Consider the following 144,179-nt stretch of genomic DNA (forward strand, 5'->3'; position numbering starts at 1 on the left):
GTTGGCCAGGCTGGTCTCGAACTCCTGATCTCAAGTGATCCACCCACCTCATTCTCCCAAAGTGCTGGGATTACAGGTGTGAGCCACCGTGCCCAGCCCTGGAAAGCTCTTTATCAACTTGTGCAGGCATCTCTCATGAATAAGCAGCAAGATCACTTGTTGTCCTGTGTTGAGCTTTTCTCAACCTTTCATTCTGTGGATTAAAGCCAATTTTGGATTTAGCTGCTAATGTTCAAAATAAAAGCTCAATCAATAACTGTCCCTGCTTCATAAATGGACCAGCATTTTATACTGCCTTCAGATTTGGGGTCAGTTAAGCATCGTTTTCTTAAAAATATACATAACTTTTTGGAGGGAGTCAGAGGAGTGCCAAATAGAGCATGTTTTGTGCCTTTTGTTTAAAATGTATGCTAATGATTTACAGTCCCCTTTTGATCTTTGCAAAGAATGCTTGTATTTCCATCGACCCAACCCTTCCTGCTTTTGAAGGCAGAAAAGCTAGTCCTCTCCATGGTCAGCGAGCAAAAGCAAAGCTTTTCCCTCTCCGCCTTCAGATACAATGACTTAGGATGAATTACTGCTAAACCAAAATCATTTTTTGGCATATGTTCCTAAAAATGTAATTAGTCTGTTTACAACTCTAGGCAGCAGGTGAGCTCATTCTATTTCATAGAGATTCATTCCACGATCAATGTTCACTGAAGGTTTCAAAGAAACCTATGCCATTTAAATGTGATATGTTACAAGTATGTTGTTAGAATTTTTCTGTAGATGAGATAAATGTTTGCTAACTATTATTCTGAATTTTTCTTCATTATGCTCTCTGGTGAAAAACAGGAATTTCCTTTGTGTATGTATGTGTGTGTGTGTCCGTGTGTGTGTCTGTGTATGTGTGTCTGGGTGTGTGTGGTTATTTTTGGGAAAAGTTTCAAAAGTATTTTGTAAAGAAATTCCTAGTCCTGCCCACATGGTATGTCTCCCTTCATCCCCCTTTTTCTTTGTTTATCAAACCTTTTTTTAATACTCACTGTGTGCCAGGCAGTCTTCTAGGCATGAGAATAGAATGGTGAACAAAAGTGGCACCGTTCTTCCCCTCATTGCTCTTACATCATATTGGAACAAGAGTATCGGGTTTTGGCTTCTTACTTTTTACCCGAAGATGCAAGCCTTATTTTCCCATTTAGTTGCTTTTGAAATCATGTGGACCTGGCTCTTGGCAACACAGAATCCACATCTAACTTCGTTCTACTCAGCTCTGCTGTCCCAAAGGTATTTCAGATCTACCCTCTTACCTTTTCTCCCATTAAGGGTCAAAGTACTATTACTGGTTTCCAAACTTCCTTTAAAACAGTATTATTTCTTCAAAAGAAAATTGATTTGGAAACCAATTTTATTGAAGCTACTCTATTTCTATCTAAAATAGGATGGAATGATAACTGCCTCCCTGAGTTTCCCACTTTGTCCAGAGCTCTGAGAAAACCCCGCCAAGCCTAATTTAAAACAGTCTCCCCCGGAGAACTGACTTACCTGGAGCTTGGCCTCTGGGGGCCCACACTCTGGGCTGAATGATAAATCTGGGGCTGGGCTGAGAGTCAATTTGGCCTTCAAACTTATCAGCACTGTTCCTCATTGTTTTTCTGTACATTTTTAAAAGGGTTGCCTACCTTTTTCAGAATCAATGAGCAAAATCACACATCCTCATGTCCGTCTGGTGCTCTGTATTGTGTCCGAGGCTACTGCAAAGTGATAAAAACTAGGACTCAGTTTTGAAAGGAGAGGCAAGCGAGGTGCCATTGTTGAAACAGGCTTTCCAATTGGAATTGTTAAGACTGAATTTCTTTTTCTCAGCAGGGCTTGTGTAGAGAGCTCCACACATCACTTAGTGTAAACAGCAGGTTCTTATCCCACAGTCAAGTAAAAAAGAAAGATACGCAGGTCAGATCTCAGATACTTGCAAAGAGGGTTACAAAGAGAATAGCTTGAGCACATATTTCACAGAATAAAATTTGGCTGGTCCAGTATTTGTATTTCTGGTGGGTGGGAGGCAGAGGGAGGGAGGGAGAGAGACAGAGAGAGAGAGAGAGAGAGAGAGAGAGAGAGGTGTTTCTAATTCAGACCTGCAGTATAATTTCACCATCTGCTGGAAAGAGTCCCCATGACACGAAATTCTACAGTTCTCTACCTTCTCACACGCCCACACTGTTTCCACTCCATTGCTAGGAGAGGCTGTCTAGAACTGGAGAGTTTTGAGAAGCTGTTGGTGGAGGAGTCGTTTTTTTACATATCGCCTCCTGTGCCCCAAATCTTCTCCAGAATCTAGGGGAAGGAAGGACAAGGCAGTTTTGTTATTGTTGTTTGTTTGCACTGAGGCGCATTCTTCTTTTTCTGAATATAAAAGTAATACATCTGACAATGCCTGGTAAGGATATGGAGACATAGGATCTCTTACACATTGCTGATGGGACTACGTATTGATTAATGCAACAACTTTGGGAAAACACTATCTTTTTATTATTAATTGACAAATTATAATTGTATGTTTTTATGGGGTATGATACGATGTTCTGATACATGTATACAATGTGAGATGATTAAATCAAGAGAATTAATAAATCCAGCACTTCAAATACTTTTTTAATGGTGAAAATGACTAACTGAGACAGGGAAAGATACCTGACCTAACCAACTCCATCTTGCCTCTAACCTCCAAGCTGTCCCTGTTCATTCCTCGGCGTAGGCCAAACTAACTTTAGGAGGAACTTAGTTTATAGTTTAAAACAAAAATGGCAACAGCCCTTTCCCAAAACAAACCTCTTTCTTGCGTGGGGACTAGATTGCCTTTGTAGGACTAACAAATTAGTCAAAAGGTTAGAAATTATGGTTTAGGAGTCATGCTGCTGGAGGCTACAAGATTCTGAGCACTCCCCACATTGCTCCTGGGGATAAAATCACTATTGTAAAACCTAAGGCCAGTGCTTGAGATATTTTGCAGACCCCGCACCTGATGAATCAGCTGGTGCCACCCAGATTGAAAAACTGGCTCATCTGATCTTGTGGCCCTACCCAGGAACTGAGTCAGCGCAAGAGGACAGCTTCGACTCCCTGTGACTTCGTCTCCAACCCAGCCAATCAGCACTCCCAACTCACTGCCTACACCCACCAAATTATCCTTAAAAATTCGGATACCCCTTGGGGATACTGATTTGAGTAATAATAAAACTCTGGTCTCCTGCATGGCCAGCTCTGTGTGAATTACTTTTTCACTATTGCAATTCCCCTGTCTTGATAAATTGGCTCTGTCTAGGCAGCGGGCAAGGTGAACCTGTTGGGCAGTTACAAAAACACTTAAAATCTACTCTCTTTGCAATTTTCAAGTATACAATATGTTGACTGTAGTCACCATATGGTGCAATTGATCTCAATGAGCATATTCCTCCTAATTGAAACTTTGTACCTTTTGACTAACTTCTCCCCATTTCCCCCAGCCCCCAGCTTCTGGTTACAACCATTCTACTCTCTGTTTCATTGAGTTTGATTGTTTTAGATTCCACATATAAGTGAGATCATACAGTGTTTTTCTTTTTGTGCATGGCTTGTTTCACTTGACATAATGTCCTCCAGGTCCATCCATGTTGTCACAAATGACAGAATGCTTTTCTTTTTCAAAGCTGAATGGTATTTCCTTGTGTGTATATATGCCACATTTTACAATCCATTCATCTGTTGATGGGCACTGTGGCTGAATCCATATCTTAGCTATTGTGAACAATGCTGCCATGAACGTGGGAGTGCAGACATCTTTTCAACATCTGATTTCAAATCTTTTGGATATATACCCAACAGTAGAATTGCTAGATCATATGGCTGTTCTATTTTTAGTTTCTTGAGGAACCTCTATACCATTTTCCATAATGGCTGTATTAACTTACACTCCTACCAGTAGTACACAAAGTTCCCTTTTCTCTACATCCTTGCCAACATTTATCTTTTGCCTTTTTGATAACAGCCGTTATGACAGGTGTGAGCTGATATTGTGGTTTTAATTTGTAATTTCTCTGTTAGTAATGTTAAGTATATTTGCATATATCTGTTAATGGGATTGCATCAAACCAAAAAGATTCTGCACAGCCAAGAAAACAATTAACAGAGTGAGGAGACAACCTATGGATTGGAAGAAAAGATTTGTTACTACCCAAAGCAATCCAGGGTCAATGCAATCCCCATCAAAATACCGGCTGGGTGCAGTGGCTCACACCACACCCAGCACTTTGGGAGGTCGAGGTGGATGGATCACTTGAAGCCAAGAGCTCAAGACCAGCCTGGCCAACATGGTAAAACCCCACCTCTGAAAAAACAAAACAAACAAACAAACAAACAAACAAAAAATCTAGCCAGGTGTTGTGCATGCCTGTAATCCCTGCTATGAAGGAGACTGATGCACAAGAATCATTTGAACCCAGGAGGTGGAGGCTGCAGTGAGCTGAGATTGTGCCACTGCACTCCTGCCTGGGTGACAGAGTGAGACTCTGTCAAAACAAACAAACAAACAAAAACCAATAACATTCTTCACAGAAATAGACCAAAAAAAATCTTAAAATGTTTTAAGACCCCCAAATAGTCAAAGCAATCCTGAGCAAAAAGAACAAACCTAGAGGCATTATACTATCAGACTTCAAAATATACTACAAAGTTGTGGTGGTAACCAAAACAATATGGTACTGGCATAAAAACAGACACAAAGACCAATGGAACAGAAAAGAGAACCCAGAAATTAATTCACATATCTACAGCCAACCAATTTTTGAAAAAAGTACCAACAGCATTCATTGGTGAAAGGACAATTTCTTCAATAAAAGGTGTTGGGAAAACTGGATATCCATAAATAGAAGACTGAAATCACTTCTCATCCTATATGACAATCAACTCAAAATGGATCAAAGACCTAAATGTAAGACCCCAAACTATAAAACTAATAGAAGGAAATATAGGAGAAATGCTTCAGGACATTGGTCTGGAAAACATTTTATGAATAAAACCTCAAAAGTATAGGCAATAAAAGCAAAAACAAACAAGTAGGATTATATCAAATTAAATGGCTTTGCACAGGAAAGGAAACAATCAGCAAGCTGAAAAGACAATCTAAAGAATGGGAGAAAATATTTGTAAGCTATTCATCTGACAAGGGTTTAATATCCAAATATACAAGCAACTGCAAACAAGTTAAATAATCCTTTTTTTTTTTTTTTTTTTGAGATGGAGTCTCGCTGCTCTGTCACCCAGGCTGGAGTGCAGTAGCATGATCTCAGCTCACTCCAACCTCCACCTCCCAGGATCAAACAATTCTCCTACCTCAGCCTCCTGAGTAGCTGGGATTACAGGTGCACACCACCATGCTGGGCTGATTTTTGTATTTTTAGTAGAGACGGAGTTTCGCCATGTTGGCCAGGCTGGTCACGAACTCCTGACCTCAAGTGATCCTCGTGCCTCGTCCTCCCAAAGTGCTGGGATTACAGACATGAGCCACCACGCACTTGGTCAAATAATCCCATTTTAAAAGGGGCAAATGATCTGAACAGACACTTCTCAAAAGAAGACATACAAATGGCCGACAAATAAATGAAAAAAAAAAAAAAAAAAACCTCAACAATGCTAATCGTCAAGCAAATGTAAATTAAAAACACAATGAGATATCTCACTCCAGTTAGGATGGTTACTATCAAAAAGACAAAAAAAAAAAAAAAAAAAAAACAAAAAACAAATGCTGGGGAGGATGTGGGGAAATGGGAACTCTTATACGCTGTTGGTGGGAATGTAAACTAGTATAACTCCTGTGGAAAACAGTACGGAGTTCCTCAAAAACTACAAATAGAATCACCATATGATCCAGCAGTCCCACGACTGGGCATGTATCCAAAGGAAAGGAAATCAGTATATTGAAGAAACATCTTCACCTCCATGTTTATTGCAGCACTATTCACAATAGCCAAGATATGGAATCAATCTAAGTGTCCAATGACAGATGAATGGATAGAGAATGTGGTATATATACACATAATGGAGCATAATTCAGCCATAAAAAGAATAAAATCCTGTCATTCACAATGACATGGGTGGAACGGGAGGACATTATGTTAAATGAAATAAGCCAGGAACAGAAAGTTAAACACTGCATGTTGTCTTCACATGTGGAAGCTCAAAAATGTTGATCTCGTAGAAATAAAATGTAGAACAGAGGATACTAGAGGCTGGGAAGGCTAGGAGGAAGGAGGGGATAGGGAGAGATTTATTAAAGGATACAAAATTACAGCTAGATAGGAGGAATAAGTTCCAGTGTTCTATGCTACTATAGGATGACTAGAATTAATAATAATAATAATAATAATAATATGTTATATAGTTTCAAATAGGAGGATATTGAATGTTACCAACACAAAGAAATGATAAATGTTTGAGATGATGGATATGCTAATTACTCTGATCTGATCACAAAATATATATGAAAACATCACTATATACCCCATGAATATGTATAATTATTATATGTCAATTTTTTTTAAAAAGAAAGCATTTGCAAATCATACATCTGATAAGATGTTAATATCCAAAATACATAAGGAACTGAAATAGCTCAATAGCAAGAAAACAATCTGATTAAAGAATGGGCAAAAGACCTGAATAAGCATTTCTCAAAAGAAGACATAAAAATAATCCTATCTTTTACACTATGACAAACATTTCCATCCCTAGGTTTATACACAAAAGAAATTGTTACAAACAGACTCTGGGACACATGTATAAGGATGTTTACAGCAGTGCTGTTTGTAACAGCAAAAGCCGGAAATAGCCTAAATACAGAATAAACAATAATATATTCACAAAGTGGAATATTACATAGTCATCAAAATAAATGAACTACAGTTGCATACATCAATAGGGATGAATCTTAGCAATCCAATATCAAGTGAAAAAAAGTGCATTCCAGAAGTTAATGTATAGCATGCCGCCTTCCTTAAAGGTAAAAACACCAACGTTAAAAAATACGTGTTTTAGGGCTATATATCAAACAGAGACATCTTCGTTAAAAGGAAAACAAGGGAATGATAAGATTTGGGATTATGTTTACTGTGAGTAGAAAAAAGTGGTGAATGGGCTGGAGGAGAATTCACAGCTAGATGTAAACATAATCCAAATATACTCCACTTCTGTGTGAGTCTTAGCTTTCGTATTAACCAACAGATAATAAACAAATTAATAAATAATGGCTATGCATGGACCAACGAGTAGACTCCTTATTGAGCTATGAATTATGATTAATTCAATTCTGAGTGTGTCTGGAGTCCAAAGGAAAAACAAAAAGCAAAAACTATGCATTAATTGTGAACAATGTAGCACACTAGCAAAGTATGTAAAGAAAAACTCATCTCTAATTGTGTCTACCCAGAGATAATCAGTGTTAACACTTTGGTATGTTTCCCTCCAGCTGTCTTCTCTAATTCATATTTTTGAACAACAGTATAATCATGACATTTAAACAGTAGTCTTATTCTTTAAACTTAACATTGCATACGTTTTTCCACATGATAAAGTAATCTTTGAAAATAGGTTTCTAATAGCTGAGTTGTATTACATTTAACATAGGCATGATAATTTATTTGACCAATCCTTTGTATACATTTATTCTGGTTGTTTCAATTTTTTGTTTTTATGAAGAAACCTGCAATAAGCAGTTTGCACAATAAATATGGGTGCCATCTTTGATGATTTCCTTAGGATAAATTTTTAAGAGTGGAATGAAGGTGTGAAAAAATTTTAAGTTATTGTTTTTTTCACTATATTGCACATAAAAGTGCTTAATATATGTGTAATAGACATTTAATCAATATCTGATGAATATGAATGCATATAATTACAAGGTTACTTAGAATATTTTAGAAGATGATAAAGGACTATCTTCCTCATCTGTCAAGCTGTGAAAATTAAATGACTCAGTACTGTGTCTGAACTTTTAATGGAAATACAAGTAAGTATGTGCCATGGGAGCTATTCTTTTTTGTTGCATTATTGAAAACAAATAAAATTTATATATCATGTTATTCCTTTAAAAGGAATATTTCATTATTTCATTTACTCTCCGTGACAATCATCTAAGATATTTGTTATTATATAACCCCCACTTTACAGACGAAGAGGTTGACACAAATTAGAATACTTAGCCAAGCTTATAACGCTTAAAACTTATTGTATTTTATTTTTTATTTTTGTTTTTTATCTTTTTTTTTTTTTTTTTTTTTTTTTAGATAAGATCTCACAGTGTCGCCCAGGCTGGAGTGCAGTGGTTTGATCTTGGCTCACTGCAACCTCCACCTTCCAGGTTCAAGTGATTCTCCTGCCTCAGCCTCCCAAGTAGCTGGGATTACAGGCACCCGCCACCATTCCTGGCTTATTTTTGTATTTTTAGTAGAGAGAAGGTTTCACCTTGTTGGTCAGGCTGGTCTTGAACTCCCGACCTCAGGTGATCCATCGCCTCAGCCTCCCAAAGTGCTGGAATTACAGGCGTGAGCCACTGCACTGGCCTAAAGCTTAAAACTTAGAAGAAAAGGCAGATCTTCTGAATTCCAGAATGACTTAGACTATCTGCAGATAATGATTGTAAGCTGTCCACAAAATATTTTACCCAATTATTTGAAAGGCAACAGAGATCAACTAAAAGCAGGCAGAAACTGGGAGATAAATATTTAAAGTCAATAATCAAAGCTCACCCCTTAAGAAACAAGAAAAAAATAGAAGTAAATTAAAGATGTAGGGGGGAAATAGTAGAGAGAAGAACAGAAATCAATGAAATAGTAAACAAACTGTAGGAAGAAATATTAACAAAGGCCAAAATTTGTTTATTGAAAAAAATTGTTAAACTCTTAGATAAACTGATGAGAAAAAGAGAGGAAACACAACCTATCAATTTTGGAAATAAAAGAAGAGTATCATTAGCGATTTTATGACAATAAAAAGACAATAAAGAATTATTATAAACAACTTTATATAAATAAATTCGACACTTCAAATGAAATGAACAAATTCCTTGAAAAACACAACTTGCCAAACTGACAAAAGAAATGGGAAATCTGAATAACCATTTACCTATTTTAAGAATTGAATTTGTTATCAAACTTTCCCACAAAAAGAATTCAAGGTCCAAATGGCTTCACTAGTCAATTCTATCAAACATTTAAGGAAGAAATAACAGCAATCTTATATTCTTTCCAAAAATAGAGGAGGAGACATTTCCCAGCTTGCTTTGAGGCCAGCATAACCCCAATACCAAAGACTGATAAAGACATTACAAGAAAAGAAAATCAAACATATCCCATAAGAATATTAACCAAAAAATTCTGACCAAAAATATAAGTGACTCAAATTCAGCAATGTATTAAAAACCAAAATACATCATTACCAACTAAGGTTTATACCAGGAATACAAGGTTAGTTTAATACTTGAAAATCAGTCAATGTAGTTCACCATGGTGAACAGTATAAAGGAGAAAAACTACACAATTTATGCAATAGATGAATCAAAGTATTTGACAAAATTCAATAGCCATTTATGATCAAATTCTCAGCAAATTAGAAATAGAAGGGACATTATTGAACCTGAAAAAGGGCATCTCTGAAAAGCATACAATTAACATCATATTATGACAATGAAATACTGAATACTTTCTCCCTAGTTTCATGAATAAGGTGAAGAATGTTCACTCTCACCTCCTCTATTCAACATTGTACTAGATGTCCTAGCCAGTTTTATGAAGCCAAAAAGAGAAATAAAGTCATTGATAAAGACTGGAAATGGAAAAGTAAAACTGTCTTTTCTTGACAGCAAGAAAATCCCTAAGAATTTACAAAAAATTTACTAGAACTAATAAGTGAATTTTACAAGGTTGTATGACATAAGTCAATATAAAAAATTAATTATATCTGTATATTATCAACAAACAATTTGAAAATAAAATTTAAAAACAATTCCAGGTGATCATAAATACTCAGGACAAAAGATATGCAAAAACTCTACATTAGAAGCTTCAAAATATTGTTGAGAGATGTTAAAGACCTAATTAAATGAACAGACATACCATGTTCATAGAATGGATGGCTCATTTTTTTATTTGTTTGTTTGTTAAGACGGGGTCTTGCTCTTTCACCCAGGCTGGGGTGCAGTAGCACAATCATGGCTCACTGCAGGATAAAGCTCACTGAAATAACTCAATAGCAAGAAAACAAACAATCTGATTAAAGAATGGGCAAAGGACCTGAATAAGCATTTCTCAAAAGAAGGCATACAAATAATCCTATATTTTACACTATGACAAGCATTTCCATCCCTAGGTCCATCCCTCGACCTCCCCAGGCTCAAGTGATTCTCTCACCTCAACCTCCTGAGTAGCTGGGACTACAGATGCACATAAGCACACCTGGCTAATTGTTGCAATTTTTGTAATTTTTGTAGAGACAAAGTTTTGCCATATTGCCCAGGCTGGTCTCAAACTCTCGAGTTCAAGTGATCCACTTGAGTTCAAGTGATCCTCTCAAAGTGCTGGGATTACAGGTATGAGCCACCATGCCCAGCTGACTCTACGTTTTAAAAAGTGTCTGTTCTAGATTAAGTACATTTCTAATCAAAATTAAATCAGGCATTTTCTTTTTCTCTAAGAGATGGGGTATTGCTGTGTCACTGAGGTTGGAGCTGTGATCAAAAGCACACTGCAACTTCAAACTTCTGGGCTCAAGCCATCCTCCCCCGCCAGTCTCCCTGGGAGCTGGAACTAAAGGCTCAAGCCACCATGCCTGGCTATGGTTTTTTGAAGTAATTGACAAGTCTATCCTAAAATTTATGTGGAAATGCAAAGGAACTATAATAGGCTGAAAAGGGACATCTAGATTGAAAGTAACAAATCTTGAAATAACAGTCCTGAAAATAACAAAATTGGAGGACTCACACTACCCGATTTCAACAGTTACTAGAAACTATAGTAATCAAGAGAAAGTGAAAGTTGCATAATTGCCATGAGAAGCTACTAATTTGATGTTACTGTATAAATACTCTTTAAGGTTCATTTTAATGTAGTCGATCATTTCTTACCTCAGGACAATAGTAGGCTATCTCTGTTAAAAAATAAAAACAACCAGGGGCCTTAGAGCGTACCACAGTATTTCTCAAAGTAAAATTCACATACTACCGGTCTGAAGATCCTTTTAAGTGGTACACGGAAAAATACATTTATTTTTTAAATAATTGTGTGTTTACAAATGATTCTGTGCTTAAAGTTACAAAGACCATTTTTCTATTAACGATGGTCATATAAAGTTTCCTTCTGATAAAAAAGCAGGTGGATTTATGGAGTAATACAGGAGTGCTAACAGCTCATTCGGACGTTAGGCAGATTTACACCCTCACCCCGACCCCAGCACTGGCAGAGAAAGAAAACCTGGGCTTCCCCTCATCCACACACTCCTTCCCCTCCAGGCCTGAGACTGCTTTCACTACAAAGTCAAAAGTACCCGGAAGGGTGTTTTCCACAGACAGGTAGGCTGGCTCCCAACTCACCAATCAGGTAACGGAAAGGCAAGCCAGGGATTTGCCTTAAGGAGGGCCTTCTCTGTGGCCACACAGGGAGTAGGAATCAAGTGTCTCTGTCTCTCTAACACACATGAACACACACATGCCCTAGACCTCTCAGCATCACCTCTTCCCCAGCCTCCCAGGGCCCAGGTGTTGTTTCTGTGTCTCTGGAGACCGAACGTAGTGGCTACCACTACACTCTCTTATTAACAGATTGTGTGTGATCCTGCCATGAATTCAAAGCTCCAACTCAAAGTCCAGGGTATGTGCATCTGACTGGCAGAATTAAGCAATGAGCCTGTCCCAGGACTGCAAGGGAGGCTGTCGAAGTAACTGTATATGAAAGCCTTTATTTCTACAATGGTGTTCGTGTGGTTGTTGGGGTGGGGCCCAGTAACAGAGGACATAGAGGAAAGCATATTGGGCAGGCAAAACTAGCATTCTATAGAGGAGAAAACCGAGTCTCAGAGAAGTTAGGTAACTTGCTAAAGTCGCACAGCGAGTAACTAATTCTGCATTCACAAGACCAAATACTTTTTAATCAAGCTCTGGTATCTAGAGCCTCAGGAATTCTGGTTCTTATACATGAGAGAGAAAATTTGGGAGAAAACAAAAAAAGAAGCAACAACAACAAGATGCAGGCCTCAAGAACCGAGGAAAAATGATGCCCTACTCTGAATCTACAAGGCTGTGTGTGGTCCAAGCCTACACCAGCGAGATGCTCTCCTGACTTGTCCAGAGGGATGAGTTGTGCAATGTCCGTTTTTGATGGTGAGGTTAGAATTCCCAGGAAAGCAGCTTTGTTTGTTTTCCTTGTGAAGCCAGCACTTTATTGGAATAATTGTCTTGTTTCTATTCAAAGTCCTCTTTACCTCTATTCCCGTAATTTTGAGCTTTTTCTGGTTTTTGGAGATTGTACAAAGACACTGGCACTTTGCAACCTCCTCCCTTGGTCTCTGGGTGTGCCACACACTCTGAAACACACACTTTCCATGGTGGCGGTTCTCCTCTGGCTGGCCGCCCAGGCTGTCGCCTTGTCCATCTCTGCCAGCACTGTCGGGAGGTAGCTGGAGGCCCTGTGCTGGAGAGCTGGCTGGCATCCCCGCGTGGCTGGCCCACTCCTGGAGATTCTCAAGACGGTGACCATGAGAACAGGCTGATGTCCTGAGGACGTGTGCACCCTCGTGTGCACTTTGTCTCATGCTGAGAGTCAATTTCTTACTCCTGTCACACAAAAGCTGTGTAAGCAGTTCAGACCACTCCTTGATCCTTTCTCCCCCTAAACGCTTCTGAAAGCTCGTTATTGTTTCAAGGGCTATTTTTCTGCCATCTTTTGAGAGACTGAGACAATTAGGTCGGTTTCAGCAGGTGGATACTCTTCCTGAATCTCTACCCAGAGCTATCAGAAGTCAAAGGATACATCACCTGGCCCAAACTGCCTCAAGCAGTTACCCAGAACTGATTACACAGAACTTACACGTGAAACTCAAGCATAGCCATCCGGAGGGAGGGACGGTAGGAGGAGGGGACTGAAAACATATTTGCATCTGGCACTTTGTACAATAGCCAACGGTAGCAATTGCGCTGCGTTCTCACAGTGAGTTTGGCAGTAAGCCACCTGCTTTGAGTACAGCCATCCTTTGAAACAGGTTCTATTTTTATCCCCACTTCACAGATGAGGAAACTGAGAAATTCATTTCAAGGTCATACAGAGTAAGGGTTGGGGCTGAGATTTTAAGGTCAGCAGTCTGGCTCCAGGGTCTGTCCTCGTTTTCTTGTATTGATACACAATATTTTCATATTTGTGGGATACATGTGACTTCTGTTACGCATAATAAAGGTTGAGAACATGTCAACTGCCCTCCCCCAGATCTTTGGTGCCACCACTGGAACCTTCCAGGAGCCTTCTTTTTTCCTGCATCTACCCTCACACACTTGCCTGTTTAATTTAGCCAGTGTGTTTCTTTGGTTTCAGTTAAAACTCCACTGCTAAGCCTATTTTCTCATCAATAAAATGGGAATAACAAAGGTATCTGTCTCATAAAGGTCTTACAAAAGCATAAGTTCTAAGTACCTGATAAATGTAAACATCCATTAATGAGCATTATTGTTACAAAGGTAGTAGAGTTTCACAGAGGATTGATTTCATTTTTGTACCCGCCCCCCCAACCCGTCGCCCAGGTTGGAGTGCCGTGGTGCCATCTCGGCTCACTGCAACCTCTGTCTCCCGGGTTCATGCAATTCTCCTGCCTCGGCCTCCTGAGTAGCTGGGAATTACAGGTGCCCATCACCATGCCCGGCTAATTTTTGTATTTTTGTAGAGACAGGGTTTCACCATGTTGGCCAGGCTGGTCTTGAACTCCTGACCTCAGGTGATCCACCTGCCTCGGCCTCCCAAAGGGCTGGGATTACAGGTGTGAGCCACCATTCTCAGCCTCACAGAGGTTTAGAAAGTACTGGCTTAAAATGAGATGCCTCTTACTTGGTTAGCCTAGAATTTTCCATTATTGCCTTACCAATACAGAGAAAAACAGGTTACCATTCTTTCCTGTAGCTCTTACTCAGAATTTCAAATTTAGAAATGTCACATTCAGTGATTTTGGTCTAAAGAGGACCATTTTTGCCATCACCACGAAGCTTGGGAACCCTTGACTTCGAGACCCACAAGAGGGCCCACCAGGCAAAGGATCTGTATCTTGGTCTCAGCATTTTGAGCTCTGCCCACACTTAGGTTAATTCAGATGAACACACAAAAGAAAGTACAGGATGTATTCTTTCATTAATGAGTTTATTCATCAGGAAAGGAAGAGAATAAATGCTGCTAATCAGAATAGCCAGTTTTCAGGGAATTAAAAGACAGTTTTGCTTGAATGTGCTAAAAGTTTAAATGAGGAACAATACATTGTCTAAGTCAGTAGTTTTTACACCGTATTCAGTGGAACCCTAGAGTTTTGCCAAGGCGTCTCAGGGGCAGCTCTGAAGTTCTGATGTTAGTAATTATCCCTCTGGCTGAATGTTAACTTAAACAGAGTGGAGGAACTCAGGCTGTAAGGCCTGAGGATGACTGTGAAATAGCTGTGCCAGAACCTCCACGCTGCCTAAGAGTACAATCAGTTGTGGAGATGTGTGACCTTGGTCAAGTCACTTCCCACCTCCAGAGTCTGTCTTCTTCTCTGTCCAATGAGGAGAATCAATGTTGTGACAACTTAAAAAATCTTTTGGCTCTAAAATTCTGAGACCCTTACATGAGTTGTGCTCTCTTCAATGTTTACTTCCAACAACAAAAAAAGATTTTTAGGACTACCTTCATACAATTGTCTTCAAAATTGGCACATCGTTTCTTTGACATTTCTGTGATTGCAAATCCTAGCCCTTTCAGGATAAATGTGATTTGGGGAAGTGACGGAAAACATCCACTCATTCTGAACCAGGTGTTTCATTCAATTCACCCCACAAGAGCTTAGTGAGTGGCTTTCAAGAGCTAGGCACTGGCAGAGGTGAGACAAGTGACGAGGCCCAACTTTGCCTTTTTCTCAAGTGGCTCCCAGGCCAGTGATGAGCTGGGAAAACATATACATGGGTTTCTTGCGTGGTTTGTAGGTGTTTCCTAGGTGGGGCCATTGTGACAGGAGATGATGAAATGTTGGAGCCAAGGATGAGAGACATTGGTAGTTGCCTTGGAAACAAGACTTGTCTCTCGTATCTACTATTTTGAAGTCTGATAAATATCCTCTGACTCAAGAGACCAAAAGGCCTGAAGCTGTAAGCAGTCCTTTCTCCTCTTCCCACCCCTTTCGGAAGTCACTCTCTAGCCCCTCACCATAATTTTTTCTTCATAAACTCATTGTCCTTTTAATTTACTTTATTTTCTACCTTCTTTACTACATTTTGTCCATTTGTCCACTACAACCACCCCAGGTCCTATAAGTACCTTCAACTCCCAGATCCCTTTAGTAGCTGGCTGTTTGGCAGGTGAATGTTGTTTGTAAGGGTATATGAGTCAGCCTTCATGGCAGCCAGATTTCACACCCTTGGTTCAAATAGATTAATTGTGCACAGTTAGGAAAGTCAGTCTGTATCACAGAAGTCAGGCTAATCTAGGTTCAAATCCCAGGCCCATCTAATTTGCTCTGTGGCTTTGGGCGAGCCGCTTAAATGAAATTATAGGTATCTTGCAAGGTTGCCATATGGATAAGGAGTCATACAGAGCGCTCAGTGTATGTTAATGCCTAGTGAGGGTTCAAAAAGTGGTTCTGACTGGGTGCGACGGCTCACACCTGTAATCCCAGCACTTTGGGAGGCTGAGGTGGTCAGATCACTTGAGGTCAGGAGTTCAAGACCAGCCTGGTCAACATAGCGAAATTCCATCTCTACTAAAAATACAAAAATTAGCTGGGCATGGTGGTGCGCGCCTATAATCCCAACTACTAGGAAGGCTAAGGCAGGAGAACTGCTTGAACCTGGGAGGCAAAGGTTGCAGTGTCCTGAGTTCACGCCACTGCACTCCAGCCTGGATGACACAGTAAAACTGTCAAAAAAAAAAAAAAAAAAGTGTAGGTTGCTTTCATTATTAGGACTGCAAGGAGGATACTAGTGTTCATATAGCTTATTAGACAGCTGGCCTGGACCAGTCCTCTTTGAGGTGTTTCTGGAAATTGAAGGAACCACTGTTGAGCTGAGTAGAAGCTTACAGACATACCCTAGGGGAGTATGTGGCGTGGAGACAGCCAAGCCACCAGAAACCACAGAAGGAAGAAGGTGGGGTGAAGCCGAGTCAGCAGTCTGACCAGACCAGTTGATGGAAGCAAGACCTGAGCTGGATTCAAGAGAGAAGCTTTCATTACCTCAGGTTAAAGATGGTCTCAAAGGTTGACATTAGAAAACGGAGAAAGGTGAAGCCAGCCGTGGTGGCAGGCGCCTGTAATCCCAGTTACTTGGGAGGCTGATATGGAAGGACTGCTTAAGGCCAGGAGTTCAGAGCTGCCGGGCACTATGTTCTCACCTGTGAATAGCCACTGCACTCCAGCCTGGCCAACATGGTGAGACCCTGTCTCAAAAACTTTTTTTAAGAAGAGTAATTGTAGGAAGGTGAATGGATGTCCCCTTTCCATTGACCTACTTGATTAAAAGATTAATCTACATTTAAAAAGCCACTTAATTACCACCAGGGCCATTAAGACATAAGAAAATCTCAACAGTTGAAAGCGGTCTGTGGTGCATATGATAAATCTGGAACTGGATATTGGTGAATGATCCTCTAAAAATGAATGGGGTCTTCCCTGTACGTACACATGTGGAGGTAAGGATCTGACAGCTTCGAGGCTGCAAACTGGAGACCTTTGCTGTCACATATATTTTGTTTAACTCGAACAATGTTTTAAAGTAAGATTTCACCGGAATTTCTGGTTTTTCTCAAATATTAAAAGACGGGAGCCCCACAGTCTTCCATAGCAACAGTCTGCCTTGCACCAAGTACCCACTGCCTCCTGTGGATATTTGGTGGGGTAGGGGACTTCAGAAAAGGTTGCTAAAACCAAGAAACTACTTTTTAGGGGTTTCAGGCTATTTGCCATTCCATCCTTGAAATGCTGTCTTGGTTTTTATACACTGCTCCTGCCTTGTTTTCCTCCCACCTCTCCAACTGCTCTTTTTCATTCCCTTCTACAAATGTCCTTCCTCCTCTGCTGTCCCCAGATTCTAGGAATCTCAGGGCTCTATTTTAGATCTTCTCTTTTTCCTATTCCACCCAGTTTTCTTGGTAAACTTCATCTCCTCTCAAGGTTTTGAGTCCCAGCCAAATGCTGCTTATGACCATGGTAGGTGTGAAGTATATATGGGACTGGTTGAATCGTGCAGAAACACAAGATAGGAGGATTCCGGGGTGATTTTGTTTTTGAGACGGGGTCTCCTATGTTGCCCAGGCTGGTCTCAAAAGTTCCAGGCACAAGCAATTCTCCCAACCTCAGCCTCATGAGGAGAGGGGATTATAGGTGTGCACCACCATGCCCCACCTGGTGTGTATCTTTCAGTTCTCTTCTATTCTTTCACTGACCTAAACTACTTATTTTTAAAATCATAATGTTTATTTTGGAAACTTATGAAAATACTGACATATACAAATAAGGAAATAGCAATTGCCTACAATCCAAGATAACCACTGTTAGTATTTTGGCTATTTAACTAGACCCTCACTCCATGATTTCTATCACTCTCTATCCCCTCACCGTAATTTTTTCTTCATAAACTGATTGTCCTTTTTATTTACTACTTTATTTTCTATCTTCTTTACTACATTTTGTCCATTTGTCCACTACAACCACCCCAGGTCCTATAATAGTGCCTGGCATACAGAAGGCATGCATGCACTTAGTCTTTGTTGAAAAAATGAGTCAATGTCATTATATATGTGTGTGTATATATATGTGTGTGTGTATGTATGTATGTGTATGGAGTGAGCAAACACTGGATCATACTTTATATACAATTCTAGAGTTTTATTCACTTACCATTACCTTTGTGCATGTTACTGACTAGTTGAAAACTCTTCAGTGATTTCTTAGAACAAGGTCCAAAATCCTTACTTTAGCTCACAAACTTGGGTTTCAACAGCCTAAAATGTCCCCAGAATTCACACCCCTGAGGATAAAATGAAAGTTTTTTTTTTTTAAAAAAAGGAAAACGGAGTGATAAATATCAAGACATAAAAGTATAAAGATATACACAGTGATTCTAAAAATTCAAATTAAAACTAAACCAGAATATTTACATATTTTATTAAATCTTTACAATCAGTAATTATAATCAAATACACAATTATATACAGGATTATATACATTTTGCCCAGACTTTTACATCACAGTACATAGTTTCCCTTAGAAATACTGTATACATTTATCATCAAACAATAAAATCCAACAACAGTAGTGTTACAGCACCTGTTAGTACAGACATCTTGTTCATAAATTACATCATAAGAAAATATACGGCTGTAAATTGGGCTTTTAAAAATGTCTTTTATAAAATCTGAACATACAATATTTCATTCACAGAATGTTTTTTTTTTCTATGTTCTGACTGAAGCCTTGTGCATAAAACGACTGGCTGGACTATTTACTAAATTCTACCCCCCCCCTTCTCTAAAATTATAAGCAGTATTTGAATTACTTATGCTGAGCTTTCTTCATGATGAATTTGGCATGGGGTTTGGTGAGAGAACAAATGTTGGCTTTACTATAAAAAGGCTGTGTGATGGCAATTTAAATTTTAAAAACTTCTTGAGAGTAATTATATTAGTGAAGTTAAAATCAGAAAGTGTACAATTTTTCATTTTACTAATACTGTAAAGAAAAAGGGAGATGTATAATGCCAAGAGTTAATTTGTTCTGAAACAATTATACTCTTTTTGGAAGCCTATTACAATTTAAGAAGAAAAAAGAAAATCTGCCCAACAAAATATCCCATACCAAACATATCTAGTAAATTACAATTCTTTCACACTTAAAACTTTATGGGAAAAGTATTGCAAATAAGGGCATATCATTTCAATGAACTTTTATATGCAGAAAAAAACTCTAGCTATTTTTTAGTAGGTAAACGGGTTTTTAAAACTTGAAAATACCTGAATTAAATACTTGCTCTAATATCTCTTAACTTTCAGCTAAAATCCTTACTTGATTCTAGATTTGTAAACATTATATAAATCTTTCTTACTCAAACAATTTTATGGCTGTGGTGATCACTTCAGCTATATTTCTAAGCAGTCAACATTTAACTGAGGTAGACCAGATGTTTCTAAATTGGGGTTTCATAGAATCCCCCGAATCTTTAGCAAGTTACTAAAATGTCTATAAAAGGTAACTAAAAAACAAAACATTAAAAAAAAAACAACTAATGCCTTTGCAATTTTTAATGAACTAAAAAACTACTTTGTGGCAGTATGTCAAGTAAGTAAATGAATGTAGAGTCAATTACAACGTTGGAGTTTTTCAGATGAACATTATATCCTCTTTTTTTAACTCGGGAAGTACTGAGTATAATTCCTTCTGGGTATTAAGAAAAATTGGTTAAATTTTTTTCCTTTTTTTTCTTTCTTTTCTTTTTTAAGGATTTACTTTTCTAAACAAGTGAACGATTTGCTTCTAAGCGTCGATGAGGCAACACCTCCCTCTAATGGCCAAAGGAAGAGAGTGGCAGTAAGCTGACTTTTCCGATGTGTCACACAATCCTTCATGTCATTAAGTTCTCCTTGTTGGAAAAGAAATTAGGTTGTTTTGATAACTTAAAAAGGTTAGATTTAGACAACAATGGCTTTCAGCTACAAATACAAAATCAAATCCATGTATATAAGGCTTCTGTAATCAATGTCTTAGAGGAACATCTGCTCATTTTCTCCAAGCCCCAGTCCTATAAATCAAGGCAAGTCAAGTAATTAAGCTTCAGCTATTTTGGCAGCTTGCAATTAAAATGAACAAAGCACTATGTCTATCCTTCCATATACTGTATATATTATAGTTCTATCTTGTTACACCAAATCTCACATGCAGAGAGACTAAAAATATCCATTTTGGTCTCAGGTATAATTAAAAGCCAATAAGGGTCTTGCATACTCTTCTTTTTTCCCCTCCCCAAAATGAATTCTCCATTAGATTCACTACTCCCTGACTCAATTTTATTTACCTGGAATATCTGAATGCAGGTATTTATCCTCTCAGAAAAGAATATGTTTACCTGGGATCTAAACATACTGTACACGAATATACATAACTACAATACAGCACTGCTGTTTTTAACAGCTCCACTTACAGCTCACCAGTACCTCACAACCGTGTTTCAGGAAAAAGTTTTGTGTAATGTTATGGTAAAGAGAAGAAAATTACGTCTCTTAAATATTCCTTTAGAACTGATTCAGGCAAGTTTTAAAAATAAATAAAATGAATAAAGCCATGATTTCAACTACAGGGCTGTCTACAGGCATCAACAACAAAATTTAAAAAATTTTTAAACTTAAATGTGGCCAGCACCAGACTACAACAACAACAAAAAACAAAAAAAGCGGGGGAGGGGGATTCTTATTAAGCTATATGGCTATATGGCTAGTTGTTATTGTACTTTTTTTTTAAACACAGGTCACCATAGACTAATTTTCAAGTCCATATCAGAAGGAATTATCTGTTAAAAACAAAAACCATGATTCAACAGAAAGTGTGACAGACTCCTTAGGTGCAACTTTAGAAACCTAAGTTTCAAAGAAGAAAAACAGTAGTTACTCCAGGAATTTTAAATCACTAACCACAGTTTTATCATGGCTCTGTAAGATAGAAAAATGGAACAAAATGTATATAGCTGTTGGCGATATGAGCCTTGTGGCTCATATTGCATACCAAACATGGGATGGAGTAAGGCTGATGGCTAGAGGTAATCATCCCTAAGAGAAATGAACTGGAAAAGATTTATAATCTACCCTACAAGGATATAATGCTAGGTTCCATTTCAGAGTAGTCACAGCTTTCCCTATGGAAGGCCCAATGGGAGGTTCATATTGCAACATTATCGTTTCTCCCTTACTCCATTTTTCAGAAGTATTAAGTAAGCAATCTCCACAATATATTATATGACCTTTTTACTTGGTCCCACTGATTAGTCTTTATGAAGAGAACTCACTGAGAAAATACACTGGCTTCACCTTTGGTTTAAATAAAAAGGACATTGTTAAGAAGGAAAAAAAATCAAGTCATCTTGATCATTTGTCACTAAATGAAACAAGAGAAAGCGATGAGCAAAGACTGTTTCCACCATAAATGCATTTGTTTCATAACCATTTAGGTCACTTAGAGCGTTTTGTGAAGGCAGAATAATCAGAATGCCACAATACTCAGATGCATCTTCCCAAAAGAGCCTCTAACCCCCAAACCAAGAAAGGCAACTTTCCTTTAATTAGAAGGCTATCCAAACTTTGATTCCCCACTCCACTACTAAATGAATTTTGTTTCTTGTCTATCCAGAGACTACAGAAATCTGCTTGCCAGGAATGCTCAGTAATCTTTCCCTGGCCTGAGGTGTTGCAGGGTGGTGCAGTGCTGCATTTGAAGGGGGAACTGTGGATTTCCATTTTTGATGTGACAGTTTTAAACAAGGTCAATTCTAACACAGCATGCTCCAGATTCCTACCATAACTACACCAGTCAGAACGTGGTTGTTCATCACCATACTTAAAGCCTCCCATTAGAAAGCCTGCTTAGTATTAGGGTGTCTATTAACCACACACAGTTTACCTTTTCTTTTTAAATACCTACCAACAGATTGTTTAGCAAGTCATAGCTCATCCTTCTCCATCATTTCAAATGCTTCTATATCTTCATTCCAGTCTGCTAATATGGAGTCTATAGGCTGGACCTTTTTACCCCAGCTAACATTAGGATTGGAATCTTCCTCAGTTTCTGATTGTTCTTGAAGCTGGTTATCTAAATCTGTACATTCACCATTAAGATTTGTAGTCTCATGGTTTTCTGTGGGATTAGAAGTCTGTTCAGAAGGGGAAATGCTTGCAGCGTTGTCCATATCTGCTGGAGATAATGATTCTGGGTGAGAGTTTAGAGAATTTTCCTCAGAAGACTCTTGATCAACCAAATCAACCTCCTGAGAACTTGATGAAATCTGTTCAGCACTCTGATTCTGAGAATCATTTTCAGAGGATGGTTGTTCTTCATTTTCCATTTCAGGATCTGTGTAAGAAAGAAACAAACCTCATGCTACTTCTCTTAAAAAAATGTACTATTACACTTTCCAAAGCATATTGGTTTTTGCAAGAAGATGAAATAAAAAGTGAAAGAGAATCATGTTAATGCAGAACAGTGAGCATCAGCACTGAAACGAAGACTGTCTTTATGCAGTCACATTTTCCTACAGATTCACTGTGCAAAATGTGTATTAGAAAATAAACGTTCTTCCAAACTGGAAGGAATGACAATAACTAAGACTGACATGAGTGGACATGAGTAAGCCAAGAAGTACACTAACCAATAATAATATTAAAATATAGAGAGATTTGCAATGTATGGCTAACATTTATTAGATGCCTAAAGCTTACGCATGAGAACATATTAAACTGAATCAATTTTAAACAGCATATATCATTGCGATATTTTTAAATAATATTCCTTTGAAAAGTGAAATTCCTACTCAGTAAGCCATAAAGATGCAGATAACATAGATTTTTTTGAATGACTAAGGGTATTAATGTGATTGATCAGAAATATTTTCACAAGACAAGAACTGAGATTATTTACAAAATTCTATTATTGTAGGTCTATGAATTATAAGATACAGTCATTCTAAAATCCACTGGAAGGCTGAAGAGTGGGTTAAACCTCTTATAATGAATATACAGTGAAACTAATTGTTTGGACGAACCGAGGCAAGATGGTGCACTTCCGGGTTCTTCATCCCCACCCCCAACTCTTCCCGCGCGCGCGAAAATGCAGCCGGCGCCCAGGGAGGGTGCAGACCAACTGGGCATGCGCCAGGTGACGTCAATCCGAAGAGACCAAGATTTACCTGGTCGCACCTGCGGAATGCCCCTGACGCGCCCATGCCCCACCTATTGCCCTCCCACTCCTAGAAAAGCCGCTCTCCGCCATTGAGCCACGCGGCCTTCTTGCAGCCCCACTCCTGTCGGGATGTCGGGACTGTGGGAAGTCCGTCCGAGAGCCCCACGGGGGGACTCTGCCGGCCTCCTTCCCTGGAGGCCGACAGACTTCTCCCGCACACCTTAGGTTACCAAAATAAACGTGCAGTTTTGCTGTTACACTTGCCTACCCGCTGGTTCTTTTGCGCCCGCTCGGCTGGTCTTAGAAAAACAAGACACTAATAGAGGCATTTTATTTAGGGTTCCTACAAGAAAGTGCTTAAATAGCATCGACGCCTACATGCCACATCCTGTTCAGTCTCTGCCTCTGTGATGCAGTCGGCCAGCAAATCTCTTCCGTGTGATCATTCTGCGTAGTGCTAGGGATATAATGAGGAGCAATACCAAATGCTATACCTGCCCTTATGGCTCTTATAGTCCAATAGGAGAAAAAGATGTTTATTATACAAATACTCATGGAAAATAAATAGAAAACTCAACTGTGACATGTTACAAAAGAGAGGTAAGGATGTTGGATGCTCAAGTCCCTTATGTAAAATGACACAGTATTTGCATATAACTGACACACATCCTCCCATGTACCTTAAATCATCTCTAGATTATAATACCTAATACAATATAAATGTTACACAAATCACTGGTATACTGTATTGTTTGGAGAGTAATGACAAGAAAAAAAAGTCCGTGTATATTCAACATAGATGCTTTTTTCTTCTTGAATAATTCCTGTCCATGGTTGGTTGAAACCATGGGTGCAGAACCCACAGATACAGAGCGACAACTGTAAGGAGATTTGAGAAGTTCCTTCAGAAAGTGACACTTGAGCTGAGCTTTAAGTACAAGGTAATATGTCAAAGAAGGGAGGGAAGAGGATTTATTTAAAAACCAGAAAAACCAAAGGAAACGCAGACATGCAGGAAGGTGTGGGTGGGTACCGTTGGGGCACAGAAAACAATTCCCCAGAATATGGTGCTTCTGCATGCTGAATGCTTGGACAACTAAAAGGTCTCAGAAAGAAGCCTCAGATTCGAAGTCTGTTTCTGACCTTCCCCTGCCTCCCTGTCTCTCTGATCCTCTTTCCTGAAGCAACTGGGGGGATTCTCTCTGGAATTTTCTTATCTAAGGAAGCTTCTTTTGAAACAAAATGAATTTGTCTCTAGAATCCCTCCCTAGGACTCTCATCAAATAACCAGAAAAAAATGAGCCATCAGAGAAGAGCAGAGACTGTGCGTCCTCACCACACCCAAAGAGACTTTTCTTCTGTTCTTCTGGGGACAGCTCTGAGAGATTAACTGGGGGACTTTATCTAGATACTATGCAAAGAGAATCCTTTACCAATCATTGTCTGAGCATTGGGCCTCTTCATTCCCTAGCATTCCTCTTCCCTAAGAAGAGGGTATTTAAGCTTCTGTATGGCTCCTGTGCACACGCGTACACATAACAAAATTATTACGCTTTTCTCTTGTTAACCTGTTTAACAGGGGTGTCAGCTATAACCCTTTATGATGGGGAGGAAAGGGATCATCCCTTTCTGCCCCCTACATCGCATATATATTCACCCTGATGAGGTGGGATTACCTGACTCTGAAACTTTACATTCTTAGGGTTTTTTTTCTTGGTGGGGGAGGGGACTGGAGGGGTAGATTGAGGAGTTTCACACAATCTCTGTCTTCTAAGCTGTGAAAAAGGTACAATTTAATTAGGCAATTAGGGAAACCAACGGTGCGGACCAAAGAAAGAAGGTAGCTGGCTACTTACAGCTTATTTATCCTAGGTTCCCTAAATTCAAGAGAGAACAAAAAGAAAAACCTCCAAATTTCTTTCCAGATTGTATTATTCCAGATTAGAAAAGAGAGGAAAAGGTGTAGGGTTGTTTTACCTGGTAATGAAGATTGTGCTTGTGATCAAAAACTCTCCTAGGGTTACATATACAACATTATTTTGGGACTGTAGCTAATGCAATCAGACAAGAAAGTAGAATAATCAATGTAAATATAGAAAAAGATCAAATTATTTGTATTTTCAGATTGTGATCGTATACTGTCAAAGCAACTCTAATGAAAAAAATACTACTGGAATTGATAAAAGAATTTGGTAAGAAGACTATGCAAATACCAGTAACTCCTTTGTAGTAACAATAACTAGCTAAAAATATAATCATTAAACCTTTTCATAATAAAAATAAAAGCTACAAAATACAGAATTAAATTTCTTATAAAAGGTATAAGACCCATATTGCTTAATACTATAAAATCATAATGAGAACACAAAACAAGATTTGATTAAATTTATAGGTATATTCTTAAATGAAAAGTCTTAATATTTAACATTTTCCTAACTTACATGTAAAGTATGCAATTATATAATTTCAAAATGAATCTCATTTGTACTTCTTGTTTTCATTTTAGAACCAGATACAATTAATTTAAAGTTTCTAGGGAACAACATATGTCAAAGAGAAGTCAAGAAATTCTAAGAAGAATCAGTGAGGGGAGAGTTGCCCTATCAGAGAATAAAATTTACTCAAAACAGCAAACTGTTTTATTATTGTCCCAGGAATAAACAGATTAGTAGAACAGAAGGGTAAGTCTAGAAGCAGATCCAACTATGCAAGAATATTTGATATATAGCAAAGATGGTAGTTTAACTGAAGGAGAAATTAGTGGTTTGCTTGATAAATGGTATCTAGAAACTGACAACTCAATTGGAAAGTAAGATTCCTAACTTATGTTTTAAAATTCCATATGATTTAGAGACCAAAATGTAAAAAATTGTAAAAATGCCAGAAGAATTTAGGAAAATATTATGTAAAAATAGGATGTAGTGATCTTCTGAAGTGAGACAGGAGACCCAGGAGCCTTAAAGGAATTAATATTTCTGATTACATAAAAATGTTATGAAAGTTACATGAACAAAGTGAAAAGATGACATGTTGGGAAAATTGTGTGTGTGTGTGTGTGTAACCTCTGTCTCTATAAGTGTGTCTTTTCTAGATAATCTACAGAACCTCTATTTCTTTATGAGTATGCATGTAAATATAGGAAAAGAAATGCACACACAGACAGAGAGGTCCTATAAAATATCTAGAAAAGACACACAATCTTATTTAAAGAAGGCAAAATGTATGACTAGGCAATCCATAAGGAGAAAAAACAAAAAATATACCTATAAAGGGAAATAAGCTGACTAAAATAGGAAGAAACATGTACTTTCATATCTTGCTGGAAGGGATGTGAATTGCTACAAGCTTTTTTGGAATGCATCTTGCAACATCCATTAAAATGAAAAAGACCCATATCCTTTCTGCCAGCATTCCATTTTAGTAAATCTCAAAATTCTAGAAAAAAGTATGCATATCTAAGAGGATATGTACAAGAACGTTACCTACACCATTGTATACAGTGGCAAAACAAAAACCTGGAAATAATTTGGAAGCCTAATAGTGACATGGTTAAATAAATCATGGTACTGTCATAATACAAAACATAATGTAGCTTTCAAGAGAATAAGTTATGCTATCCTACTAGCTTGGAGGAATGTCTTTAATATAGCTTTAACTTGTAAAAGGCAAGTTACTGAATGATACATATATTTAGAAACGTATAAAGCACGAAGAAAAATATAAAAGACTACACATCAAACTGTTAACATTGGTTGGTTATATCGGAAAGATGAGAGATTATTTAAAAGCTTTTAATGCACCTCTGGATTGTTTAATTTGTTACACAAGTTTAATTTTATAAAGTTTCTAAAAAGATACCAATAACTATTCCATGCAGCACTATAGGAAAGTCACCCGGGGCCAACTAAATGTAAATGCAGAGAAGCAGAGAGAGAGAGAGAGAGAAGAACTTTGAAGAAGATGCCCATAGAAGAACAGATTTTGGTTTTCCCAAGCTGAAGGAGCTATAGAACCAGAAAAAAAAAGCAACAATCAGGAAAGTAAAAATGGCAGTTAGAGAACTACAAAAACATAGAAGAGTTAAAGTCTGCCAGATTGCTACAAATCTTGATCCTAAGGTGCCTGTTTTCACCAGTATGTGAGATCAAAGTCCTAAGAGCATAACAACCACAATATTAAATTCAGGAATGGTACATCAGAAACACAGAAAGAAATAAGGGAGAAACTCTCAAAATACAAAGGAAAAAAACCAGTATGTTTTAATAATAAAAGGGGAAGAGAACCTTGGTAAAGACTTAGAGATTGGATGTTATACAATCATTCATTCATTCATTCATTCATTCATTCATTCATTCATTCATTCATCTGTACATTAAATATTTACTGAAAGCAAGGAATATAGAGATGAGAAGCAGGTAAAGAACTATTTAAGTATCATAGTAGAACTGTATTAAAAAGGGCACCCTTAAATTTTACCTAGGAGAACTAAGAAAAATTTCATAAAGAAGGTGGCATTTGAAATTTAGGATGTCTAAATGTTCTTACAGAGGAAACAGGGATTGATAGGGAACTTCCAGAAAAAGGGAAGAGATGGTGCAAATGTGAAAATGCATGAGAAAACATGCCTTGGTTGGAGAAGGGAAGGTTAAGTCTCAATTCTGCTAAGAAGAATGCTTCAGATGTTTCTCTCCAGGTAGAGTTCATCTGCATATGTACTAGATTTTTCTCCTAGGAATCAAATCCTTTCCAACAGCAACTTAAGGTCTGTGGTTCAGCTGTAGGACAGATTCATCCCAATCAAGTTCAGTGGGGAATAATCAGGAAAAGTGACCCTGCCTGACTTAAATTAGAGCATTGCAAAGGATGGAACCTTTCCCCGCCCCGCCCCCCCTCCATATTCTCTGTCTGGCTCTTTACCAGACAGACACAAATAGAGTGGCTTGAAAGCATTTGTCTAGAGCCCTTAAGGCGCTATAGGCTTACACTCTAAGTTGCAAGCATGACAATATATTGGAGCTTAAAAATACTGATGTTTTTTCCCCGTGAGAAATACTATTGAAAAAAGGAAATTTACTCTTAATTGTAAACTGCTTCAATTTGGACCTAAAGGTAACAACACATTGCCTTTGTTTGTGGGCACAGGGTTGGAATAATTAAGTACCTTTATGAACTGAAATTTTGGAAAACTGAAACGCTGAGCTATATGATACTGAAAATTCTGTTCAACAATAGACTGTGGATAGCTTAACTTTCAGAAGTGTCACAGGTTTGACCTCAGGAAGCAACATCACTTGATAAAATGCTAATGCTTTTTAGCTTCTAAAGAAGAATGTGTATTAAGATAAACAGAAAATTTCTGCTAGCAGAACAGTTTCAGATATGTCTATATGGCATGGAATTATCAAAGTAAGAAGACAGGAGTGAAGGCTTTTTAGGGGCTTCTGTTTTCTGTATTAATATATGAAAAGGACTGCTTAATCAGCACTGTGTGACTTCATAAGGAAAAACATGTATTGTGGAATGAGATTTCTAGAAAAGGCAATCTGGAGAACATTTTATTGTTCAGATTTTAAGGATGTTGTTATTTACTGCACTTATATAATCCGTTAACTAGTATCCATGATGGTACAATATGGCCTGATACATAGCTGGGAGACAGAAGAAGGGTGCTTTCTGAATGTTGTTCAGTATTTCTCAAAGTGTAGCTGAGGAGCAAGCTACAACACAATCACCTGGGATGTTTGCTTGAAGTTTCAGATTCTGATTTCCAATCAGAAAGTCTGAATCAGAAAGTCTGATTCAATATTTGGAGCAGGACTCAGGAGCCAACACTTTTAATAAGTGTTATCTGTTGATTCTGATGCAGGGGAGAAACACTGATGTATGTGGTAATGGTACAGGACAAATGATAACCACTACAGACTGTGTAGTTTCTTAGGATATTATCCTAAGTGAATAAATTTGTTGATTTCATAACACTATTATCACTGATTTGTTACATTAATAAATATTAACAATTATACTGTATCTTGTTGCTAATCAATATAGCTGTACAGTTCTATAAAGAGCTATTACACAAAAAGGTGGCTTTTCAATACTTACATCAAAAGATCACTCTATAACAACCACAGTTCAGTAAATTTATAGACTAAGCTTTTCAAAAAATATCTTTTAAATAATGCCCTTTTAATGAAAGGTCCTTTGGGATACTGTTCACCAAGAATTTTTATTTTCTGGTAGAATTAATCATGTCTCATACCCTTTCTCTGGTACAGGAAGCACATGCTTTACCATAATCCTGTAGTCCTAACCCATGTACCACACACACACACACACAAGCTTTTAAAACAAGTCAATACTTTAAATATTTTACATTGTGTTCAAATAAAAAGTGATCAAAGTAATAAATACCAAAACAACAATGCCTTTGTTACAGTGACTCTTGTATGGACACAGACACAGAATTCATCTATTATATGGGATGTATAATTATTAGAATTTGTTATGACAGGATCGATTAAAAATTATTATGTGACAGCTGACTAGACATGAAAATAATCTAATTATGTTACACAAGATATTATCATGGTATCCACTGAAACAAAATTATATATGTACTTGTGTGTGTATACACACACAATATATATATACATATATAATTTAAGGCTTGTTAATGCAAGATACTTACTACTATTAATAATGTAGCTTGGAATCATTTTACCTTTTAATATTGCTGCTGAAATTCCAGTGGTGGCACAAAAAAGGAGGGAAAAAAACAAATGCATTAAAGAGTTACATGAAATAATAAAAAGTTACATGAAATAATTTGCCTATGTTAGATGTGCCTAAATGCATATATTGTAGGCAAGAAGATCTGAGTTTAGAAAAGGGTCCAGGAAAAAAAAAAATCAGGTATACAGAGGATTTAAGATTAGAAAACCTTTGTACTCTGTTCTGTTTCCATCTATACATTGTTATATACAAACAACCTACTTGCTCACTCCATTGCTCTTAAGTAATTGACATTTCAAAGAATCTCAAAGAAGAATAAAGCAATACAAGAAGACAAAATTAGGCTAGCATGATTATGCTAGCATAATTATCACCAAACTTTTTTTTTTTTTAAATGTCCCACTTGGAAGTCACCCAGAATTGAATCAGTTTCCTACATATCTATCAAACACCGCAGGGGATGTCACAACTCTGTACTATTATACAACTTCATCTATTTAAGGGTATGGGAGAACTTTAGCTCTCTCTTCAGGTCTCTCCAGCAGACAGGAAAGACTGCTACCACGAGCAAGATCTGAAGGCTCACCTTCCCTCATTTCTCCTCTATCCTTGGGTGTGCAACTATGTAAGAATACCACTAAGGCCTTGAATTTATTTAGTAATCTGGGTTTCAAAGAGATTTCAAATTACTAATAAACATTTTGGCCTGCAGAGGACTATCTACTCTCATAAATTAAGACATGCTATCTTGTTTTTCAGAAACAGCCATTTGTAACTCTTATAAATATCCATGTGATAAACTTAGATCTCATTGGGAAGAAGCTGCTAGATTTCTATTGCCTTCACCAAGACAGCAGTCATTTGATTACAGGTGGCCTGTTGAGACCAACTACTATCATATTGTATACAACATTCTATACATGTCTTCTTATTCCTTATAAAAGACATGTAAGATGTAGTATCAGTGAAATCACATGGTGAACATTTCCGGATGTTAAAATGGCTTTCCTGAAGTAGTCTCTTGTATTTTTATCACCTGAACAGACTCATGCCAAAAATTACAAATTACACATAAAAACATATTTCTAAAACCATCCTAATTCAGAAAACAAAGCAAAATAAATGTTTTATTATTCTTATTTCCAAAACAAAAATATATTTTGAAATCATCGTCTAAAAATTTTACTTGTTTTCCCAGTGAACCTCAAAAAAAATTTTTTTGTGACTCATTCTTATTATCAAACTAGCAAAATTAATACTAAGCTGCACACACAAAAAAATGGTATTTGACTCTTACCTCGATCTTTTGCTTTATCAGAAAGGAGCACTTCTACCTCCTCATATTCCCGGATGGCATCTAGTATGATACTTCCTTCTTTGCTGAATAAGAACAGCATGGGGATCTTGATGTCATCCGTATCCTTTCCATCACCTGCCATCTGGAACAGAGGGGCAGTATCACTGCTGCTCCCCTCATTGTCATCTAGCCAGAAAATAAATACAGCAAACATCAAAACATCCAGCCATTAAAAAGATCTATCTACCAATTGTTACTGATTTTTTTACAATAACAGAATTAATTTTATGCATCGAGAACCATAAAAACCAACATAACTTTTGGACCCACTAATTATCATAGAATTGTATCCAAAGGAAGTAATTCAAAAGAAGCAAAAAGCCCTATGCCCAAATAATTTTACTAAACTATTTGTAAACAACTGCATACCATTATAAGTAAGTTATAATGACCTACTTGATAGGACACACAGAGTAATAATACATTAAAAAAGTAGAATACAGAATTCTATGATTATGACTATAAAAATTTCATATGCTTATGGAAAAGCCTAGAAATGAAAAAATTCAATGACTTGGATGACAGTGACAGAACTATGAATGAATTTTATTGTTGAAAATTTCCACTACTGTCATGATTACATTGTTTTACCAAACTAAAAATGGACATTTATTTTTTATATAATGCACACAAAGAATAGTTATGACTATAGTGCTTCTTCCTCTATAAGCTAAACAGTATTGCTATTTTGCACTGGTTAAATAATAGTAGTAGAACTATTAATAGTAGTAGTACTAGCAATATGCTGTTCTACTGGAGATGATAATCACAACCACCTCCAACTCGCATGCCAATCTCCCAGAAGAAACTGTCTGTCCTGTCTCAGGGTGCTCACTCTCATAGGTCCTGCTAAGTACAGAATGCATGACTCATTCTTTTGGTAATAACTGATTAGACAAAAGATGGCTACCTGACCCTGAGTCTCTCTGGGGGACCTAGAAGTGGCACACAGAAAGACTGTTTCAGTTGGCAGGGGGAAATAGCCCAGTTAAATGACACGGACTTAGGGCTGAGGCTGCAAACTAGAATGGCCATTTTGGAACTGATGAACAAAGAGAGAGCAAGCTGGTGAGAAGCTGGAAAATGAAGCAGAATTGCAAAGAGGAGTAGGGAAGGAGAGTTCAGAAGAACCTAGAGGTAGAGATATAAAGAGAAAAGTGAAAAACATTCACTATCATGGATCCTGGTGATTTTTAGTTCCCACTTCTACCTCCTGGTGAATCCTAGTTGCATTTGTACTGTTGAATTCATTGAGAATAATCCATTTCCATGTAGTGAAAAAACCTCCCTTCTTAAACCAACTTAATTATCTCCTGCAGTCACATGATTTCTAAGATAATTCGTACTTCTAACCCTTGAACAAAAAACAGCTAATTCCTAATTTATTCATTTACATACAATTAAAACAAATAAAAACAAAATGCTTTGTCAGAAACAAAAAACTTAGGAGAAAGAAGTCAACACAAGAAAGTTTCTCATTAAAAATTAAATTTTTGGCTGGGCACGGTGGCTCATGGCTGTAATCCCAGCACTTTTGGAGGCCAAGGTAGACAGACCACTTGAGGCCAGGAGTTTGAGACCACCCTGGCCAACATGGCAAAATCCCTTCTCTACTAAAAATACAAAAATTAGCCGGGCGTGATGGTGCACGCCTGTAATCCCAGCTACTCAGGAGGCTGAAGCACAAGACCTACTTGAACCTAGAGGTGGAGGTTGTAGCGAGCCGAGATCATGCCACTGCACTCTAGCCTGGGTGACAAAGCAAGACTCTGTCTTAAAAAAAAAAATTTCTGAGAGTAAGGATCATCATCTCTTATTTATTTATCCACAGAACCCAGTATAGCATTTTCCAACTAATAGCTACCAAAAAAATAAACATTTGACGGGCCGGGCTCGTCTGTAATCCCAGCACTGTGGGAGGCCGAGGCAGGCAGGTAACCCAAGGTCAGGCTGAAAATTCAAGACCAGTATGGCCAACATGGAGAAACCCTGTCTCTACTAAAAAGAAAAAAAAAAAAAATACAAAAATTAGCTGGGCGTGGTGGGGCAGGCGCCTATAATCCCAGCTACTCGGGAGACTGAGGCAGGGAGAACTGCTTGAATCTGGGAGAAGGAGGTTGCAGTGAGCAGCGATCACACCCACTGCACTCCAGCCTGGGAGACAGAGCAAGACTCCATCTCAAAACAAACAAAACAAAACAAAACAAAAACTGACAATTCTTGCATACTACAGAAGATCGTGAGAATTAGACTTCACTGAAAAATATAAAAAACCAAAAATACTACACAAAGAAATATTTTTAAATATTAATGTATAAGTTCTACACTTTATACATTTTCATTTTGAAGTCTTGGTAAGAAATGTTCAAAATGATAGTGATGGTTAATATACTAAATTCTACAATAAAACTAATCTAAGTGTGGGAAATATCCAAGGATAAAGAGGATGATTTAAGTCAGGGGTCGGCAAATCTCTTCTGTAACTGGCTAGATGATGAATAAATATTTCAAGCTTTGCAGTTCTCTCCTATAAGTACTTAACTCCATCACTGCAGTTCAAAGTAGTCATAGATAATACACAAACAAACTAGCATGACTGTGTCCCAATAAAACCTTTATTTACAAAAATGGGCCATGAGCTGGATTTGGCCTATAGTCTTGTAGTTTGCCAACTGCTGATTTAAGTCATTAAACAGGACTTCTCCTAATGTTTATTAATAAAATTCATACATCCATTACATCAACATAATAAGTGTTAATATTCTGATTTACCTGAACTTTTTTTTTTTTAACCTGAACTATTGGGGGGGGGGGGGGGGGGGGGGGGGGGGGGGGGGACGGAAATCCAAAATGGATTTCCCTGTGAGAGAAGTTGTACAAAAGAACTCACAATCAGCATATGACCCCAGGTCTTTCAGTTCTTTCTGAACGTAAATTCCTGTTTACTTTAAAACAGAAAAATTTATATTTCCCCTGATAGTCATAGCCTGTTTATCACGATACAAGTGATTGTCTATGAAAGATAAAAAAGCAAAACCCACTAGTTGATACATATGGGTAAGATGATTTAAAGGTGGTAATTTGTCATTTCAGCGGAAAAAGATCCAAGGGGATAAAGATCTGCTACAGATACTGTAAATACTGCTATAGTAGTGATTATCCTATGTCTGCTATTATGCCAAGAAATTTTATATATATTATCTTTAAACCTTACAATCACCTAAAATATATTTATTATCACTTCCACTGGAGCTCAAAAAATATTCTACTATTATATCAAAAAATATTCTACTATTTAATCTACAGATTAAAAAACTGAAGCTGGGCCAAGGTTACACTGCAATTTTGTAGTAGAGCCAGGAACTGTACTCTCATGTGTCTGCCTCCAAAGCCTGCATCTTTGTGGAGTAATGGAGGTTTTCAGTGGCTCCCCACTGGAGGCGGCACAGTGTGATTCCTGCCCTTCAGGGGTTATGGATCTTACGGGCACATTTTCTTATCCATGGTATGAATGTTTTTACCACTCAGTCCTACCACACCCTCACACCTAACCCCAAGTATTTTCACTGACATTAATATACAGAAACTCAAATCTAGACTTTTGAAAAAGATGTTAGATATCTAGAAATTAAGAGTCATTGGATTACCTATCCTTCATGTTGTCTAGGTGAGGTAAAAAAAAAATATGACAAACTCTTTGATAAAATTTTAGAAAATAAAAGGAAAAAAAAAATCCTAAAAATTATCTCTTCTTCAGTCAACACAATGACATGGAGAATTACTTACCAATAACAATGCCACCAATGGCTCCTGCATTCTGGATGTTGCGTGCCTTTTCTGCAAACATGCACTGTCCTCTTTGTATCAATGCGATTTTTCCCATCACTGCCTCTGGGTTAGTAAGCTCTGAGCAACCATTGTATGGTTTACTGCTTGCAACAAATCCTCTTGTCTGTCAGAAATAAAAGCAACTTAAATACTTTAATCTTCTCAAATGGCAATCAAGTCATTAAACCTTAATATCTAGAGCTTTGAGAGAACTAGACTCATTTCTAATGATAACATATCTAATATATATTCAGCATAAAATTTGTTTTAAACATTTTGCATATCACAGTACTCAACCAATATTTCGAGTGTGCTTTGCAGTTTATAGAACATTTTTACATAAACTACAGAATCTGTTATTTACAATGACCCTGAGCAAAACAACACAAATAACATTTCCATTTCACACAGGGGGAAATTGAGACTCAGGTTCTGTAATTTGCTCACAATGTTAACACAATGTTATTAGGTGGTAAAGTTGGGACCTGTAGGCAGATTTACTACATTTACAATAGCTGGGAACCAATTTGAAATGATCATTGGTAACAAGAAAAGTTTTTGAAAGAAAGGAAAAAAATGGACTTAGTCTATATGAATCTGCAAGCAGTTCTTTTCCCCAGAAAAATTAAATCCACCAAGGAACTGATTTTTTTTAAAGATGTTACTATAAAGATGTTTTAATATCCTTCACTCTCCTAAAATGTAAATTCCGTAAGGGCATAGATCTTCAATGGTTTTGTAAACTGATATAGCAAGCAGTGAACAGAATATAGTAGGCACTTAATCAACAGATGAATGAATCAATCAATCTACATAGCTTCTACATAGTTTAAAATACACATGAGAAAAAGTCTAAATTAGCAGTAATAGAGTGAAAAGAGCATTGGCTTTAGATTGTCACGATACTTCGATACTTCGGCTCTGGTCCCGGCTCTGCAGTCAATTAGTTAGACAAACTTGTGAACTGTTTAGTTGTGTAAGTCTTTGTTTTCTACACTGTAACTATGTTATAACTATAGGGAGGGACTAGCTTAATGATCTTCAAAAGTAGAACCTCAGGGTCCCAGGCTTTCTCCAGTCACTTGAGCCAGAGCTTCTGTGCTTTTAGCTGTTTTCTACATTAAGCTCCTGGTTTAGATTTTTGTTCATAGAAAGGTTTTAGTGGCTCTTAGAAAGTCTGAAAACCATTTTTAGATCAATTAAAGGTACTAAATTAGAGAAGAGACCAAGAAATTGAATAGAATCTGAATAATATTTTAGTTAGAATTCTATAAGCATGTTATATACATAAATTATGACTCAAAGTTTTCAAGATATGCTTTTACTTTACTTAAATCCAGGAGACTATTTCGGTTTTTTAAATAAATTAAAACTACTAAATTAGAGAAGAGACTAAGAAATGAGGCAATACTTAATATTTTAAATTCAGTTTCAAAACTATATTTTAAGTATACATACCTCTTTATGTTTAGACAGATCCAGCCCAAACTGAGCTGGTCCAGCAGTCAATACTACCCTGCCAAAAAATGGGTGGGAAACAATTTGTACAGCTCGTGGAGGCAGCTGCTGTTCTTTTTGTTGCTGACTTGACAATTCAATCATCTCCTGCATGAACCTCAACCCATCTTCCGCGTCAATTGAACTAGCAGCCTATAAAAAAACAAATTCATTTTATCCTTCCTTTCTGGAAACTTCCACCAACTTTTTGATTTCCTAAAGACACTGTACTATAGTATTCTACTCTAAAACTTCTTCTTTCACTTTAGGTCACTGCCAAGTATTTATGACCTTATTTGTACTCAAAAATAATACCTTCGGAAATAATATTTCTGAAAATAACTTATCTGTAGTTTTTATCAATGTCACTTTCGCTATTCTCTAAACCACTTTTGATTCAGATTGAGAGCTGGACTTCCAGCAAATGCTCAAATGCTCACTTCGCTTATTTTCCCCACTGGCTTTCCCTCTGAAGAAATAAACCTCATACCTGACCCACACTTTCCCTCCTTGAAATAGTGAACAACCAGATTCAATTTGATTCAAAACATATGTGTCAAGCACTTATTCCATCTCAGCACTTGCCTAGGCATTGGAGAGACAGTCCTTTAAGAAGTTTGTGTCTGGAGGAGAAAGACATGTAAAGTTAGCTATGATAAAACTTCTCAAGTGGGAAAGTGGAAAAGGAGCACAGATGAGGGAACAACTGATTCTGCTTGTGTGTACCTGGGAAAGATTTAGAATGACATTTGAATTGAGTCTTAACAGAGGGAAAGTTGAAGAATGACTGACTATAATAGCAAAAAAAAAAAAGATGATTCCTGATACTTTACAGGAAAAACTAACAAGACATGATACGAGTTAGAGGATGGAAAAAGATAGAGAGGAACTGGGAGACAGAGAAGAGTTCAAACTTGTCCTGAAATTTCCAGCTTTGATGACTTAAAGAACAATGACAGGTTTTACTGACATGGAGAACCAAAGAAGGAAATATAGGTTGAGGTGAGGGTAGAAAGATAGTAAACAAGAGAGAGAAAATTCAAGTTTGGACAGATTGAGATTGAGATGCAAGATGTATGAGAGGTAGATGAAAGTTGAAGTTAATAGTAAAGTTAGGAATCAGGATTCATATACTTAGCTAAGAAGTCATATGTATAAAGATAATAGCTAAGCTTGTAGAAATAGGTGAGATTGTCGAAGAAGAGTATATAGAGAAAAGAATATCATCCAGATTCTTGAAAACTGTTTACATTGAGTGGTTGTGCCAAGGAGAACTACAAAGCAATAAACAGTGAAGCAGAGAAAGAACTTCGTTGCTGAAATATCCTGGAAGCCAAGAAGGGAAAATGTTTTATGAAGGGTTCAGCCAATAGTTACAGAAAAGTCAAATCATACAAGGATTAAGAGGTCACTTGGTGGTAATTATGCCACTGGCAGCCTAACTAAGTAAAAGCAATGTCACAAGACATGTCACTCCCACTGAGGCCAAATAAAACATAAGGAAGAAAGAAGAATACTCTTAAAAGAAGGAAGGATGTGGCAAGAATATGGATGAGATGAAAACTTGAGGGTGTGATGAAGTTGTGGGAGGGCTGAATTTGAGATTAAGGGATACCTGAATACGGTTCTAGGTTAAAAATTATTCAGCAAACTATGTGGTTTTCTCAGAATCAATATACTAATAAGGTAAATAATTTAAAGACTTCGTGTTATAAAAACTTTCAAAGTAAAAATCAATAAAAATGTCTCAAAAAGACATGTTATTTTTCCTAGGCACAGACAAATAAGTGCCTATGATGAATAAAATACTTAAGATTCAGTAGCCCTTTGGAGACTAAAATGATGTAAAACATGGAGATATGAATATTAAAACTAATTACTAGCTTTTGAAGTTATGTTGTAAATAAAAGTAAAAGGGGAAAGCCAATGGACTGAGAAACAGAAAACTTAGATTTGAGTCCTGCATTTGATTATATTAACTTCAGCAAATTACTCAACCTATCTCTGATTTATTTAATTGATTTATACTATCAAGGAGTTGAATTAGATGACTTTCCAAGACACTTCCAAGTCCTAAAATTCTTATTCTCTCACTTCAAACAATATATTTAAAGTGTTTAGAAAGTTGAAATCCATTATCTTATTAAAGCTAATGCGACCAAAGAAAGCAGGGCAGACATGGTATCTAATTAGTGTAGCAATGTCTTACTTGGATTGCATGTTGGACCAACTGGACTCTCCCATCTTTGAGGTGAATCAAACTCACCCCCATCTTCTTCAGGATTTCTAAATGCTCAGGGTTAGTGGCCATGAAATCTCTGGCTCTCAGAGGGGGTTTAGCTCCACTCCTGAAACTCTCCTCTCTGCTAAAAGTAATTACAGGTAAGGCTTTAAAAACTACAAATTAGAATTGGCAAAAAACACATGTCAAATAAAAATGACATTACTTGCAAAATTGCTAGTTTTAGAACTAGTGAAACTGGAATAACTGGAAACAAGTATTTTCTTATACATAATTTAGGTTAACAAGTGGTATAGCTTTCAAATATAACATTTTCTAGTTATAAAAGTATGTACATTATCTACATAAGGCAGTATTAGTCAACAGAACTATAACTATTTAAAGGTACAGAACAAGTTTGCTTGGGGATTTGTTACTACTGACATTACCCTTTAAAAACACAGATTTTTCTCCCAATATTTTAAAAGTAAATCAACACTTGTATCAGTGAATAATAACACTTATGTAAAAATAATTTTTAAAAAGTCCTTGTAATGACCTTTCCAATATAACTATTCGTCGGAAAATGAACTCATTAAGCCAAACAATTTTAACAAGAATAAGTACTCCCTCAAAAACTCAAACCCAAAAAAACAAAATACCTGTATTTTCACTACACAAAAACTATAGACAAAAGGAATTTTTTTTTTTTTTGAGACGGAGTTTCACTCTTGTCACCTAGGCTGGAGTGCAATGGTGTGATCTTGGCTCACTGCAACCTCCACCTCCAAGGTTCAAGTGATTCTCCTGCCTCAGCTTCCTAAGTAGCTGGGACTACAGACGCCTGCCACCATGCCTGGCTAATTTTTTGTATTTTCAGTAGAGACAGTTTCACCATGTTGGCCAGGCTGGTCTCGAACTCCTGACCTCAGGTGATCCGCCCACCTCGGTCTCCCAAAGTCCTGAGATTACAGGCGTGAGCTATCATGCCCAGCCAGAAAATATTCGATGAAACTATTCCATGAAAAATGAGTTACAGAAGTTAAAAACTGTTACATGCTGCCCACTATTATTACTTTAGCTCATAAAATATTGAAAGTTTCCATAATAATAAAAAAGATATTACTGCAAAATAAGCTTTACTATCTTACTAATAATTTTTATTTTAACCAGTGATAGCTACATATCTCAACATTTTCGGCCTACGTGAATGTCTTCTTGGCTGTTGATACATGCTCCCTAAGTTCTCTGTCATTTACTAAGAAACAACTTTGATATCAGAAAATATAAAATAATACATCTTACACTCTGATGATGCCTCTAGGACAGCTCTTATCCACCACATTTTTCAAGGGCTCACGAATACTTTGAGCATACAATGGGTCATTAGGGAAGAGGATCTGAGTATTTGGACAAGTCCAATCAAAGTTACTGTCATCCAGTTCTGTATATTCCGAGGTCTACAATATAAAAACATTTTATGTAAATAGAAATAATTATTTTACATATTTTTTTTTTTTTTTGAGACAGAGTCTCACTCTGTCGTTCAGGCTGGAGTGCAGTGGCACAATCTCCACTCACCGCAAGCTCCATCTCCCGGGTTCATGCCACTCTCCTGCCTCAGCCTCCCAAGTAGCTGGGACTACAGGCGCCTGCCACCATGCCCGGCTAATTTTTTGTATATTTAGTAGAGATGGGGTTTCACTGTGTTAGCCAGGATGGTCTTGATCTCCTGACCTCGTGATCCACCTACCTTGGCCTCCCAGAGTGCTGCGATTACAGTCCTGAACCACCGCGCCCGGCCTACTTAACATCATTTTTTTTTTTTTTTTTTTTTTGTGAGAAGGAGGAGTCTCGCTCTGTCGCCCAGACTGGAGTGCAGTGGCGCGATCTCGGCTCACTGCAAGCTCCGCCTCCCGGGTTTACGCCATTCTCCTGCCTCAGCCTCCCGAGTAGCTGGGACTACCGGCGCCCGCCATCTCGCCCGGCTAGTTTTTTTGTATTTTTTAGTAGAGACGGGGTTTCACCGTGTAGACCAGGATGGTCTCGATCTCCTGACCTCGTGATCCGCCCGTCTCGGCCTCCCAAAGTGCTGGGATTACAGGCTTGAGCCACCGCGCCCGGCCTCTTAACATCATTTTTAAAAGCAAACAGCTAATGAAATACTTAAGTGTATACAGGATGCAATAAAAGAAAACAAAATAAGAAAATGTATATATTTAGTTTCTTCTTACCATACATATATTTATTGAATTTTAGGCATGGATTACTTTTCACTTGGAAAAATAAAACATATAGGAAAATAAGACATTTAATTTAAAAACTCACTGTGTTCTTCTTAGAGATGCTTTGATTTGTAGTAGAGAGCCAAAGAGGTAACAGATGAGCTTCTGTTGTAAAGATGTAATCTTCTATGTCAAAAATAATGTCTTCTTTATCAGCAAATAACAGGTAAAGATATTTAAACATTTCGGCCAAGAAGAAAGAATCCATTCTAAAATAAAAAGTCACAAATAAATATAAGTAGATAAAAATAATTTAAATGCCAACTATATGAAAGCCATAGTCAAGTTAATAATCCTGTCTATACCAACTTAGGTGTTCAAAGAACTATAGAATGTATCAATCTACCAGGGGCAGAATAACCTTGACTCCAAGTATATTCCATGTTAATGAAAAAGACCAGAGGAATTGTCTACCACACTGATACACTGAATCTTGTGAATAATGCAGACAAGATTTTTCTATAGGCCTTTCAGTAAGGGAAAGTTCTCCATTTCTTCTATAGAGAGTCAACAGCAGGGAGGGAACTGATAAATTTTACTAGTGAGAATCATATAAGAATCTTCAACTAAATTAAAGAGCTGGAAAGAGTCATATAAATTTGATGGAATCTATTATGTAGCTATTTAAGTGATTTAAAAAGAAGGCTTTAAAGATAAAGAAATTACTTGCATGTAATTTCCTGGCCAACATGGTGAAACCCCGTCTCTACCAAAAATATAAAAATTAGCCAGGCGTGGTGCCAGGTACCTGTAATACCAGCTGCTCGGGAGACTGCAGCAGGAGAATTGCTTGAACCCAGGAGATGGAGCTTGCAGTGAACCGAGATTGTGTCACTGCACTCCAGCCTGGGTGACAGAGCAAGACTCCAACTCAAAAAAAGAAAAAAAAAAGTTATATGAAAAAAGTACAATGCAAAGTCACATGGGCTACGATTGTAACATTCTAAATATTTATTTACCTGTTAAGAAGGGAATGTGGAGAAATAGAGTAAAACTATATGTGTTTTTACAAGTGATTTAATGTTACAATGTTTTAACAACACTTTAAGAAAAGTTTAAATTAAAACTGTCAGGAAAAGAGCATGGCTGGTAGATGGAGTCACAGTAACACCAAATTTAATTTACTACTCCCCAAAGCATCACACGTTTTGGCAGTAATAAACAACTTCTAGTTTACTGGACAAGTTGCACAATTTCATACCTTTGGCCAAGCACAATTACTGGCACATAGTAGGCACTCAATAAATGTTTACTAAATTAAATGCAAGTTTAAACAGCATGATTAAAGAATGAGTTGGAGAGGCAGTAGAACAAAGAGGTAAAGAACATGGGCTTTGGAAATAGAAAGACCTTCCACTAATTAGTTCTGTCACCATGGGGATATAAGGACTATCAGCTTGAGTTTATTATTCTGTAAAAGGAATATAACAATACACTCATGACATTGGTGTGAAGACTGAGATATTAAATGTCAATTATTTAGCATAGCACCTGGCATACATATGAGATTGAAACTACAGCTATCATTTTTCCCACATATATATGATTTTTTATTTTGGAACAAAAACTCACCTGTACTGTTTCAAAACATTTTTAGCCATTTTGGATATTAATCTTTTTAGACAATATAAAAACACTTTCCTGTTTATCTGCAATACACTTATCATAATTTAACCTTTTCTGATGGACCGACAGTTATTACGTGAGCAAATGCTATCTTGAGAACTGTAGACAGATGAGCAGGATATTGATAATTGGCAAATGCTAGAATAGACAATTTATAAACATTTAGAAAAGAACAAGGCATGGTAAGATAACTACAATATGAATTGGGCAAAGCTAGCAAGTATCAGATCATATGATCTATTTTATATTTTAAAATCATAAACACATACATAAATAAAAATACACAGGCATTAAAAATGCCTGGAAGCCTTTACAAAATTGCTAACAGTAGTAGTCTTACGCAGTTAGGGGAGAGTGTCTTAGCAAGTATCTTCCTATTATTTTTGCCATTTACATTCTTTTTGGTAATTATCCATTATGAGGAAAATACAGATATTTCCATTGTGAAAAGTGTGTGTGTGTGTCTGTGTCTGTGCAGATGACGGGATCCTGGAGGACAGCATAGTGCTTAGACCTATAGGGTAATAAATCACTGCATGCAAAGAGCCTGTAACTGAAAACTCTCCAGTGCAATGCCACGGGGCACTGGCTGTGGTCCAACCAAAATTCTTCCCAACAATTTGGATGAAAAAAATGTAAGGCATGCTTATCTAAACTATAGATCACTGAAAACTGGTAGTTTAGCTAATGAGATTCAACCCCGAGACCAAAATCTAGAAATAAAACAAAAAAAGAAATTTTGCTGAGTTAAGTATAAAACTTGGCTGTTCAAGGGTAGGGTGGGGAACACGCATTTATCAGCAGACTATACAGTTAAGTATGTGAAACTAGTTGATCACAAGCTCACTGTGAGCTGAATATAATAAAGCTCCTAAAAAATCTAAAGCACATTTAATAACACAATATGAGGAAGAATGGTAGTTCTCAACCTTTTGTTTGGCTAAATACATCTGAGAGGCACAACCACCCCCTAAGGAACAGTGAGTCAGTGAAGCAGTGGTCCTCAACTGGATAGAGGGTGGAAACTCATCAGCCTCATAGAAAATTAGTGACCCTTTGCCTGAATCCAGACAGTTACGGGGCTGTTGTGCCAGACACATCTTGAGTATGGTTAATTCCGGACAAGATATTTTAAGAGTTATTGTATATACTGGAATGCAATCAGAATGGGGCAATGTCAGTGTGTAAGAGGTCCAGAAACAATGTCATAAAAGGAGTATCTGGTGGGGAAAAAAAAGAAGGATATTACACTTTGAAAAATGGAACTCTAAACAGTAAATCATGTCTTCCTCTGTAATTCTTCAATCTGTTACCGCTTTTGTATTTTAGAACATATCACATGGTTGTGATTATTTCTTTTTACACACCTATCTTATTCACTAACTGCAAGTCATGGGAGTGCAGGGACTAGTTCTATTTTATCTTTCTACCCCACACTTAAGTGCAGGGACTGGCATATAGTAGGTGCTTATTGTTCTTTAATGAATTGCCAGTATAACATCATTGTCAAGAGCCAATCTGCCTAGATTAGAATTCTGACTTAATCTTAATAACTGTGTGACCTTAGGCAAGTTTCCTAACTTCTCTTTCCCTTGGTTTCTTCACCTTTAAAATGAAGACTATAATAGTACACTTCAGAAAGCTGTTGTAAGGATCAAGTTAGTTAAACACATAAAATGCTTAGAAGACTGTCTGGAGTGCAGGAAACAGTCAATAAATATTATAGGCAAATACACAAGGTATCTGCTTTTATTTTTTGCTATTATTTGTATGCCTGCTTCCAGAACCTAACCATTGCTCATTAGCAGGGATGGAGATTCTAAGCCTAATTAACCATTATCCGAATACTAAGTGAAGAACTAAGAAACAACTCTGTGGGTAGATGATGAGTGCTGTGTTTTTCATGTCTTCAGTCTCACTGCCTGGAACTTCTTTGACATTTTCCTTCTTCTAATTCTTGTTTATCCTTCAGGACATAGGATCTTTCAGGAATCCTTCACTGACTATCACATCCCAACCTGTGCTTCATGCCCCTTTAGTATGTTTCATAACACATACACAATGTTTTAAAAGTCTACTTATTGGCCTGCCTTCAGTGATTCAAAGACAGAAAGGACATATCTTCATATCTTTAATCCTCAAAAACTGGTAAGAGCCCTGGCACGTAAGGGGCCTCAGGAAGTATTTCTGGAATGAACATTTGCTAACCAAATGAACAAACAAGCTTCAGCATTCATTTAGAGATGTGATAACCATATAAGTGATCTTAGAATAAGCAGAGTACTTGTGAATTTCAAATGGAGCACTTTTCATAGCTTGAATACTTCATACCATCTACATCTATCCAGTGTCTAACAAAACAGAAGCTACCACTGGTCTTTCCTACCCCTGCAAGTCAGCAACCGTGTAAGAGTACACACAGCTTTTGAGGAATTCTTGGCTGAACAGGAATCATATTCCAGATCATTCCTCATCTTGGTAACTTCTAATGTTTTACGTAATATAAAAGGAAACTATTATCAAAGAAGAAAAAAAGCAACATTTTAGATAGTCCTAATACCAAGGTTCTGATATTTAACAATCATTGATTCATTTATTCAGAAATCATTTGAGCACCTACTATATGCCAGGCACTATGACAAAAACACAAACGTTTCAAACATACTAAAATTAGTCTATTCAACAGAGTTTAAAAAAGTAAACACAAAGAACAAAGGTCTCTATCCTTTGTACAAGAATTAAGCTTATTTGAATCCTAAATGGTAGTTGCATTTTGTGTTGTTTCAGAGAGACCCTGAGGAAAGGGGGTGTTAGCAATTGTTTTACCTGTCCTCATGACTTCCAGTACGAACATCCTTCATGGCAGCAAATCCGCAAGGCACTCTAGCATATTTATTTAAATTTTCAATAAGTGTCTTCCCTACTTCAAGGTAGTAAGGATCTCCTGTAGCCTATTAAAAAGGAGAATATGTGTGTGTGTATATATATATATATATATAGCTTATATATTACCACATATCCATTCATTTATCAAACATTTATTGAGTACCTACTAGGTGCCAGGCACTGTATCAGGCACTGGAGCACATTATATAGAACTGAGTTCTGAAAAAAAGCTATGAATCTGCTTTACAGAATTTCTTAAATACACAATTATAAAATTTAACTACACAACCTTAGTTTTTAGATTAAATTCCTAATGCTCAGAAAGGCTGCCTGACTGAAGAAAGGCAAGAGACATGCTTTAGAAAGCAGCTCTAGAACATAAAATTTCTCTTTAAAGAAATGTTCACATAATATTTTTTAAAGAAAAAAACCTTACATGTCAGTTCTGGCATCATTCAATAATTCTATGGACTAGATGAATAAGAACCATGATATATCCAATCATTACAATATTAAAAGGGGACTCTGAAAACCCATTTACTATTATAGAGTGAGAGATCCAACAGAGAATGGGGGCTAAACAGTAAAGTGGGGTATCTTTTCTTACTTTATATAAGAAGTAGGTACTTTCTGCAAATTCTGGCCTTAAAGGATGTTGAGCCCAGTGTACTCTGAAATCTGTGGTAAATGCCTGAACAAAACAACATACAAAAGGCATAAAAAAAGTGATTAAACAAGTAGTTCTAGAATATGCAGAATATATATAAATGGGTAAAAGCAATTAAAATAGCAATCATGACATTTTCATCAATAAAACATCGATTTTCATTGCTTAAAATAATTCATTTTGCAAAGGCTGCTATTTTTGCCAATTAAATGGATTATTTTTTAAATGATCATTCTGGCTATTAGAAAACTCAGAAAAACTCAGTAATGAAACTCAGTAATGCCACTACATGGGTCCTGGTGGTCAACATAATTGTGTTTTCTTTTTATCCTTCTACTTTTTCCCCTTATTACTTCTCTAGGTCTCATATTTATTTTTAACTTGTTTAAATTGACAAATAAAAGTGACATATATTTATGGTACACATGACATGGTGTTTCGATATATGTATACACTATGAAATGGCTAAATCAAGCTAATTAACATATGCATTATGTCACATACTTATCTTTTCTGTGGTAAGAATACTTAAATCTCTCTTAGCAATGTGCAAGCATACATATTTCATATTTTAGCTTATATTTTCTTTTGTAACAGCCTCAAATCCTTTATGAAATAAGACAGGGCATTATTTTAAAATAAATAAAATTAGTCTATTTGAAATGTATTCAATAACATAATCAACCGGTTTTTAAAAGAACATAAAAATAAAAGCAAACAAAACCTTTTATGGGAACTAAATAAAAACTTCATTTGTGATAGATGTATTAATTGAAACCTCAGTTTATTCTGTATGGATATGAATTTTCTGCAATGCACAGTCCTACTCACCTGAAGGCTAATAAAACTATACTTTCCAAAACAAACACTTTAGGAACCCTTCTAAGTTGGTGGAATGCTTAGATATCTCACAGAGGGTAGTCAATAAGCAGGGATAGAACAAGGCCATACACACATTTGGAAATTTTTAATGGTACATTTCTGGAAAGCCAAAAAGTATGCTATTAAAATCTTGTCATATCAAGCTAGCAAGAATATTTATTACTAATATAATGTATAAAAACCAGGAAGAATAATTCTCAATCAGCATGAGGAAGAGATGGCATTCTCTACATTTCCAGGGCACATGTGTGAACAACAAAAGTGTATCTAATGTATACAGTTTCATAAGACAAGCTTTAGAAAATAAAAAGTCACAAAATCTCCCTAGCTGGTAGGTACATATAAGAGTCAGAATGAGAGAATATTACAATGGTGTAAGTTAGGAAGAGTTGAGAAGCACTAAGATGGGAGTTTTTTACATGAAATTTAAAAAATGTCAGCATTACCCTAAATCAGACTTCTCTTAACACACAAAGAAAAGCAAAAACATATATAATACTGTACAAACCAAAAATAAACTATTTAATAGGAAAAAAAAAAGAACCAACAAGCCTTGAAGATGCCATTTTCTATCTTTAAATTAGCAACTTATAGTGTGTATGTGTACGTGTGTGCATGTGTGTTTGTGTGTGTGTGTGTAAGATTATTCCAAAAATTATTTGCTTACCTCTGGTAGAAAATTGTGTTTTTTAATCACCTGATATAACATTTCATGAGTTTCAATAGCAGGTCTAATATCCCCCTTTAACACCTAGAAATCAACAACAAGAAAATTACCTAATAAAATATGAGCTGATTTTATCTCTAATCATTACATAAACAGAAAAATGTATACAAATACAATTCTGAACTGCAACTATGTTTTGTAGTTCAGTTTTAAAGATCAAAAATGCACCTAATTAACATCATCATCTTATGTTCATATTAAGAAAGCAGAATTCTTTATACCTGCAAGCCCGGGAAGAAGGCAAGCAAAGCATCCATCCAAGTCCGAGCATTCAGCATTGGTTTGTGGATATGCACATCAAGTAGAAGAGGTGGCTGGCTAATGTACCTCATTATGGCATCATAGTGCTAAAAGATCACAATATGTGTTCATGAAAGTTAGATGAAAAAAGAGGTACTACTCTAAATACATTAAACAGCACTGTGAAGAAATTAAACTAGAATTTATATATAAACTCACTAAATAATTACCAATTTATATAAATATTTAAGTTATTTTAGGTGGAAATCTTTCCAAAATATGTATGTATTCCTTTATGTCCTCTAACTCACATGCAGACTATTAAAGACTATATGTAACATGGGACCTTCTGAGAAAAACGGAACTGAACATCTCCATGTCCTGTGGCGTTAGGCCATGGTTAGTATGCCCACAGGTCCCCTTGGAATATGGCTACCAGCTTCTATATTACAGAATTTGTTTTTTCCTGTATCTTGGAAGTCTGATCCCTTCTCGGCTAACAATATTTTGGCGCTCACTACTATCTAAACTAATGCAGCTAATCACTGCTGCCACTCTTACGGTTTGCTATCTCAGCTTTTTATGGTCTTAGAAAACTCTTTTTCCCTTCTTTTGTCTTCTTCTCCTAGATATTTCTCAGCTTTGACAACAGGTTGAGTTGTAATAACAAGCCAACAAAAATAGTTATTTGTCCCCATTTACCTCAAGAAATTCTTGTTATAATCTAATACACAATCTATGTGATAATTTTATAAAGTAATCAATTAATGACTTATTAAAACTTTTACTAATATTTTTGCAAATTTACCTATTATTTAATCACTATTATTGAGAATTGGCCATAGGTTAAAGGCACTGCTCTAATCACTTTGAATGCATAAACTCAATCCTCCCGATAACCCTATAAATTAGTACCAGTACTCCCATTCTGTAGATGAGAAAGAGGCAAATAATATTAGTTACTTGCCCAAAGTCACAAAACCCATAGGTGGTACAATCAGAATTTAAACCAGTACATCTCCCATACTTTTAATCACCATGTCATACTATCCCATACATATAACATGGATGAACTGATAGGTGAACAAAGAAATGGCAGATTATTTTTAAAAGAATATAGTGATATAATTGATGAGTTTGCTATATTCATTTTGGTTCGCTTCAGTTAAAAAGGTGATTCAAATGGGTTCAACAATCCTCCCACTTTTCCCAAAAAATATGCCTGTGGTTCTGAGCCAGTCTTAAGACTTGCTTTTGAAATGAATACTCACTAGTTTCTCCAAGTTTTCAAAGTCCTGTATCCTTGGTGTAATCAAACTAAGCCAAACTTCCAAGATTTCAAAAATAATTGGAATCCAAAGGAAAAAGCTAACTAGTAACATATTTCATCAATTCTTATCCTTGTACAAAACAAGAAAAGGTAAAATTCAAATCTATTACATCTCTTATTGGCAGATCTGCAAAGTTTCTGATGAAAGGTGAAAATAAAACTACTTTATCAATTAATTTTTTGGAAGGTATGTCACTTTTTATGCTGTCCCTGTCCAACATCATCAAATACTGACACAAAACCACTACACATTTTAAAAATTATTTTTACAATGTCATTTAGGTAATGGAGTTTCTATCAGAATCTGGACTCAAATGAAATTGATTATAAAATTAATATAAAATTGTATGAACTTACTGTGTTAAATCTTTCCAGAAAACTGTCATCTCCAAGCAAGACATAGGCTTTCAATAGATATTCATAATATGAATCAATCCCTGCTCCAACTCCACTATCTATGGAAACACAAATGTGATTTTTCATTAAACAACTGTTAAATTAAAAAAAAAAAAATCACTTAATAAAAATTTCAAGGCCTGAAAACATTCAGACGAATCACAATGATACCACTATAACTTACTACTGTAACTTCTTATAATCAAGATAAAACTTTGGAAAATGTACACAATTAAATAACGCCTAAACAACACACTACCTGATTCTCAAAATCAATGGTTATTTAACAAGATGCAAGGGTAACAATAAAATATCAAAGAACTTTCACCCACTTAAAGAGAATATAATTAGTGGCAAATAAGACACAAATGTTTTTACTTTTTCCACGTTTGTTTTTAACTTTGCTTCATAAAGCCACTGAAAATTGAGTCTTCTTTCATGTATAGAATTTCTAACTTAAAATTTTGATAAAGAAATGAAAAAGCCATGAATGGCATTTTTTGCCATAAATTCATATACCAAAAAGTAAAACACAATCCAACTGAATTACATATGCTTCCCTCTTCTCCAACAGCTTCAGACATTTTTCTATATATTTTGTATTATTAAAATCAATTCTAATTTATGCAGATAAGAAAAAAATGATTTATAAGAATTATCTTCAAAATTACCTCTATATACTTCTACTTCATCCCTCCATCATCACCAAATCTGTTGCTAAAGTGAACAATGATGCAATATACTCTGTGAGGGGGCCCAAAGCAATCTGTAAGTTAATTTCCTAATTTTCCAAAGACTTCAACATTTTGCCAATATAAACAAAAAAGATGCAAGTAGACCAAAATCATCCAGTTAGTAGGAGGAAAAATCCATACTACACAGATTATTTAACTAATGTTTATTTATGCCTTTCCTTCAAGCTATAAGCACTCCTTAGATTAGCATTAAATTACACTGTGCATATATATGTCTACACCAGTTTAGATTTGCCCTGGAACAGATAATTACATTTAAAATAAATAATTTTCTAACTATTTCATAGTTTAATTAGCTCTTAGTTTCACTGGGGGAAAATAAGCATCTTGTGTTCTTTAAGAAACTGGTATGTATAAATGAATAGTAAATTCACTTAAATCTTGAGGAAATCTAAAGATGAAGTCTCTTGTTTTGCTTTTTCTTAAAAAGGAAAAAAGAACCAAAGCCAAGAAAAAATTAAAGAACAATAATAGTATCTACTCTTAAAAAGAAGAAATGCTATCTAACACAAAAATGAAACCTATAGATTCAAAAAACACTTATTTTACTGTCTTAACCAATAAAAAAAAAAAAAAATGATAGGTGGAGTCTAGACCACTTAGAATTGAACCAACTCTAGACAAAAATGAAGATGGTACAATGATGTGACTGCAAGGAAATGACTAAAGAAATTTCAGTTTTCACATTTGTAACAATATATTGATGCACAAAATATCAAAAATACAAAGTCTGGATTTTTCCTCGTAGGTCTGTAATACACTATCAAAACTTCTATTTAATGCATTTGTATTTGCATTATAAATGCATTAAGCTTTCTCTGTTTATATATATGCTATACAAGCACATACATGCTGGTACTTTACCATGAAAATAATAGTTTTTATCTCAAACTAGTGAGTTGTCTTTTTATCCGTATTTATATACATGTCATTCCTATTGTAAGACACGCTTTTCTAGTGGTACATTTAAATCAACATATTATGTTACTTTAAATCTTCATCTTTAAATGAGTCTTTTTAGTGTTATGACATAGTGGATTTAATTTAACAGCTGAAGTACAATATGGTAACTAGACTGTACTATTCAATTCACAGATGTAGGAAAATATTTGATTTTTAAAATATAATCAAGATGAGACTAGACAATCATAAGCAGTGAAATACTAGAAAACAGTGAATGAATACATAAGATGATTTTTCATCAGTGGTCATTCAATATTTTGCTTTTAGGAACTTGGAAGAAATCATCTTGAGTTTCAAATGTTCTGGTACATCTAGTCATTTCTTAGCTTCCTCAGTATAACCCTGAATTACTGAAATAACTGGTCTGGGGTAGCCAACAATGGCCATATTGAGGATTTCCCCATAGAAGTCCTCTTTGAAGGTATACATGATAAGAGTTTCCATGGACTGTTTTGTGTTCCTGTAGTATGGGTTCCATCTCATGCTCACCACCAACTTATGGACATCTCCACTTCCAACACTAATCCAACCATAATAAACACCAGTGGATACATCACCTGGAAGATTATCTACTACTTGTTCACTTGTTCAGGAAAGTGAACTGTGGGGATGCCAAGATCCTTGGAGCTGCGGCCGAAGCTCTGCACTACTTGTCAGCAGAAGTACGGCAGGTGCTTCATTCTGCTGGGGTATGGGCTGTGTCTGGGTCTGTGCATCCACAAGGTGGTGCTTATTACATTATTGAAATGACTAAGTAAAATGGGCCATGCATGAACCACTAAGACTGTTGTGTCATAATGCAATTATTATGCTTAATTCAAAATTAATTACAATTAACTTGCACCTGAGGTCTGAGGTGGGCTTAAAAGAAAAAAGAAATTACAAAATTCTGAAGCCACAATTCAGATCTGTTTCAGAAACCATTTAGATGACACAGAAAAATTTTATACAATACTGAATAAAGGTAATAATTTTATTTTATTATGTTTGAATTAATAATTTTATACTTTTTATTTATTTAAATATAGGCAGTTACCTTTTATTTTACATATAAACAAGATAAGCTTTTTAGAAATAGAGAAAATGTATAAAAAAGAGGCTTTAAGAATATTCTAGTTTATTTCCATTCATCTATGCTTGTTTTATCAGGGTGTTTTAGAAAGATAAAATCACACTCTTTGTACAATTCAATATCCTGTTTGTTCATAAAACATTGTTATATGTTCCTTCCCATGCTTCTGATTTATTTTAATAACAATATTCCAACACTGACATAAAATAATCTTCTTAGCTTTTTTTAATTGATGGTTACTCAAGACTGTTTCCCAATTTTCTGCTACTTACAAATAATTGCATGGAACATCTTAGTTTTCTATGTTTTGTATCATTGCTCAGACTAGATTCCCAGAAGTAAAATTATTAATCAAAGGGACTAACATCTCATTACTGGGCACTTACTTCATAGTAAGTGTAGTACATGCCCGGCACTGTTCTAAGCACTTTACATTGGTTAACTCATTTAATCCTCATACAGAACAACTAATTACTATTAATATGCCCATTTTACAGAAACGGAATAGACAGGCACACAGAGGTTAAATAAGTTTCCCAAGATCACATAGCTTGAATCTAACAACATGACTCCAGAGTCTACGCTCTTAGCTACTATATTTCTGGAGGTAGGGAAGAAAAAAAAGAATTTATTGAACACAGATTCTTACTAAATCACACCTTGATGTGAGATGGCTGAGGAACTCTGGTTCTCTAGTTTTCAAATAAATTACAGTGTTTCAGCTATACCCTATACCTACAATGCTATATCCATTAAGAAATAGAATACTAAATCATCTAGAAGGAGTGTGTCACATTTGGCATCAAAAAAGAAAATCTGGCTAAATTAATTAAAATTCCAGCAATCCTGTGAGAACCTATGCTTTATAGTATCCCAAAGATTACTTTAACAAATGAAAATTCTGTATTTCCCAACCATTTTGAGGATGCAAAGGCTTGATTTAAAAAGCCTAACTTACATACCTTTTCGTACCCAATCTCCAGTATGAATATTTATAGTCACGCCCACTAAATTACTACTTCGTTGTCTTTTTTCCCAGAGAAAATCGAGAGCTTTTCTGGCATATTCCTGTAATTAAAAAAAAAAAAAAAAAGAAAAAGAAAGAAATGCATAATTGAAGAACTGAGTATCTTTGGCAAATAGGAAACAAACAAACAAAACTCAAAGGCCAATGGCATATTTCAAGAATTAGGTTAAATTTCTAAGATAACTATTTATAAAACAAATTTCCTTAAAACTCAAAGCTTGGCTCTTTTTCAACCAATCAGTGTAGTTAGGAAAGACTCTCAATAAGCTATTCAGAGGAGGGCTCGCTTTGAGACCATTCATTTCATCTACTCTTTTTTTTTTCTTCATTTCATCTACTCTTGTAGCACAAGTTCATATTCACACACACGCATTATTAAATTATATTAATTGCTTATATAACTAGATATACTTGTTAAAGGAATTTCTATCACTTAAATGCAAAGTAAAAATCTCCCTAGATACTCTTATTTAGAAAACTGGAAGAGAATTTCAAAGGTAGTATGCTATCTTTGAAAGTCATTTCAGATCCTACTTTTTAAATGGTATGCAAGTTCATTAGTAAAAAGCTATTAAATCAACTACGCTACTAAATATTTGATAACAACAAACTTGTAACCTTATGATATGTTTTTCTTTTTCTCATTTATTTTATCTACTAGACACTAAATGAGCTGTGATCAAATTTTTGGCTTTGGATGAAAAGATGTCACAAAATATAAATGCAAAGGGCAAGTACAGGTAGGTTTCTAAATTAATCTCAGAGCATGAACCTATTTAGCACTGCAGAAGGACTTCTATAAAAGAAAAAGTCATTAAACCAATTTGCCACTTGGTAGATTAGAGAGTGTAAAATAGTTATAATTCCTAACGCAAACTATGCTGATTTCTTTCAACCACAAAGCAGGTTATAAATTTTAATTAAATGGCAGAATTTCAGAGCCAGGAAACTTCAAAAACATTATATTTCCCTACTCTTACTCTACAGCTAAGAAAACAGGCCTAGTGAAATTCAAGATTAGCTAGAGTTTAAAATTGAATTACAGGACAAAAAACTAATATGAGAATTCAGATCTCTTTATAATTAGACCAAGGGTCAGCAAACTTTTTCTGACAAGGACCAGATATTTCAAGTGCTATGGGTCACACAGTAAATGGCACAATTACTCAACTCTGTCACTGTAGCACCAAAGCAGCCACAGATAAAAACAAACAATTGAGCATGGCTACGTTCCAATAAAACTTTATTAATAAAAACAGGCAGTGGCTGGACTTTGCTCACAGACTGTAGCTTGCCAACCCTGTATTAGATCAATGCTTTGTCAACTGCATCTTCTCTGATGGTAAATTACTGCACATTCAAGAATTTTTTTAAAAATCACATGATTTTCAACAGATTTATTCATAAACACAAAATAGCTCATTGGAAAGTGTATGGATTTCAAATTCAGAAAGACATGGTTTCTAATTCCAATTCCATGCATCACCTACCAGCTGTGCAGGTCTGTCATACTCTTTGAGCCTTATTTTCCTCACCTGTAACTGCATCAATATCTGAGAGTTTATAATTATTAAAGTACGCAAAAGTATCCACACTTTTTAATGAAGGGAAAATATTAGTGAACAATATATAGAATAAAAATTTAAGTTTAAAAGATGAACCAACCAAACATGATAAATCTGTCCTTGAGACATTTTAACTTACAGACATACATACATACAAAGTCAATTTGTTTTCTTTACATTCAGATCTAATATCTGTAATGCTGGTACACAGTCCCTATTTCTGCTTGTTCTGTTTGCCATTTGCTGGATTTTTAAACATTAACCTAAGTCATATGCTTGAAAAAGAGGGTGCTTTGTGTTAACACTGCACTCCAATGACATGCTTAAATAATGAGATTGTTTTAATGAGAGACATAGCTAGTCCACAACAACTATGTGGGGATATTAAGTCTTTTGGATAATGAATAACATTTCCTTTGCAGTAACAAATTTACAGATTCGAGTCTCAATCAAGACTTAAGTACAAAAATTTCACTGTGTTTTAGAAGACTAGTGAAAGTTCCAGAACTTTCAGAAGTGCAATAGACCACCTGGAAGTCTAACAAATAAAACACAGGGACATAGGATTTCATGTAAGACATTTACGATATCAAGGAGACATCAAATTCATTTAAGTAACATGGCTAAAAAAATTTCTAAGACTAAACCTAAACATATACTTTATAGCTGGTGTACAAAATGCAAAGTTGGATTTAACATAGCTCCTTCACAATGTTCTAGGTTTTTGACAAAACCCATGTAAAGGAATTTAGACATAAAGTTCACAAAATAACAGTAATTCTCCAACTAGATATAAAGTTAGTTATGCCCAATACCCAGGATATCAAAGACCGTAAAAAGCAAACCTCAAATATTGTTGCTCCTGTGAATCGACTTAAAGCAGCAAATTCAAGGATCAAGGTACCTGCACAAGCCGTACAGGTATCTGTCTCAGTTCCTGTCCGAGCTTCTGGTTTTCTGATGCCAAACTTTAAATTAATCTGAATACAATTAGAAAATTGTCATTAGCAGTTATCAAGATAATGACTTTCTGCTAAGAAACTACTTTTCAGTCGAGTCCTTACATAAAATCATAAAAATAATTCATAAAATAACTAAACACTGAAATTCAATCTGATGATCTCTGTGACCTTCCAATTAACATCTAGGGAAATATACTCTAAGCACATAATATTCATGAAGTAAGGGAATATTTACAAGGGAAATTACACACAGAAGGTATCTTTTATAACAATTTTGTTCCCTGGACAGTTTGAATTAGTAAGTATAAGAATAGGGAAGTAGACCAGCCTTAGAAGAAATCAGGGTTAGTTTAGAATTTGTGAAAAACCAGTCTATATTATATATTAACTAGTTCATCATAGAGAAAAAATGGATTCTTATGATGTATATTTAAAAGGAAATTAAAATTTCATTTACGGGTTTTAAGGGTTTTGAAATACAGAGTGTGTCACCTTGCTGGCAGGCTAACACCACAAGGGAAATTTTTTCAAAGGGGTATTTATTAAGTCAAAGAAAACCAAATAGGCCATGAGCGGTAGCTCATGCCTGTAACCCCAGCACTTTGTGAGGCCAAGGTGAGTGGATCACTTGAGGCCAGAAGTCTGAGACCCGCCTCGCCAACATGGCATAACCCCATCTCTACTAAAAATACAAAACTTAGCTGGACATGGTAGCGTGTGCCTGTAATCCCAGCTACCTGGGAGGCTGAGACACGAATCTCTTGAACGTGGGAGGCGGAGGTTGCAGTGAGCCGAGATAGCACCACTGCACTCCAGCCTCAGTGACAGAACAAGACCTTGTCTTAAAAAAAAAAAATAATAATACCACAATATGAACCTGGATTAACTAGAACCAAACTGAGCAGACACTGATTAAAATTAGAATATTTTTCAGCAATCCAAATAACCAACAAAAAAGGAGGTATATGCCAAGGATTTAGCCAATAACAAACAAAAAAAATCAAACATAAAACATCATGGGTATACTCTTGGCTATTATTCAAACTGTATATAAAGAGAAGCTCAAAAAAATTTATATTTCAACTTATCTGGATAAATCAATTGCTAGGTATACCTAGTGCCTGAACAGTGTCCAATCAACAGATTCCAGGCATTTCTAAACAAACACCCCCTCAACAACAAACGAACAACAAATGTGAAACGTAGGTGAGACATGGGGATCTGATCACTATTAATGTTGTCCTCAGTACTGCCATTTATCTTACTTTGTAGAGTGCTACTTGAGACATTTTCACGTGCTATTAGCCTAGCAGTGCCCCTCCATCCCCTCCCAAACTTGTAATTATCTCTATCATTTGTACTATTGTAGGATTAGCTAGTTTTAGGTAGTTCTGCACCATAAACAAGAACGAAAAGTATCTCCTGCCCCCTTATGCTGCCTGTATCCCTATCTACAGAACTGAAATTGAAAATTGATACTAAGAATGACTGACTTACAATGAAGCAGTCCTTAATAATAAAGATTTAATTACATTAATTACACTAAGGTAAAGTATAATTTTACAAATATTTGCAATAAGAGTCAACAGTGAAAAATATTTTCTGGTCAGTTGTGTTAATTACTACAATCAACTAATCAATATTTATTGCTTATTTACCTACCATGTGGGGGATATTATGACAATATACAAAGGAATAGATCCTTGTCCTCAAGGAGCTTAAAATCCAGACAGAGCAAATAAGACAGATATGTAAACAGAGAAAATAACTAACAATGAAAAGTCATAAATTAAGTGCCAAACAAATGGAAGTCACAAGTGCTAAAGTGTGAATTTCAGAAAAGGAAATAACGCTGAATTGGGAGTAGTTGAGAGCTAAGAATGACAAAGTCCAAGAGTAGTCATAAGAAAGCAAAAGCAGAATAGAGAAGAATAAACATTTGTGTATCCCACTTTCAGTACTCTTTCCCTTAAAATGGAAATACTTTGAATCATTAACGTTTTAGTACAATAATACTTAAGATGTTTGTATATTGAACTGTATCGCAAGATGATTGCTATAAAATTTGTAAAAGGACTATTTATTAACACAACTATCTATAGTATCTGCTCATTTCGATCTTGTATCCTTCCTGAAGATAAGTGGTATTAAACACCTTTTTTTTTGGTGGGGGATGGAGTCTCGCGTCGCCAGGCTGGAGTGCAGTGGCATGATCTCGGCTCACCGCAACCTCCACCTCCCGGGTTCAAGCGATTATCCTGCCTCAGCCTCCTGAGTAGCTGGGATTACAGGCACACACCACTACATCCAGCTAATTTTTGTATTTTTAGGAGAGATGGGGTTTCACCATGTTAGCCAGGATAGTCTCAATCTCTTGACCTCGTCATCAGCCCGATTTGGCCTCCCAAAGTGCTGGGATTTCAGGAGTGAGCCACCGCACCCAGCCAGTATTAGAGAACTTTTAAATGCAGAACCAAGATGCATTTCAGTATCCAAGGGGCACTACCATTTCCACAAATCAGGGAAGAAGGATTCAGGGCGTTTTTTGCTTATGGGATCCTCTGGTAATCTAGGGGCTGGTAGGTAGGTTCCTGTCCTCCTGACTAGGACTCAAATGACTGGGTTTAGAGATAGCACTGGTGTAGTATCTATTACTGCAGAAATTAGTAACAAGGAGCTTATTGTCCTGCTTTCTTGAGAGGTTTAAGACAAAAAGAGATGAAAGCAGGAATAAAATAAAGCATGAAGCAATCCAGAACCTGGTTCCTCCTAATTCTGTGTTCTTGAGAGTCACAAGGCAATTTTTAAAAGGACACCTTTTTATTAAAAGAAAAAGCATAAATTACCTACACTAAACTTGTTTACACTGTCTTTTTGCTACACTAGAAAATCCTTAAAATATGTCTAAATCATAACAGAATTCTTACTAACCTTATATTTTATGAATATAATAATCTACTCAACGTTCGTAATGAGGTCTTACCTGAAAAGCTGGCAGGTTGCTTTTAATTAACTTTGAGGAAATGGCATTACAAAGTGTGTACTAGCTCTAAAGGTTATATATGAGTTTAAAAAATGACCACTAACTCTTACAATAACATTTCTGCACAGTACATTCATCTGAGTTAAAACCATTAATGCAAATACTATCAATTACAGATGCTTATCTAAGAGAGACTGATTACACAAATTTTCATGGGCCAAAGCATACTAAGCATGTATAAGAAAGGATGAGACAGTAGTTATTTTTCTTCTATTGTCCTATTATAAAAAATCTTTTTTAAAATTTTGACACTTCAGAGGATAAGAAAATAATGTAAGTTTCTTTGTTTTACCATAATGCTCATAGTATCTTCTGTTTTAATTCCTTGCTTGATTCTCATGTTATGGCAAAAGTAAAGATATGCTAGATTCCTCAAAATCTAACACTTCCATTTATAATAAAAACTAAAAGTATTTACTGAAAGTAAACTGAATTAAATAAATGTTTATATATTGTTTTTAAAAATTTTGGTTTTAATTTTAATATGCTAAAAAAAGATCAACAAATTTAACTGTACTAATAAGCAAAGAAATTCATATTAAAATATAATTCAATTTTTTCTCATTAAGTTGGCAAAATAATAATATACAGTGTTAGTAACAGTAAAATGACACATGTACTTTTACAACACTGTGAAGTAAAAAAGTAGAATCTTTCCGGAAAGCAACTGGGCAATAAGTACCTGATGTCTTAAAAAGCATTCCCTACTCTGTGACTTATTATTCCTCTCTGAGTAATGTATCCTAAGGAAGAAATAAAAACTGTGCAAAAAGGTGTGTATAAGAATGTCTACAGAGGCCAGGCACGATGGCTCACATCTGTGAGTCCAGTACTGTGGGAGGCCAAGGTGGGAGTATCTCTTAAGCCCAGGAGTCTGAGACTAGCCTGGGCAACATAATGAGAACCCCATCTCTACAAACAATTTGTTTAAAAGTCAGCCAAGCATGGTGGCACGTGCCTATAGTCGCAGCTACTCAGGAGGCTGAGGTGGGAGGATCACTTGAGCCCAGGAGCTGGAGGCTGCAGTGAGTTATTATCACACCACTGTACTCCAGCCTGGGTGATAGAGGGAGACTATCTCAAAACAAACAAACAAAATGAATGTTCACTGGAAAGCTTTTTAAAATATCAAACTAGAAATTTAAATAAGAAGACATTTCATTCTAGTCTGTTTAATTTTTAAAAAGTGCTAGTCACAACTCACTAAATTGATAAAGCATTGCCCTATATCATGCTATATCTCCAATCAAGGATGACTTCTTGATGAAGGAAATGAGCCTTATTTGATTTGACTTACATTGATAGAGAAGTTATGCCAGGTGACAGAGATGGTAAGCCTAAAGGCATGGAATGAAAAAAAAAACTTAGAGACTCTGGGGACACTATAGATTGTTGTGGTTGAAATAGAACAATGATTTCACCAGGATATGGAAATATGAGAGAATGTCAGAAAGTCTATTGCCAAATTATAAAACACTCTGAAAGTTAAGGGACACTCAATACAATACAAAGAGCCATACAATTTTTGAAGATAAATTGACAAAAACTAGATTTTAGTGATACTGGTTTTTCAAGTGCTCTGAAGCATAAACCAAGAGAGAAAAGAGTAAGACAAATATAAGAAAAGAAAAAAAACTGACAGAGTTTGGTAATGGCTAAGAAAAGAAAAAAAAACTGACAGAGTTTGGTAATGGCTGAGTTTGGTAAGAGGGAGAGAGTAATAGTGTTAATAAAGAATGACAAATAAATCAGAAGAAAAAGCTCTTTCCATCTTCAATGGCTTCTTCCCCTCTGCTTTAAAGGAGAAAACCAGTAAAACTCCTTCAACTGACTTTATTGCCAACTCTCCTTTAACTACCAACACTGAAGAAATCTTAAAATGAGTGGTTCATTCCTATTTACTTTCACCTACTTTGAATCCTTTCGTCTTTATTCACTACAACTTCATGGCTCTGTTTGCACCCAATTCTCAAGTTTTCTAGAACACTTCCTCCTTTCGAAGTTCCCTTCTTTGGATTTTATAATATTGTACACTACACTACACTACATTACAGTTCTCCTCTTAAATCTCTGTATACTTTACCTTCTACTGGCTGTCCTTCCTCCTCATGCCCTCCCTCTGTCCTGTGAGTTCTATCTCTATCCTCTCCTTTGGACAGTTAACACCTACATACTAACTGCTTCAATTATATCTTCTACACAAATAATTTTGTGCCCAAGTTCTGGTCTAGCATCTGTTCTTCCTTCTGCAGCATAATCTAATCTGTAATGTAATGACACATTAAAGCTTAAATTATACATATACACAATGGAATACTATTTGGCCATGAAAAAGAATGAGATCCTGTCATTTACAACAACATGGATGGAAGTGGAGGACACTATGTTAAATGAAATAAGCCAGGCACCCAGGCGCGGTGGCTCATGCCTGTAATCCCAGCACTTTGGGAGACTGAGGCAGGTGGATCACGAGGTCAGGAGATCAAGACCATCCTGGCTAACACGGTGAAACCCCGTCTCTACTAAAAATACAAAAACTTAGCTGGGCATGGTGGCAGGCACCTGTAATCCCAGCTACTCAGGAGGCTGAAGCAGGAGAATGGCGTGAACCTGGGAGGTGGAGGCTGCAGTGAGCCGAGATTGTGCCACTGCACTCCAGCCTAGGCGACAGTGCAAGACTCCATCTCAAAAAAAAAAAAAAAGAAAGAAAGAAATAAGCTAGGCACAGAAAGACAAATTTTGAATGTTCTTACTTATTTGTGGGAGCTAAAAATTGAAACAATTGATCTCATGGAGGTAGAGAGTAGAACTATGGTTATCAAAGGCTGGGAAGGGTAGTTGGTGGGGATGGGGAATAGGGGATGGTTAATGGGTACAGAAACAGGTCAGACAGAATAAGATATAGTATTTAATAGCACAACAGACCAATTACAGTCAATAGAAATGTATCATACATTTTAAAACAACTAAAATAGTATAATTGGAATGTCTGTAACACAAAGAAATGATAAATGCTTGAGGTAATGGCCACCTCATTTACCCTGATGTGATTATTACACATCACATCACTTAGAAGTGTAATCAGTTAATTGAAATGAAAATACAAATTTGTTATATAGCTTTGAAGCATTTTTTTTCAGCCTCAAGCAGGTGAACAACAATGGTTCTGATCACAAAACTTCATTTTGTAAAACAGCAAAGAAAGTACATAAAGACTCATATTTTTCAGAAGTACTTACTCTTGGATAAGGAAGGCCACTGGTAGTGTTGAAAGCCGGTAAAAGTTTGTAACCTAACTGCTTTGCCATTTGGAGAAGTTCATCATTGTACCACTGCATATATTCACCTTTTTCTTTCAGCATGATTGCCAGGGAGTGCCCACCCAAAAGACCCCTAGGATCACAGAAATGAAACATTATCCCTATCTTACAGACAATTAAAAGTTACCATCTAAACAGGTGTGGGTACTTTGTTACAAAATTTAACATATTTAAAGAAAAACAAAACTTATTTAAACATTATTTACTTAACACTGTCTGCTCATTTGATGGCAAACCATTACAATTACAGAATCAATTTTTTTTAAATTAGATATTCTATCCCGTTGTGAAGTGTTTTGTGTTCTTAAATAGATTAAATTTTCTTAAAGAAAATCCCAGATATTACATTTAACAAATCTAACAAATATTTTAACAAATTTTTAATTTAAAAATTTAGTTGTATCACCATGAAGCCTTTAACTTATAATATTATTTAAAATACAAAAATCTCTCACTCTAGATTAATAAACTATGTACAATTTCTTGTATTTAATTGAAGAGTAGACTCACTTTGACAAAAAGAAAGGAGTTACAATAACAAACATTTAATCAAAACTATAAAAATTAAATAAAGTTGAAACTTGAACTAATAAATCCTATAATTTCATCTTTTTAAAAAAATGTCCTGGCCAGGCACAGTGGCTCACGCCTGTAATCCCAGCACTTTGGGAGGCCGAGGCAGGTGGATCACGAGGTCAGGAGATCGAGACCATCCTGGTCAACATGGTGAAACCCCATCTCTACTAAAAATATAAAAATTAGCTGGGCGTGGTGGCAGGTACCTGTAATCCCAGCTACTTGGGAGGCTGAGGCAGGCGAATCACTTGAATCAGGGAGTCGGAGGTTGCAGTGAGCCGAGATCGCAGCACTGCACTCCAGCCTGGCAACACAGCGAGAGTCTGTCTCCAAAAAAAAAAAAAAAAAAGTCCCAAGAGCATTTCAAACTGTTTGTTGAGAGGTAATCTTGTAAATTCAGTTTCATATGGCTTACCTGAAGAGGTGCTTGGCTATTTTTAACAAACTACATAAGCTGGTGAAAAACCTGTGATGTAGCTGACTAATGTTCAACCTATATTCCCTTTTTAACAACATACAGATATTACCTTTGAGTCTAGAGACGTCTGTGAGTGATTAAATACAAGCCTCTGTGTTTCATAACGTTTCAACTTACATCTTTTAAACACAAGAAACTTCTTGCACGATTACCATCAAGAAATAAACAATATATCCTAAACTTTTCTGATATTAAAATTATTGACTGGGCATGGTGGCCCACACCTGTAATCCCAGCATTTTGGGAGGCCGAGGCGGGCAGATCACTTAAGGTCAGGGGTTCGAGACCAGCCTGGCCATCACGGTGAAACCCCGTCTCTATTAAAAATATAAAAATTAGCTGGCTTGGTGGTGTGCACCTGTATGTAGTCCCAGCTACTCAGGAGGCTTAGACAGGAGAATTGCTTGAACCCAGGAGGCGGAGGCTGCAGTGAACCAAGATTGTCATTGCACTCCAGCCTGCGTGACAGAGCAAGACTCTGTCTCAAAAAATATATATAAATAAATAAAAATAAAATAAAATTATATCTTTAGTGTCTTTCATACTTACCCAAGAACTCTGATGTTTGTTTCAAAGACTGATACGACTACATCATTATCTAAATTAACATCTCTTAAAACTTTTCTCACTGCATCTTCAAATTCTTTAGTTTTATTTAATACCTAGGAGAAAAAAATTATGAAATAAAGTTCTTTTCTACCAAGTCAAGGAGAAACATTCTTAGAATGAGCTATTAAAAGTCAGTCTACTTTAAAACTCTAAGTAGTGACATACACAAATAATATTTCTAAGTATATTATAAAAATGTAATAATATCTACAACTGAAAAAAATGAAGTATCTAATTATATAGCATCTTTATACACTTCTTTGCATAGACTGAAATATTATGAGGACTTTGAAGCTACCATCATCAGACCTGTTAACTGGATTCTTAATGACCCAGGCTACATGAGGTGAGCTCCAGTAGAATTTGGCTTCTAAGTCAAAACAAAATTAAAAACCATCCTATTCACCAGATACATTCTAAAAGTTGCTTTTATTCTCAGAAGAAAGCACTTTCTTCAAAGCATGTTCAATTGGTCTTAAACTATATATCCCCTGCTAGCTTCACTCCATGGATGCTCCGTTCACTAAGGAGGCTATACAATGTTGTGGTCATGCCCTGATTTGAATTCTGGTTGTTTCACTCACTATCTTTGCGATCCCAGGCAACTTACTTCCATTTCTGAGCTTGTTCCTTCATCTATAAAAAGAGGAAATACCTACTCTTATAGGGTTGTTTTCTTAAATAAGATAATGTATGTAAAATGATTTTAGTAGAGTGTCTGACTTAAGTGCTTAAAATAATTACAACTATTAACCATGCAGATCTAGAATCCTGACTGAACTAAGAACTTTGTGGATTCTTGCAATGAGCAACAAAAGAGGCCCCTGTCATCACATAGGCTGCTATGATTTTTCAGTCTAAATTAACGCTGCACATGAGATGTTACCTAGAGACTAGGTGCATTAAAAGTAGTTTTCTTTTACTTAACTGTTTAATCTCTCCTTGTTTGATAATAATTTGTTGTGCTTTTTCACTTGATTTGATACTTTCAGTAAAAATTCTAATTTATAAAACATTCCATAAGAGTATCTTCCTAAATTCAGTAAAAGTAAAATTTAGGGTAAGTCCTGACTAAAACATAATATGAAGCCTGATTTTAAACTGACTGCTCTCCCTTCTCAATCTCAAAGTCCACATCAAGTCGGCAGCAATAAATGCAGGTGCACATAGTGCATCTATCACTTTTGGAATGAGACATACATACTGTTCCACCATCCTCACCCTCCATACACACATACATTTTAGTATCACTTTGTTAATCTAATTCTTCTCCCTAGGTTTATCTCCTGGGAATTCTTCCCTCTTGAACTCCTCTAGCTTGTAATCAGACTCTTCCATGTGTTTTCTTTAAGGCCTGAACCACCTCTCTAACTACAAAGTAACTTTTCCCCTTCTCTCCAAAATCAAAACAAACAAGAATATTAGTCCCAGTGACATTTGTTTTAAGGCAGAATAAAGCAGAAAGAGAGTTCTCTTTGTCCACAATTAGCTAGAAAATTCATTTTTACAGCTCTACTACTTAATGAGTTTCTTAAGCTCCTAGCTGATAACAAAGGATAACCTCAGGTCTAATCCTTTCCCCCATTATCTTTGTTTCAATTTATTTTTTTCTACAGATTTCATGGTAATGTTGAATTTAAAGGTAAGCTTAGCTTAAAATGTTAGTGCTTGACTCCATTACAATCAACAGAAACTAGATGGCTGGAATTATGAACAGTTTTAAAGATTAAACTATGGGCCGGGCGCGGTGGCTCAAGCCTGTAATCCCAGCACTTTGGGAGGCCGAGACGGGCGGATCACGAGGTCAGGAGATCGAGACCATCCTGGCTAACACGGTGAAACCCCGTCTCTACTAAAAAATACAAAAAAAAAACTAGCTGGGCGAGGTGGCGGGCACCTGTAGTCCCAGCTACTCGGGAGGCTGAGGCAGGAGAATGGTGTAAACCCGGGAGGCGGAGCTTGCAGTGAGCTGAGATCCGGCCACTGCACTCCAGCCCGGGCGACAGAGCAAGACTCTGTCTCAAAAAAAAAAAAAAAAAACAGATTAAACTATGACAACAGTAATTCTACTTCACAGATTATGGTTATGACCAAAATGAAAACACTAAGGTTGTGTGTACTATTACAAGTGACACATCCCATTAATATTTTCAAATTACTAAATCACAAAATGAAAACATAATCACAAAGTAAAAGCAACATAAATTAGAAATATTAATACTTGTATTGACAAAATGTACAAGATAGCATTCCTTCTAAATGTAGAAAAAACTTTCAAAGTCCTTTAATTTCCTCTAATTCTTCTGTTTAAACTAAAAAGAAAATGTTTAAGATAGCTATAAAAACTCAAAATGAACTTTTACATTTCAAAATGATGATGACATATAGTAAGTTTCTCTGGGTATTCCCACTTGAAAAGACTGAAATTTAAAGATTCTATGAAGTATCATTTTTAAAATATTTATAAGACTTTATCAAACTTTCTTCTTGACTCCTCTTGAAGACAGTTTCAACAAACGGGGCTATTTATCCGACTCGGAACCAAAGATCAGAAAGAAATAGTATCTCAGAGTTAACAGAGACCAATATCCATTCTAGCCCCTTCTGAAGTAAAAACAGGGGCCCAGAGAAGTCAAACAATTTGGTCAAGGTCATAAATAAAAATATTACGTGATCACTTCTTGTTACTTCCTGCCACAAGAAGACAGAACTCAGGTCACACCGCAGCTGCATAATACAAAGGTGGTCTGCTGAACACCATCAGGCAGTTTACTAGCAATACAGACTCTTGGGTTCCATGTTGGATCCACCGGACCAGAATCTGCATATTAGCAAGATTCCTTAGGCAGCCTGTAGTACACTGAAGTTTACAAAGCACTGCATCATTGTACTGTGCTTTAAAAAATTAGCATATGTCAGAATCACCTAGAAGCTTGTTTAAAAACAGACGGCTAGGTCTCACTCTCAATATTTCTGCTTCAGTATTTCTGGGATAAGACTGAAGAATCTGTATTTCCAACAAGTTCCCAGGAAATGCTGATGCTGCTGGACTAGGGACCCTATTTGGAGAACCAATGCCAAAATACATAAATGGTATAAACTGAAGGATATATCATTTACAAGAACTAATGGCTGCCAGATGGATTTGTAAACACAGGAAAGTTATATAGCCTGGAACGACTTTTTCTCCCCCCCTCCCTTTTTTTTTTGAGAAAGGGTCTTGCTCTGTTGCCCAGGCTGTAGTACAGTGGTGCAATCATGGCTCACTGTGGCCTCAACCTCCTGGGCTCAAACAGTCCTCCCACTTCAGCCTCCCAAGTAGCTGGGACCACAGGTGCACACCCCTACACTTGGCTCTCCTTCATTTCTGGTAATATTTTTTAAAACACACATGATATCTAAGGTCCATATTCATGAAAATCAATTAAGCACTATCAGAGAAATGATGGGGGAACCTGTTATAGATAAAACCAAGATTACAGAATGAGAAACAAATTTAAATGCACCTATGATTTTTTCCAGTACACAGCTCTGCTCTTCATTTCCTCCCCAGTAACAAAATAGACCTAATGTGCATAAGCCAGCTATAGTTACGAATAAATAACACCACTTAGATTTTCCCAAAGTGGTCATCTGCCTTCCAGGATATTTTGTATATATTTTCTCTTCCCCTATTATATGCGGAAAACCATAGACCAATAAACCAAAAGCAAGGCACACAGTATTTTCTCTTTCTCATAATTACTGTAATATAGTTTGCATATCCCATTAATCTCTGAAAAATGAAGCTGTGACTTTCAAACCCTGACTAGCTAAAAAGGTCTAAACCACCTTGATTTTTCTTAACCATAACTGCATTTTTGAACGAAAGAGCTTTTAAAGGGATGCCCAGCCCCACTCCAAAACAACCGAATCAGAATAACTTAGGAGGGGCTATATTTTTTTAAACCACAAGTGATCCTCCTAAGCTGCTTTTAGAGTTGAGAATTTTTGTTCTAAAAAAAAGAAAAAAATACTCCAGTGAAAGAAGAATGCAGAAACAACACTGAGAAGAAAAGCCTAGTTCCAAAAAATTTCTGACAACCCAAAGGTTTTTTGTTTTGTTTTTTAAAGACTAATCACCACTTGGGACTTGGGACATTAACTGGAAGTTGGGAATTATGCCTTAAGGAAAATTCTCACAAAAGCCTACTTTTATACCATAATGATCTAAGAGTTAAACACTAAAAAGATACTGTATTTAGAAATCATGACACCTGTAACTCAATCTTTCCCCTCTGTCATCACAAACAGTCCTGAACCAGAAATAAATTTCTGTACTGTATGAGGTGGAAAAGGAGTACCAAGAAGTGATCAGCTGGTGCTAAAAATCACTGCTGAGAAAAATTAATTTTTTTTCTTATGAACACAGCATATACAGATTCTAATTTAACAATTTTGGTATCACTGTGGCATGTCATTTTGGAACAACATCAATGGTATTTTCTAAAGTTACTTTTTTCCAATAGCTTCAACCTCCTTGTCCAAAGAGGGGAAAAAAGGACCTTCCTAATTAAGGTGCCATTACATAAGCTGACATTCCCATAAATTATTTGGGTATCTCCATTATATTACATAATTCCATTTGACATCATCAACTCAACAGTGTAAAAGATTTATTTAGAAACAAAGATCAGAACATCTTTAATTCTGAAGGCTCCTATTTCATACTTACTGTGTTATGATCACATTCGTAATACTTAAGTGGGCACATCATGAAATTAATAAAATAAATCCAAGAAGAGTCAAACCTACCACAAGAGTGTCCAAAGAATCAATCAGTGTCAGAGAAAATCTAAGAAACAAGTGTAACAAGATATAAAATGTTAGAATTCTAGATAGTTTATGAATGTACAAGTAGACTTATCTACATTCTATTGACTGGTAGTTTCCATAAATTAGTACTTTCATGTATCTACAGTACAATGAAACCTATAAAGCCCTGAAAAAAACTGAAAAGCCTTAATATTTATGTTCAATGAATCTATGCATCTTCAAGATGCATAGAAACATTCATTAGCTCTGAAAACAACTGAAAATATTAAAACATCAACAGTCTGATGTGCTAATGACTTTATAAATATTTTAAAAGTTACATATATTTTAAGTTATATGCAGCTTAATAACTAACTTTTCTCTGATCCAAGATGTAAACTGATTAATCTTTTATAAATGATAACAGAAGGGAATAAAGAAGCATAATGTAATACATAAAACAGTCTTTAAAATTTAGCCAATCCCTAGAAATATTATACGTAAACTGCCTCTAAAAATCAAAGACTTGGGAACTCTGAGATGCCATGCCATAGCCCGTGTTAACTAATACTCACTTTCCCAAGGCATCATCGACGTCACCGCGACTTGGCTCTTGGCCTCTAACTCGACCTCTACAGGTTAAAGGCATGAGTTCATCAGCAGGGTAAGCATGTTCCTGCAAGGAAAGCTTTAGTAAGTCACTAAGGAAAATAAAAGAAAGCACACATCATTTTAAGAACATAACTTCTTCACAGTTAAAAAATAAAATAAGTTAGTCAAAAGTTGTATTAAATTTACACCCTGTGGAATCTTTTCAAAAATCTTTACTTAGAAATGTAATACATGCTTGGAAAAAAGTCAAACAATACCAAAAAAATTTATTTAAAAAACTGATAATCTGCTTCCCCTCCCCTCCCCAATCTCACTCCCTAGAGGTAACTACTGATAAGATTGGCATTTATCCTTCCAGATTTATCTCAAATACATACACATATATTATTCTAAAATTTTATTTATGAACAGGTGTTCGTGCCATATGCATCTATTGCTCTAAAATTTGTTTACTTAAATCATGGAGTTTTCTTCCCATGTTATTAGAATGTTACAGATGTACTCTAACAACTACAAACTGATAACATTAGCTAATAGTTAATGAGTACTTATATTCGAAGCACCATTCTATCTATATATTTTAGTTAATTTAATTGTCAAAATGCTCTGAAGTAGATTCAATGATCTCCAATTCATGGATGAGAAAACTGAGGCCCAGAGAAGTAAGCCTAGATCACACATCCAGTAAATGATCCAGAATTCAAAGCCAGGTACCCTGACTCCAGAGTCTATCCCCTTAGCAGTGCCCACTCCTCAAAGTATCCCTCTATTGATGAACATGGAGGTTGATTTCAATTTTTCACTATATAAACAGTGCTGCAATAAACACCTATGTGCATGTATCTTTTGAACATATGCCAGTATTTCTATATATTAGATACCTAAAAATAGACCCATTAGGGTCAAAGGTATGTATAACTAATTTTTGGTAAACGCTACAAATTGAGGACACCAATCTACACTCAATTACATTCTCACTAACATAGGAAATGATCAATAGTTCACATTTTGCCAATCTCCTAGGTAAAAGATGGTTATCTAAAGTTTCATTACTAATAAAGATAAACATCTTTTTGTATTATCCATTGCTATTTCTTTTTTGAAATGTCTATATTTTGCCCATCTTTCTACTGGTTGCTTTTTCTAGCCAAAAGAGACTCTCATACATTATGTTTGTTACATACAGTAAATATTTTTCTCTTTTGTTTGGCTTTTGACTTTATCTTGCTTTTACCTTATGGTTTCTGGCTTTCAAGCATGCTTTAAAAGGATACCCTGAGCCTCTGAAAACAGCACTCTTACAATTTTTTTTTTATTGATATTTACTCCATCTGGAATCTATTTTCATTTATAATATGAAATAGGAATGTAACTGTATTTGCTCCCCCAAAATAGATAATTTTCTAAATACTACATTTAAAACCATCCATCCTTTCCCCAACGGCTTGAAATACTGGGTTCACTAGTTCTAAACTTTTCACAAACACATGTTTCTGTAGTATTTATTCATTCTACAGACATATTTGCCTATTCTTACTCCAAAACCATTATTTTATCATTAAAATAATTAAAATTAAAATCAATAATTTAAATAATTATAAAAATTAAAATTAAATTTTAATTATCATTAAAATCAATAAACCATTATTTTAATTTATTATATGAAAATTATTTTATTAAATTTACCCTTCTGGAGAACTTTGAAATTTCCTTAAATTCTACTGAAATTTTAATTGGAAGAGCCGAATTTGGGGACAATTGGTATCTTTACCAATTGAGTCTTCCTTTCTCAGAATACAGTAGGTCACTATATTAATTCAGGTATTCTTTTATGAATTCAGTTTCATCCTACAGGCTGCACATATTTCTTAATATTATTAATAGGTACTTTATAGTTTGCATTACTGGGATTTTTGTTATTTTAAGAATGACCATGACAGATCATTTCTGGTGTAGATGGTAATGAAGTACATGGAGGAATCTTCCTTCCCTACCACTACAAACACAATGAAATGCTAAATCAATGTTATAAATTATTTTTTAATACATAGTTGAGCTTAAGAAATTTTCAAGTACCAAAATTAAATGGTGGAGTATAGAAGATAAAGCTGCACTGACCACAACATGGGTATTAGGGATAAAGACAGATTTTAGTGGGAGTTACGTTAACGCCCAAAGAGCACAGGAGTTGATGCTGGTGGCCCTGCATACGTGGTCACGAGCCAGAGCTAGGCTCTTTTAAGTTGGGTGGTTGCTTTTGCGAAACTGGACTAGAACATTTCTACCTACTTGCCAGGGGTCTTAATAGAAAAGAATAAAAACGGCCGGGCGCGGTGGCTCAAGCCTGTAATCCCAGCACTTTGGGAGGCCGAGACGGGCGGATCACGAGGTCAGGAGATCGAGGCCATCCTGGCTAACACGGTGAAACCCCGTCTCTACTAAAAAAAAAAAAATACAAAAAACTAGCCGGGCGAGGTGGCGGGCGCCTGTAGTCCCAGCTACTTGGGAGGCTGAGGCAGGAGAATGGTGTGAACCCGGGAGGCGGAGCTTGCAGTGAGCTGAGGTCTGGCCACTGCACTCTAGCCTGGGCGACAGAGCGAGACTCCGTCTCAAAAAAAAAAAAAAAAGAAAAGAATAAAAACAATAAAGACCTGTTGATCTTTATATTTCCTTCACCAAGGGACAGTTTCTGAAAGATTCCTCTAAAATTAATAAAATATAATTACGAGAAATATAATATAGTTAGAATCATTATGTTAAGCACATGTTTCAACTTTAGGTAATACTAACTCCCTGCGCCAAGAATAATAGGATTAACATACTCATAATTCTCCCCCTCAATATAGGATTTTTGTCAGTTATGTTATTAGAGGCAGTCTCACTTTGTATGGTCTCACTATGCACAAGTTTCAATTACTACAATTTCGTTACACACCCAACAACGTGGTTCAAATTTCAGTTATCATGATATATTAACTGTAATTACATAAAACACAAACTTTGATGCTAGCTCTTTAGTTCACAAATCACTACGTAAATAACATGCTCATGATGATCGGTAATCAATCACATTACTTCTTTCAAAGTCTGTGAGGTGAATGATCACTCTGTTTACTCAGTTCACACGGAGATGAGTGTATGTTGCCTCCTTGTCACCCCGTGATAATCCTATGTAACAGTTTACAAAACTGAAAAATCAAAGGGGAATTAGCCAACAAAGATAAGAGTCAGGCAAAAAAATAAAAAGTGACAATGCGAAGTGAAATTTGAATTGAACATAAATGAAGTAATCAACAAATTTTAGCTGACCATGGGAATGTCGTCACTTTCTCCACTCAAGAGACTATAGATAAGCAGCCACAGAAACGTAATAAAGGCCACGTTATTGACACACATTAAGTGGTTGTGACATAAAGGTTGACGATGACACATAACATGTTATGCCCGCAAAAAACTTCCCATTGAAGAAATCCTCAGAGATATTTCATGACACTGAAAGAGCAAAGGACAAAATATTTAAAGCTGATCCAAATTTAGAAAGGAGTATGCCAATTCACCAAGTATAGAAAAGATACCTGCTCCATATCTGAAGTTATACAATGAGAAGGCAGAAAGGTAAGCACTGTTTAAACTACTCTTAATTAAGAGTTTTTTGTTAAAAAAATACTTAATAAGGCTGGGTGCAGTGACTCATGCCCGTAATCCCAACGCTTTGGGAGGCCAAGGTGGGTAAGGTGACTTAAAGAGTTCAAGACTACCTGGCCAACATGGTGAAACCCCATCTCTACTAAAAATACAAAAAATTAGCTGGGTGTGGTGGCAGGCACCTGTAATCCCAGCTACTCGGGAGGCTGAGGCAGGAGAATCACTTGAACCCGGAAGGCAGAGGCTGCAGTGAGCCGAGATCTCGCCATTGCACTCCAGCCTGGGCAACAAGAGACTCCGTCTCAGAAAAAATAAATAAATAAAAAAATAAAATGAAAGCCCTTTAAATTTCAATGTTTCTAATATTTTTAATTACCATATGGTAAATAATAGTTTTGCTATTTTTTTTTCATTTCTCTTATATTTATAACCATTAGAAAGAAAAGTTTTGATGTTTTAACAAAGACGCTGAAGGTTTATAACATCTACATTCTGGTCTGAAACCGTAATTCCCCAAGTTGGTAGTGTGACAATTCAAGTGGAGTTGATGCACAGCATTTTTCTAAGGCTCCTCCAATTTCTTTTTTATTTTGTTCATCTCTTGATTGCCTGATGTACTCAGGTATTTTATTATTTATTTGTTTTAAAATAAGAGAATCACGGGTATTGCAGTTCTCTGATATTCCTGGGTTAGGCTGTCTTTTGCCTTATTTGAAAAACAATTTGAATGGTTATAAAATGGTTGGACCATTTTTTTTTTCCTTCAGAAGTTTGAAGATACAGTTCTATACTCTTCTTGCATTTGCTGGGTGTTGCTATGGCAAAGTTTCTAAGACTACAGTGATCTTTTGTATCTTGTATATGACTTGTTTTTATTATGCAAATGCCCATATGATTCTTAATTCATGAAATTCAGCAAAAATACTCCTGATTCCATGTCCAACTCTCTCCTACTGCCTCTCAGTCAACTTATTTAGATTCCAAACACATAGCAAATTAGCAGCAGAAATACAGACTAGTGGCCAGGAACACTAAACACACAGTAAAGGGAAAGAAAAAATACATACAGAAAGTGGGGGTGGGGGGGGGGCAGGGAACCAAACTTTTAAAGCAGACTAAAGAATACTTTGCATTGAAGATGGCAAGCTTTCAGATATTTAGAAAATTGAGTGCTCTGTAATGATCCATTCCTGAGTAGAGGATTCTAGGCAACACATGTTTTGATATCATCAGAATCCACATACAGCTACTAAATTCTGAGTTCAATACTATGTAATTTTAACATTATATATAATTTCTCAGCATAAATTCCTAATTACTTTTTTTTTTTTTTTGAAACGGAGTCTCACTCTTTCACCCAGGCTAGAGCGTGGTGGTGCAATCTCAGCTCACTGCAACCTCTGCCTCCTGGGTTCAACAATTCTCCTGCCTCAGCCTCAAGAGTAGCTGGGATTACAGGTGTGTGCCACCACACCCGGCTAATTTTGTCTTTTTGAAGAGATGGGGCTTCACCATGTTGGCCAGGCTGGTTTTGAACTCCTGACCTCAGGTGATCCACCTGCCTTGGCCTCCCAAAGTGTTGGGATTACAGACATGAGCCACCATGCCCAGCTCCCAATTACTTTTACATGTGTCTTTTCATGTGTCAGACTCCTGACTACTCTTTTATGTGTCAATTCCAACAGAACTGATTTCCCAGAATGTACATTTTTATTGCTTTATAGTTTTATATTTAACACATATAAACAACAGTTAGAAGAAATACAAAAATTTTTTAAAGTTCCTAATGTATTTTGAAATAATCTTTGTAAAACATCACTCAAATGTTAATTAGGTTGTAAATAGTTCCTTACTATTTTAAACCTGCGTAGAAAACTTCATACTGCTGTTTTTTAGTGTTTTGTAACAGACACACACACACACTGTCTGAAATTAATATAAATTCAAACAAAAATTAAATATGAAGTTCAATTCCTGAAATTAATCTAGGTAATAAAAATAAAAATAGCAACTGCAACCCAGAATAATCAAATAAGGAAGTTTCAAACCAGGTGTAAAAATACTTTGTCTCTTTGTTTCAAGATTAAGAATAAAAATACAACCACACCTTTTTCTTTGGGTTAACCACAAAGCAAACTACAGACAGTTTGCACAAATTCAGAGCAATGCATATGTGGCAAATTAACAGCTTCAAATGTCCTGGCTTTTTGAGGCACAGTAATACCTCCTCTCTCTTCACAGTTTATTGTTGAGGGACAAGTAATTCATATTGATATGACTCAGAGCCATGAGAAACATTTAATAATTATCACTCAGAAATAAAACTGAGATGATAAAAGAGTCCTATATAAATTAAGTAGAACATGTGCCTAGCTGAAAGCAAAGAGCAAAAATAAAATAAAATAAAACAAATCATAACAGACCCTCCATATCAGACTCTCAATTTACTAGGGCTTTGAGGTAACAGACTTCTGCTCTAAAACACTCAAGTCAAAGCAGCATCAAAAATTGACTCTTTGCTCCTAGATCTGGTAACTTCAGCAATTTTAAAAAAGAACAACAAAGCTGAAAGACTTAAACTGCCTGAATTCAGGACCCACTATAAAACTACAATAATCAGGACAATGTGATATTTGTATAAGGGTAGACAGATCAACAAAACAAAATACACAGTCTAGAAACACACCCATGTATATATGATACCCCAACTTTTTTACACATATGTCAAAATAATTCAGTAGGGAAAGGATATTCTTTTCAACAAATGGTGCTGGAATAACTAGATAGCCACATTAAAAATACATATATAAATCCACCTTTACCTCACATCACATACAAAAATTAACTCAAAATCTGTTATAGATCTAATGAACAAGCTAAAATTATAGAACATCTGGAAGAAAAAAAAAAACAAGAAAAAAATTTGTGACCTTGGGCTAGGCAAATATTTTTTAGGTAGGCTATAAAAGGCATGAATCATAAAAGAAAAATAATAAACTGGACTTGATCATAATTTAAAATATTTGTTTCAAAAGTTCCTGTTAAGAAAATTAGAATGTAAAGCACAGACTAGGAGAAAATATATCTAAAGCATATATTTGATAAGTGACTAATATCCAAAACATATTAACTTTTATAACTCAGTAATAACAGAACAAATGACCTGATTTTAAAGTGGACACAAGATCTAAACAGATTCTTCATAAATACATATATATATGAATAGCAAATAAGCACGTGGGAAAATTTTCAACATCATTAATCACCAGGAAAAATCAAATTAAAATCACAATGAACTACCACTACACACCCAACAGAATGGCTGAAATTAGTAAGACTGGAAATACCAAGTAGAAGGACACAGAATAATTAAAACTCATCACTGCTGGTGGGAAATGCAAAATATTATAGCCATTTTAGAAAAGATTGGCATTTCTCATTAAGTTAAACTTACACTTACCATATGACCTAGTAATCCTATTCCTAGGTGGGAAATATATGAAAATGTATGCCCAAATAAAAACTTGCACTCACAGGTTGACAGCAGCTTTATTAATACAGTAACAGCCAAAGACCAAAAATAAGTCAAATACTCATCAAACGGTGAATAGACAAAGAAATTGTGTTCCATCAAATCAACTAATACTACTGGGCAATAAATAGGAATTACAATATATCTCCAACATTGTGTTCTATCAAATCAACTGATACTACTGAGCAATAAATAGGAATTACAATATATCTCCAACAACATGAATAAATCTCAAAAGCATCACACTAAATGAAAAAGTAAATCAAAAGACTATGTACTGTATGATGCCATTTATATGAAATCCTAGGAAAGAGAAAACTATAGTGACAAAACACAAATCAAGGTTGCTAGGGGTCAGAGGTGGGGAGAAGGAATTTATTGCAAATAACTTTGAGTTAAATTTTTGGGGTGATGAAAATGGTCTGTATCATGATTGTGATGGTGGTTAAACAATTGTATACAATTGTCAAAACAGAATTGTGCACTTAATTTGAAATTTTATTGTCTGTAAATTATACCTAACAAAGATGAATTAACGGAACGATTTGGTTCTACTGAAAATTCTAGGCAGAGTATCAGAGCGTGATTACAAAATGTTTTGAGTGGATACTATAGAATTTCTTGTGTAATTTTGGTAGGGTTTTAGGATGTTCTGAAAGCAAAGGCCAAGGAACAATGAAATGATAGTCCCATAATAGTCTACACAAAAAGAGGTAAATATAAATTTACAACTCCCTTACTCCCATTAGTACCATGCCTAAAATACTTTGTTTACAGAATTACTGTTTTTGATGAATGAACCATTAAAGTGTGAAACACTGAGTACAGAGTTTCACACAGGGAGGATGAAAAAATTTTTGGAGATGGATGCACAACAGTGTGAATACACTTAATGCCACAAAACTGTAGACTTAAATGGTTAAAATGGTAAATTTCATATTATGTATATTTTACGACAATAAAATTTTTTTAACACATTGGGGAGTAGGGGAGAGGCACTCCAAAAAAAAGTACATAATTCTAGAAATGCACAGGAAGTTCATTTTAAAACAGTTTCCTTGGTTTGATTAATAAAGACTATTCTACTGTCGCTTTCACAAAATCAAGTTTAATAGTGGTTATGAGGTACGATTCTACTAAGGAAACTGTGCTTACCAACTCTTTCCAAGCTTATTTTTAATGCTTAGAGCTCTTACCAGAATATAGTTTTTGCTTATAACAGTTCGAGTTGTCTAATACAGACGGGAAAAACACTGGGAGCTCCAAAAAGGTTCTACATTTGGATGGCCCAAATACATGTCATTTTGTCATCTAAATTAATCTGTAAACTAAACTGAACACAAATACTCAAAACATGCTAACAGAAGCCCTAAAGTGACTGTGGCCTGAGGTTAAATAAGGTCACACAAGAACTGCTAAGGTCAACATCAAATTCATGTTATTTGGGAAAAGAGAAAGCCATCTGTACAATTCACTGTGGGTAAACTGCAGCCTGACTGGGGCTAGAGATCTGTCAAATGTAGTCGTTATAATACTAACAGTTATGCCAATAAGTGATAAAAATCCGAAAATCCCTAGATTTAAGTACAGAGATGGCAGGTATGTAGTAATCTACCTAAAGCTGGCAGGACATTTTTATTAAGAAATATCATTAATAGAACCTTCTATTGCATTAATAGAAAAAATAAGTTCAAAGGGCACATGCCAAGAACAGGAAAGAACGTATGTGCTTTAAGCAAGTTCTATGTACTAACAGGAAAGAACGTATCTGCTTTAAACAAGTTCTATGTACTATCTGGAGAACGAGTTCTGAGTTACAGGCTAAGTGGATTTCAGCAGGGCAATTTCAATTTAGGTAGGAAATAAATAATAATTAATAGTAGTAGTCATTATCAGTAGCAGTAGTAAATTCTTACATCATGCTTCCTATTTGCCAGACACTAGTTCTAAGCACTTTCATTATATTAACTTGCTTAATCCTTCTAACAATATTGTGAGGCAGATAAACCACTGTCTTCATTTTGCAGAGATGAAGAAACAGGCTCAGGAAGACTAGGTAACTTTCCCATTGTAACCCAGATGAGAGGTGGCAGAGCCATCTCAGGGTGTCCCGTTCCATGTCCAGAGTTCTTGCTCTTAATAATACTATATATTGCTTGTCTTTGGAAAACACCACTGCTTTCCTGGGAAGCAAGGTTAAAGGAATTGTTCTACTGTAGACCAGACTGGAGAGTAATATTAGAAAGAACTAGTGAGAAATGAGGAAGAACTTTTAACATTTATTAAAAACCTGCCATGTACCAGGCATTTTACATTTTAGGATAGTAGGCAACTGACTATAAAAAAGTAAATAGATTTACAGACCCTGAAATTCACCTTAAACTTGTATTTTCAATTAAGTTTATTATTTCTTTGAATTTAAAACACAAAGATATATCACAGTGATCAAATGCAAAAAAAAAAAAAAAAAAAAAAAACCACATTATTTTACTTCATCTTCACAAGAATTCAATTCAGTTCTTCCAAAAAAATTTACTAAGCATTTATGTACCAGGCACAAGACATATTAAAAAGGTGAATTTATCAAAAATTAAAGAAATTGGTTCCTGTTCTTTAAAAAAATATCTATAGTCTACAATAACTCTTTGCAATTATTCTCATTTTACATAGACAGACACTGCTCAGATGAGTTAAATAACCTGTTTATCAGATGGGTTAAATAACCTGTTTAGGGTCCAACTTGTAAATAGCTGAGACAAGATTCGAACTCAAGCCCTTTTAACTCCAAAACCTATACACTTTCACCTTACAGAAAGCTAAAAGTGTTTCTGAGTATAGTGACTGGAAAAAATTTCCAACTGACTTCAAATAACAAATACAAGGCAACTGTATTCTCTTTAATATTTTACAACTGTGTCATGTTAGTTGAGAACTTGAAAAGAGGAAGTGTAAATTCTAGATTAAATATTGGGTTACAGACCTCCCACAGACTGAATATAGAACAAGTACACAGCAAGAGTCACTCATATTGTAAAATAGTTAAACATTTTAAAATACATATTATAGTGGACAGGTATGGTCCACTGGAAATATAGAAGAGAATGTTACTTTCAGGAATTCCTAGTCTTTGAAGCTGAAATCCCTGTCTCTTAGATCTTGCAAGTAGTTAATTGTGCAGAAAGCTACTCAGTTAGGTCCTAATATGCACAGACCAGAAAGTCCTCTGAAAGCTGCCCTCAGTACCTGCACTGTCACAAACCTACTAAGTGTATTCTATAGTTAGAAAAAATGTATTGATATAACTTTCTGCCATTGATATAACTATTCTACCTAAAAAGAACAAGATATTAAAGATACCATGCTTTACAAAGAGATGACCCTATTCATTGTGAGAAATTAAACTTATCCAGCTATATGTTATTTTACTCAACTTTGGAACTGTATTCATGAGTATGCATTTATGAGATGGCTAAGGTCTGAGAGTATAGCATGGATGCACTTGACCATCTCAAAATCATTAGCCTAGATTTGTTAAATTATGCTTTGCCCAAACTGAGTTAACCAGGGATAAATGATTTTGAAAGAAATAAGGGTTGACATGTGGGTGACAAAAAAAAAATTAATTAAAGAGAACGGGTGTAATGGCTCACACCTGTAATCCCAACACTTTGGGAGGTCGAGGTGGGCAGATTACTTGAAGTAAAAAGTTCCAGACCAGCCTGACCAACATGGTGAAACCCCATCTCTACCAAAAATACAAAAATTAGCCAGACATGGTGGCACACATCTGTAATCCCAGCTATTAAGGAGGCTGAGGCAGGAGAATCGCTTGAACCTGGGAGGTGGTGGCTGCAGTGAGCTGAGATAGTGCCACCATACTCCTCAGCCTGGGTGACAGAGCGAGACTCCACCTCAAAAAAATAATAATAATAAATAAAGAACATTAAGGGAATGACTGAGGTCTTAAGAAATAAATTTGAAACTGGGTTTTTAATGTTGAAATACATCCAAAAACATCATATTCTAAAAACATTTATTAAGAACTCAAAATGTGCTCTCTCCAAATTTACAATATAAAAGAGAACGAGGATTGTCAAATATAAAACATGTTTTAAAACTAAAAATGCATAAACTATATATATTCAGATGTTCATAGATAACAATGATGTTGGTGTATGACGATACTTGGTTAATATATGATAAAAAATGGATTCACAGAATCAGTTGAAAAATATTTTAAGCAGAACTAAAGTTAGTCCTCTGCCAAACTTTCCCAACTATATTTTATAGGCTGTAATCATAGAAGAAAATCTGCTGACATATTTTAAAATGTAAAAACAAGGTTATAAGGGATATTTGTCAAGATAATATGATTAAACTCTTTCCAAATTACAATGTATACGCAAAAATTTTTTTTAATTCCAAAATTTGCTAGCTATTTCATCTACATTGTTGCGCAACAGATCTCCATAACTTTTCATCTTGTAAAACTGAAACTGCTATTTAATCTTAAGTGAGCCCTAAAACATTTTTAAATAATATGAATCAGGAAACTAGAAAGCAAAATATATTCAATGCAGAGTCCATGAGGATACAATTAGGACAGACGCTAAGTAATAGTTTCTCTTTCAAGCAATGGTTTTCTTCAGTGTATAAATATTGTAAACTTTTTTTTAATTAAGAGAATAATTTCCTTTAAGACCAGCGATAACATCTTCTTCATGTATATATCCACACTATCTAGCTACATAAAGCACTCAATGAACACTGTTGATGGCACCCAAGGAAGCCATTTAAACAACAAAGTTTCATAATCTAATTTCAATTTATTCTTATCTGTTCAATAAACTGGTTCCCTAAAAACCACTACCAGAAAGACTATTTTTGTCCTGTTTTTTAAAAACTTCCTTCTAAAAAATGTAATTGTATTGTAGGTTTCAAAATTCCCAGTTGACTGTGCTCACATAATAATCAACTCACATAAATGGTAGGTAAAGATAAGCTTCCTACTTACCATATAGTTACCATAAGCATGATCAAACATTTCCAGTACTTGATTCCTAATTTTAAAAGCAGAAATGGAAAAAAAAAAAAAAAAAGGTAAGTATATTCTATTTATTATCTTTCAAAAAGTTAATTCTTCCTCATAAAAACACATACCAATAAAAACAAAAGAAAAATCTAGGTAGAAAGGGACATAAACAGGGTCAGAAACTATAACAGTTAGCAGACAAGCTTTCATGAACTCACCACACAGAGCCAAACTTTAATGATTACTAGTAATTTATGTACAATTCATCTTATAATTTTTCTTAAAACTAATGAATGATAGATGCCATGATCAGAGAAGGAAATCTGATACAGAAAAACAATGACCTCTTAACACAATTATTTAACATATCTGTCTTGAAGGGGGGGATTTTGCTGGAGAGCCCTTAAAAAGAACCATTATTATTACATTTATTCTTCACCTATATGTTCTACTAAGAGAGAAGTACGCGGGTATGTAGTGACACGAAATAACAACACTTTATGAAGCCTCTGCCTTTGACTTACATTGAATAAAACCACTAATGCCTAGTTTAAGTACATATTTATTAATATGCTTGTCACATTTTCACAAGATGCTTTTTATGATGTGCTCTACTCTAAAAAACTGTCAAAAATCAAATAAATAGTATTTACTTCAAAAATGAGAAAACTAATGCTCAAAAAGAGATTTGTGTGTTTTGGTGAATTCTCTTTCACAAAATCTCCAAAACGGTTGTTTAAAATGGAGATGTCTGATCACTACACCAGAATTTTAATAAATCAAAACCTGTAAGGTTGCGACTGAGGAAGTGGCCTTTCAATTAAGCACTCTCAAGTTCAAGGACTTGAGGACTATAGGAAAAAGTACAAGTTAATGGTATGACTAGACAAGGTCAAATAATTAGCAAAGGAAAAATAGCTTAACAATCTTTTATTAACTTTTCCTTTTTTGTTTTTTTGACACAGGGTCTCACTCTGTCACCCAGGCTAGAATGCAGTGGCACGATCTCAGCTCACTGCAACCTCCACCTCCCAGGTTCAAGCGATTTCCTGCCTCAGTCTCCCGAGTACCTGCGATTACAGGCATCCACCACCATGCCTGGCTAATTTTTGCATTTTCAGTAGAGACAGGGTTTTACCATGTTGGCCAGGCTGGTCTTGAACTCTTGACCTCAGGTGATCCACCCGCCTCAGCCTCCCAAAGTGCTGGGATTACAGGTGTGAGTCACCATGCCCAGCCTATTAACTTTTCTTTTACCAAAGTTCCAATCATTGATGGCAAGAATTGAAAAAAGTGTTAAACAAATTGCTGACTATATTTTTATTTGCCTCCTGTTTATACTGCAATTGTCATTTTTAAAACTATAGTCACGGATGATGAAATACTGGTAATAATAGAGCTAGCAAACAGAAAAACCTCAGTTTCAGATCCTGACTATGGCGACCAGCAAAATCAAGTACACTCAAACTTGTGAAGTAAACAAATTAAGTTCTGACAACTTTTTATGAATAATAACCATTTAAAAACACTTCATTATTTAAAAAAAGACCTTACCACCACTTTGCTAAAGCACTAATTCTTTATAAGTTTATATATATATTTTTTATATATACATAATTTTTATATTCGTGGTTTCTAGCTCTAGACTCTTATCCTGTCCTAAGCAGGAAAAAAAAAAGAGCTTAAAATATCCCTTTCAGGAACTCGTATCAATGAATGGAAGATGGAAGTTCTTTTTTTCTCTTCCCTGAAATGGAATACAAGATTACCACCAAGAAGTAGAAATTCCTATAACTGGCAATGATAGTACCTAGACATGTGTATTACAAATGACATAAGCTTTAACTTGCTAACTCAACTTTACAAGCATTCAATTTTCAAGATTATAAGTAAATCATGATTGCATACAAGCAGAACACACTATTTTCCAATCCTTACATTTATGCAGCATATGATGAGCCAATTTCAGAACACATATTTCAAAGTGGAGCTATTTAATATCGTTGCTCTCTCTGACTTACACATAGAAGCCTAACAAAGTTAAATACAGAATGGTATAATAATTACTATATTGAACAGAAAAAAAAGTTTCTATAAGGTTTTATCTATTCGACAACTGGATTAAAATGTATTGGAAATCAGACCCAGTTCAAAAATTATATCACTCTTAATTTCTGTAAGTCGGCTTTTTCTTTTTTCTTTTTTTTTTGAAATGGAGTTTTGCTCTTGTTGCCTGGGCTGGAGTGCAATGGCACGATCTCAGCTCACTGCAACCTTCACCTCCGGGTTCAAGCGATTCTTCCTGCCTCAGTCTCCCAAGTAGCTGGGATTACAGGCATGCGCCACCACGCCTAGCTAATTTTGTATTTTTAGTAGAGAAGGGGGGTTCTCCATGTTGGTCAGGCTGGTCTTGAACTCCTGACCTCAGGTGATTCGCCCACCTCAGCCTCCCAAAGTGCTGGGATTACAGGCCTGAGCCACCGCGCCAGGCCAAGTTACATCTCCTGCCCACGTGCTATAGAAACTGGACTGTTTTCTACTTCACTTTTAAATGAAAACACAACATTAACAAAATATCCTGTTGTAAAATTTTAAAAACAAAACCAAAAAGCTTATTCCATGAAGGGTAAGACTACATATAACCAGTTAAGTAATTCCACAAAGTATAAGTTATTGAGCAACTGCTTACTATTCATGACAATTCCAGTCTTTTACCATCTGTTTGGTTTGGCGGGTTGGGGGGGGGGGGCATGGGGGGAAAGGGGTGGGGCATTTTCTGCTTTTTATCATGAATCATTATTTGGGCTTAAAAAAATGCACAGGTAAACCTAATGAATCAAAGTTCAGTTTTCTGAAAATTCCCAGGGGAGAAAGCAGTCATATAATTGTGTATTTGTCATGTATAGCTCTAGATTCTTACACTACCCTTATTCAAGGGTAGAGCAATCTAACAAGCCTAAATAATTGTAATTTCACTTTCATAAATGATCTCAAAATTTGAGCTGAAATTTTAAGCCAATTGGTTGAACTTTTCCAGTTAAAAACTAATTTTGGCCAAAAATGATTTATCCAATGACTCTTTTACAAATAAGTTTTTAATAAAAAATGAAGAAAGGATGGTGATGGTCAAGTAAGATTCTTGTGGTTCTTAACAGACTTGATACTTCTCTTTCAAGTCTAACGAATGTGCAACACACTGGAGAGAGCCTGGCTCTGGGAACAGAGAAGCCTGGGTTTGAATACTGGCACCGGCACTACCAATAGTAGCTCTGCGGCTGAACAAGTCAACCTTGGGTCTCAACTTCCTCATTTGCAAAATGTGGATCACATTCATTGGGAATTAGGAAGGAGTACAGAGATAACATATGTAAAGTGCTCACACAGTGAGGTATTTGGTAAAAGTTATCAAAGATACATTAAATTCATAACGAGAGAAAATGTAAGATACTTATTAGAGTTTACTGGTAACTTTATTTTGATGGCTGATACTTCAACTTTTTTCCATTAAGTGATCTTTATTGCTATTCAGAAAGGAACACAAGACCCTTTGCAATGATTTAAATGACGTACATAAAGTAAGACCTGATGGTTCCACCACCCTCCTTCGTTCCACTTTTTTCTGAGCTTAGATATTTTTTTTCTTTTTTAAAAAAACATGGGATGTACTATACATATTATTCTACAACTTGCATTTTTTTTTTTTTTTTTTGTCTTGGAAATGTATTCTGGATAGGCTTCCAGTGACACACTTCCTTCTTAATGTCTCAATATTATTCCATAATATGAACGTACCCTATTCAACCATTTCCTCCAAGGAACAGTTGTTCTTTCAAAATGCACTTCTTTTTTTTTTTTTTCGAGACGGCGTTTCGCTCTTCTTGCCCAGGCTGGATCTATCTCTGCATTAAGAGTGCTTTTATTTTCTTAGGGTAGATTCTCAGAAACAGAACTGATGAATCAGAGTGTGCACAATTTAAATTTTAGGAGAGACTACCAATAAGTTAACAGCAATGTACACTCTCACCAAGCCTTTTTCACTCCTGAACTAGCCAGAACTGTATTCCTATGTTTTGTATTATATTTACTAATCTGATGGGCAAAACCCAGCTAGCTCCTTGTTTTAATCTGTATCTCTTACATTTATGGAGGTTGAGTAACTTTTCATGTTTACCACTTCCATTTCCTCTTCTGGCTTAACCGTTCATGCCTTTTGCCCATTTCCTACTGCTTCTTCGCTTTTTTCTTATTCATGTGTAGGACCTCGTGTATGTATTACTAACTCTGAATTAAATGGTGTAAATAGAATTGATAATTTTATGACATTTCCAAGACGGATAAAAACTACTGAATAGGTACACTTGAGACTTTTGAATAATTTCCCCCCAAACATTCTGTTCTATTATGAAAACACAGTGCAAGAAAACACTGCAAGGAAATAGTAAAATGTGTAAAGTTCAAGTTCCCATGAACGCCCCCTTTTCCGTAACAGGTGTAAACATCATTTCCTTAACTACTGTGAGATCAGCAACATTATCCCCGCTGGAAACTCACTTGAGCGAGAAAGCTAACCATGCCTCGGTCGACAGGCAACGAACCGCAGGACTCCAGCTCGCAGCGATGCGGGCTGTAGCCCCTTCTTGGGCCACTGACATGGCAGCCGCGTTGACACACCGCGCCTGGCTTCAAGGAGCCTGCACATGTCACTGGCGGCCAGGGCGACAACTCGTCAGCTCCCCCGAGGTCAGGTCGCGGGAGGCGGCTCCCACCTCCCCGGACCCTGTCCACCCCATTAGGGTTCTCGTGCGGCAACAGCCGTTCCAATCGCGACAGGAGAGGCCACTACGCGACCGGGTGGCAATGACAGGCACCCCTCCTGTGGTCAGCCTCACCGAGAAACCCACCCCAGGCTGCCAGCACCCTTACCCAAGCTTCTGTTTCTCCTCCCTACTCATGGGCTCGGCCCCCGCCGTCCACACGGACGTGGCCGACACCAGGCAGATCGCGGCCGTTGCCGCCACTAGGCTCCATGGCGCTCGCTGAGGGACCGGGGACCCACAGCCCCGGCCGCCGGCTTCGCTCATGGCCCCGCGGTTCCGCGCACGCGCAGCTGCTACGCCCGGCCGGTGAGACACATTGCCGGACGCCGGTGGCCAGGGGGCTGCTAGCCGTGCCGAAACGGGGCGGAATGCGGAGTAACACGGGCGGCCGCCGGCGCTGAACTGTTTCCCGAAGCCACCGAGCCGGTCGCCAGCGCCAGCGCTGCCACCGCCCTCCGCCCTCAGTATCCCGGAGCGCCTCCCCCAGCTTTCCGGTGTCGTAGTCTAGGAAACCGCCTCCCCAACGTTACTTCCGGGTAGGACCGCAGCCGTAGAGCCTCAGGACCAATGGAGACCGCATCGGAGAGGCGCTGTCTCCAGCGACTGGAGAGGGCATTGGCCAGGAGAAGTGAGACGTGGACAAAAGGCGGGACTGGGAAGGGATCTCTCGCTTCGACCCGCCTCCGACCCGCGGAGTCTCCCCCTGAGGACTACCAGTCCCAGTGTGCACTGCTTCCTCCCCGGCTCTCTCGCAAGCCGACTCGGAGCCGCGTCGCTCACTTCTACCTAGGGTGGGCGCGCTGCACTCTGGGACATGTGGTCCGCCGAGGTCACCAGTGGTTGCTGGGGTCCCATCTCCCCCCTTTCCTCGGCGCCTTGCAGTCAGCCCTGCCTCAGTGGGCTGCTGAGTCTCGGGAAACCCGTCAACTGTTTATCTCTCTTCCTCAGAAAGCTGTTTCCCAGAGAGCTGGCTGAATGAGGCGCACTGCCCCCAAGTCAGTGCTGCATGCGTTAGGGAATAGTGTTGGAGTAGTCGTCTACCCTCAGGGAAATTCCAAAACACAGTAACAGCAAAATGAATTGAGCTTTTGAAGGCATTGCTCTAAGGTTTTTACTCGCAATTATCTCATGCATTCTTCTCAAGTTTGATAGGGTAAGTACCACCATCCCCCTTGTGCAGACGAGGAAACAGAGGTTTAGAAAAATTGGTTAACAAAAGCTCGTCACACTGCTGGATTAGAATCCAACCAGCCTCTGATTCGGAAGCCCTGGCATTTAACCACCGCGCAGTACTACAAGGATGAAGGAGCACGTGGGTCCTCGTACATGATTAATAATAGTTACCTAAAAAGCTCAATGTAAGGAGAACTGTGTGGGTTGCAAAGAAGGTTTAATGAAGGAGATTGGAACTTGCAATGAATTTTGATGACTGAGTCCCAGATTAACTATTGGTAAAATGACATGTTGGTTCCTCTTGAAAAACCACATTGTTTTTCTAGTGTGATCATTCAATAGGTAGGTGCAGAGGGAGCTTGGATGTGATCTCTGTGACCACAGTAAATTACCCACGTGTCCCTTCAGCAGCATTCAGCTGTCTTTCTGGAAACGTTTCTTCCTTGATTTTTATCACCTTACCTCTTACCACTTAACCTCTTACCTCTTACCTCTTCTCTGACTGACCCATTTTCCTTCACTCTCTTGCTACTTTATATTAAAATACAGGTGTTCCCTTAAGGTTTTCTTTTTGTCCTTTTTCTCTCTGTACTCTAATTATTCCTTGGTGATTTCTTCTCTTAAGGATTCAGCCAACATAGCTCTGTGGTTGATTTCCAAAGCAACGTCTGTCCTGATCATTAGAGCCACATTTCCACCTCCCTAATAGAAATGTCCTAATGTCTGGCCCGGGGTAGCTCAAACGTAAAATGTTTTCTGATTCATATTAATGCATCGGAATCATTGTCAACTCATCTTTATCCTTCGTGGTCCGTGTGCATTCAGTTACCAAATTATATAGATTTTACCTCTTCTATCTTTCAGATTATTACCTTTCTTTCTATTCCCACTTCTGCTCCGTTCAAGCTTCCATTACCTCTCTCCTAAACTGTTCACTGGCTCAATAAATGTTGAATATACTTGTTTCCTTATTCCTTCAGTTTTCTTACCTGTAAAGTGGGAATAATGTAGTCCTTTTATCCAGCAGTCCCCAACTTTTTTGGCACCGGGGACCACTTTCATGGAAGACAATTTTTCCACAGGGCGGGAGAGACACCATTTCATCTCAGATCATGAGGCATTAGATTCTCATAAGAAGCGTGAAACCTAGATCCCTCGCATGTGCAGTTCACAATAGGGTTCATGCTCTATGAGGCTCTAACGCAGTTGATCTGACAGGAGGTGGGGCTCAGGTGATAATGCTTGCTCGCCTGCTGCTCCTGAGAGGCAACTGACTGGTACCAGTCCACTGCCCCAGGCTTGGGGACCCCTGCTTTTATCTACTAACATGGATGCTGTGAAAACACATGAAGTCATTTCTGTACAATATTTAATATCCTTTGTTTTTGTTTTTTTTTTTTAATGGATCTCCAATCCTACATTGGTTCCATCCTAGTCCTCTTTGGCAGCCTTAATGATGAAGTTACCGATGATCTCCCTGCTACCCTACTCTCCTCTATACATGGCTGTCAGAATTGGTATTCAAGAACATCTGCAAACCCTCTGAACACCTTCTTTCTTCCTTCTAGTCTGTCCTGCCCTCAAATCCTATATGATAACTAAATAAGTCCTATCCTGTATCCTTTCCATGCCTTTGCTCATACCATCTCCTGTGCTACCCCATCATCTTTGTACAACACTCACCACCTGTTAAGGCTGGGCTCAGATTCTAGCTCCACAAAACCTTTCCAGAACCTTCTAGTTAGCAAAAAGTTATCCTCTCTCTGTGCCTCCATTGTATTCTGTGTCTTTGTTATTGTGTTTTTCACAGTCTGCATACTCACTACATTTTGACCACATGGAAAGTATTGATTTTAGCTTATTTGTAGGTTGTCTTCGTCTGTTTTCTGTTGCTATAATGGAATACTTGAGACTGGGTAATTTATAAAGAAGAGTAATTTATTTCTTACGATTCTGGACTGGGAAATCCAAAAACCCGGCACCAGTATCTGGTTGGTTTCTGATGAGTGCCTCACGCTGCATCATGACATGGTGGAAAAGCAGGCACATGTGAAAAAGGTGAAACACGAGGGGCAGCCTCTCTGCATAACAACCCATTCTGGCAGTAACTAATCCAGTCCTGAGAGAATAAGAACCCACTTTAGCAAGAAGTAACCCAGACCCGAGAGAGCAGCATTAATCACCTAATCACCTCTTAAAGGCCCCATCTCCCCAGATCACCATACCAGGGACCAAATTTCCAACACAGAAATTCTGGGGTACACACTCAAACTATAGCATAAGGATATTCTGAAACACCTGGCACCGTGCCTCTCCTGCTGTAGATGCTCAATAAATGTTGAATATACTTGTTTCTGTATTCCTTCAGTTTCCTTATCTAAAAAGTGGGAATAATATAGTCCTTTTGTCTACTTACATAGATGCTATGAAAACACATGAGGTCACTTCTGTACAATATTTAATATTATCCTTTCTTTGGACGGATCTGCAATCTAACGTTGGTTCCATCCTGGATCCTCTTTGGCAGCATTGGTGATGAAGTTAGCTAAATAAATACCTGTGAGTTGGTCTTGGCTCTTGCATAGAGAACATTACAAACTAAAGGTTAACACCAATCATACGGTATTTGAAAACTAAGAACAAATAAAATAGAAAAATAGTGACATTCGGTTATATGGAAATGTAGTCAATAATTTGAAGTGAATTATTGGCAATAACACAATTTTCTTTGCCTTCCTGATGTTCCAAACCTTTATAAGAAGTCAAAATTGACTATGAACTATCATTAAGAACATACTAAAGAAGTACTGGCTTTTAATGTTTAACATTTTCTGGCGTATTTGTTTGTTTTCAAGTTAACGCTGCATTTTTAAAGATTATAGTGGGAAGCCAGAACATAATTCTTTTTCGAACTGCTAAATAATAAGTGTCTTTTTTTCCCTTGTTGAAATTCAATTTCTAGCCAATGATTGAGCCTGTTTTTCACCGATCTCAGCAACTTTAAGTAGAAAATCTAGTGTGACCTAAAAAGTTATAAAACTTATCAAAGGTGGAGCCCATGGAAATAAAAGAAAAATATATTCACAAAATGCATTTTTCAAAAAAGGACTTCTTTTTTTTTTTTTTTTTTTTTTTTTGCTGGTCTCAGTGGCTCACACCTGTAATCCCAGCACTTTGGGAGGCCAAAGTGGGCAGATCACCTGAAGTCAAGAGTTCGAGACTAGCCTGGCCAACATAGTGAAACCCTGTCTCTACTAAAAATACAAAAATTAGCTGGGCTTGGTGGCAGGCTCCTGTAATCCCAGCTACTTGGGAGGCTGAGGCAGGTGAATCGCTTGAACCCAGGAGGTAGAGGTTGCAGTGAGCCAAGATCATGTCATTGCACTCTAGTCTGGGTGACAAGAGCAAAACCCTGTCTCAAAAAAACAAAAAACAAAGAAACAAACAGAAACCATTTTTAACCCTGTAATGAAAATAATAGAAATTCTTAGCTAATTGGCACTTCATGAACAGTAGGAAAAATTTACATACATTATTTTAAAACCTACACACTTAGTGGTAAAAAGGACATAAGAGTTAATTGAGAGAGCCTAGTGTTGTACAGAGGGAAAAAGACTGGTAGAAAGCACATCAGAAGAATAAGGATAAGGACTTTTAAATATGTAAAGATTTTAGATGTATAAAACCCATCAAAAATGGTAAGAAATAACAGCCATTTCTAAAATGCCCTTTAACCAGTTAACAATATATTTGCACAGCCTTGTAGCTTATGTAAATATGCACGCTCACTTTCCTGCTTGGATAAGTCAGAGGTTAGGGAGTGACAGGAGCCCTGGGTAGAACTATATGGATTCAAAAACATAGGGAGGGGCTCCATTTTAATATTATGGCTCAGAAATAGTCCTTGGAAGCTGGGACCAGCTGTGCAAAACTGGTCATAGAACAGCAGTTGCCCCTAAATGATTTGAATTCTTTAGTAGTATGGAATTTGGGAGTGGTGATCTTGTCATTCTTCAAATTGCTTTTCCTATTCTTTGATAGTGTGCAGAATTGACAGAACAGTTTTCTTCTAGAGAACCCAATCTTGCAAACATTAAATAAAGACAGTGCTTATTCTGTATTCACAATTAGTGACTTTGAGGCCTTAGAAAGAGCACTTCATGAAAAAGATATTCGGTGAATGTCGTCAACTGACTTTTTCAAATTCTAAAAAAGAGAATGAGAAATTCAGATGATTCACCTCCCCCAAAGATGTCCCCAGGGCTTTTTCTACCTCTCAATCTTGATTTGAGATCTTCAAAATCACTTCAGCTTCAGATTACTATCCGATTTATCTCACTGGCACCAGCTCCAACTCTCTTAGGCAAGAAAGTTTGTTCCTGTGTCATGATTATTTGGTTGGGTCACTTATTTAGTAGCCATTTTCCATTTACTTCAAGTATCAGAAGTAAAACCAAGTCACATGGCTCTTCAAGGGAGTACATTTTGTGTTCCGGTCCCTCTCTTAAATCCCCATTTCACCATCAGCATAGTTCCCACTTACTGGTACAGTGTGGCCACAAGATTTAGGTGAGCACCATTCAACAACAGTTTGCACAGGTACCATTCAGGCCAAGAACAATGGCTCCAAAACAGCTCTGCTGATTATTGGTTGGGCTTCCTTAAGCAAATGGCTAAATCTCTTTGTGCTTTGGTTTCCTTATTTGTAAAGTGAGAATAAGAATAGTACCTACCTCACAGCATTTTTAGAAAGATTAAAGGGTTTAATTGTTATGCCTTCCTTTTAGGGACGTTGTGAAGATAATGAGATGGTGTGTGTAAAATATTTAGTAGTTTGAAGGATTTCAGTAAATAGTGGGTATCCATATCACTATTATGAGGTAAAGAGGAAACATTGCCATTGTTAAGAGTAGGCTTCAAGGGTGAGTGCAGCTGCTCCAACAGCACCCATGGCTCTGGTTTTATTCTCAGCCCTGAATCTTTTTTTTGTTTTTCAATTATTATTTTTTTAAAAAGACAGAGAGAGAGACAGGGTCTCACCATGTTGCCCAGGTTGGTCTCGAAGTCCTGGACTCAAGCAATCCTCCCACTTCTCCCTCCCAAAGTGCTAGGATTATAGGCATGAGCCACCATGCCTGGCCTCAGCCCTGAATCTTGTCTACTTCCTTTGCTTGCTTACTTCATGCTGCTGTTGCAGGCTCCCCATCCAAAAATGTGCCCTCTCTAGGTCAGCAGCTCCAGAGACTATGGAATGCAGGCACAGTTTGTATGAGCCTCATCCCTGTATTAGAGTAAATATGCACAAAAACATGAGGTGCTTTTCTCTCCTCTTAAAATTAATAATGGCTGCATTTGCAAGACATTTTAAGTTATAAACGTTCTGGAATAACGTTGTCAGAAAATCTTTGCAGCTTTTTGTTTGTGTGACTTTTTTCAGTTTTGCTTTGTTTTTATAAAAGCTCATCTTACCTCCAACCTCCAAGTGATTTAGAAAGATAGCTTTACTAGTTATCTAATGATGTATGAAATTAAGGATCAAAGTGAAAGGTGCCTAGTTGATCATGTCAAAAAGGATTAGGTAGAGTAATCCCAACATTAGGACACTTAAGAATTAAAAGTTATTTCTGTAATGATTCTATCATTTTTCATTATCCAAATCCGACATTCTTCCTAGAATTGTTATCCAAATCTTGCATTCTTCCTAGGAGCTCCCTTTGCAGACATATACGTATATGTTTTGTATATGACTATATCATATATAGATATATACACATATACAATATACATATATTGCACATGTATGTATTTGTATACATGTACTCATAATACCGTCTTTTCACACTTTCTTCCTCTTCTCATCCTGTAGTCCTCAGAGTGGTCCAACTTTGTCAATCCCCAGCATTTCTTAACCTCAGCGGTAAATGCTGACAGTCCTTAAATATTTGAAATTAAATATTTCCTGGCCTCCTGCTTAAAGTTGTATGAAAATAGTACTTATTTCTGTTTCTTCTCCAAATGTATGGATAAGTTTGGAGTGTTTTTGGTTGGGATTGTTTTTTGTTTGATTCTTTACAAGTAGGGCTTTTAGTATTTTAGGTAATAAGTGGGGGTAGTGAAGATTTGTGGTGGATGAGAAGTAGAATAAAGAGTTCTTGGTTTCTTTGCAGATTAATCTCTTTGTGATACTTTAAAATCAGTATACAACCTTCAAACACATGATTCTACTTAAAACTTTGAGAGAGTGGTGTTAGATACCATGGCTGTCTTGAAGATCACCATATTTTTCTTGGCACTAGATGATGAGGCAAGTGTAGTTTCATTGTGCACAAAATGTACTATTGTTCATCCATTGCTAGAGATTAATAGACTTTATTATTATTTACAGAAGTAGCTCGTAAGCAAATATAATCTTCAGAGCCTTCCTAGCCCTTTTGGGGAGACTTGCACCCAATTTTAGCACAGTCTCTGGGTTCCCAAGGCCCCCACTCTAATGTTTAATGTTTTTCTTCTGGTTTGTCTCTGCATCACCTCACATCACTTCCTCTTCCTTCCTACTCCAATTCATTCTGCATGCACACACATTTGCTTTGTGCCTACTCCCGAACATTGAACTTTGAATCAGCTGACTTGGGTTCTACATTTAGATCTGCTAGTTACCATTTTTTGGAAGCCTGTTTCTCTAAGACTCAGGTTTGGTTTGGTTTTTCTCAGTTCATATGGCCAAGAAAAGTGGGCAGAGGTTCCAGATATAGAATCAGATTAGTGGTTTACAAGAGTGAAATAACTATTACAGTTTAATCATGCAAAACTACTGGCTTGTTTTTAGTAGATAGATGTAGTAGACAAATTCTAGGAGTTGGGGTGAAAATTATTTCCCAACAACTTCATAACAATTAAACCAAGTTAAAAATTAAACCAAGTGTCAGGCTGATTTCTGTCACACATACAGACATTTATTAAACAAACATTTGTTAGCAAACAGAGACAAGGTGATATACCTATTCTGTGAGTTTGATGAGGTCCCAGTTCATGGTCTTTTTAGGTTCTGCAATCATGACCTTGCATGAAAGATTCACTGGAAGCAGATGAATAATATTCCAGAGCTAGAATTCCATCACCCTTACAATAAGCATCCGGCAACCGTAAGTCCTTCAACTCATACACCATCCCTAATCGTCTGGCTTTTTACAACTCGTTCATGCAAGAATGAGAGTGTCTCTAAAATATTTTAGCCAGTCTTTGTATCTTGGAAATCACTAATTATATGAGAGTCTGTTCATCATGTCTATTGTGATGACTGACAAACCACTAATATTGACAATGAAAATTCACTTTTGACATATGTTATAGAATGATTTTTGCTATTAATAGAGATAAGAGTGACAGATGTACTTGTAGGACCCACCTCTATAGGAGTCTGCCTGATGAGATCACTGCCTACCATCTTAGAGTATGAATTTATAATTAGTGCAACTGACTGCACCTTGAGTGTAATTTAACCTAAGCCATACAAAATATATGGTCTATATTGAAGAATTTTGGGGTATATTGGCAGACATCATACTGATAATAATATCTACAAAGAACACATAAGGCACTTTCTCCCCTCCCCCATATGAGAATTATATCTGTGTTTTACAGATGTAGAAAATAAAGGTCAGGCCAGGCACAATGGCTTACATCTATAATCCAGCATGTTAAGAGGTTGAGGCGGGAGGATTGTTTGAGCCCAGGAGTTCAAAGTTGCAGTGAACTATGATCACACCACTGCACTTCAGCCTGGGTGACAGAGCGAGACCCTATCTCAAAAAAAAAAAAAAAAAGTAAGTAAATGAAATTCATAGAGAGGCTATGTCACAGGTCAAAAGCAGGGAAATGGTAGTAAAATTTGGATATAAGTCCAGACTATTTCTACCATACTAAGATGACCATAAATTCTGATTTGCCTGTGACCAGATTTACATCATTTTCATGGTAAGTGTATTAGTCCATTTTCATGCTGCTGATAAAGACATATCCAATACTGTGAAGAAAAAGAAGTTTAATGGACTTACAGTTCCACATGGCTGGGGAGGCCTCACAGTAATGGCAGAAGGAAAGGAGGAGCAAGTCACATCTTACATGGATGGTGGCAGACAAAGAGAGAAAGAGGGCTTGTGCAGGGGAACTCCTCTTTTTGAAACTATCAGATCTCGTGAGACTTAATCACTATTGCAAGAACAGTATGAGAAAGACTAACCCCCATGATTCAATTACCTCCCATTGGGTCTCTCCCACGACACACGGGAGTAGTGAGAGTTACAATTCAAGATGAGATTTGGGTGGGGACACAGCCAAACCATATCAGTATCCTATCTGATTAGTGCCCCCTTTCATTTTCAAAACTGTCCCAATTTAAACAATAAATAATATGATCACCCAAACTATACTACATTGCCTCCAAAATCCAAGGACCTTCATCCCCCAACTATGTCAGACTCTGTTAGACATATGAACAAGACACAGCAGTGTTCCTGTCCTGACCTCTTCTTGCTCCATCACACCATTTTGAATATAAGGAAGGAAAAAAACAGTATAATTAGGTGGCACAATCTAGGCAAAGAAAGTCCTGATTACAGGAAATACAAGTCTCTTCTATTACTTAGGAAGGTATAATGAAGAATCACCAAAAAATTGGGCAGACTATCCTAAAATTTAATGAAGATTATAGGAGGAAAATTAAGAGCAATACTGAAATTAAGCTATGTTTTCAACCAACCCTATTTGCCCAAGAACATTCATATTGACTAAATTTGGTGTCTGTTTCCATTTATACTTACCCTAGAACACTAGAGGGGAAAATAGGTTTGCACCCAAATTTTACCATGTGTAGGTATAATATAAAAGTCACACTTGTGTTATAAAATTAGATTTATTAGTCAATTGTGGGAACTAGCTGAAAAGCACTTCTTTTGTTTGCACTGAAAGTTTATTCAAAGAGCATTCCTTTTTCAGGCAAATCCAAAATCCCTTATCACTGCCATGACCTTTTCCTAAAATTATAAAGACAGCTGTCCATGACTGTGTATGGGTTGGGAAATACTGGCCTTTTCTCAGCTGAGGGTTCACCATGGCAGAGACATGCTGCCCTGTGACCCAGTCATGAGCAGGCCTTCAGAACTAAGAAGTGCTATTGTGTAGGCAAGAGCAGCCCTCTGTCTGCATCATCCCATGACTGGTTATCTATACTGTATTTATGCCAGTTAGAGACTACTGCTCCATTGTTTTCCATGCCCCTCCTCTCTGATGGTTTCTATTCTTTGAAATAATAAGGTTAAACTGCACCAAAGTTAAGCTGCAGCCACTGATGTTCTGCCACCTCTGACATTGCCTGAGGTCTTGCCCGTGATAGGCTGTCACAGTGATTGGCAGCAATGGCAGAATAAGAACATCTGAAGAGGTCAGCATGGCCAGCTAGACAACCTGAAATTCTCTGACTAAAGTTAATTCTGGTCCAGGCATGGTGGCTCACGCCTGTAATCCCAAAACTTTGGGAGGCCAAGGCAGGCAGATCACCTAAGGTCAGGAGTTCAAGACCAGCCTGACCAACATGGCGAAACCCTGTCTCTACTAAAAAATACAAAAACCTAGCCGGGCGAGGTGGCAGGCGCCTGTAGTCCCAGCTACTTGGGAGGCTGAGGCAGGAGAATGGCGTAAACCTGGGAGGCGGAGCTTGCAGAGAGCTGAGATCCGGCCACTGCACTCCAGCCTGGGTGACACAGCGAGACTCCGTCCCAAAATATATATATATATATATGTGTGTGTGTGTGTGTGTGTGTGTGTGTGTGTGTGTATGTATATTAGCTGGGCCTGGTGGCACATGCCTGTAGTCCCAGCTACTCGGGGAGGCTGAGGCAGGAGGATCGCTGAGCCTGGGAGACAGAGGTTGCAGTGAGCCGAGATCGCGTCACTGCACTCCAGCCTGGCGACAGAGTGAGACTCCATCTCAAAAAAAAAAAAAAGCTTCAGCATGTAGAAGACATACCACAATAATAAAATGTATTTAACACTTACGTCTTGATAATACCCACAGGGCATCTGTGGTGTCATGGACAAGGAGGGGGTCATGGGAATGTTTTGAGCTGGGAAGATAGGATAGTTGTCTTTATTGCATTTTCAAAATAAGCAAGTTCCATTCTTTCTTTTTTTTTCTTTTTTTTTTTTGAGACGGAGTTTCACTCTGTTGCCCAGGCTGGAGTGCAGTGATGCGATCTCAGCTCAATGCAACGTGCACCTCCCAGGTTCAAGCAATTCTCCTGCCTCAGCCTCCCAAGTAGCTGGGATTACAGGCCCCCACCACCATGCCTGGCTAATTTTTGTATTGTTAGTTGAGACGGGGTTTTGCCATGTTGGCCACGCTGGGCTTGAACTCCTAACCTCAGGTGATCCATCCATCTTGGACTCCCAAAGTGCGGGATTACAGGCATGAGCCTCCGTGCCCAGCCCATTATTTCATAACCTAATAAATGAGCATCACCTGCCCATCACCTTCTTCTTATTAAGGTGTTAAGAAAATGGCGGCTAGTGTCTAATTAGTCCTAACAGCATTCTGGGTGCTTTATATGTATACTCTTTATTTTCATTTTCTAACAATTCTCTGGGGTAAATTCTAGTATGATTTGCATTTCCCAGATGAAGAAATTGAGGCAGCTAGAGGCCCTCAGGCTCCCAGTCATTAAGTTGTACAGCCAAGTTTAAAATCCTTACAGTCTGGCCACAGACACAGCATTCCACCAGCCAATGTCCTGCCTCACAAATAACTTTCTAAGATGGATTAGCATGCTCCCTACCACCTTGTTGCCTAAAACAAAATCTGTAATGTATTTAAATATTCAATATGCCACACTTGCATTGGAAAACATTACAGACTTTATACCACTTGTAACAACATTTGACCTATAGGACATTTACATTACTTTCAAATGAGTTTAAAATGTTTTAAATTAATTTTATTTTTTCTTTTAATTTTTCAATTTTATTTCTTCTATTTTTTTCTTTTTCTGGATCTCAGTGAATGCAAAGAGTTTTTTTAACATTAAGAAAGATCAGCTGAGCGCGGTGGCTCACGCCTGTAATCCCAACACTTTGAGAGGCTGAGGCAAGCAGATCACTTGAAGTCAGGAGTTCGAAACCAGCCTGGCCAATATGGCAAAACCCTGTCTCTCCTAAATGTACAAAAATTAGCTGGGCCTGGTGGCGGGTGCCTGTGGTCCCAGGTACTCGGGGGGCTGAGGCAGGAGTAATCGTTCGAACCTAGGAGGCAGAGGTTGCAGTGAGCTGACATGGCACCACGGCGCTCTAGCCTGGGCAACAAAGTGAGACTCCATCTCAAAAAAAAAGGAAAAAAGAAATATTCATTAACTCAATAATGAATACCTTACTGTTCACCTCTCAGATACAAGGCACAAAATTGAGTATGGACAGTCTGTGGGGGAAAAAAACAAAAAAACCAGCTCTGCGATAGGAGAGAGAGGGTATCTGTAAGTCATCATAAAATGAAGCAGAAAATAAGTGTCAGCAGAGAAATGTAAATTCAGAGCTAAGGGAGTTCAGGGAGGCAAAGCTGCCAAATTTAGTGACCTAAAACCCTCAAGAGTGTCCTACCTTCTTGAGTGTCCATTATAATCACTACTGTGTATAAACCATGATGCAATCTCTGAAGACATCATAGCAAGGAGCAAGATGCTAGAGAAGCTATTAATAATTTAGCTTTCTTGGTCATGAGATAAGTGAATTGAACTTTTTAAGTAATTTCTCCCACTTGAAATCCTCTTACTTCTGCTTTCTGACAAACAGGCTTTATTTTTCTTGACCTGGAGTCTCACTGTCACCCAGGCTGGAGTGCAGTGGCGCAACCTCAGCTCACTGCAACATCCACCCCTGGGTTCAAGTGATTCTCCTGCCTCAGCCTCCCAAGTAGCTGAGACTACAGGCCCCCACCACCATGCCTGCCTAATTTTTGTATTTTTAGTAGGGACGGGTTTCACCATGGTGGCCAGGCTGGTCTTGAACTCCTGGCCTCAGGGATTTGCCTGCCTTGGCTTCCCAAAGTGCTGGGATTAACAGACGTGAGCCACGCTTGCCCAGCCCGATGTTTCTCAATTTTCTGAAAATATTGTCAAATTTGAATCCTTAATGAAATCTTGAAATCTGTGCCTAGCATAGCACCTTATGCAGTAGGTACTTAATAAATGCACAACTGTGTGTGCATCCGAAAATAAGCTCCTTTATCTCTATTGTCTTCGTCATGTTAGATCTACCTTTACCTTCTTTCATTAATTTAGTCATTCAACAAACATTTGTGCAGAACTAGTAGTCTGGGTTGCTGCCTTTATTTCTCTATACAGGCATCTCCAACCCCCAGCTGGTACTGGTACCCATCAGTGGCCTGTTAGGAACTGGGCTGCAGAGCAGGAGGTGAGCAGAGGGTGAGCTAGCTCTTACCACCTGAGCTCCACCTCCTGTCAGATCAGCAGCAGAATTAGATTCTCACAAAAGCACAGATTCTATTGTGAAACTGCACATGTGAGGGATCTACATTGCACACTCCTTATGAGATTCTAATGCCTGGTGATCTGAGTTGGAATAGTTTCATTCTGAAACCATCATACCCTTCCCCTGCCCCATCCGTGGAAAAAAAAAGTCTTCCGCAAAATCAGAAGGTGTCCAAATCCTGGGGACTGCTGCTATAAGTTGGCAATTGGTTAAATGGTGGTGCCACTCGCCAAAATGGAAACCATAGTATAAGGGACTATTGGGAAGAGGGGGATAGATAACGTTAGTTGGAACATGATGAGTTTGAGGTGCCTGCTTGACATTCTAGGGAAGGAATAAAGTAAGCAGTTGGACATGTGGGTCTGGAGATCATGAGAGAGATGTAGGCTTTTAAATATAAAAGATTTGAGAGCCATCAAGCACCGTTGGTGGTAGTTAAAAGTTATGGAAAAGTGATTCTGAACCTGAGGGGTAAGAACCCTTAGGAGGTCTACCAGTTGCTTCAGGATGTCCACGTAACCCTAAAATTAAATGGAACATGCCCTTCCTCCAAGAAGACTGCTGAATTTTATCACATTCTCCAGGAGGTTCATGTCTCCAGAAAAAAAGGCTCAGAATAAGCGTGAAAATACATGTTTCAGGGAGAATCACTGGGGATCTCTAACATTTAAGAAATGGAAGAAGAGTGATAAAGAAGACCGCAAAGTTTGGAAGCAAAACAGGGAAAAGAGTCGCAGTGGTCAAAGGAGGAGATATTTTCAAGGAGACAGTGGCCAGTAGTGTCCCATGCTACAGTAAGGTCAAACAAGATAAGGACAGAGTTCTCTATCTTACCTTGCACATTCCTTAGGGTAGATTCTGTATGCAACAGGCACTCAGTTCATGTTTAATGGACTAGAAAAGTATGTCCTTTAAATCATTTGAGAGGAGTGAAGTAAAAAGTTGAAATCAATAAAATGATATGCTCATGGCAGGTTTACTTAGGTTTGCCTCTACGTTAACAAATGAAACACACATGAAATTAGATAGGTTCACTTTATTAGGTCACTGTATGAAGTTGTGTAAATTGGTGAACTGAATCTCTCAAACACTTACGTCCAACTTTATTCACAGGTAATATAAGAAGCCACTTCCATGGAGTAACTGAAAAGATATCTATCTCCTTATACTTTACTATCCCTCCTACTGCTATATTACAGTGCCTTAAAGACCAATCATTCTAGAAGAAGGGCTTGTCACCTGGATTACGTTACCTCAGAAGTGGGCCACATTGACTGGCTAATGTTTGCATAAATATTATTAACCCACTATGATCTTGGATTGTTAGCTCAAGAATAATATAATGCCTTTTTATTTGTGATGCTTTTAAGTTTAAAAAGATTTTATAAATACTTTATTGTATTATTTAATACTCACAATGCCCCCCAAAGAAACAAGTAGTCAAAGGAACCTTTTAAGGGAGAAAAAAAGCACCTAAGTCTTTTAAGGAGATGGTCTCATAGATAGATAGATAGATAGATAGATAGATAGATAGATAGATAGTTGGAGAGATAGTTAATAAACAGAGGTTTTGAGGATAATAGTACAAATGATAATGATGATGATGCTCTTAGTTATGATACAAGCGAAAGTACGGGAAGAAAAAGACCTCACAAACAATGGTTTATATGAAATAGAAGGTATTTTTCTCCCAGACAGTATTCAGAAGCAGGTGCGTGATTCAGACCTGAAAGGCAATTTTCCTCCACAGTTATCTAGGAACGCAGGTTGCTGTTCTATCCCCAATAGGCATCTCCATGGTAGACACTGGTTCACCAGCATCACATAAACCTTCCAGCCTGCCTGAAAGTGATAAGAGAAAGAGGAAGGCAAGCAAGTTCCTTTAAGGAGGATGTGACCTGGAAGTTGACCACCTCTTTGCTCATATCTTATTGGAAAGTACTCAATAAATTGGTCACATCTAGTGCAAGCAAGGTTGAGATTTTTATTCTCTAAGTGGGTAGCCATTTGTCCAGCTTAAACTCAGGGATTCTATAACTAGAAAGGAGAAGAAGATAACAAATACTGGGAGATGCTTGGCAGTCTGTGCCAAACCCTTGCTTTGGTGTTTTATAGACATCATTACAGTAATGGTGCAAATATGAAATTTTGATATGTTTATGGATTTCTAAAAAGGGTTAACTGTGGAAAATCAGTCTCATTTTAATTTTGCTTATTATATATAGTCTGTCTATTGAATCCCTTAATACCAAAGTATTAATAGTAAAGAAATAGTGGGATCTCTTTGGAGAGGTATTTAAAAACCTCATTATTTTGACTGAGCCTTGGGGAAATTTTACAGTTGCAAAGGCAGCCCAGTTTATCTTTATGACTTTCCTTATCTTTTCTCCTCTGTAGAAGATGTGTAGAGATAATATGTTACTGGAAATGGTGCAAGGCAGCTTCCCTGGAGAGTACTTAAATCCTGTAGTGATGAGAGATACAGCTAGTAAACAATGAAAGCTATAATATCAGTAATTGCAGTAGCTCCTGGAATAAAAGAAGAATTAAATATAACAGGGTTAGCATAAAAGTACTAGAGGGCTGTTTTTCACAGTTCCACTTTTGGAGAGGTGGAACCTGTTAGAAGTTGATAAGAAAATTTAGTGGTTTGCAAAATTATGTATAGAAGTTGATAAGAAAATTTAGTGGTTTGCAAAATTATGTAATTTACTTAATATTGGGTTTTGGTGAGAAAGCAGGGAATTTATGATAGATGTCACCCAAGGAAGTAAGAATGTAGTAACAGTTAAATAGAAATGTTTTTTCATCACTTCCATTCCTCCAGGATGCTAGGGAACCTGGATTTAACAAACTGCTTTTTGTGCGTTTATGAAGGGTTTTTTTTCTTTCTTTCTTTTTCTTTTTTTCCTTTTTTTTTTTTTGTTTTTTGTTTTTTGTTTTGTTTTGTTTTGTTTTGTTTTGTTTTGAAACAGAGTCTTGCTCTGTTGCCCAGGCTGGAATGCAGTGGCACAATCTTGGCTCACTGCAACCTCCACCTCCCGGGTTGAAGCAATTCTTGTGTCTCAGCCACCTAAGTAGCTGGGGATTACAGGCCTGCACCACCAAGCCTGACTAATTTGTGTATTTTTAGTAGAGATGGAGTTTCCCCATGTTGGCCAGGCTGGTTTTGAACTCCTGGGCTCAAGTGATCCTCCTGCCTCGGCCTCCCAAAGTACTGGGATTACAGGCATGAGCCACTGCACCTGATCTGTTATTAGTGATTTTATTAATGGTATTGATATAGGATTTAAAAAGAAATTATTTGGGCAGATAGTGAGGGTAAGGAAGTCCTCAGTAAGGTTTCCTTTTAATGAAAAGCAGCCCCCAAATCATTTTCTTTTCTAACAAAGAGCAGCCTGTAAAATGGAGTTGTAGACATAGACAAGCAAGCCGGACGCTTGCACAAGTGAATGCCGGCAGCTGTGCCAATAGGAAAAGGCTATCTGGGACTAGGCATGTTCAAAATGGCGGCTTCATCTTCCCTTCTCTGTGCCAGCCACGTGTACAATAAGGAGCAAATAAGATGGCGCTCGCCAAGTGGAAAGTTCATTTGCATAATAAGATTAGGGTGGGGCAACCAGCCTTCCCTGCCATCCTGTGTAAACATCACACCTGGTCGAACCAATCTGTGGGCCCTACATAAATCAGACACCGCATCCTCAAGCCTGCCTATAAAAGTCTGCTGCAGTCTGCAGCAGGACAGCTTTTCCCTTTTGGATGCCCCTTTCTCTCACCAGAGAGAGAGAGCTGCTCTCCTGTTTCTTTCTTTTGCCTATTAAGCATCTGCTCCTAAACACATTCTTTGTGTGTCTGTGTGCTTAATCTTGGTGTGAGACAACAAACCAGGGATATTTACCCCAGACAACGATGCCACTTCAGTATGTTCTAGAACTGTGATGTCCAATACAGTAGCCACTAGCCACATGTGGCAGTTGAGCGCTTGAAATGTAGTTAATTCCTAAGTGTAAAGAGACTTTTAGATTTTCTTCAAGGTACTGGATTTCAAAGACTTGTTATGAAAAAATAATGTAATGTAATGAGTTTTAACATTGATTACATGTTTAAATGATACTATTTTAGATGTATTGAGTTAAATAAAATATATGACAAACACTAATTTTACCTGTTTCTTTTCACTTTTTTTAATGTGGCTACTGGAAAATTTTATATTACATTGTGACTCATTTCTCTTGGACAGTGCTGACTTAAAAGTTAAATAAGAGAATGAACAGGTGATCTCTTTTCCCATCTTTTGACCTATTCTAAGAACAAAGGTTATAGAGGTGTTTTTTGTTTTTGTTTGTTGTTTTTGTTTATTGTGGATTTTGTTGTTTTTGAGACAGGGTTGCACTCTGTCACCCAGGCTGTAGTGCAGTGGCAAGATCATAGCCCACTGCAACCTTAGCCTCCTGGACTCAAGTGATCCTCCCACTTCAGCCTCCCGAGTAGCTAAGACTACAGAAGCATGCCACCATGCCTGACTAATTTGTTTTGTCATTTTTTTTTTTTTTTTTTTTTTGTAGAGATGAGGTCTTGCTTTGTTGCCTAGGTTGGTTTTGAACTCCTGGCCTAAAGCTATCCTCCCACCTCTGCCTTCCAAAGTGCTGGGATTACAGACGTGAGTTTTAAACCAACAGCCTCTCTACCTGAAGTTCCCACACACACCAAGTCAATGCAGGATCACTGATACTGTATCCCAGGGTCATCAGCCTTGGGCTGAACAATTTCTAATGATGGATGTCTTGCTACTTTGCATGATGATCCTTTCATTTCTGGACAATTCCAAGTACCAGAAAGCCCTTCCACTCATACTGGGAAAAAATTTAGCTCTTTGTAATTTCGACTTCTAAGATTTTTTCCTCTAGTGTAATTAAAATATCTAATCCTTGCCATATGTCTTTCTGTTTAATTCCATTTAAAAAGTGCAAGGTAATATGTAAGGATCTATCAACAACTATCAGCCTTTTCCATCTTCACCAGCTCAAATCTACTCCTCCCCAGGGCAAACAGAATAATCCCTTTTCTCTTTTATTTGACACATCCTCATTTGTCATTAGGGTTTTTTTTGTTTTTGTTTTTAAATCAGAATATTCATTTTCCAAAATTCTGCAGATACAAGTTTATGGAAGAAAGCAAGAGTCATGATAAGATGAAAATATTCAGTAAGGAACTGACCTCTAAAAAGTTAGTCTGCACTCAAACATTACTTTCAATTCAACACCAGTGTCTAGGACATAATAGATTCTCTCAGAGTGATTTAAATATCAAAGGATTGAGAAGCGTCATGAGAAAATTGATGAAGCCCTTTAAAAAATGATTTTTATGATAGCATAGCAAAATTCAAATGACGTGAATTATCTCATCATACTTTCAAAAATTGTGTCAGGAAAGGTTTTGGCAAACAAAACAGCAGCACGTTTGTGCGATAGGCTGAAAAACATGGCCTCCATCAAAAGTTGGAGTCTTGGCCAGGCACGGTGGCTCATGCCCTTAATCCCAACACTTTGGGAGGCCGAGGCAGGTGGATCACTTGAAGTCAGGAGTTTGAGACCAGCCTGGGCAACAAGGTGAAAACCCATCTCTACCAAAAATACAAAAATTAGCTGAGCATGATGGTGCACGTCTGTAATCCAGCTGCTCAGGAGGCTGAGGCAGGAGAATCTCTTGAACCCAGGAGGCAGAGGTTGCAGTGAGCTGAGATCTCACCACTGCACTCCAGCCTGGCCAACAGAGAGATACTCTGTCTTAAAAAAAAAAAAAAAAATTGGAGTCTCTTGGTCACCCTTTGAATCTGGCCTGGTCTTATGATTCGTTTTGGCCGATAGAATGTGATGAAAATGACAATGTATAAGTCCAGAGTTCTAGCCTCAAGATCCCTTGCAGCTTTCCCTTTTGGGCTCTTGGAATGCTCCTGCTATGGTCAAGGAAGCCTAAGCTATTCTATTGGATGGTGGGTGACTACATGGAAAGAATGGTCCAGCTGAAAAATAGCACCAACATCCTAGACCTGTGAGTGAGGCCACCTGAGACTCTCCAAGCCATTAAGCTGCCAGTTGGTTGCAGTCACATGGTTGACCCCCAATTATGAGAAATGAAAAAGTTGTTATTTTGCACCATTACCTTTTGGGGTAGTTGGGTATGTAGCAGTAGATAACTTTGAGAACTTGATTCAGCTCTTTGTTCATTCTAAGATAGTGTACAAGTGAAATGAAAGCCAACATTTTCATTTTTTCATAATCAACTTCCTTCTGCTGTTGTCTCTATGACCTCTGTCCTGTGTCACCCTCTTAGACACTCTAACCACATGGCCTCCTTTCTGTGCCTTAAACATGTCGAGGTCAGTCCTGCCTTCAGGACTTTATTCTAGTTTTTCCCTCTGCCTAGAATGTTCTTACCCAGGATATTCACTTTGCTAATTCCCTCACCTCCTACAAAGTCATTACCTCTGCAGGAGACTTGACCTCACTAGGACATTATTAACCTATGCGTTTATCTCTCAAACTTTAGTTTTTATGCTTGATATTGTAAACAAAAAATAAAATTCTAAGGCCTCCCAACCATCTGAATGGGCAGCCAGGACTCTTAACATTTAACCTAAGAGTCTGTTTCCAGCCGTGATGAAAAGTGGGGGTTAAACATGCCTCATTATACTCTCTGGCATTAATTCAACACAGACTTCAAGTCTGATAGTAAACATTTTGAAACCTATTCTCTCTGAAGCCTGCTAGCTAAAAGTTTCATCTGCATGATAAAACTTTGGTCTCCACAACCTCTTATCTTAACCCAGATATTCCCTTCTGTTTGATCTCGGGTCTTATAGACAAACTCAACCAATTGTCAACCAGAAAATGTTTAAATTTACCTATAGTCTGGAAGCCCCCTGACCCCCTACTTTGAGTTGTCCCGTCTTTGTGGAACAAACCAATGTATTTCTTAAATGTATTTGATTGATGTCTCATGCCTCCCTAAAATGTATAAAACCAAGCTGCACCCCAGCCACCTTGGGCATATGTTCTCAAGACCTCCTGAGGGTTGTATCATGGGCCATGGTCACTCATATTTGGCTCAGAATAAATCTCTTCAAATATTTTACAGGGTTTGACTTTTTTTGTTGACAATATTAATCTTTCCAAGTTTGGCCGCCCGATTACTTTTCTTTCATTAATTCAATAAATATTTGTTAGAAAATGTTAGATGAATGAATCAAGGAGTTAATGGAATCATTGGAATCGATGAACAAGGAATAGATAGGAATGTAAATTTTACATCTTGGAAACTAAGATACTTCATTTTCTTGGATACTACTACATTTTCTTTATCAATCCTGCATCCTTTATTTTTAAGAAGAAAAATTCCAACTCGTTATTCTTCCATCCCCTCCCTCTTACCACTCTTAATCCTTTTAAGGCTGGGTGCAGTGGCTCATGCCTGTAATCCCAGCAGTTTGGGAGGCCAAGGCAGGCGGATCATGAGGTCAGGAGATTGAGATCATCCTGAATAATATGGTGAAACCCCATCTCTACTAAAAAAATACAAAAAAATTTGCCAGTGGTGGTGGGCACCTATAGTCCCAGCTACTGGGGAGGCTGAGGCAGGAGAATGGCATGAACCCGGGAGGCAGAGCTTGCAGTGAGCCGAGATCACACCACTGCCCTCCAGCCTGGGCAACAGGGTGAGACTCCGTCTCAAAAAAAAAAAAAAAAAATCCTTTTAAGTACCTTGTGATACCTCATAAGGCCTTTGCAGTGGTTTGAATAATGGCCCCCCAAAAGTTATGCCCATGTCCTCACCCCTGTAGCCTATAAATGTGATCTTACCTCGATAAAAGCTCTTTGTAGAGTTAATTAAGTTAAAGCGCTCAAGATGAGATCATCCTGGATTATCTGGGTGAGGCTGAAAGATAATGACAAATATTTTTTTTAAAGGAAATGAAAGAGGAGAAGATAGAAGAGTAGGCCACAGGAAGACTAAGGCAGAGATTGGATTTATGCAGCTACCTGCAAGGAATGCCTAGAGCCACCAGGATCTGGAAGAGATAAGGAAGGATTTGCCCCTAAAGCATTCAGAGGGTGCGCGGCCCTGCTGACACCTTGATTTTGGACTTTTTTTGGGACTGGGTAGCCATTATGCTTCTTGATATCCAGGTTCAATTGAAGGTATAAAATGTCAAATTCCTCAGCTCAAAATCAAAATCTCTACTCTGCCACTATCCTGGTAATTTAAGCAAATTATTCTGCCTCTTTGGGTCTAAGTTTGGTCATTCTTAATATTAAAGTGGTAAATTAGAAGATCCCAAAATGATATCTTGAGAAATTCTGTTTTGAAGGATATGAATGGGTGTGCCCTATAACATACCCCTGACCACAACCACCAGAGCCAGGGATAGGGGTGGATAAAGTTCTGTGTTCAGGTAACTTTGGGAAACGCTGGGCCAGATATATACTATGTCACCTCATCCCCTGACTACAGCTGATTTGGACCAGATGTAGATACCTGACCAAAATTAGATTTCAAAGAGTCTCTCTCTCAGGAATTTTGAGTTGAGATTCAGAAATTATAGTTAGTCTTTCCTAGTTCCTAGAAATAAGGATAAATAAACTCAGGGGCTATGCACAGAAAAGTAGAGAAAGCTACACTGCAGTCAGGTGAGAATAGAGAGAGATGCAGAGAGAAACAAATAGGAGACAAGACAGCCACAGACACAGTGAAAGATGAGGGAATTACGCCAGATGGATTTGGGGTTCTTCAGTCTTCGTGAGATAATTTTATAACCATAAAATGAACCTTCTTCTTTTTGCCTAAGCTAGTTTGAGTAAAGTTTTGTTACTTGCATCCAAAATAGCATTAATTGAGACAGGAAGATTAGCCCTTGATAGTTAACATCTTATTGGTGTCTCTAAAATATAACAGAGAAAAGAACTGGGAAACAAATTCTAGCTGAAGTCCTAGGGATGAGAGTTAAAGGACCAAGCAGGTAGTAGAAAAGGAGAAAGTAAACTTTACATACTTCACAAGACTTTCATCATTCACATCTTAACACTAGTTTGATAGCAGGAAATAAAATTTAGTGCATAATCCCTATTCTCAAGGATTTAACTACAAACAAATTTTTTTTCAAATTTTTTTTAATTTTATTTTTTATTTTTTGAGTTGGAGTCTCACTATGTCACCCAGGCTGGAGTGCAGTAGTGCGATCTCAGCTTACTGCAACCTCTGCTTCCCGGGTTCAAGTGATTCTCCTGCCTCAGCCTCCCAAGTAGCTGGGACTGCAGACATGTGCCACCATGCCTAGCTAATTTTTGCATTTTTTCTTTTCTTTTTTTTTTTTTTTGTACAGTTGGGTTTTCACCACGTTGGCCAGGCTGGTCTTGAACTTCTGACCTCAAGAGATCCACCCACCTTGGTCTCCAAAAGTGCTGGGACTGCAGGCGTAAGCCACCGCACCCAGCCTCTCCTTTTTAAAATAGATAGTTATTGATAGTAGCTGTGTATAATTTATAAAAAGTCATCAGGTTTTATTGGTGGTTGTGTTTGTTTGTGACAGAGTCTCGGCTTTGTCGCCCAGGCTCGAGTGCAGTGGTGAGATCACAGCTTACTGCAGCCTCGACCTCCAGGTGATCCTCCTGCCTCAACCTGTCATGTAGTGAGGACTACAGGTGCGTGCCACCATGCCTGACTAATTTTTGTATTTTTTGTAGAGATGGGGTTTCACCATGCTGCCCAGCCCGGTCTCTAACTCATGGGCTCAAGTAATCTGCCCGCCTTGGCCTCCCAAGATGTTGGAACTACAGGCGTGAGCCACCAGGCCCGGATGGGTCATCAGTTTTAATTAAGTGGAACAAAGTAGCTACTTCTATGATAACTGTAATATATAACTACAGAGAAAAAATATTTAAAGAAGTGTCTCTCCAATTTCTATGGGTTTACTAAACTTTAAAGGGTAATCATGCGGTGGTCTTGTTCATGATGTGTTTAAAATGCTTTGTGCTCATGTGTTTAATCTCAACTCTTTAAGAGAGTCTCGCAATTTTATCTCAGGTACTTTTTCCCTACCAAGAGAAAGTTTCTATATGTGGTTTTGATCTAGAAACCACTATTGTGAAAAAAAATCAAAAAGGACATGTTTATACATCAAAGGATATTTTAATGAAAAATTTAAAACTCAGTAGGCTTTTCAGACTTCAAATAACCATATGTTGTGTTTTTCACAGCATGTCATGTTGGGCTTTATTAAGTGTGGTCTCTTTTGTATTTGTAATTTCTTAAGGCATATCAAGCAAGTAGAAATGGGCTTAAATTAAGTTGCCTTTCATGTTAGGCCTCTTGGGGATTCCTCAATAATACACAGCTGAAAGTATAACCTGTGCGTTGCTAACTTCCAACTGGTCAGTCTGTCACATCTCACCATGCCCAGGTGCCCAGGCTCCAATGGTGGGAAGAAAGTCCCCCCCACCTGCCCTGACCTGCCAAAAAACAAAACAAAACAAAAAAACAGCCAGGGCATCACCATAGGAACTCTGGTGAAGATCTGAGTCAAGGTCAGAACTTCAGAGAGTAGCAGAGTCGTTCAGAATAGTACTCATCAAATGGTTATTTTAGGGAGCCTATTTTAACCTGGCAAAAATTTCTAGTGATTTCTTCCTTTCCATTTATATATCACTCCCAGTTACACATCACTGCTGAAGAGCCTAAGGGTCAGAGTAAGTGCACCCAGAGAATCCCTTAGCCTATGGGATTCTGAGAACACAGAGGACCCTTTTACCAAATTTAAATGCAAATTAAAAATATTTTTAAGAACATGTTCTTCTTTTTTTTTTTTTTTTTTGAGATGGAGTCTTGCTCTGTCGCCAGCCAGGCTGGAGCGCAGTGACATGGTCTTACCTTACCGCAACCTCCACCTCCTGGGTTCAAGCAATTCTCTTGCCTCAACCTCCCAAGTAGCTGGGACTACAGACATGCGCCATCAAGCCTGGCTAATTTTTGTATTTGTAGTAGAGATGGGATTTCACCATGTTGGCCAGGCTGATCTTGAACTCTTGACCTTGTGATCTGCCTGCCTCGGCCTCCCAAAGTGCTGGGATTACAGGCATGAGCCACCGCGCCCGATCCGAGAACATGTTCGTCTGATTTTGATAGTAATACATCTTCATTGTGAAACATGAGAGCAGGGAGGAGAAATAGATGACAGTCATAACTGTTTACAATCTCACCATCCCAAGCAACTCTTACCATTCCAGCGAATATTCTTCCAGGCTTTCTTGCCTATGTATATATATTTAATCTTCTTGTGACTATTTTTTTTTTTTTTTTTTTTTTTTTTGAGATGGAGTCTCGCTCTGTCGCCCAGGCTGGAGTGCAGTGGCCGGATCTCGGCTCACTGCAAGCTCTGCCTCCCGGGTTTATGCCATTCTCCTGCCTCAGCCTCCCGAGTAGCTGGGACTACAGGGGCCCACCACCATACCCGGTTCGTCTTTTGTATTTTTAGTAGAGACGGGGTTTCACCGAGTTAGCCAGGATGGTCTCGATCTCCTGACCTTGTGATCCACCTGCCTCGGCCTCCCACAGTGCTGGGATTACAGGCGTGAGCCACTGTGCCCGACCCGTGACTATTTTTTACAACTAAAAACCATAGCTAAGACTTTCCCATATTATTATAATTTGTAAACAATTATTTTCAAGGTTGCTACACCCAGATAGATTGAAAATAAATTGCACAGCAGAAAGATTCAAATGGCTCTTGTTGGTGTTTCGAAATTCATCACAGCTGCAGCTCTGAGTTTGGAGACCTGTAGTTGGAGAAAACAGTTATCTTTCCTTTCTTTTCCTCCTGCAGCTTAAGAAACTCAGAATCTACTTCATTAGATGACTGACACAGGCTGTATCTTGCTGGGGATGATGGCATTCACCTCCTACCTGCACTAGAGTTGTAGAAATCATAAACAGGCACAAGTCACATTTTTCAATGATGGTCTAAACCATTGAATTCATCATGTAGTCGTAGCCCACATTGGTAAGATTCTGGTCATAAGCATAATTTTCAATGACTATTCTATCAGTTCCAGTTTTTGGTTGCAGACAATATTCTTGATAATTTAAATAATTAATTAAAACATTTAAATTAATGCAAATGTGCTCATCTTATGGAGGGCCCAAGAATCAGGCTTGAAGAATGCACTACTGACTCTGGGGGGTCCTACTGCTGCTAGAACCTTTGTTACTGCCCCATTGATAGCTGGATATCTATTTATCATGATCTACCACCCTCAGCAGAATAAATTTTTCATAGACACCTCCTTCTTCTTATCAGACTGCTGAACTGAAATTTTGTAAGAGTGAGTCTGACGACCCATGCCCTACCTGCAGGGAGAGTGGAAAAAGAAGCTGATGACTTCTAATTTAGGAACAGGTAGACTTATAAGGGGAGAAATTTCCCACATATAGTAAGGCTATTTGTAAGCTGCCAGGCAGACAGAAAGTATAACACAGTCCAATGCAACTATGTAATGCTTTATTGTATAAATGTTTCATAATATATTTAATGATTCCTTTATTATTGAAAATTGGGCCATTTAAAAAATATTCTTTTAGTCAGGTTATCAAGTATAATTTACAAGTAAGTAAAACTTACACTTGGCCGGGCGCGGTGGCTCAAGCCTGTAATCCCAGCACTTTGGGAGGCCGAGACGGGCGGATCACGAGGTCAGGAGATCGAGACCATCCTGGCTAACACGGTGAAACCCCGTCTCTACTAAAAAATACAAAAACTAGCCGGGCGAGGTGGCGGGCGCCTGTAGTCCCAGCTACTCGGGAGGCTGAGGCAGGAGAATGGCGTGAACCCGGGAGGCGGAGCTTGCAGTGAGCTGAGATCCGGCCACAGTACTCCATCCCGGTCGACAGAGTGAGACTCTGCCTCAAGAAAAAAAAAAAAAAAAAAAAAAAAAACTTACACTTTTATATGGTTTAGTCACTCCAGTATATGGTTTTATTAGGTTGTTGCAAAAGTAATTGCGGTTTTGCCATTAAAGGCAAAGGGCCATTACCTTTAATGGCAAAAATCGCAATTACTTTTGCAACAACGTAATATGAGCACTGACATATACAATCATGGCGTAACCATCATAGTCAAGATACAGAGCAGGCCCATCACCCCCTAAAATTCTCTAACATGCTCCTCCATAGTCAATCCCTCCCCCATCCCTAGCTACTAGCAACCAATGGTCTATTTTTTGTCCCTATAGTTTTTTCCTTTTTCAGAATGTCATATAAAAGGAATAATATATTATGTCGCCTTTTTTTGTCTTGCTTTTTTCACTCTGCCTAATTGTTTTGAGATTCACCCACGTTATTGTACATATCAGCAGAGCATTTCTTTTCATTGTTGAATAGTATTCCGTCATATGGATGTAACACAGTTTGTTATCCATTCATCAGAAGGACATTTGGGTTGTTTCTAGTTTTTGACAATTATAAAAACAACAACTATAGACATCTGCAGAACATTTTGTGTGAACAGAAGTCTTCATTTCTCTTCAGTAAACACCTAGAAGTAATTATTACTGGGTCATATGGTAAAGGAATGTTTAACTTTATCAGAAACTGCCAAATTGTTTTCCAAAGTGACCATACCATTTGGCATCTCCACCAGCAATGTATGAAAGTTCCAGTTGCATTTTCACCAGCAATCAATTTTGTTTTCATTTCAGCTATGCTAACATGTGTTAAAAATAATATTGATGCTGGCTGGGTGTGGTGGCTCACGCTTGTAATCCCAGCACTTTGGGAGGCCAAGGCAGATGGATCACTTGGGGTCAGGAGCTGAAGACCAGCCTGGCCAACTTGGCGAAACCCTATCTCTACTAAAGATACAAAAATTAGCTGGGTGTAATGGCGGGCACCTGTAATCCCAGCTATTTAGGAGGCTGAGGCACGAGAATCACTTGAACCTTGGAGGCAGAGGTTGCAGTGAGCCAAGATTGTGCCACTGCACTCCAGCCTGGGAAACAGCAAGACTTCGTCTCAAAAAAAATAATAATGATAATATTGATGCTAATCCTTGATGAAATTCCAGGACAGAAAATCAAATTGTGGAATAAAACATGGGAATCTCAGTGAAAGCCATGCTCTTTTCCTGTTCTCCCTGCTGTGGTTTGAGTGTATCCTCCAAAAGTTTATGTGTTGGAGGCCTGGTCCTCAATGAGGCAGTGTTGGGAGTGGGGCCTAGTGGGAAGTGTTTGGGTCAGGGAGGCACGTACCTCAGGAATGAATGCATGCTCTCTCCTGAGAGTGAGTGAGTTCTCACTCTTGCAGGACTGGATCAGTTACCATGAGTTGTTACAAAGCGAGGCTGCCTCTTATGTTTGGTCTCCTTTCTCATACATGTGGGCTTCCCCTTCCACTTTTCTATCTGGCTGTGAAGCAGCATGAGGCCCTCACCAGGTGCAGTTACCCATCTTGGACTTCCCAGCCTGCAGAACCATGAGCTAAATAAATTTCCTTTCTTTTTAAATTACTCAGTCTTTGATATTCTGTTATAGAAACAGAAAATGGACTAAGACATCCCCCAACACTCATAAAATCTCATCTCCTTGGAGACAGGAAGGAAATATGAATGAAGTAGAAGACAGTTGTTAGGCGAATTAGTAGTTGGTCACCTGGCCAATCCAAAAAAAAGTTCCACATAAAAGAAGGTCCTAAGAAAAGAGCTGGAAGACCTATCTTTATCATGTTTTTATTTATTAAAGTCTTTGAAATTTTGAAGGAAAGATACACTTGCATATGGAGGGGAGGAAGTAAAAGTATTCATATATTCATTTCCTTCATTGAGAGTGTTACGACTTCAAGTGTTCCTTCAGTTTCTTTAGCTTCCAGATTTGCCCATTGTATTGAATCTGCTCCTCTGGGTTGTGATTTGGCTGAGTTCCTGGATTCTGCATCATCCCTTATCTACTGCCCATCCGTCCTTGGACAACTCTTAGTACCAAACTCACTAATTCCCCTGGCTTCATACCTACTAGTGTCAGCATTTTGACAATTGTTGTTGGCTTCAGACTCAGCCATATCTTCCAATATTCACCGAACTCTGCCTGAATGCATGGGACTTGACATTATTCATAACTTAGATGGAAACACTGATGATGAGTAAATAAAATTTATGGATGACATAAAGCCGGGAGGACAACTAATGTTGGCAGAATTAGAATAGAGATTTCCTTAGGCTGGAACAAAGAACTGAAGCTAACAACGTAAATTATAGCTGAAGGAATTCCAAATCAGTTTTAAAACTCAACTGTACAAGCACAGAGTTGGAAGTCATGAGTTACCTCTGCTTCAGATGGAAATGACATCAGGTTTAAGCAGATTGCATTTCATATGAGTCATTGAAGTGGTGCGGTAAGTGGGATTGCCGAAAAATAAAACAAACCCCACAACCTTAATTTGGTCTGAAGTTACATTAGTAGACACAGAGTAGATTGACCAAAGTGAAGAGGATCCCACTTTACTCCATCAGTCAGACCACACTTAGAACATCAGATTCAGTTTGGGGTAACACATTCTACAGCAGACAAACTGGAGTGTGTTTACCTTCACATCTCATTGCAATGTGGTTTGTCTTACCAAGGTACTGATGACTTTTTCGTAAGCCTAGGGACCCATTTCATGCCTTTTACCTGACCTCTGCCCACATTTGACACATTGGCCATTCCTTTCTTCAAGTTGTCTTCTTTGGTTTCTCTCTCATCATTTATACTCTTAATTTTTTTTTAACTACTTTTCTACCCTTGACTTTTTCTCCTCCTGCTCCACAAGCATAGATGTTCCCTAAGTTTGCTAGCTCACTTTTCTACAGATTCTCCTAGGGAGATATTATTTTTCCCACACAGGGTCTCACTCTGTTGCCCAAGCTGGAGTGCAGTGGTTCAATCATGGCTCACTGTACCTTTGACCTCGCCTGGTTCAGTTGATCCTCCCACCTCAAGCTCCCAAGTAGCTGGGACTACAGGTGCACACCACCACACTTGGCTAATTTTTCTAATTTTTTTTTTTTGTAGAGATGTTGCCCTGGCTGGTCTCGAACTCCTGGGCTCAAGCAGTCCCCCTGCCTCAGCCTCCCCATGTGCTGGGATTACAGGTGCGAGCTCCATGCCCAGCCAAGGGAGATAATGTATCCACCCTCACAGCTTTAACTACCAATATACATGCCATTGACTTCCAAATCCTTATCTCTATCCTTGACGTTTTTTGAGCTCTTGTTTTATATATCCATTTTGGTTTTGGTGAAAATTTGATTAATAAATGCCCGGAAGACAACAAAAAGCTTTCTAACAGGAAGAATAAAATGTTAAGCTTGTTCCTAGGTAAGATAATCCAGTGGAGATTGCAGCCTGGAAGCCCATATATATAACATTTAACCATTTAACCATTGAAGTACTTGTTTTTCCTGAACTGTATTCTGGAGGGGAGGTGTTTTCTTGAAGGAATGGGTTCATATGGCCTGACAAGCTGGGGTCAGAAGTAGGGGAAATGTTGGTGAGCCCTACCTTTACAGATAAGTAGCAAACTGACAACCAAGTCTTCCTTTTACCTCCTCAGAAGGAGTAGAATATGGTAGACCTGGAAACTTAAATATAAGAACTTTTCATTTTTTGTAACTTGTAGAGTTTTTATTATTTTATCTCATTTATTTTCCTATAGTGCTTGGAAGCAAAAGCTTTGCCAAAAAAAAAAAAAAGTTGCTCCTTGCATTCCTTTGAAGACAGCAAGGAAGGAAATGAAAAAAGGCGCCTTACTCTGGGTTGGGTTTGGGGAGAGATGATCCTCAAGAGAAAATGTGTTAGACTATGACATAGAAGTTATTGAGGGAGAGGAGGGGTAATTTGAGGGAACTGCTTCAAGGAAGATAAGAATAAACAAGGAATTCGTTTGTAAAAACACTCAACATAGGGACTCAAAGCCATGCCACATAAATAAAGGGAAGGTCTTTGGAGTGTCGATCCTGAAGAAGGGGTCTCAGTTGTTTGGAGATGTTTGAAAGCTCTCATTAGAATGTTGTATACAACCCTGTTGGACAGAATTGGATCTAAGGAATAAAAATTATGGCTGGAAATGGTGGTGGAGGAAGAGTGGAGAATGGGAGGGCAATATTTTTGCTCTCTATTAAATTTGTCTGAAAATGGGATGTGCTCCTCCTTAGGGGGATAATAAATTCCCCATTCTTGGCAATGACCACTTAGCAGGAAAATTTTGAAGGAGAAATGCAAGAACAATGAATGCATTTGCATTGAATGAAATTTAGAATATCTCTCAACTCTAAGAGTTTATGATTCTGTGAATACATTGAGTGTCGAGACACGCAGGGAAAACTTCCTCTCCTCCAAAAGCTTACCATCTGGTCAGGAGTCAAAACACATGAGAAATTATTACAAATTTCTTGGTGGTACATAAATGCCAAAATCAATGTTGTCAGATATAATAGCCAATGGGATTCATAGAAAGGAGGCTTGAAATGATGCCAGGAACAGAATATGGGTCCTGATGTGGTCTACGTGTTGGGCAGACAGGAAAAGAAAAAAGCATTCCTGGTGAGATGGCATATTACAAGAGGGGGAATAAAACTGTTATAAAAAATAAAATTGTTATTAAGCCTCAAAATCTTGTATTCAGCCTTAAGTAAAATTTTAAAAGAAGTAGGTCACTAGGACAACAATATTCTAGTGAGACAACAATATTCTAGTGAGAAAACTAGAAGGGCAAAATCTGGTAAAGTGCTTTTAAGAATATTATATCCTAGGAGTTATATTTTAACAGGTGAAGGAGAGGAGTGAGGGATATTTACAAATCAGTTATTAGGATTACAAAAAAATAAAATTATTAACCAGGCAGGATAAAGGTTATATGTAAGATCGTTATTTGTTTGGTGGCAGGGACTGAGTTTCTAGCCAGTTTTTGTTTTCTTTTGTTTTGCTATACTTTGGAGACAAGAGTTTTCCTTCAAAATTGGGTTTATGTTTATAGTTATCACCCAAGGACTGTAAAATTTTCCGAACATTACAATTGTTTGCTATAGAACACTGCATCTGTTATTAGCATGTTTCTTGGAGAAAATTGTGCTTCTTTACTTGAAATTATAAACTATGTTTGTCACAGGTCAAATTTTCTCACTGACCTTGAGATAATTAACATTTTGACCATGACCACTGATCTCGTTATAATGAACTGAAGCAGTATATAAGTGATGTGAATTCTGTTGCTAAGTTAGGGAGGAAAAAACTCTTTAGATCTTTCTTCTTACAATGTTTATCAGTTTTTAAAGTTATTTTCAATAGAAAATTTAATTTCAAAACTAGTACAAAAATTAAGATTCTTTAATAGGTCAAAGGCTTGGAGTTGGAAACAATTATGTTTTGTTCACCGCATGGTGAGTCTGACTAGAGCAGCGAATAGGCACTGGGAAAGTGTGTGAGAGTGACCAAGGTTTCACGTGTGTGTGTTTATAGTTAGTACAGTATGGAAACTCTTGTTTTCAGTACAGTATGGAAACTCTAAACTTGGGTTTTAGAGGCAAACACGAGTCCTTTGAATCCTGGAGAGATAGACAGATTGCACTGATGGCCCTAGTCAATGGCTTCCCTGGACTCATGTCCAGTGCAATATGACTTTGCACTGCTTCCCATCCCTTGAACCTCGGTCAGCCTTGTGACTTGCTTTGGCCAATAGAACATGGAGGAAGTGACAGTGCCCTAGTTCTGAGCCCAGCTCTCAAAAAGTCTTTTACTTCCTCTTTCTCTGTCAGTCTCTCTCTCTGTCTCTCTTTCTCTCTCTCAACCTTGCTTCTACCAAAAGGAGCCTGGACTAGCCTGCTGAAATCTGGGAGACCACATGGAGTAGAGCCCAGTTTTCCCAGTTGTGGCAAGGCTAGACCAACATACAGCCAGCCAATTCCTAAACATGTTGAGAGAGCAAGCCAGGCACCTGGTGCTTGACCCGTAGTCTTTTGAGCTTACTGTTTGGAGGTACTGAGTTTTGGAGTGGTTTCGTTTTGTATCAATTGCAATATGACAACACCTGGTTCCACTAGTTACTAGCTATGTCACCTTCAGGAAGTGGCTTGACTTCTCTGAGGCTCACTTTATTCATCTGTGCTTAAATGTCTACTACACATTATCTCTTTTAATACTCATAATAATTCTGTGATGTGGGTGCCATTATTCTCATTCTACAAAGAAAAGAATTCTTGTAAAGCTTACGTGGTTAGCCCGAGGTAACACAGTGAGTTGACAGCCATACAACTTTCTCATAAAAATCTCAAGGAAAGTAAACCAAGTTTGTAGGTGACTTAGTGAAGAATTCCAAAATGCAATTTGAGAAGTGGGAGAGGCTCATTTATATTAACAGTATCTCCCTTAAGTTGAATAATTGAAAATTTTAGTACAGAAAAGATTACTCAGAAGTCTGAATGTAGTGAAGGCAAGGGCTGATTGTTTTGTTTGCCACTGTATTCCCAGGGCCTACCAGAGTCTGCAGCACATTAGTAGATATCAATAAATATTATTCGATGTTAATTAAAAATATTTATTGATGTCTACTGATGAATCCATGAATGAATCCTGACTGACAAATGGTACATGGAGAACACCATCTGTTCTAACAACTGAATAAAAGATTTAGTGATTCCAAACTTAAGAAAGGGCAGCGATGGACAGATCACACCCTTAAGCCCCTCCCTGTGATAAATGGGCAGAGGTAATGGGGATGAAAGAACTAAAGTCTACCTCCCAACCCCAAGTTCTTAGATGAAAGCTTGGCCTTGACATGGAAATGAGATGGAAATTTCCAACTACAATACGCTGAGTTGCTTTTGGTTTATTTTTTAAGTTTTTAAAAAGAAAGGGGGACCAGGAAATTATGATACCTGCCCAAGATATTATAAAGGGGTCTGCTACCAGTGCAAAGAGATTCAGCAGGGCACATGTGAGATTAGTAATTGCAGAAAGATAAAACTCTTTCATGACTGTCATCCCATGGAATTAATATTATTCAATAAACCAGTCACACAAAAAAAAAAAAAAAAAAAGTGAAGCCTCCAATAGATGGAAATAGAAACACCTTCCTTTTTTCCTTCATATGATCTTTCTCAAACCAGTGTACACAAAAGCTGTTCCCCACGTGGTCCAGGCAATAGCACAGACTAAAGAGAGCAAGGAGGGGAAAGTTGAAGTCTCACCGGGAGAAGCCGCTTCTTAGCTTCAAAATCACCTCTGCGTCTTGTAGGAATTTCTTCATTTCCCCACCCCAACTGTGTCTTGTTACTCCCTCATCTCAATTTGGAATTGCTAACACAAAGGGAGTTCTTGCTACTATACATGTATACTGCTTTGTGTGGCGTCCAGAAGTGGAAAAACACAACGGAATCTGCAGGAGGTCTGGAGCAGCGTTCCTAGAGGGACCCCGATTCCTGGAGAGTGTGTGGGGCTGCCATAAAGGGGTCTTGGTAAAAGTCACCTTCAGGGTAGGCAGCTAGATTTTGGATGCTGGTTTATGATAAAGGAGGCAAGAAATAAAGAGCAGGCTTAAGAAGTTCAACAACTGTCCTGTGTCCATGTGTTCTTTTGAGTGGTGGGGAGCTGGGGGAGGGATAGCATTAGGAGAAATGCCTAATGTAAATGACGAGTTGATGGGTGCAGCAAACTAACATGGCACATGTATACATATGTAACAAACCTGCACGTTGTGCACATGTATCCTAGAACTTAAACAACAACAAAAAAGTTCAACAACCAAACTTGACATTTCTTGAGTAGAGACTCAGGAGCAGCCCTACATTTGTGCTGCCAGAACCCTTCCTCCGCTTCTTGCAGAACCATGATTTGCTTCTCAATCTTCCCAAATGGACTGAGCTCCCTAAAAAGCGGGAACCATATCTGTTTCTCTGTTCCCTGCCCATCCACAAGAGAAGAGCTTGCCAGAGGTAGATGCTGTCCATGAACTCTTGGGCATTTGCTTGTGTTTTGCAGACTTGGGTGCAATTCAAGGGTGACCTTCTTAACTTTTTGCATTGATTACATCATAGAGACCTTAAGAAAATCCAGTGGCAGCCACTGCCCTGAGAACTAGGAAGCAGCTCATAGTATTGATAGCTAGCTTGACTTGGGGGTAACTTGGCTCTGAAGCTCCTCCCAGAGGTGTGGGTATGCATAAGCATATGGTCAGTTTTCATCACTGAAACGAAACTCTCCCAGTAGGCTGAGGGTAAATAAAGTTACCAACTTCACAGCCACTTATGGCAGGCTGAGGGGTCATTAGCTATATCTCCACTTGTCTCCTACATCTGGAGTGGATGCTATTCATCTATTCCTTCAACTTTTTTTTTTTTTTTTTGATATAGAGTCTCGCTCTGTTACCCAGGCTGGAGTGCAGTGGCATGATCTCGGCTCACTACAACCTCCGCTTCCCAGGTTCAAGTGATTCTCCTGTCTCAGCCTCCTGAGTAGCTGGATTACAGGGGCCTGCCACCACACCCAGCTAATTTTTGTATTTTTAGTAGAGACGGGGTTTTGCCATGTTGGTCAGGTTGGTCTTGAACGCCTGACCTCAAGTGACCTGTCCATCTCGGCCTCTCAAAGTGTTGGGATTACGGGTGTGAACCACCGTGCCTGGCCCCTTCAACATGCATTAAACATTTGCTGTTGAGCTTTTGTATTCCTTTGCTATGATTACAAAGATTACAGACAGGGTACCTGTCCCAAAGGCACAGGCAAGGTAAATGCTGCAGTAGAGTGAGAGAGGATGACCAGAAGTGGGCAAGAAAATTAGGGTGAGAGTTCAGAAAAGCGTTACTGGCTGTGGGGGCAGGGTGGATTTCGCCTGACTTACCCTGACGCTTACAGGAAAAGTGGGAATTGGCCAGATGGAGATGAGAGAGCCAGATGTTATTAGCAAAAGGAAGAATGTGGCAAAGATTCAGCGGTGTTCAAGCAGGGGCGGCTCCAAGTGTGGCTGAGGAGAGAATAGCTTTAGTTGACCCTCCCAAGACTCATGGATCCTGTCCAAGCCATACCCAATAAACATATGACCTCAGAAAAAACTCTGCAAACAGTTTCAAATCAACTCCCTGTCCCTCAATTCCAATCTGAATTTTGGCTCTAAGTGGAAGAAGGTCTGAGGGGGCCACAATGAAAGTGATTCTTGCATCCTGGAAGTTTGGTATGGAAGGGGGAGAAGGAATGATGGCCACACCAAGCCCCCCCTCACTGGTGGACTTGATTTCTCCAATGTTTCTTCCTCTCTTGCCTGAAGCTGTTAGTGTGACTAGAGTTAAAGGTGAGATTACAGACAAGATGTAGGCCAGGTGAGGAAGTGAATACTCATTTGGGGTTCTCCCTGGCCAGGTCCACACTGAGAATTTGAGTTTGCTGATGTCAAGGATCATGTCTACTATGTTCACTTGTTTCTCCACCACCCACTGCAGTGCCTGCTTATAAGAGGTGACCAGTCATTATTTTTTTGATGAATGAATCCACGGATAAATGAGCAACTGTGGACATGGCAAATACATACTGTCTTATATATAATTACAGAAAGAATGAATGTTTTGCTCAATGTTACCCACTGAAAATAAATTTAAGTTTGAACAGCAGTTCAGTTACATCAAGAGTAATTGCCCACTGCTGTATTATGAATGTGATCTAATTCCTGGAGACATAAGCATATGAATTATCAAAGCATAATTACACCTGACATTACATGGCTTCCCTGCAGATTCCTTCTGACAACAGAAAAGTAAAAGTTCCATGATACAGCAAGAGTGACTCACCTTTTCATTTCAGAGGGCTGTACCTCCCAACTCAAGTGTGACATCTGCTTAAAAGATGAAACCAGCCTCCTTCCAAAGAAATGACATCTGGTCGGCTCTTCAAGGATGAACATTTTATTGGAATATAGGCACTTGGCAGAGTAAATACATGGTTACAAAGTGTTTTAAGTTTATTTGCTTTATATAGTGACCAGAAAAGTCAATCCACGGTGTCGATTTTTTTTCTTGAAGTTGCAGACTTTAGAAGGCAAACCCTCAAACCCATCTCTTTACGGTAAAGTGTGAAGGCACATGTTGCCAACTGTTGCACCGAGTGAAACTATTATTATTAAGTCAGTGATGCCCTTCCCTTCTCCACATCAAAATTGCTATGAATCACATATCACTGAACCTTATTATAACGAACAAAAATCTCTTTTGTCTTGGGGAATTGCGAAACCTTTTGAAATCACTAGCTCCAATATAGAAGACTACAAAACCAGAGTTGAGAATTTTTATAATAAAAAATGTAAAGCCAGAAAACTTTTGTACAAGTTGGAATCTTACCCTGGTAGTCTCCAAAATCTTTTTGGAAAAGATTACTGTGTGTAATGCAAAAAAAAAAGTTTACTATGTGTAATGCAAGGCACTTGTGTCTCTGCTCAAAGCTACAAGGGAAAAAACGACAAACCCAATTTTTTTCAAGGAAAATATTTTTTCTTTGTGAAAGATCAGTAGTAAAATAACTAGTTTAAAGTCATGGAGTTTTTGCCAAAAACCATGTCTCGAGGTTTTATGCATTTCTAATGGCTTTGCCCATAGGAGAGATCCCCAGAGTGGCACACAGAGGCTTTTCATGCTGTTCATTTAGATCAGAATAACCTTGCTCCAATCTGGAAACCACTGAAATGACCCGTACAAGTCTGTATGAAAAGCAAAACAAACTCATGGTGATATGAAGTTATTCCATTCATCTTGTTAAAATGAAGACAGAGTATTTTAAATGCACTCTAGTTTCCTGTTTCATCTTCAAATTTAACAATTATCTTGCTTATTCTAGAAAACTTGTCTTTTTTTTTTTTGAGACAGGGTCTCATTTTGTTGCCCAAGCTGGAGTGCAGTGGTACAATCATAGTCACTGCAGCCTCAACTTCCCTCACTCAAACAATCCTCCTGCCTCAACCACCCAAGTAGCTAGAACTGCAGGCACACACCATTATTATTTTCTGTAAGGATGAGATCTTGCTATGTTGCCCAGGCTTGTCTAGATCTGCTGGGCTCAAGTGACCCCCCCACCTCAGCCTCCCAAAGTGCTGGGATTATAGGTGTAAGCTACCGCATCCAACCCAATAACTTGTCTTTAGTGAAATATGTACAGAAAATTCTTTGATTATATTCTGGAGTACATCCTGCCAAATAGTGCCCAGTCCTCCCTAACCTACATGATGAATACTTTAGGGCATTGATGTTCATCCATCCAATGCAGTGAAATGTACTCTCTTTTAGGGTTGAAAAAAATCTCTTAGCTTTCCAGGGGGTGCAAGAAGCCCTGCATTCAGCAAGTAAAGGAAGCCAGGAAGCTCGGGTGTGAGGTCTGCCTGGGCTGGGACTCCACACTACCGTCTCAGGGAGTCGGGCAGTCTTTGTGGGGCTGGGCACTGCTTCTTTGGCTTCCTGCCTTACTAGGCAGTGCATCTGGCCATCTGCCCCTTGGACTTTGGACTTTACTTAAGAGAAAACTCAACAAGGGCAGAAAGCCCAATTCAAAACGTCTCTCTGACTAACAGCAGGCCCCAGATAGCCCCAGCACAGCAGTGTTCTGGGTGTCCAGTTCCCACATTTCCCGAGCAGCCTGATGCATGCCAGGTACTCTGCACCAGGGATATTAAAGTGACTCAAGGAGGCAGGAGGCCATTATTCAAGGCTGTGGGTTTCTAGCAGGAAGCACAGAAGATGACTAAATCCTAGTTTCTGTCCTATAAGAGAGGAGCCTCTTGGAGAGACAGGAAGTAAACCTAATTTCAGCACACCATGCTAAATGCCAGGATATGAGTGAGCACTGCAGAAAGCAGAGACTGGGGGAGAAGTGGCCTTTACTTTCTTCACCTATGGTGGGATCCGTCAAAGACATGAGGATCTAAACACTCCAAGAAAAGTTGCAACAATTAAATATGATATTATACAGATATTATTATTATTCAGGTTTATGACCTAGAAATTCTACATGGGAGGGCTGAAGAGGGTGATATTTTAATTTCTGGTTAAATGGTTGAACTGTGTGTGAAGCAAATGCTCTAAAGAACTGATATAAATTTACTTGATAGTGATGATCTAAACAAGTTCTCAACAAATATGTTGAGATCTGATATTAAAATTTGGGGAGGGGCCAGGTAGCTCACACCTGTAATCCCAGCACTTTGGAAGGTCGAGATGGGTGGATCACTTGAAGTCAGGAGTTTGAGACCAGTCTGGCCAACATGGTGAAAACCCATCTCTACCAAAAATACAAAAATTAGCCGGGAGTGGTGCCACACGGCTGTAATTCCAGCTATTTGGGAGGCTGAGAGAGGAGAATCTCCTGAATCCAGGAGGCAGAGGTTGCAGTGAGCTGAGATCACACCACTGCACTGCAGCCTTAGCGACAGAGTAAGACTCCATCTCAAAAAAAAAAAAAGTGGGGGAGGGAAATCAAGATGTAATACCTGGGACTGGAGATTTTAGGAAATGATCTGGTATTTTTCTGAAGGAGAAAAGAACAACTCCTTTTAATCTTTTGGAAGTAAGTCTCTTCCACTTTCAACATTAATGGTTATAGGTCACCATCCATTAAGAAGATGTGTTTTGTCTATTTCCATTAAAATGTAAGTTCTAAGAGGAAGGAACAAAGTTCTTTTGCAACATGGTATCCCCAGTGCTTGGTATATAACAGAGACTCAATTAGCTTGCTGAATGACAAAACTAATGATTTCAGCTTTTGGTAACATCTTTGGAACTTGAGGGCATATACCTTGGCTTTTGTCTTTATTTATTCATTCATTTTGTGCCCTTCTGGGAATGAACTAGGACTGTTTCAAGGGAAAGAGAAAAAAAAAAAAAACGCTGTCATAGTTTGAAAATTGGCATATGTTTTCTTCCAGATTAAATTCCCTTGGACCTTTTAATTTACGCTAGAACAAGCATCTTATCTTTTCTTTTCTTTTTTTTTTTTTTATTACTAAGCTCAACACAGTTCGTGGCATGCAGTAACTGTTCAAATAATGTTTGTTTAATTGATGGGCTTTAAGCTTGACAACTTAGCTAAGCCCTTTGCACAGTCTAAGCCTAATTTGGAATGCTTTCAGGCTTACCCAGGCCAATAAAATTTTCTTGCCTCATCTGAATTTCCTGAAAATGTGATTAATTAATAAGAATCATCAAGATTAATTAATAAGAAATCGATAGCAGGATGAGTAACAGGCCCAGATAGTCCCATAGATCACACCTTACGCCCTCCATTTCCGCTTAGCTTCTCCTGAATCTATTGGGGCGTGATTGCCTCTGTGGGGCTACAGCCAGCAGGGGTGACTGTTCATGACCTACCCTCTCTTGCAGCCTGACTGTGGACAAATGCTGAGTCCTTAAGAGATGGTGAAGTAGGCATAGTAGATAGTAAAGCTAGACTTATACTATACATTTGCATTCTCAAACAAAATTAAAAAGCCTTAAAGTGCATAAGAAGATTGCACCACTGAAAAGAGTATATTCAAAACTGTCATCCTACTGTTTTCTCTGTCTTCCCTGCAATACTATTCCCTCCTCAGACATCCTCAGCTCCCTCTCACCCCAAGTACGCCATTGCCTTTGTAATTCTTATTAAAATACTAAAGCAAAAATTCATGGTAGAACAATTCATTTCCACAAAGGTTTGCCTCAGTTGCTCATGCCCTGTGTGCATTTCCTCTGGTTTTATTATTCAAATTCAGAAAATACTTACACATTTTCTGGTAACAGCTTACTTTGGTAACATGCAACCCCTAAGTGTACCCCATAACCCTTTGGCTTTGTTCAGAGAAAGACTTTAGCCAAATGGTCCCTTTCACTCCTCTGAGGGCAGCTCTGGGGAACTCTCCTGAGCACCTTCTCCCTCCTTCACATCATCTTTGTGTGACAGCAGGACATCCGTGTTTGGAGCATCCTCCACCACCCACTGACACTCATGAACATGGGCTACCTTGATCTCCTCTGCATTCACACTGCCTGTGACCTGGGCCACGCTGCTTTGCCCTCCCATCTCTTCCTGTTCCTCAGAAACCTGGCTCTCACTAAGGCAGACGGGGGCAGAACCTAAAGTGCAGCCCTCTCGCTGTGAGGCCTCCCCGGCCTCGGTGCCCTTGCCCCCTCTTCCTTCATGGGCAGTGAGTGCGCAGGCCTCTCCTGGGAGCTCCCCCTCCACAGGCCCCAGGGGCTCCTCAGTGAGGCCTCCACCGGCTCGCGGAGAGGCTGGGCTGCCTACCCCTGGAAATCCCCCCAACTCCTCCCCACGGGCCTCGGGACAGGGAGTTTGGGCCTCCCTCTCACTGACTTCACTTTCTTCACAGCTGTCCGGATGGGTGGCAGCTGCCTGACTGGGCTCTTTTTCCTCTTCTTCTTCATTTTCTTGGGGAACGTGACTCTCCCCGTTCGTATCTTCTTCTATCGCTGGAGCAGAGTCCACTGGTTCTTCCACGGACGCTGTCAGCAACTTTCTGAGCTCCTTCAAAGAACCTGAGGCAGCGATGGGTTCTGGCTCTTCCTGGGTGGGTTCTTCACCCTCAAGGGTCCCTCCAAGCTCCAGCTCTGATGAACATGTGCCCGGGAGTCCTGCCGTGTCCTCTGCCGCCACAGGACTCACCACGAGGTCATCCACTCTTGAAATAATCACCTGCTCAGTCCCACCCGGGGGTAGGCTTGGCCCAGGGAGAGAAAGGCTTTCTCCTTTGGTCAACGAGCTAGGGACCTCAGGCTGCTTCTCTTCCTCCGACTCCTGGAATACTTCGTTACTGAGGGTCTCACTACCCGGAACTCCTGGCAGAACGGCAGAAGCTCCCCTGGCAGGGCTGGCCTGGTTTGACCCTGTGAGGGGCTTTAGATCTGTTAAGCTGGACACACTTTCACTGGGCAAGGCCATGTTATCTTCAAATAAGTTGTGTTTCTTCAGGATAGCGGCTTCCTTTATCACTGAGAGATATCAGAAAACAAAACATGATATTAACACTCTGCCCTGGTCAGCCTGGATTTTCTGATTTTATTGAGACGCCAAAGTCCTCTCTCAGCCTCTCTGGCTATCCAAATTTCTCTATTTCAAGACCCAGTTTACATCCAGGGAGCCTTCCCTGATGACCAAAGACTGTCAACTGTTTCCAAACTCTGAGCCTCCGTAGCACTTATTCAAACAGCAAACATTTGCAGGGCATTTAACGTGGGACAAACCCTGGGAATGCAGAGATGAATAAACTATAGCCTTTGTTTTCAAGACACTCAGGGTCTGCAATAGCATCACCTGTATCCCTCAGGGAGGCCCCAGCACATTTTATTAGCTGCTAAGATGGCTGGCTTCAGTTTGTCCACCTGGACTGAAATCCTCTAGGGCAGGGGCAGGCCTTACACTTCTCTGCTTTACCTTGCAGTACAGTCCTGAATGTGTAATAGGTAGTCGGTACTGCACATGCAGAGGAGAGGGCCGAAATGAAGATCCGTGTGCATCTAGCTCAGTTTCAAAGGCCACCAGAGGGGCAAATCTAATAAGAACAACAACAGCAGGTGACATTTTTGAGCACAGGCCTCCTACTTATGGCAGTGCAGGGGCTGTAGTGCCCAAAAATATCACATCCCAGGGCTGCCATTCATATCAAAGACAGTATAGATTTGTGTATTCTGCATAACTTTTCAGCAGCTAGCTGCCGAGTTTCCTTCTCTAACAAAATCAATATATTGTGACAATTTTCTAACAGAGAGCAATAAAGTGTCTGGAGGAAAGGAGTCTTTTTCTAAATCACCCAAAGGTGCCCATGGTGGGCTGGCAGTGGCCTTGACTGAGCCCTTCCTTGGTGTAGACACTGTGCCGACATCTTCATATTCCTGACTTCACTGGATTCCCTAGAATTAGCTACTGGGACCTGGGGCTTGTGCTTGGCCAGTTTTCATTGAGGAAGGTCTTTTGTGATACTTAAGACCTTCCCAAAGGAGATCAGATATGTTTCAGGCCCACGGTTTGATGGTGGCCCTCTCCAGCCTTTTTTTTGAGACCTAGTCTCACTCTGTCACCCAGGCTGGAGTGCAGTGACACAATCTCACTCACTGCAACCTCTGCCTCCTGGGTTCAATCGATTCTCCTACCTCACCTCTGGAGTAGCTGGGATTACAGGCATGCACCATCACGCTCAGCTAATTTTTAAATATTTTTAGTAGAGATGGGGTTTCACTGTGTTGGCCAGGCTGGTCTCAAACTCCTGACCTCAAGTGATCTGCCTGCCCCAGCCTCCCAAAGTGCTGGGATTACAGGCGTGAGCCACCATTCCTGGCCCTCCAGCATATTTTTAACAAGTTTTCCTATCCACAATCCAATCCCAGGCAAGGGATTCCTGAGGATACCGGGTGCCAGGGTCCTAACTGAGACTCGCATGACACTGCGTCATCACCCTGCACCTTTTTCTGTCCGGCTGAGTGTAGGCTGGGAATGTGTTGAGAGAGCCATTAACAAGTCTTGCTGCTGGAATTGCCTGTTCTCAGCTTTGGTGAGTGGGGGGCAGGGACAGTTATAAGCCTGTGCCTAAGAAAAGCCCTTTTCCCTTTGTTCTGTCTGGAATAGCAAGAGGAAAACAGCTCTTCATGAGAGACCTGAGATTTAATCTCACTAAGCCTCAACTTTCTCATCTGTAAAATGAAACTTAAAATTCCCATCTCACAGCATTCATATTTTTGTATTAAAAAGGGAAAATAATATCTAAAGTGCCAGCTTAGTGTGTGCTTAATCATAATGCTCAATGAAGGTTAGTATCCTTCCTTCTTTCCTTCCCTCTCCTCACTGTCTCCCCCCCTCACCAATGTCCATTTCCCCTTCTCTTGTCTTCCAGACTAGCCTTACAGAATCCTGTTTCAGGGATGCTCCCTTCTAGGGAGAGTCCCTGCAGCACCAGGTAATCTTCCTTACCTTTCAGAGTTTCATCAAGTAGGATCTGATGTAAAATCTCCTCATAGACATTTTCAACGTGAATCATATTGGTATGATCTGCAAAGATGAACTGCTCATATTTCTGAAGCTCCTGGAGAGCAAGAGATAAGAAGATAAAGACGAAAAGGCATGAGATGCCTGTTCTTAGAGGAGATACAGAAAAGACAATTCCCACTCATGATTCCTCTCTTGGAGGTCATGGGAGAAGGACAATGTTGGCCCAGGGGCAAATTACTCAATTCAACAATATTTTACTGAGTTCCCTTCAATTCAATTCATTGTCTAGGCACCATGCCTGACCTCAACACATCTATTACTGTCCATGATAAAGTGCAGATCTCACTCAGCCATTGGTGATTCCTTTCCTTTTCCTTGTAACTGGCCATGCATTTTATGCACTTCATGGGGGAAGACAGCAGTGATTTTTTTTTTTAATCATCTCAAGGCCTCAATAGTAGGTTTGGAGCCTCCTTTTTTTCCCTCATCACTAAGATGTTTCCTTCTTCCTTTTTTTAAAAAATTACAACAGCACCTTACCAAGGTATGTTATATATAGTAAAATGTACAGATAATTACAGCTCAATGATTTTAAATATGTAAATATACTTATGTAACCATAACCCAGATCAAGAAGGAGAACATTTCCGTCATCCCCAAAGTTCCCCCACTCCCCTTTCCAGTCTGTACCCCTCAAGATATGAGCACTGATTTTATACCTATCATGATAGATTGGTTTTTGCTTGTTCTTGAACTTTATAGAAATGAAATCATAATTATTTTGCGTTTGTTTTTGAGATTCATCCATGTTGCTACATCTATCAGTAGCTCATTCCTTTTTATTGTTAAGTGGTATTCATTATATGGATAAACAAAGATTGTTTATCTGCACTCACATTGATGAAAATTGAGATTGTTTTTCAATTTTCAACCATAAATATAATTGCTGTGAACATTCTTGTACATATTTTTTTTGTGGATTTAAGGGCTTGTTCATGTTGGGCATATACCTAAAAGTAAAGTTGGGTCATAGGGTAGATGTACGCTTAACTTTATTAGAATGGGGCCACTTTGGGGGTTGGGAGAATCTCTAGGCAAGGGCTCTTCAGAAACATTTCTTTCTCTTCAACTGGCCCTGACATTCATTGATTCCTCCTAGGATAGCCCAGGCATGGTGCAACCCTTAACTCTCCCTCTTTTCCAAGGGTTTCCAAATGGCTTGCCTTTTATCAGCATGAGGACAGGGCAGGGATCAAAATGTACCAAATTATATCCCAGAGATTAATTCGGTAATCCTTGCACCTGGTGGTGCTGGGGCACGGCTTCCCACATGCAGCCCTTAGAGAATCAGGGACTTATCATGGGATTTGTGGTCTCTTGCCTGGAAGGACAGTATTTACAGCAGGTGATCAGAAGCACCACCTCAGACAACTCTCAGTGCTAGGACTTTGGGGCACTGTAGCCCAGATTACAGTGGGTAATAATGGGTTCCTTTAAACCCAACCAAGAAGAAAGACAAAGGATTGAAGAGACATGAGCTTTAATGACCCCTAGAGGGTCTAGAGGCAGGACTGTTGCACAGATTTGAGAAAAGCATTGTCCCGGAGACTGGAGACTGCCCTAGACTAGACATGGGACCTTGGTGAGCCACATCACTGCTCTGTGCCTCTGTCTCTTCCTCTGCTAAACGAGAGGCACAGACTCATGCCTACAACACCCTTTCATCCTTCCCAGGTGGTCTCCCATTCCTATTCCCCTGATTGTCATTCATCCCTCAGGACTGGGTGAAAGCATGACCCTGGAAGTCCTTCCTGGCTGCAGAAGCAGAGTTTGGCACTTTCATTGGAACTCTTCCTCATGAAGCAACTGCTGTGTTCCTCACATGGCGTCCTGTTTGCCTGTCTCCCACTCTCTACCATGAACTCCAGAACTGCAGGGATGCTGGCCTGGCATAATGCCTGGATCATATGTGATACACATCTAATACATATTTGCTGACTCAATAAACAGTAGATCTTTAAATTTTCAACCAGCTAAATAATTCTGTGAGAAGGAGTACTTTCTATGGACATGTATACTGTCATGAAGTGACCAACTTTACAAAACAGGTCTTCAATATTGAATTGGTTGAACAGGGCCATAGGTTTACTTCCCTCGGCCAATTAATTTAGTATCCCTGAAGGTAGGTGTTGGGGAGTCAGAATCATTTTTTCACAGTTCCCCAGACAATTCTAATACATAGCTCTGGCTGAGGTTGAGTACCACAGATCTAGGAAGCTGCTACTTATAGAGCCAAGGGAAATGCACTTTAGCAAAATAAAGACTCCTTCTCGGAAGCAGATAATCCCCTCATTCATCTATTCTGCAAATCCAGATTTTTAAAAAGCTCTTGAAGCTGATGTAATATCCTCCATTACCAAAAACGCTGGGTCACAGGCTGTTTTGAAATCAATGCCTCCTGATTAAAAAATTACAAGAGCCTCTTACAGATTGGGCACAGCACACTCTGTTGATGCTTGGAAAGAGGGGAGCTGATGAGAAGGAGAACCTCCTTACCTTTCTCCTGAAAGAAGGTGGATTTGAGGCCCCCAAACTGCCTTTGTGATTGAAAAAAAATAATTCTAAGCAGAACATCTGTGTGCAAACCTACCTAGCAGTGGACACCATCATCATTTGGCTGCTGAACTGTTCTGCCATGTAAGGTCAAGGGTCAATCCCTTGGCTTAATCAAATCCTTTCCTATTAAAGAACTATGCCCCAAAAATAAATGCCAAATACATCTAATATGCTGATGATGATCTGAAGAAAAACAACACTTACAGACTATAAAAATGACCAAAGAAATATCTGCGGTAAAATAACTCATGCAAAGGATTTTAATGTTCCCGTGCTTGGAGACTCTCTGAGCTGCCAAAAACCTCTTTAACATTTGCTCCAAGAGGGAGCAGGCCTTGTTCCAGGTTAATAGATCATTTTTGAAATGCAGAAGTAGTAATAATAATAGTGGTAGCAGTACTTGATACAATTTCCTGAGTGCCTATCATGTTACAGGGAAGTGTGAACCGGGTTCACACTCTGGTGGTCACCAGGTCTGTGGCCCTGGCTCAGTGGCTTAACCACACAGGTTTCCTCATTTGTACCATGAGGATATAAATAAAACCTCCTCGCAGAGCTGTTTTCAGTCTCTGCTGGCCCACTGCTCTGCTCTACAGATGAAGTCACACCCTCGTAATCATGGCTCTCACTGGATGCTCAATGTTTGTAGAGGTTTTAAGTGGTTCCATTGATTTCGCTAAACAACATTGCTGGGTTTAACAGAACACATATCCTGTAATCGTGTTAGCTAAGATCTTTTTTGGATGCAATGGTCAAGTTTCAGAGGACATGTTGGACCTATGAGTCATACTATAATGAGGAACACCCAGTATCCTTAGGTATTCTATGTCAACCCCTAGTTTGACTCAAATTCAGATCACTGCCTTTTGAGATTTTGTCTAGTACAGGAGTCAGCATATCTGGCTAGCATCTTGTTTTTGCAAATAAAGTCTGTTTATATATAGTCAATGGCTGTTTGTGTGCTACAACAGCAGAGCTAAATAGTTGCAACAGAAATAGTGCAGTCCATGAAGCTTAAAAGATTTACTATCTGACCATTTACAAAAATGTCTGCCAATCCCTCCCTGGTCCAGTCTGCTGTTTGCCAGTACACATCACAAAAGAACTTGTTTGAACTTCAGAGGTAAGAAGAGCAAGCTCTTTAGGGTAACTCATCCCCTTACTGGTTTGCACGTGGACGCCAGTGCCTTCTGCACGGTGGGAAGTGTGATTTGAACTAGTGCCTTTTGAAATATCTTCTTTCGGATGGTGCTGCTGTCATAATCATATTGCTGTCAATAAAGAAACATATGTTAAATAGTTACATTACAATCTGTTGACTTATGCTTGTGCAAAAAACTCACCCACCCACTTCACCTCTCTTTTTCCCCTAATGTCTGAGAACTCTTGTATTTCCAAGGCCTCAGAGATCTTTCCATGTAATCCCCTCACACTGCAGGCACAGGTTATAACTGATAATGATCCATCTCACTCTTACCTTTTACAGGTGTGGAAACTGAGGCAAGATCAAAACAGAGTGGTGACTTCTGCATTATAAAGAAGTTGCGGATAGAATTGGGGGGTGAGTTTGTACTTTATTACTCCTGTCCCAGGTAGGTCCGTGATCATCTATTACTCCACATCCTCAAAGCAGGGTCAGTGGGTTGTAATGATTTCCACAAGGGAAGAGAAGGCCTGGCTAGTGGCTCCATAAACACTGTGATGTGTTAACCAAAGAAGTTCAGTATCCAGCACAAGATAGATGATGATTCTCTCTGTTCTGCATTGGACATCCCAACATGGAGACCAGGATTTAATATTAGATCTCACTTCAAGGGGATCACAGATAAATCAAAGTACAGTCATAGGCAGTGAGAAGAATGGTCAGGCCAAGTGAAGAACGGTTAAAGAGACCAAGGTGTTTATACTGGAGATAATAACTTAGGGCAAGTTATAACTTATTCAAACAACCAAAGGCTGCCACGTGGAAGAAGGTTATGAATGAAGTGGGTAGAACTGGAATGACCAGTGGTGAGAACTTTGGTCTAACATAAGAAAGCATGTTCTTGCTGTCAAGAACTCAAATGGGCTATCCTGAGAGGCAAAAAGCATCCTGCCAGTGCAGGTGTCGGAGCACGAGTGGGATCACCCCTTGAGGGAATCTGCTGAACACTGAACATGAAGTTGAACTAAAGGCACTCAAGATCTCTCTCAAACTTGTGGTCCTAATATTTGAACACCTTTCTACATTTTTCTTCCTTTCTTTCTGTATGCTAAAGCATTTGACACTATCTTTTTTTTTAGTTCCATTGCAATTTCATTATTATGTGTGTTACCATGATCAGTATCATTTTTAATATCAGTGAATTGGTTGCTAGTTTCCTCTTGCCTGTGAAGCATCAAGATCAAGTCCGAAATTCAGAGATCACCCTTAGGCTCTGTGGGACTTTGATCTTCTGTTCCAAAGCACTCTTTAGGATAACTAGAAAGCAGTAAAAAAAATCAGTGGACTAGGTGTATGATCATTTATCCTTAAACTCACCATTGACCAGCCTGTTGAGCTTAATTAAGTCATATTAGCTTTTACAGAATCAGTTCCTCATCTGTACAATGGGGGCGTATTCTAGTGAATGCACAAGTTCTTGTAGGGATCAAGTAAAAGCTTTTAAAATATAACATATGCGCAAGCTCCTATTATTAAAACTATTTTAATATACACTTACGCTGAAGTACCTTTAAAACAATTTCATATGGTAGGTTTCTTTTCCTTGGAGTATTTCCTTTGCCATGAGGTTTTGATTTTTCAATAAAATATTTGCCAGTTTAATGGATTTTACCATATTTGTAACCTCTTTGAAGAAAGAAGCTGTGCCTTGCCTATTTTTACATCCCATACAATACTTATAGTGGACAGCCAATAAATGTTTGTCGAGTTGGATCTCTATGAAAGCTGGGACACAGGGCCTCTAGCTGTGGGTAATGATACTGAGGACTAACAGTGGTCACTAGATGGCAGAAGAGGCATGGAAGTCACACTGGAGAAATCGCAGCAGATTGACAAGTCACTGGACTTTGTAGAGGAAGGAGTGGGGAAAGATTAGAGCGAAGGAGAGAACATGGTATTTTCCATTTCACAAAAGAAACAGGGGTCATGTTCTCATTTTATGCTTCCCACAAACAAGAGAACGGTTTTACCTTTAAGACTCGGAGCTTAACCTTCTCAATGGCAACTGCAGTTTTGGAGGCCTCTCCTTGGAGATGTGGGGAAAGCAACTGCTCAAAAGTGAACACTGCATTCTCCATTAGCTAGAAAGCAGAAGTGACACAGAAACAGACCACAGTCAGAGGCTGGGATCACCAACCACAGGCCTGGCTAAGTGGGCTTGGAGAGTAGGGGCCATCAGAGATGAGTCCCCTCGGCTGTTACTCTGGGGGTGACCCAGAGCAACATGACCCCATCACCAAGACTACGAAACAAATGGTCACGTGGCCACAGTGGGAGCAGGAAGAAGTTGGAAAAACCCAAGGCCGTGGGACTGAGCAAGCGTTCTGTCATCTCCTGTGGGTACTCCTCTTCTATTCTTTGATACCTGCAGCCACTGATTATGGGATGAGGCTAGAGCCTTCTTCAACTAGTTTTTGGCTGCACCTCCACTTTTAAGTGGATGTAAAGCCCTCCGCAGCATATCTCTCCCTCTCTCTGCAGGGCTGGGAAGGCAGGAAGGTCAGGGATGGGTGGGGACAGTGGCTGACACGCTCATGGCTCAGAAAGCAGAAGTAGTGCAGGTATCTTATTCTCTGCACCTTTGCCTGTGTTCCCGTCACCAGGGTCCAGTATTACGAAAGAGACTTCTGCTAAACTGTTGCCCAATTTTGTTCCTTCTTCCTCTTTCATCCCTCACAACTCAAGGGTTAGCTAAAATGTATCACTTAATCCTGTCCATAACTTTTATGAAAAAAAAAAAAATGCTCCTTTCTTCCCCAAGCCCATGATCCCAAAGCATCCAATATATACTTTTTTTTTTTTTTTTGAGACACAGTTTCGCTTTGTCACACAGGCTGGAGTGCAGTGGCACACTCTTGGTTCACTGCAACATCTGCCTCCAGTGTTCAAGCGAGTCTCGTGCTTCGGCCTCCGAGTAGCTGGGACTACAGGTGCGCACCACCATGCCCGGCTAATTTTTTTGTATTTTTAGTAAAGATGGGATTTTGCCGTGTTGGCCAGGCTGGTCTTAAACTCCTGACTTCAAGTGATCCACCCGCCTCGGCCTCCCAAAATGCTGAGATTACAGGCGTAAGCCACTGTGCCTGGCCACAATATATACCTTTATCATACCTTCAACACCGTAGTGAATTTATCTAAGAATTTGTCTCACTCAAGCTCCCTGAAGTGGGATCTGGTACAGTGTCTGGCCCACAGTAATGTCTCCTCAGAATATCTGTGTGAAACGGCATGGTGTCCTTTAGAGTGTTGATGACCACACCCCTTGTTCATTTAGGAAACACCATAATATGGAACGAGTTTGTGCTATTCATTCCTGTTACTGGGGAAAAGGTTCCTTATGAAACAAAAAAAAAAGAGAGAGAAACCTGTCAAGCAGACTCAAGAAATTCAAATATGAAGCTATGATTGATTGATTGATTGGTTTGCTCTTAATTACATTAGGGAATTAATTTAAGCCAGTGGTTCTCAATCCTGGCTGCATATTAGAAGCAGTAGGAATCAGGGTAGGGATGTTCTATCAAAAAGTAGCCACATAGGCTGGGTGTAGTGGCTCATGCCTGTAATCCCAGCACTTCAGGAGGCTGAGGTGGGCGGATCACTTGAGATCAAGAGTTTGAGACCAGCCTGGCCAACACAGTAAAACCCATCTCTACTAAAAAATACAAAAATTAGCCAGGCATGTTGGCACAAGCCTGTAGTCCCAGCTACTCAGGAAGCTGAAGCAAGACAATCACTTGAACCTGGGAGGCAAAGGTTGCATGCAGTGAGCCAAGATTGTGCCACTGCACTCCAGCCTGGACATCAGTATTCCAGGTGATTCCAACGTGTAGCCAAGGTTAAAGCACTGATTTGACAAATCGAGTAGTTATCAATTAATGCTACTTTATTTTTCTGCACTATATCTTGTCTATGATGTTCACCTACATGGAAGGAAGACGAAGCCAGTGGAGGGACTGAACATGTCCTCCCTCAACATGATGGCTAAAGAGATGCAACGCATTTCCCTCAGCTACACCAGCAGCTGGGCTCACTGGCCAGCACCCATTTCTCTGCTCTCTGTTTACCCTCATCCACCAGGGATGCCCCTGCCACACCCACCTCCTGCATGTAGTTCTGTGTCCTCTGAACCACCAGATCAACGTGGGGGAATCTGAAGCGGCTCTTGAGATCCTGCAGGCGCTCGTGAAGCAGGTTGACTTTAGTATAACAAGGTTCCATCTTCACAGAATGCAGCGGAAGATTCATAAGCTGGTCTAGATGCTGCATTTTGGTGAAGTGAAACATTAAACACCCTCAGATCGAGAAGTGGTATTGCATACATATTGCATATTACATACATTCTAAACAATCAAATGATGTTAAAGTGAATCACTACTCGGATCCCTACATCTGTGACACCTTCAACTGTCTTATTTTCCTCCTGCAGTGGGTTCCTAGGGTAGCTGTAATGGTAGGACAGAAACCAGCAGAAACACCAACTGGATGACAGGAAGACCCAGGGGTGCACCCAGGGGGACTCCAGTCTTTGTAAGCTGTTGATGAACTCCAAGCTCCCACTTCCAGAGCTCAAGAACCAGGCAGGTAGGCTCTGACACATGGTTGCTGCTGGGCCCCCAGGCTTCCAAAATCTTCTTTAGTGAGTGACACTCCTCTCAAAAAACCCCAGGGAGGTCGGGATGCTCCCTGGACTCCTGGACTTTGGAAGGGAAGCCAGAGTTTCTCACAATTGTATGAGGCTCTGCCAGGGCCCACAGGGCTTCCCTCTGCTATAGGTTGCTTCAGGTGCTAAGGGATGGGAAGTGGAGAGGCAGAGCCCTGAACTGGGAGAGGTATCCAGTTTGAAGAACTGGTGTCCCTCCTACTCTAGTTTGCACTCAATCAATGAGGTCATTGGGCTTCCAGCATCAGACCTCACCTGCTAAAGCCCTAAAGTGTTATCAACAAATGTTGTTGCAACAGAATGCATTCTGTTTTCCAAGCTTATTTTAAAATCATTTTTTAAAGGGGATACTGGAGGCTTAAAATAAACAGGGGAATGGGTGGAGCAGAAGAAGGCAGAAAGAAAGGTTCCGAAAATGGAGGGTCTAGAGGGAACTGGGGAATGAGGCAGGGTACATATGAATAATATAGGATGCACTGTCTGACTTTCAGCTCACGCAGAAGAGATAATCTAGATTTCTAGGTTTCTCTAAACAGGAATTTTAAAAGGGCCCACTCTCATTATGCTTTAAAGGGAAAATACTGCTCCCTTTATGAAGTGAGTTATGGAGAGGTCCACTGAAGTGGAATTAAGGATCAAAAGCATGCTGGGGAACTTGCAGCTCCTCACAAAATGGAATGTGTCTATTTTTTTTAAAATATCAATTAAGAAGACAGGAGAGGGAAAAAGGGTTCCCACTTTGCTCCTATCAGATTGGTAAAGTTTAATCACATGATAACACCTATTGCTGATGGCAATATGGGGGAGAAAGCCCCTATCATACACAATTAGTGGAAATGTAAAATTTAAATCCTTTTTTTGAAATGCAATGGAAACATTTTTTAACATGAGAAATGTACTTTCAACCTGGCAATCCTGTCCTAGGAATGTATACTACAGAAATAAACACATCAGGGTATATGTGCGTGTGTGTGTGTGTGTGTGTGTATACATATATATGTATATAAATATATATGTATATAAATATATACATTTATTACAGCTTTATTCATAATGTCAGCAATATTGAGACGAATGAATAAATCATGGTGTATCCATACACGAAATATCATGCAGCCATTACAAAGAAAGATTTAGAGCTAAAACAGTTACCTTGGAAACAGTTTCATGAGGTATTTTTGGATGAGAAACTGATAAGCAGAGTAATATATAAAATATAATCCCATTTTTCTTAAAGCAGGCAATCTAAAGTCTAGCCTCTAAGTGTGTGTTTTATGTGTTAGATGAGAATGGGGAAAATATAGAATGGCATATGCTAAGTTGTTAACATGAGTTGCTTGAGGGGAGGTGGTGGCATTGGGGAAGGGGGAGAATGAAGACAAGTAAAACAAAACAGGCTGCAATAAGAAACCCCAAAACATCTGTAAAGTGAGTCTGTTAATGTACAATTATATATGTGTACATATGCATAAAGAATAAAGGAAAAGAAATAGAGGCATCTGGTTTTATCTACTGACTTGTAAGGATGTTCATCATGATATGTCAAGTATAAAACCAAACTGCCAATTTATATCTTTGTCAGTGATTCTTAAAACTGTAGGGTACACCAGAACCTCTGGCGGTCTTGTTAAAACAAACTCCTGGCACTACCCCTAGAGTTTCTGATTTAGCAGATCATCAGTGGGGCCTGAGAATTTGCATTTTAAACAACCAGGTGATGATGACCCTGCTGGTCTGGGGACTATACTTTGAGAAATATTGATCTGTTAAAGCAAACTAAATATAGCCTGAGAAGGATTCCATACTTCTATATTTGAGTCCTTGTGGATAAACTGTAAGCGTCAGACAAAATTGAAAACCTAACTTAGTAGTATGCACCTGTAACAATAACTGAGTGTTAGCCAGTCCCAGCAGCCATACTTCAACCACTCATAGACTGCTGAATGTTCAAGCTGTGTTCAGATAAGGCAAATGCTGAGTTGTAACCAATCTCACTATTTCTGTTCCTCACTTCTGATTCCTGTACATTACCTTACCTTCTTTGTCTGTAAATTTATTCTGACCGTGAGGTACCCCTGGAGACTTTGTGAATCTGCTGTGATTCTAGGGGCTGCCCGCTTTGCGAATCATTCATTGCTCAGCTAAACTCCTTTAAATTTAATTTGGCTGAAGTTTTTCTTTTATCAGATGGTGTCAGAAGCAGGATCCGAAGTGGAGCTTCTAGTGACCCCCAGGAGAGCTGAGTGAACGAACACACAAGGTACCTGCAGGTCCCACCTGTGTCCATTGATCTCTCAGAGCGGCTGGGGATCGCGGGTAAGCTCCCTCTAGGGTTTTGGAGCTCCATGGATTTGTATTTTGAGTTCTCTGAGTTTCTTTGAGCAAGTTTCTGATCCAAACTGGGTTTGTAGTTATGACAGAAACTGGACTGGGTCCAGGAACAGATTTGATCCGGGAATTAACTGGCTTGGATCGAGTTAGAGGCCTCTTATATCTGACTGGGTCAGAAAGGAACTGGTAGTAAGCAGTAATATTGCAGGGGTTATAAAATTTGGCTTTTGAAAATTCATAGGGATTTCTGTGTTCTACCCCTTTTTTCATTTTTCTTGTGTGCTTAGGTAGGAAAAATCACTGGCTAAGTTAATCAAGAGAACCTGGGAGTAAAGCCAATATTTTAGGTAAAAATGGGCTCCTTAATTTCTGGAAAACTAAGTTCCTTCTGGCTTACACATTAGGCCTGGGAGGCAGTGAAGTCTTACAGAAACAGCAAATTCTTACTAAAGATAACTTACAATGGAATGTTCCAAATGAACAACAATGCATTGAAGTACTTTCTTTCTTTTTCTTTCTTTCTTTTTTTTTTTTTTTTGAGATGGAGTCTCTCTCTGTTGCCCAGGCTGGAGTGCAGTGGCGGGATCTCAGCTCACTGCAAGCTCTGCCTCCCTGGTTCACTCCATTCTCCTGCCTCAGCCTCCCGAGTAGCTGGGACTACAGGTGCCCGCCACCACACCCGGCTAAGTTTTTGTATTTTTAGTAGAGATGGGGTTTCGCCGTGTTAGCCAGGATGGTCTCGATCTCCTGACCTCGTGATCTACCCGCCTTGGCCTTCCAAAGTGCCAGGATAACAGGCGTGAGCTACTGTGCCTGGCTGCACTGAAGTACATTTTTAAAATGAGGGCTCTCAGTGAAGTCTCTTTTGGCTAGGAACGGTTTTGGCACTATTCTCTTTGGAATAATCTGCCTTACACTCTTTGCTGATAGCTGTGGGTGACAGGATTAGGCATGTACAGGATCGTGGGACATGGGGAACTTTTTCTTCCCTCCCCAAAAAGAGGGAAACCTGAGAGCTGATGAGACTGCTGGAAAAGATCCTTTCGCTACTAACTAGCGGCCATCAGAACTTTTCAGTGTCGCTGAAATGAATGGGTTTTGCTCTGGCCTCCCTGAGCTCTTCACCTTCTGCACAATGCCACAGGCAATACTTTCCTTCATCTTATTTTCCTTTCATATCTTTTCCGTTACTCAGGGCAACCATCTTGCCCAGAGACCGCGCCTTGAAACTCCTAGTTGGAGGTTTGATTAAAGATGAGGAGGGCCATCTGAGGGCAAATTTAAGCCTTGCCAGTTTGATATTGGGTGCTAAGCAGAGTGGCTAATGTCTATGTTTTATTATTTTGCTCTGGCCAGAGTGAAAAAAAATAATTTTCCTTTATGATGCGGCTTGGACCCCAGCGTGATGGTGCAGCAAGCTGGGTCACTAAAGCCACTCAGGGAAAGGGAGCCCAGAGCCTGGCATGCTGGCCAAAAGGTAAGAATTTCTTACCAGTCAGATTTCTGGCTTCTCTCTCTGTAAAAACAGTTGAATGAATGGTAAAAATCACTGCTTATCTCCATCTTGTTTTATGTTCTTAGGAGCTTGACTTTGTAATCACATAGCAGTACTTTCTCTTGGTCTCTGCCTTCCAGGGAACAGGAATTTTAGGGTTTATGTCATAGTTAGCTCTAAAAATTATCTTGAGTAGTTAAAAGCCTTTGCAAACTCACTGTTAACTACTCTAGATTCCTTCTGGGAAGGGCAGTAGAGATTACCCCATGCTGTAGTTCAGTAGCTAAGGTTTTGCCCTTTCGCACTGGTGGTCCAGGTGCAATTCCCTGCTGAGGAAGCAAACTCTTTCTGGTTGAATATCTGCATAACCTTGTCTAGTCTCTTATCCTCCACGGACTATCTTAAATTTTCCTTTCTCTGAGCATCTGCGAGATTACCTACTATGGTACATTTCAAAAGCCAGAAATAATCAGCCATTTGGCCTGGCTAAAATTGGTTAAAAAGAAATTTTAAAAAGACTTTATTAAAGAGTGCTATGGTTAAAAGTCAGCTTAATTAAAAGTGGGTATTCAAGCTCTAACAGCCTGGAGGCACCAGAGACCCCTTTCCTGGCCCTGTTCTTCCAAGGACTCCACCATAAAGTCAATAACCAATTAAGAAACTAAAAAACTAGCAAATGAGAAATCTTACAACTACTGTATAATGTTCTTCTGTCTGTCTGTGTAATTATATATGTGTTGTGTATAATGTTTATATAAAAGAATTCTAATTAATTGGCTTAAACAAAAATAAGCACTTACATCAAATATTTTGAAAGCAAAATAAAAACTGTAATACCTTTTAGTTCATGTAACTTCAGGAATTTTTGGGAAATGAAAACAGCTTTAAAGATTATTGATAAAATAAAGACATTTTGTCTAAATTATGCAGGTCAGATAATAGGTTTGCTAAATGCTTTAAGGTCACAAACAACTTTGACTTTTTTGAAAATTGTTCAATTTATTTTGGAGACATTAAATTCTAAATAAGGCCTGGGGATACATGGAATTAACCATGCCCCCTAGACATGCAAAGAAGGTTATAAAGAAAAGAGATTTTACATAAGAGAGGGTGTTGTATGGTAAATTCTTGTCCTAAAGTAAAATGACTGGATGTTTAAAAAGAGACATGTTTAGGCAAGTCAGAAAGTCTAAACATGTCATACATGGTCTGTGTAAGTTGTGAAATAATTTATTAAAAAGAATTTGTGCCAGAAATGTTGTATAATTTAAAGGTGCTTCATAAACTGCCACTTTGACTTTTAACTGTACAGTTTGCCTGCTTTACAGCCAGGTAAGGCCTGAGACACATGGAGTTAGATGCTGGAATAAGTCAGACCTTATCTGTCTGGGTCCTAGGCTCCACACCTAGTACATAATTAAATCCCTTATTTAACAAGATTTTTACCAAAAGTAAAAGTTGCTGAGAGTTAACACTGTAATATGTAATTCAGCCTACTTAAAGAAAATAGGTTCAC

The 144,179-nt window shown here is 38.3% G+C and overlaps 2 protein-coding genes and 1 pseudogene across 10 annotated transcripts in view; all 3 read right to left on the minus strand.

Moving 5' to 3' along the window:
• Positions 1-17,668: 17,668 nt before the first annotated feature.
• EDEM3 (ER degradation enhancing alpha-mannosidase like protein 3) lies at positions 17,669-87,158 on the minus strand. Of its 9 annotated transcripts, none has more exons than XM_023203451.2 (21): positions 86,740-87,158; positions 81,799-81,844; positions 69,571-69,671; positions 68,996-69,035; positions 64,142-64,254; positions 62,458-62,611; positions 56,059-56,193; positions 53,584-53,689; positions 49,793-49,890; positions 48,087-48,212; positions 47,806-47,889; positions 46,197-46,280; positions 45,530-45,654; positions 41,121-41,286; positions 40,098-40,252; positions 38,781-38,937; positions 36,533-36,724; positions 35,033-35,198; positions 31,187-31,372; positions 21,904-22,332; positions 17,669-18,247 (listed from the first exon to the last, which is right to left on the minus strand). In XM_023203451.2, the coding sequence occupies exons 1-20, from the start codon at positions 86,895-86,897 to the stop codon at positions 21,923-21,925; spliced, it is 2,802 nt and encodes a 933-aa protein (XP_023059219.1). In that variant the 5' UTR covers positions 86,898-87,158; the 3' UTR covers positions 17,669-18,247; positions 21,904-21,922. The 9 variants fall into 9 exon arrangements, with proteins under 9 accessions (XP_023059219.1, XP_023059218.1, XP_023059217.1 ...); XM_023203450.2 differs by lacking the exon at positions 17,669-18,247 and adding an exon at positions 18,368-19,855; XM_023203449.2 differs by lacking the exon at positions 17,669-18,247 and adding an exon at positions 18,368-20,014.
• LOC111536937 lies at positions 51,788-52,229 on the minus strand (annotated as a pseudogene).
• A 36,132-nt stretch (positions 87,159-123,290) lies between the features above and the next one.
• The window catches only part of NIBAN1 (niban apoptosis regulator 1), a 173,145-nt gene continuing 152,256 nt past the window's right edge, over positions 123,291-144,179 (minus strand). The window contains exons 10-14 of the mRNA XM_023203447.2: positions 138,276-138,437; positions 136,148-136,258; positions 134,137-134,244; positions 130,340-130,451; positions 123,291-128,367 (exon numbers count right to left, since the gene is read on the minus strand). Coding sequence (XP_023059215.2) covers positions 127,247-128,367; positions 130,340-130,451; positions 134,137-134,244; positions 136,148-136,258; positions 138,276-138,437 — 1,614 coding nt within the window. The 3' untranslated portion in view covers positions 123,291-127,246. The remainder of the gene's footprint in view (positions 128,368-130,339; positions 130,452-134,136; positions 134,245-136,147; positions 136,259-138,275; positions 138,438-144,179) is intronic.

This window comes from Piliocolobus tephrosceles, chromosome 1 (genome assembly GCF_002776525.5).
Source record: "Piliocolobus tephrosceles isolate RC106 chromosome 1, ASM277652v3, whole genome shotgun sequence".
NCBI classification, from domain to species: domain Eukaryota; kingdom Metazoa; phylum Chordata; class Mammalia; order Primates; family Cercopithecidae; genus Piliocolobus; species Piliocolobus tephrosceles.

What these genes read in the sequence shown, in the direction of transcription:
- EDEM3 (XM_023203451.2), bottom strand. Translation starts at nt 86,897, where the DNA reads ATGAGCGAAGCCGGCGGCCGGGGCTGTGGGTCCCCGGTCCCTCAGCGA. An exon ending in GAGGAGAAACAGAAGCTTGG is followed by an intron (nt 81,845 to 86,739) that starts GTAAGGGTGCTG and finishes TTTTAAAATTAG; the next exon opens with GAATCAAGTACTGGAAATGT. An exon ending in ATTCTTTGGACACTCTTGTG is followed by an intron (nt 64,255 to 68,995) that starts GTAGGTTTGACT and finishes TTTTTCTCCTAG; the next exon opens with GTATTAAATAAAACTAAAGA.